General features: G+C 40.8%; 6 protein-coding genes across 8 annotated transcripts; 3 read left to right on the forward strand and 3 right to left on the reverse strand.

Moving 5' to 3' along the window:
- Positions 1-323: 323 nt before the first annotated feature.
- Positions 324-23,151, reverse strand: dachc (dachshund c). Of its 2 annotated transcripts, none has more exons than XM_085369126.1 (11): positions 22,568-23,151; positions 15,434-15,543; positions 12,333-12,443; positions 9,089-9,267; positions 8,307-8,427; positions 8,019-8,153; positions 4,717-4,913; positions 2,618-2,768; positions 1,731-1,859; positions 1,467-1,571; positions 324-370 (listed from the first exon to the last, which is right to left on the reverse strand). In XM_085369126.1, exons 1-11 carry the CDS (start codon positions 23,149-23,151, stop codon positions 333-335), a joined length of 1,860 nt encoding a protein of 619 aa, XP_085225252.1. In that variant the 3' UTR covers positions 324-332. The 2 variants fall into 2 exon arrangements, with proteins under 2 accessions (XP_085225252.1, XP_085225251.1); XM_085369125.1 differs by having other exon boundaries at positions 1,467-1,577.
- Positions 23,152-30,816: 7,665 nt separating this feature from the next.
- On the reverse strand, positions 30,817-36,893 carry mzt1 (mitotic spindle organizing protein 1). Its single transcript, XM_085369127.1, has 3 exons — positions 36,636-36,893; positions 36,337-36,482; positions 30,817-31,095 (listed from the first exon to the last, which is right to left on the reverse strand). The coding sequence occupies exons 1-3, from the start codon at positions 36,685-36,687 to the stop codon at positions 31,072-31,074; spliced, it is 222 nt and encodes a 73-aa protein (XP_085225253.1). The 5' UTR covers positions 36,688-36,893; the 3' UTR covers positions 30,817-31,071.
- Positions 36,894-37,354: 461 nt separating this feature from the next.
- bora (bora aurora kinase A activator) lies at positions 37,355-40,823 on the forward strand. Of its 2 annotated transcripts, none has more exons than XM_085369477.1 (11): positions 37,355-37,504; positions 37,601-37,707; positions 37,861-37,906; positions 38,005-38,083; positions 38,212-38,256; positions 38,354-38,410; positions 38,517-38,785; positions 39,097-39,266; positions 39,714-40,269; positions 40,366-40,497; positions 40,803-40,823. In XM_085369477.1, the coding sequence occupies exons 1-11, from the start codon at positions 37,355-37,357 to the stop codon at positions 40,821-40,823; spliced, it is 1,632 nt and encodes a 543-aa protein (XP_085225603.1). The 2 variants fall into 2 exon arrangements, with proteins under 2 accessions (XP_085225603.1, XP_085225602.1); XM_085369476.1 differs by having other exon boundaries at positions 39,097-39,259; positions 39,707-40,269.
- Positions 40,824-41,860: 1,037 nt separating this feature from the next.
- Positions 41,861-48,943, reverse strand: dis3 (DIS3 exosome endoribonuclease and 3'-5' exoribonuclease). The gene is made up of 21 exons (XM_085369128.1): positions 48,684-48,943; positions 47,708-47,865; positions 47,305-47,501; positions 47,108-47,181; positions 46,806-46,973; positions 46,494-46,655; positions 46,197-46,310; positions 45,907-46,044; positions 45,582-45,728; positions 45,331-45,447; positions 45,140-45,241; positions 44,282-44,346; positions 44,091-44,175; positions 43,805-43,932; positions 43,620-43,706; positions 43,330-43,486; positions 42,845-43,059; positions 42,532-42,700; positions 42,298-42,456; positions 42,077-42,199; positions 41,861-41,935 (listed from the first exon to the last, which is right to left on the reverse strand). The coding sequence occupies exons 1-21, from the start codon at positions 48,900-48,902 to the stop codon at positions 41,867-41,869; spliced, it is 2,853 nt and encodes a 950-aa protein (XP_085225254.1). The 5' UTR covers positions 48,903-48,943; the 3' UTR covers positions 41,861-41,866.
- Positions 48,944-49,439: 496 nt separating this feature from the next.
- Positions 49,440-69,303, forward strand: pibf1 (progesterone immunomodulatory binding factor 1). The gene is made up of 18 exons (XM_085369129.1): positions 49,440-49,863; positions 50,015-50,115; positions 50,837-51,035; positions 51,131-51,250; positions 52,550-52,683; positions 53,295-53,403; positions 53,512-53,631; positions 53,722-53,783; positions 54,030-54,155; positions 54,855-54,953; positions 58,611-58,776; positions 62,406-62,556; positions 62,883-62,973; positions 63,508-63,610; positions 65,927-66,057; positions 66,969-67,053; positions 68,786-68,968; positions 69,227-69,303. Exons 1-18 carry the CDS (start codon positions 49,597-49,599, stop codon positions 69,278-69,280), a joined length of 2,301 nt encoding a protein of 766 aa, XP_085225255.1. The 5' UTR covers positions 49,440-49,596; the 3' UTR covers positions 69,281-69,303.
- Positions 69,304-71,390: 2,087 nt separating this feature from the next.
- Positions 71,391-80,091, forward strand: klf5a (Kruppel like factor 5a). The gene is made up of 4 exons (XM_085369130.1): positions 71,391-71,747; positions 72,828-73,959; positions 75,138-75,197; positions 77,827-80,091. Exons 1-4 carry the CDS (start codon positions 71,583-71,585, stop codon positions 78,003-78,005), a joined length of 1,536 nt encoding a protein of 511 aa, XP_085225256.1. The 5' UTR covers positions 71,391-71,582; the 3' UTR covers positions 78,006-80,091.
- The last annotated feature ends 35,626 nt before the right edge of the window (positions 80,092-115,717 follow it).

Here is a 115,717-nt window from a genome sequence, read left to right on the forward strand (position 1 = left end):
CAGCACTGACAAAAAAAACAACTATGGTCATTTTCGTCTAGGATCTAAAAACCTTGATTGAAAGAAACACAGTCAAACACAACATCAGTACTTTTCCCACTAGAATTTGGTGATAAATGCAATAAATTAAACAAGAGAACAATGAGAAAGTTCAAATGTCACTCTTGAAAATGTAGGAAGGGGTCCTCTTGGGGATGTGGAGATGCCACTGCGCGACTGAGCATGCCTGTCGATTGTATTTCCCATGAATGAAGAAATTTCATTACTCTGTCCATCCATCCATCCGTCCGTCCATCCATCCATCCATCCATCCATCCATCCATCCATCCTCTTCAGTACATCCCAGTGGTTTGCAGAAACACTCTCCCCTCTGAAACAATAAAAACGATAATGAATAAAATTTCAGCACAATAACATTTGTCAATTTCAGGGGAGACAAGCATTATTCTAACAGTAAAAGGCACGGTGCTGGATCCAATTCATTCACTAATTTCAATATCGAGAAGGTCCTATAGAGCCACAAGCAAAGATCATTAACAAAAGAACATTATTAAGGCTCAGTTGAAAGTGTTTTTCTGCCGCTGATCTCCATTTTTGGCGATAAAACTTCCTGGCACAAAGGAAGCACATCCTGCCCTGCTGTCTGACAGACAATTCCCCTTTAAATGATTTATTACTGGGTGTTAATTATGCAAATGATGTCCAAACAAACTCGTCATGAGGACAATTAAGACAGCCATTAATTAGTGGCTAGTTCTCTTCTTGCTTCACTGACATTCAATTAAAAATTGCTTTTGAACAAGCACGCTGTTTGGTATGGCGGTCTTGGCACAGCGCGGAGCAGAGGTGGGCTGAAACCATGCACTCTTTTGATGAGGCCGAGCTAGAGATCATGGCCATTTCTTTTTCTGTCTGTTTAAGATGTTACATGTGGGATTTTCTCATTAATCTATGAAGACAATAAAGGTGGCAAAATAAATATATTAAATGCCTGTCTCCATTAAACCGGCAACCTCAGAAAACTGTCTCATGCTTCATTTCATTTTGTTCAATTTCTCAGGAGTGGTCTCCCTGTGAAATCTTTGAAAACTCTTCCAGTAGACCGGTCAGTTAAGCATCAAAAGCAGTGAGTAGGTGAAATAAAGAAATCTCCTTCCCCAGCTTGGTCGATAGCTGCTAAATAAATTCCTGCCACTACGTATATGTATTTTTTGGGAACATTACGTCAGTTTTTAGCCATTAATATTAAATCAATTAGTCCCCACTTGTTTAAAGTTTTAAGTTTAGTGCATTTCTGTTTGCATTTCCTGTATTAATCACATTTAAGTTGTCTTTTGGTGGCAGAACATTACAGCAGTGACAGCTTTTGTGCAGGATTTTTTCCACAATTTTTTTAATCACAATGTGACGCCTGTTTTCACCTCTACATACTGAGAAAGCTGCCTTCGTTATCTGGACACTTGTACCTTGTACTGTTGCCTTAGTGTCCACCCTGCTGTCATCGTGGTTGTTCCCATCCGAGTCCTGGGTCACAGGCTCTGTGTGGGGAGGGGCTGCTGATGATTGATGGCCTGTAGCTTGGCCATTAATTAATAAGGACACTTAATTAGAGGCTAATGAACAGTCAAGGCTACACTGTAGTGAAGGCTTGGGCAATATTAGATATGAAAAGAAGAATTACGAAGGATTTAGTCACTTAAATAAATTCTGAGTCAAAACCATTTCTGTACCTGTGTGTGTGTTGGCAGTGTGCAGGAGACTGTGCTCTGCCTGATCACGGAGTTTCACCTCCTCCTCCAGGGCCTCCTGTAGTCTCCTTTTACTCCTCTTTTCCTTCTTCAGGCGCTTCTGGATAAGAACTTAAAAAAGAAGAGGAAGAAAGGAACAAGCAGACGGCCAAGAGTGTGAAAGGATGTCAGAAAAGTTCAAACTTTGCAATCAAAATATTTAGGTGCTTTTTTTAATGCTTGACTTGCATGCAGTGTTGGATGCTTTCTGACCTTGGTGGATATTTGCAACAAAAGCTCTGATGGCACTTTGACCTTAGTAAGTGAGGTCAACATGCTATTAAAGTATAGCAAACTCTGCATTTGCTCAAAAACCCCTGCAACAGGTAAGCAACATCACGCGGCTCTTTCAGTTTTTGTGTTTTGTGGTCATTTTCCACCACAAGTTGCATGCTTCCCCACCTGGTGTGTCCTCATCAACCAAACTGTCCTTGATTGGAATTTTGTCTGACCGTGCCGTATACGACAGCTTTTGTAAACTTGCCAAACTTGATTTAGTTTGTAGCAGACTGCCAACTTTAGTCTAATTCACCTCTGCAGATGCCTTGAGGGGTAATATACAGTAGGTGTCCTCACTTCCTTATCTGATTTTCCCGATAATGGACGTCCTGTCAGCTTTACAAGTGGATTAGACCACTCTTGTTTAGCTGCACGGCCGATTTTGTCAGTGTTTCGACAGTAAAATCCACACCGTGCCAGAGTTAATAAATTCACGAGGGCCAAATGTAACACTCCAATCAACACTTGCCAACTAGAATAATTTCCAGAGACAAAATCTCGAGTTAGCACTGACATTTGTTTCTAACTCATCTGTATGTGGAGCAGCCTACCTCTGTTTTTCTGTTCCATGCTAAGCTGTCTCTCCAAGGTCTCTCTGAGCTCCCGCTCTCGGACCAGCTCCATCTTCAACTCTGTCCTCTCCAGCTGGTCCTGTTTCTCCTGCGCCCTGGCATTCTCTATGGCAACTCTCAGTAGACCCTGCTTGGAGACACACAGACACACAGCAACAGGTTACACCAACTAGGGCTGGGCCATATTATACCGTTCACGGTAATACCGGTATAATGTTAGGCAACGATAGGAAAATGAAATATCGCGATAGAATGGGAGTAAAACGCGCATGCGCAGTGCCTTTGTTTTCATACGCACATGGCCGATTGTTGAGTGAAACAGATGAACCAGAATTGGTTTGTAAAAATGGTGCAACTTCAGTGATGTGGAACTGGTTTGGTGTTTGTCCGTCAGATACACAACAAAGCACATTTTTTGCAGAACATGCAAGCGGCCGTTGTTATTGTCATATTTGTCGGACTAAGATGCTCTTAAATCTGGGAGTAATCTGGGTCCTAAACTCCGTATGCTTCAGGTCAAACAACACTGCAGCATCACTTAGAGTTAAAAACTGTCTAAATTCTTTCATCTTTAATAAAACGATCAGCATTGCTGCTTTACCAGGTGTAACTATAAAGTTTAACTTCCAGGCATCCATGAAAACAAAAGTTATTACATTTAACGGAGTTAGAAGTTAGCAGGAAGCTAGCGGAAGTTAGCTCGCTAGTTACCTAAGCATGATATAGCATGTTCTGACGGAGAGATTTCTGAAAAAAATCAAACGTACAGCTCTGCTATCACTTCCAACATAAATGAAGACAGGAAACTAAACAGCAGTGACGTTTGTAGGGTTACTGAAGTTGGGCTAGCTGGTATATAATGATGTGCTACGTGATCGCTAGCGACACAGCTATGTTAGCATAACATAAACAGTGAAGCTGGAGGACGAACACTAACACTTTTCCACTTATAAAAGTTAACGTGAAGGTTCTTCATGGTTAGAGACAAATGCAATCGCATGGCAGGATGCTGTAAACGGACCAAACTTCAGTCAGGAGAACAACTGAGATAATCCATCCACAATACGAGGTTAGTCATTAATATACTGCAACAACATGGGAATAGAGCAGCTGCCAGAGAATTCAACATTAATGAATCAATGGTACAGAAGTGGAGGAAGCAAGAAGAATGAGTTTAATAAAGTTTGATTTATCTGACTGCTTTGTTTCGCTTAATGTGCCTTATAATCCCGTGCACCTTATGGTGCGAAAAATACGTACTGCACACTGCAGTTTAATGTTGCAAAGCACCTCTTTTTAACTTCAGTGGATATTATACATGGTTATGCTCAGGATATGTCAGCCCATTTCTACTGGAAATGCCTTTTGGTTAAACTTTCAGCAAGGAATTTGCATTTGCACTGTTACATTTTTATAAAGCTTTAATGTACATAAAAACCAGCTTCTTGTTTAAGTGAAAATAAATGGAAGGTTGTCTTTTTGCGCTAGTAATGTTGTGGAGTTGTATTTTGTCTCGCATCAATTATATCGTCGGTTATATCGTTATCGCAAATTTTCAAATATATATCGTGATAAATATTTTTGGCCATATCGCCCTGCTCTAACACCAACATTAAAAAAGTAAACCCTTTACCAGCTGAACCTTACTAATACAAATTGAAAAAGACGGTGTTTCTGAACATTTCATGTTAACATAAAAAGTCTCCTAATTGTAAAAGTATAACAATCACAATTAATCTTTTTTAGGCAAATTTAGGCAAATCTTTGTCTGTCATCACATTCGGTTAGGATTACCGAGTGGGAAAAAATGCTGGTCTTTTAACTGCCATCACCACTTCAGGGTCAGATGGGTTATTTATTTTCTCCCTGTGAAAACCCAACCAGAGAGGGCTTTCATTGTGACTATACTATAACAAAGATGTATAATCTGAGAAGCAGGTCAGCACACGCCCATCTGAATTACTGCATATCCTAAATGTCTACTATTTACCATTTCAGGAAATCCCAAAGAGTGGCTCATCTCTCTTCCTATTCATCTTGGGGTATAATAATAACAATAAAGCCCGGCAGAGCCTCACCTGGATGTTCGTGAGCAGGGTCTCTATGGAGGACAAGCCTTCCGGGAAGATGAAGGGAGTGTGGTGAAGACCTGCTGGGAGCTTCTGTCCTGCCGGGTAAGAAACCCTCTCACAGCCCTCCCTGCTTGATGGGGGTTTCTGGTAGACTTGTCTATCACAGCTCTCCCTGGTCGTCTGAGCGGCCAAGGAGGTGTTATCTGGAGGCAAGAGAGACAGTTTGATGTCTAGTCTGTAAGGCTGATGCACATCTGACTGAATCAGTTTACCACAGTGAGCCCATGGCTTTCACCTTCACACAGACTCTTAAGGAATCACACACAGGGGTGCCATCACTTCATTATGTGAAGTAAGGATCAATAACAAAATTATTAGAGCAAGAAAAGTAAATTACTGACCGTGGTAAATACCACTTTGAGAAAACAAAGATAAGGCTATAAGTGTATGAGATTTTCAATTTACACATTTATATTTATCATGATAACTGGTACGTCATTTACTCTAATATATTCTTCATCCACTAAGAGACAATAGAGAGCTCTGGAAAAAGCTAGAAAGTGGATCTTGATAGTTGATAATTTTAAATACAACTTGACAAAGCGTATTTCATATAGATTATAAAAGCAAAACACTTCAGCTGAAAGCCTCCTGCAAAGAAGGAGTGATTTAAATAATGTACACGTATAAAAATCGATTCGATTTTCTTGAGCTTCCAAATGTATTTTGTGGTCTAGGCACTGTTTGTTTTTTTGTTTTTTTAACATCTATTCTCCTTCCAAAAGAGCAAACCTTTGAAAAGTGGCATGCATATTTGACAATACTTACTGTGTTAGTAATTTGTCTTACAACTGTCTCTTTTATCAAGTGTGTGCTTCAATCCTATTAGTATAGTATATCTTGGTTAATGTTTGTTTAAAATCAGCAAAAAAGATCTTCATTCTTGCGACAATATGTAATCAAAGCACAGAAATTTCTAGCTTACTAATATAATTTACTTAATTTCTTGTAAACACATCAAGCCCAACAGCAAATAGGTGTTTACACTAATTACTGCGTGCAAGTTCGTGCACACATGCACAAACGTCCTGGTTTGGGGTTTTAAAAATGTGGTTACCCTTTATTAGATGGCAGTCTGCCTATTGATAATGCACCACAGCTTGACATCTCCCATAAAACCAGCTAAGAACCTGCATTATGGATGACCATCTGTTTGTAAACCTGAGAACTGCGTGTACCCTATTCGTGACAGAGAGGGAGATGAAGATTAGCCATTTCCTGCATGTTTTTTTTCCCCCTTGCATCAGGCAGTTGCTCAGTTTATGCGTCTACTGTCTTCAGAGCCGCCGAGGACGAAGACGTCCTGGGAGTTCGGCAGTTATTGGAGCAGAGACGAGTGTGAACGTGCGATGTGATATCTGGCAGTTTTCTCTGTCTGTGACAAATGACAGTGTTTTCTCCACTTAGCTGACCACAGCATCTTCTGCTCCAAATCCACCCACCTTCCCCACACTGCCTCGGCCTCACGTCTTGGCAACTGTCACATTCAAGGTGTTTCACAGATGAGAAGCAATACCCCCCCCCCCCCCTCCCCTTTCTCCCTCTTTCTTGCTAAAAGCATTGCTCTGTAGAGAAAGGTAATTAGCAGGTGCTGGCGAGCTCAGCGGAGGGCATCCAACTACACTCCTGTGGCTCTCATACAGACACACACACACATATTCGAAGCTGCTGAAGTGCGCAGTCAGCAGCGTGGGCTCCCCAGGCTCCTTGGATGTGACTGATCCTTTATTGAGTTACAGTTTTACGCCTACTTTACCTCACACTCGCACACAGGTCTGGCATACACATACACACACAGACACAGCTGCCAGCTTGTTTGATCATTTACCCATCTCTCTAACCAAGGTCACTGTCTGTTTTTCTCTTTTCTCCCAACTTCTTCCCCCCCCCCACCCCGTCTCTCTTACTCTTCTCCCACCCGTCCCCAGGGCTAATGAACTTCACCACGTGAAGACTGCCAGTCAGCGGAAGAGGGAAAAAAGGGGGAGTGGGGGGAGCGAAAGAGAGAGACAGTGAGAGAATAAAATTTTGCTGATGTTTGGTTAATGGGAGTGAGGTGTCAGGGATGGCCTCTGATCTTTGCTGCATGGATACGTTGTTCAAAGACCAGTAAAACAGCACACACAGCCAAAAACGGACTCGCATACACACACTCGCAGATTATCATACAATGGATTGACAGAATGACAGCGCTGAAGTGCTCTTTGAAACTCTGCTCAATCCACGATAAAGCCCATCCTGTGATGTTCTAGGTCAAGCACAAAAGTTTGCAATCCAGTAAATGCACATGCGTTTCATTTGCATGCAGGAAAATCAATTGAAAATCAATCACATAAATGCAACGTGTGATGCATGGCGCTCACGTTGTTGGTGCCCTCGCTGCTTTGTCAATACTGTCAGACACCTGACAGCATCAGAAACCGTACCTGGGAGGCCTTTGTGATTTTTAGATTCAATTACTGAATAATGCGATTCCGTATTAGAATACATTTACATGCACGCACACACGTACAAACTCGCATACAAACAGTCTCTCTCTCTTTTTCTCTCGCAGTAGATTTCTGCTGACTGTTTGTCCTTGAGCAGTCCTCATTAAGCTAATGCAAACCTCCCTGACAGAGAGAACCAAACAACTGACGTTGCAGCGCCGTGGCAACGCAGGCCCTAACGACAGGGAGGCAGTCGTTATGCAGATGAGGTCCAGCTGAGAGCGTGGGAGGCCGCCTGGCTCGTTAGACCGCGGCCTAGCAAATGGCTCGCTAATGTAACACCGCTTCCTGGTCTAATGGAGTCCTGTTTTGCAGAATTATTTGTCTTTGCTCCCCGCAGGGAGCCTGGGGGCCACTGACAGCAAGAAGGAGAAAAAGTGGAGAGAAAGGGTAAGACGGTGAATGCTCATTGACCTGTTACTGATATACTGATTTCTTTCTTGTTGAACCCTCTTTCTTTAAAAATAAATAATTAATGAGAAACTCTCAGATAGGTGACGGAGGTGTTTAAATTGCCTTTAAATAACAATGTGCTGTGGATGAAGGTGAACTGCAAGGAAACTGAATGCTTGCTGTTCTGCATTGACAGACCTGTTTCAAAGGCAATTCATCTGTCTGAGAAATAATCAGTAAGCATTATTAAATGACTAATGACTAACTATACAATATATTCTCAGAAAGCAGTTATAAATTGACCTTTGCAGTGAGGTCAACACACACTCTTTAAGATTTTGGAACTTCAAGCGCTGACTGTCTTACCTCTGTCAGAGTGGCTCCTCTTGTTCTCCTTGTTGTATTCCACTGAAGTCCCATCTGTATCTCTGCCCCCCTGCACTGAACCAGGAGAATGACCCAACACACTGTGACTTGACGACAGGCCGTCATGGAGCGGATCTGGAGAGAAAACATACAACGCAAAAAGGTTATTAACGGACTTATAGCTCCTGTTATAGCTAAGAAAATAAAATATAAATAATATATATATGTATGTATTTTTGAACAGATTGAACCTGCCACAATACTATGCGTACACAAGTGAGTACATACGTGTAGTTTCTGCAGTGCGTTCTGTGTGAGATGGTGAACTTGACACACTGCTGCTGTGATTGGACGACAGCTGAGCTTCCTCCAGTGAGGGAGACGGGGAGGGGCTGTCACGCATTCGCTCCTAAGAAGCACCAAAGTGGCACACAATTTCAACTGAAATTATGGATAATAAAAAGACACACAAAGCTCACAAAAATCAAACTTTACAAAAACGAGAATCCAGAAATCTACTTTCAGGTCTTTTAAGCCATCCTAACCAATCATCAAAACCATACTTAATAACATTATGAGATGAGACACTGGGAAAACTGTGAGTGATTTGCTAATTTGATGTGTTTTATGTGTCTCTTCAAACTAATTTATTTTAACAGGTTCAATTTCTTTAATTATACATAGCGGTTTATTTTTAAGCAAAGTCATCAACTTGGCGAAGAGGATTGCATTTTCTGTTGGTCTGCAGCACATCTGAAAAATGCATAAATAGATATTGGATTGACCTGAAGCCAAGAAACGACTAATTATATTCTGGTAGCGATCCATAACTTGATTCCTAATTTTGCACGTAAAGGATAGAGAGATTGAATCATTTAGAAGATGTAGAGATGAGAACTAGTTCTTTGGATGTTAAACGTTGGGAGAAATTTGTTTTAGCAAATGTTTTGTTTTGAAACAACATTTCGATGTAAATCTTAAACTCTGATTTCTTCCCTGAGCATCACGCGGACTCAGGCGATTACTGGCTCGTGGTCAGATCCACCGGGCTGATGGGCCTCTGAGTTCACCTTAATGACGGAGGTGGGAGCCCTGGCAGGGGGGTTGGCGTGGAGATGCGCCACGTTGGCCATGCTGGCCAGCATGCTCTGTCGGTTCATCTGGCCCATCGCCATGGAAACGGAGGCTGGCGCCAGGCTGGCAGGGATCAGAGGATGTGACATCATCATGAAGGGCAACTGCTCAAGAACTGGAGTAGAAAAGAATAAAAAAAAGAAGGAGAACAAGATGGAGTAAGACAGTCAGTTGGTTTTCATAAGTCAGACCAGGCTGGCTCGTCATAAATGTGGGGCTTCTTTCGTTTTACCTTCAGCTGTGTTTGTTTTATTTTTTTTACCCATCACATCTTAAAAGGCTTTCCTCTGTTCGGCCCAATGTCATTTACTGAACTGAAAATGCACAGCATCTCTCATGACAAGAAATAAATCTGAAAACCAGCGTCATTCCTCTTTGTTGTATTACCTGGATGACTGCTCTGCTTCTAAATCACAACTTGAAAATGTGCGTGAAAAAAATGTCGAAAGGAAGAAAAGGCAACAGAGTAGAGGAAGACACGGCTGTTTCTCAAAGGCTTTGATGGCCTCGAGATTTTTTCTGAGCGCTAAGAAACCTACAAATTCAGCCCTGCTGGAGTCAAGGGAAAAACACATAACTTTTCTGTTAGCACCCCGGTGTTCTTTACCATAAATTAACACGTTTTCAGCAGTTGAAACTAAACTCCTATTATCTCGGCCAATCTGTCGTTTGCGCTCTTCTCTTTAAGACAAGCATCCACTATCTTTAAAGAAAATCCTTCCTCTCCACAGCACCCTAGTGGGTTGTTGCAGTCCTTCTATTCATGAAGCAAACAATCCTGTTGGGGGGGAGGGGTAGAAAATGACATAAATATTTATCATTTAATAAAAGGAAAAACAAAAACAAAAGAAACACAGGGAGGAAGTGGAACAAAAGAAGCTGATGGCAGTCCTGGTGCTGGGCCAGCAATGCACGCTGGGTAATTATAAACACAAAGGAAAAAATCTTGGACTCTATTCCGCACAATTGTCACAAATAATAGAACGAGTGCATGGAAACAAAAAAAAGGCTATCCAAAGAAGAGAGATGAAATAGAACAAATAAAGAGAAAAAAGGGAAGAAAGAAAAAGGGAGAGAATGAAAGAAGGGGAAAAGGCAAACTAAGAAATAAAGGGCGAGGCGTTGACTTTATGAGTTGGGCTCGCTGGACATATGTGCAGTGCTTTGTGCATTTGGCAGATTAGTCTCTCACTTGCCCAAAGCAGAAACCAATCCAAACAAAAGATCTTTCTGAATGGAGCTGAATAACCAGATGCTCCAACAATCAACTATGAGCCAACTCTAAATATTAAGCCTTGGTTTGAAACTAGCGCTCCACTTTTGTCACCCCCCTCAACCCCAACTCCAATCCCACCTGCCTCCATAAATTTCATTTTTCTATCCCTCATCCTAACTCTGTTTTATCCCCCCCTCTCCACTCTCTCTGCCCTCCCATCACTTTCTCTTATGTTTCATTAAAAACATCAAAAGTCAAAGTGCCTCTCTTGTTTATCCAAACAAACCATTACTGTAAACACACAGTTACTGTAAATTTCCCAGAAGATCTTGTTAAATGCAGAAATGGCTGCTCCCTGCTCTTCCCCAGCCCATAAGGTGTCACACTCAGCATTTGTGAGTGTGTGCGTGTGTGTAATCTGAGATTGCCTTTGTAGTGGTTAAAGCTCTGGTAGGGGCCTATCCTTCCCATAAGGCAGTGGGTGGCGGTATGGAAAAAACACATTGTGCTTATGTGTGTATGTATGCCTGTGCTGTTTGTGTGTGTGTGTGTGAGAGAGTGTGTGTGTTTCCACTTGACTCTATCATTAACAGTGATTAAGCTTTACAGGTTTATAATGGCTGGTGGTAACCATGCCATCTAACTGTGCACAGATGCAGGCAGTTGTAAGTGAGTGTATGCAATGGTAAACAATGCTTAATGTTGGGATTGTTTACAGACACAAGCACCGTACACACAAAGCAAAAAAAAAAGAAAAAGGTAATAATGGGTTTAAACATACAGTGATTTAACTGTAAGGACATTTTTTAGGACATTTCTGTCCTAAAGCCTTGTGCTGTGCTCCACATGTTAAGTGTGTGTGTGTTTGTGTGTCTGGCTGATAGCATATTCCACACAGACCTCCATAAGCCCAGTCATCTGTCTAAACACACTGATGTCGCTTTAACCTGTCGATAACAGTGTGTGAGTGTGTGTGGGGGGGGGGGGGTTGTGTGTGTGCGCACACGCGCGTGCTTGTGCCCGTCCCGCCATCGATTGTCCAGCGTTTGTCGTTTGCATTCAGGATAGTGAATTAGAGAGAAGACTATTGATTTGGCTTCAGCCTCTCATCTTATTCATCTCTCTATCATCCCCGTGTGCTTACTACCGTGCACCGATGCTCCAGATCTGCTGGCTGCTCTCCCTCGCTGCAAAGCCAGGGATGGGCACTGTGAAGGGAGCGGGTTTTTCTAACATATGACTAAAATAGGAGAATATCTGAACATGTAATGAGCAGCCAACAGGGATTCGATTAAAAAAAAAATGAGAAGGTGATTCTTTGCTTTCCAGGGGCAAACTGTAAATGAGAGCACACTCCTTTGTCAGCTCTGAAAGGCAAGACTTTTTCCAGAAAAATCCTGATTTAATTTCTCTCCTTATGGCAAACAAGTGTGACTAACAAAGCTGGTCTGAGTCGACACTCTCTCATTGGGATGACTAATAAGTACTAATGACTTGCCGGCAATGTTTTGAGGCCACAGAGCAGATGACCAACTGCGTTTTTCAGGAAATGATTCCTGAATCTTATTGAGTACCACAAATATGCAAACTAATCCAAGCTGGAGAAAATTCAGCCTTATAGTCAATTATTACAAGCTGGGAAAAAACACCACAGAAGCAGTAATTTATATAGATGTGTTTATATATTTGTTTGGATTACCTCACCCAGATATCCTTTTTTGCATTTCATCTCAAGATCTTGCTGCTGTTGTTTGTTTTTCTACTAACTGTCTCTCAAAGGAAACATACAGGCTGCAGAGGTGATGTCACATCCTGGTTTTAATCAGCCTGGTTCATAAACACAGCTGCTCAAGTTGTATTGACTTGGCATCACAGATGTGTTCAACAGTGTTATGCGGGTCGTGATTAACATAACACTCACACACTCACATATGCACGTACCAAAAAAAAAGGATGAGACTCACCCAGTCCGGGGTTGTGGTCGCCGTTTTCGCCGTTTCGCCCGCCATGTTGTTGGTTGCTGTGGTAACCGGCCATCGCCTCCAGTTTGATCTTTTTGGCCAGGGCAGAGAGATCTAAGAGAGAGAGACAGAGACAGATGCAGAGATGAAGAAAAAGAGGGAAAGAAAGAAAGAAAAAGAATCAATAAGAGCCAGATCAATGGCCCCCGGTGGAGGATTAGAGCAGTAGGTAGGCAGGAGGTTGTCATAGGAGGACAGGGGCCAGACATTCATTCTGACTGCACCGCTGCACTGGCCATTTAGTCTGCCAGGGAATCAGCAGTGATAGGAACAAGCCAAGACATTCATCTCTCCCACACAGGGATATCACATCCCACAGCACAGAGCACAGGATAACACTCAGCAGCGGCAGCAGCAGCTCCACCTTTCATCCAGAGAGAACTTCGTTATCGGTACGAATTAGACGCACAAGGCAAAAAGTGAAGATACTTTCTAATGGGGGTTGTGCACTTTTGGATAATGTGTAATAGAGAGTGAAAAAATGCGAGCCATGTTTTAATTTGTGCGTTGAACCCCAGAAGGTAGTTTGACCCTCAGATCACCCTGTAAAATAGAAAATTAAATATGTCTTGTGCTAACACAGTCAAACACGTTGAATTATTAAAGTTCAGACAAACCACACAACTGTGCAAACACGGCAGAGGAAACACAAACAGACCGTAAGTCTTAATTTCCTGGTCTTCAATACGTCTAAACATTTGCAACAAACTGAACTGCTGAGTGGTTTTCTACGCTCCCATCAGACGGCGGGTGTCTGAGGTGAACAGCTGAAGACGTCGACAGCCACAACAAAATCGTTCCTTTTTCTTCTCGTCTCCTCTTCTTCTCTCTCCTGCCCTCTCCCCTTCTCTCCTCCCATCCCCTCTCCTTACGTTACCTTTTCAAATGTCAGCATCACAGCGGGACATAAGCCACTGTGCTGCATGTGTGTGTGCGCGAGTACACGAGGGCGAGAAAAAGAGACTAAGGAGGATCACATCAAAGATTTTCCCCTGCCTTTTACGCTCAAATGTCCTCCCTCTCTCTGTCTCCTTCTCCCCTCTCATGTGGCCAGTTCTAATCAGTAGCACTGACATTGCCGCCGTGCCCTCTCCTTTGGTGGAAAAAGACTCTTTTTTCCCACTGAGAAAGATGCTGTTGAACGCTCGCGCAGACACAACGCACACACACACGCGCGCAAATACACATACACACTCAAGCACCTTTGAACAGTGAGAGGAAGCGGAGGCTAATAGAAAATGGCTTCTTTTGAGGCGGGGAATGAAAAGATCAGGTTGCAGTGAAGAGCACAAAGCCAAGGGCAACTTTGAGAGCGGTGAGGTGCCAACAATTACTTTTCTCCCTTTCTCTTTGCAACACACACACACACACAAACACACACAGACTACAAAAGGGACTCAAACACAAAACCGTGACTAAAACAAGCAGCGCCATGGCCTTTAGCAGACTGCTCATCGAAAGTCAGAATATAAATGTAACATGCAGCTTCAGATTGTAAAAGTTTAAGTGCCAGATGTGCAAACACTTCAAATTGATCATAAATTCTAACTCATACTGAAAAGCACAAATAACGATTTAAAGTCTCCTTTACACAATAAGAACTTAAAGGTTTACAGTACCAAGCTAAACACATCCTCACTTCAATTATAAAATGAATTTCAAAGAGGTTTCAGAGCTTTTAGAGATTATGATTCTAACCCAGTTCAACAGAGGGCTTAACAGGGAACGCTGTACTTATAATTCAAGAAAAAAAGACCAAGCTTGCAAGTTATGAGTTGTTTCTCATATGTCAGCAGTGCGTATGCTAATTTTATTAATCAACACAGCGGTCACCTCCCCGAACCCCACCTCCTCATACTATTGATGAGGGGTAAAATGTGCCATCACGGGGGTCTGCTTGGAAAAGCGGTGAAACCCGCCCCATTCTGCATAAGCAACCTGTTCTTTTTTTTTTTTTTTAAACTGATGGGGTAACTCAGCTGGCTGCCAGATCACTGCTTTCACTCTGAAAGCTGAAGCAAGAACAGTTTTTGAACTTTGCTAACCGCTACTCTTGTCTGAAGCAACAACGTGTCACTAGGAGGGATTTGTCTGGTGAACCCTGACATCAGAAAAAATTGTGTAAAGGGGTGATTACACAGGCTTTCTCCTTTACTTCTTGAATATGGAATACAATCACAGATGTTTCCATTATTAAACTTTAATATTAGTTTTGTTTACTTAAATGTTAATGTCTTTATAAGTAACAGCTATACTAAAGTAATTTTCTCACCATATTAAATAGTTAATCTTGAAATACATGAAACTATGTGAACAAACCTTAAAAAAGCTGATTATAGATATTATTTGCATTAAAATCAAATTAATATATATACATTAAATAAAATATTATTTTGATAAGTGCATTTTCATTTATTCAAATTTTTTCCCCACATTTAAACATTGCACTGCAACTTCATACGTGTCAGTAATTACATTTTTTTCACTTTTTTAAATTAATAAATGTGCCTTCCTTTCTATTTCTGTTCTATTTCTGTTCCTGAAAGACCAGGTGGTTGGACCAACTGTTCATTCGTCTTTATTGACGATTATTTGACTGCACTACATATGTACTCCTCCTCTGATTGTCCTGCTTAAACAAATCATCTTTTTTCTACGTGCAGCAGCTTTTTTACATCAATATGCCGACTAAGGGCACACATCGGGATCGTTTGTGAGTCGCTTACTGTAGACAAAAAATTATTGAGAAAACACAAAATACCAGAACCTGAAAATATTGATTATTAAACTATCACAGCCAGTTAAACAAGGTGAAAGTCAAAATTTAATAAGAAATTTATTGTGATATGTGTAAAACAAAACTTGCTTCTTTCCTATACTCTTTTAAGAACATGCCCTGCACTACACATGATGCCATACTGGTAATTTAAGACACACACTGTCATAATAGTTTACTGTGCTCATGCACTGTTGTGATATTGTTTCTTCAGAAAATATGCTCGATTTATGTGTTTGTGTGTGTGTGTGTAGGTCTGGGTGGTCACCTGCAGGAGGTATAATCCCAGCATGCATCAGACCACTGTGAGACAGCATGTGGTGAGTCCCGCCCTCTGTCGCACTCTGCAGCCTCTTGGGCGGTCGTCCAGGCCTTGAACTGCAGGCGGAAAACACAAGCATGCATTAATAATTAGGCAGTTTAATACTTTACCCACTTAGTCACTTTTTCATGCCGAGACTGAGATGGGTGGCCCGGTTAAAGAAAGTGTCCTTCAGCCTGTAAACCTCTGATCCTGCTGAAGTGTCAACAAGCAAAACACTGAAACCCGACCGGTTCCAGGAAGGCTGCTGTACAGCAAATCTGACCTCCCTGTGGATACGAGCAAGCAAAAAACGAGTTTCCCTATGGCATCAATAAAGCACCTCATTACTGTTCAGCTTACTCATTCATTTGTTTGCTTATTAAATGTGTTTGCTCGCCTCCTCTTTCCTTCAATCCTTCCTTCATTCAGTCCTCTTTCCCCGCCGTGCCACAATTTTTCCTCAATAAACACTGACTACAAGCAGATTCACATGGATTCTTGTCTTGTGTGCGCGGGTGTGCGGTTTGATTGAGCCGGGCATGCTCAATCAATCTTAGAGGAAGTATGTGAAAAGCTGTCAGGCATCACTTTGGCTCTGACTAAACGGTGTGAATGTCCTGACAGGGGAAATGACACGGGCCACATCAGGCTTAATGACAACCAGCGTACCTCATCTCCTTTCATAGCAACCTGACATAACATGAGTCTGTGGGCAAGTGCGAGACAGAGCGAGGGGAACAAGAGGAGATGAAGACGGAGTGACCGAGCGCTGAAGAAACAGAGAGAACAGTTGAAAAGTTGATGCAAGACAAGGAGTGTAAAGCGAGAGGAAAAGGTGAATAAAAGGGAGAGTTTGAAATTGTAAGAAAAGGTGGGAAAGAGTAAAAAAAAAAAAAAAAGGGGGGGGGGGGGGGGGAGAGATAGACTAGCAGCAGCAGCTTCCTAGCGTGGGGTGTCTTTGAGCAGATTTTAATTAGAATCTAATCCAGCCGTCATTAAGGCCCCATAAACGAAGCTGTCAGTCAGGAGATTAATGGCGCCTCATTTGCATATTGCATATAATTCATCAATTACACAGCAGAAAGGACCAATCCCCTGTTGACACACCCACTGGCTGAGAAGGGGGGAGACGGAGAGAGACAAAAAGACAGAGAGAAAGATTGTGTAGTCACTAACTGTGGGAGAAAAACAGGTAGATTGTGAGTGTGTGTGTGGGCGTGCGTGTGCGTGCACATCGGAATGTGAGTGTGTGCATGTGCGGGGTCGTGTATGGGTTTGTGTGAGTGCGCATGCGTGTGTATGAAGTGTTCAAAGGTTAATTTGATGAGCCGATGAGCTCCACAGTTCCTGCCCTCGGTTTTAATGAGTTGTTATTATTGTCTCTTATTATGGGCCCAGACCGACTGGGATGTGACAGCTGACATCAGATATCTCACACTATCACACACACACACGCAGACAGTGAGACGCACACAAGCATGCAGACACACTCAGGTAGATTCGCATACCCACGCACACGACATGAAAGACATACAGCAGGGATGTGTGAGTGGGATAAAGTTGTAAGTATGTGTTTTGTGTGCGTGTGCGCATGCACGTGTGTTTGTGTGGGAGTATGTGCAGTTTTTGTGAAGGTGGGGGGCGCATTCAAATTACAAACAATATTCTTTTGCAGTCCTTATAGAGCAGCATACTGGGCTTAACAAAAGCAGGAAATGTATTTTTAGGTCTCAGGTTTGAAGGTAAAGTAACAGTTCCACCGCAACTGATGTTGAAACACCTTAAATGAATACACACACAGACACACACACAAACAGATGCACGCAAACACACACAAACGCAGTAGTGAACATCAGTGGGGGGAAATAAAATACACAGAGACCAAAAGACCGTGGTTGGTTTTTACTGCAGCCGCTTCCCTTTCCCTTACTACTGTTTATTTGCACACACTAATTAATGGCCTCTGCGTGTCTGCGCTGATGGGTGGGTGTGTTTTGTATGTGTGTGTGTGTGTGTGTGTGTGTGTGTGTGTGTGTGTGCGCGCCTTTGTATATGTTGCATTTTAGGGGGCATAAAGAACTCAAACCTAATTTTGTGTTTAGTCTGCAAGTGCGTTGATACATCAAAGTGACCCATGGAGGGAGGTCTATGTGTGTGTTGTGCATGCAAGTGTGTTTGTGTGTGTGTACATGGTGTGTGTGTGTGTGTGTGTGTGTTTGTGTGTGTGGTTGGAGAGCACCGGTTCCCTGAGGTAGGATTAATGAAAAAGCCTTTCATGGAAAAGTCATCAAGCTGAGGGGATGGAATGAGAGAGAGGAGGGGGGAGAGAGAAAACAGTTCATTGTGTGTGTGTGTGTGTGTGTGTGTGTGTGTGTGTGTGTGTGTGTGTGTGTAAGGTGTGTGTGAGTGTGTGTGTGTGCAGAGGAGGGGGTGTATGGCTTATGACCTCTTTGTCTCAAACTTTAATTAAAATCTCACCCAGACGTCCTCCCTCATGCCAACGCTCTGGCCACACATGCACACACACACACACACACACACACTCACACACACAGTTTTTTTTAAATAAAGGTGCTCTGTACATTGAGTTCTGCCCTCCAAGCTTAGTGTGTGTGTGTTACCTGAAACATGAAACGCCAAACATGGCAGCTGGAGCTTAGTGCAGGTGGAACAGAAACAAAACACAACAAAGATGACAGATCTCTATCCTTGCTAACACACACACACACACACACACACACACACACACACACACACACACACACACACACAGGGGAAAGAGAAAAGTAATGAAAGAAGAGGAAGTGTTACAGTCAAAACAGTGGAACAGTGGAACAGCTACTAGCTTGGAGGGACTGAGGTGGTGATAGGTAGCAGCTGTGTGTGTGTGTGTGTGTTTATATGAATGTGTGGGGAGAGAGAGCGAGGGAAAAAAAAATAAGAGAACTTGCTCAAACAAGATTTTGTTTTGAATATATTAGAGGCGCTTTACAGCTCCCATGCTCCCATCCTTTCAATCTGTGTTTATCACATGGGTTTGTATTCGCCGTCACGGTCCGGTTTGATAAATCATAATGTCGCTGCTGTACGCAGGAAGACTTATGTTGGTGGTTACAGAAGGCAGGGAAAGATTGATGTTGTGATCTTCCTCTCAAATCGAGGGCTGAAAAAGCTTTCTGCGCCATTGTTATTAGGAAAGCCTGCGTGATGATGTCATGAAAGAAGCAGGCAGGACAACACACACACACAGACAGACGTGCGCACGCACACACACAGTGGGGCTCGACTTTGAGGACGTTTGATCATGGCAAAAAAATCTGATCTCCTAAACTGATACCGCTTCACATTCCTGTCCCGCATTCCAGGGTCAAAGCTGTGTCAAGACTGAGTGTGTCTGTGCGTTTGAAAAGTATGTGTACTCCATTAAAACCTGTCACAGTGGAAGACATGGAGGCCCTCTCTATCTCATCGTGCTCGTCTCTATAAAACATCAAAAGAGCGATGAGGTTAAAGTTGAGCTAACCGCCCCAGCCTAACACAGACACTCGAACACACATGGGCATACACACAGCCCTCCGCCCCTTCATCCTAACACTGCTGACTTTGACAGTGAGTTATGGCATGGCAGTGGGGCTCAGCTCTGAGAAGTCCACCTTCCCATGCACACACACACACACACACACACACACACACAAAAACACTGGCTCGACACTGCCAAGTCGAGAAACACAAAGAGGGTGCTTTTGTTGTACTCTACATACCACTGTGTCTCATTCATCATTCGTCGTTTGATTTAAGTTCGAGTAACATTAACACCTGCTTCATATATTTGACTCTGCTTTTGTTGACGCCCCTGCTGCATGAGCTGCAAAGAAAAGCGTGTGAATGCCAGCTGAAAATTACCCAAAAAAAGGATTTCTGTTTCCACCCAAATATATTTGTGGTAAATGGAATTTTGCTCACGCTATTAGAAAAAAAAGGGGCCTCTTTCAGCAGTATCTCCCAAGAAAATGTGACCTTGGTACTGTGGTTCATCAAAAATAACACACTATCAGCAGTTTTAATAGGGACAATTTCTTTGGAAGAAATTAGGTCCTCTGAAAACTGCTATCTGTCCAGTTGTTATCTGTAACATGGACTTTTTTCTGGAAAAATTGCCATTAAGTTTTTTTTTTTTTTAAATGTCATTTTCCAATGCTTTGCACAATTACTTTTACCTCATTTTACAGGGTTGGAGGCAAGAATCTTAATGCAAATATGAGGGCAAACAAACCTATCTGCATGGTCCAAATCAGGTGCCAAGTTAAAAAAAAAATGCATATATAGAAATAATATAAAAATGCATTATAAGTTGCAAACCTTAAATACAATTACTTATAAATATATATCCTGTGTTACTATTCAAGTGTGTTGTTATTAACGTAATCAGTTTGCCATGTTACACTACTTTTATGTAACATTCAGGAGGGTAGGCATATATGGACACTGCATAATGAATACTTATAGGGCATCTGTAAACTATATGCACACACACACTTTGACCTGAGCGAGCTATTTGATGTGTGTTACTAACAGAGAATGAAACTGTTCCTTTGTCAGGGAGAAAGAAAAGGATGGAGGATCAGGTTGCCTCCTACACGCCATGTTCTCACTGTGGAACTAATGTCATTTAGCAGCAAAGCCAGCAAACACACAGGCGTGACCATGTGAGTTCTGTGTGTGCGTGTTAACAGAGAGTGTGTTTGTGTGTCACCTATGCATGAATTATAACTAGGCTTTGAGTGAGGGTGAAGTCGGCCCTTCTTCATGGTTTGATGAGTCAGTGGTCAGTGTGTGTGTGTGTGTGTGTGTGCACAGCAGGAGTTAACAGTGAGACAAAGAGGAGAAGGAAAGACAACGGTAAACAGAGGACACTGCTTCAAAAAACCACTTCATTTTAATCTAAAAAAAAAGGACCAATGAATAAACAAACGGCCCAAAGAATAACTAGCAGGATGAAAGCCATGTAAAGCATTCTGTTAGTCATGTTAAACTATCAGACAAGGCTGCTATTTTTTTCAAGCCTGTCTCACTGTAGTGAACTGGAAAATAATAAGTGATGGCTGTCTTAATCAGTAACAGGAACCTCAGTCAGCCTTGACGTGGTCGGAAAGCTGCATCATCAAAATCTCTGAGATGTTCTTGAAACTTTTCGCTTTGGTCAGAAATCTTTAAACAAAAGCCATCGTGAGTTTCACTTTTTACCTGCTATTGTATGTCGATCCGTCCACGCTGGGGATTACTTAGAAACTTCTAATGCAGGTGGAGCTGATACTAATGGCTACCACAGCACACTTGAAGCCTTCAGACAAAGAATCACAGAAGTCGTTTGAAGATTTCAGACGAGTGATGTTTTAAGATCTCATTAAGTAAAGGCTGTTTGAGTGTTGTGTGGATAATTAGAGACGGCAGAGGATGTGTATTTTTCGGGGGTTGTATAACATCGTTCCCATTAACACCAGACATAGAAGAAATCCCCAAGCAGCCAGAAGATGCATCTGGATTTTGTCTTGGTTGGAGGGCCGCAAATGCTTAAGTGCAGGTGTTAATCCACGCATGTAAAGCTGGAAGCTGATTCTCACAATAGTATGTTTCTTTTTGGAGTTTTTTTTCTGGGCTTGCTCAACAAGTCAAAGCTTGTCTTAAATCCCACACTTTGACTTAAAAACCAAAAACGGCTTAAAGATGAAATAAAATGAGGGCATATCAAAACACTGGAATGATCTTACCTACAAACAGTAAATCTAAAGAACTGGGGGGAAAAAAGTAATTTAAACATTGCAGAATCGGTATTTTGGCATTTATCAGCGCACATCTAGATGCATTCTCCATCTCCATTTAATGGCAGGTGTAAATTGGATCATTCATGCTCCAAGGAGCTAGGATTAACCATCAAACAATATAAATTCCCCAAACTAAGACTAATCCACACTGCTCTGGATTCAAACTCATGCTGTTATGAGCATGTGGTCTGCACAACAGCAGACTGAGGCACCAGGAAACCACAAATCCCAGCCAATTTAGCCCCTTTATCCAAACATATCTGCTGCACACTGGATTGATGACCCATGTAGCTGGTCACCATCAGAGTTCTGCAAAACAGGCTAATTTACATAATCGCATCATAAATACCGAGAATTCATTTAATCATCTCCTCTGTTCTGATGCTCAGGGCTAAAGAGTGTTGATATGATAAGACAGCAAGTTATTAAGAAGGGAGAGAGAGAGAGAGGGATGGAGCGAGGGAGGCAAAGAGAAGGAGGGAGAGAGTAAAGGGATCAGTGAGTGAGTGAGTGAGCTTGTTCTGATTTAAGCTGCCGCTTGGGGCCAAATGAAAATTAATTAATTTCTGTGAAGAATCAATTTCTCAGAATGACAGTGTCACATTCAATGTGTGCAAGTGTGAGTGTGTCAGAGAGAAAGGGAAGTAGTGCGTGCGTGCATGTCAGCGCCAGAGATCAGACTCCCAGATAACATGAGAAACTTTTAAGAGTGTTTTTCTCATAAGGATTACTAAAATTCATTATCGCCAACACCATAATCACCATCACAGTGTTTATCATTCATAAAAATGGTAATTAGTAACAGCCCCAGCAGCAGCAGTGCTGTGGCAAATGAGAAGGGGTTAACTGGACCCAAGTCAGTTATTATCAAATCAAACACGAACTCCAATAAAAGCTAAAATAAATAAATAAACATATGGAAAATGTATTTTCCTCATGCAGCAGCTTTAAGGAAACTGAGTTTGCTTTTAAATTAGTGGAATCATTTGTAGGCAAGTTCTGAAACATAACAGACACACTGTGTAGAGATACCCTATTAGATATAAAATAACACAAGGTCATTAGTAATAATGGAGTTTATATTATTATGTAGATTTTTGTGATCCTTTTCATGACCTGCTGACTGTTTGATCCCCAAATTTGATATATTTGTAGCTATCTGCTAACCCCACCTGCTGCACTCCCCCTCCCTCAATAATGAGCTGGGTAACCCTCCATCACACTGCCACCCTCCCCACCTTCCCTTCGCTCTCCTCTCCCCGGACCCCTGCCTCACCTTGCATTGGTACAGTCGTTGTAAAGCGTCTCAAAGTCCTGCCTGGAGATAAGTTTGCACCGGTTCACCCCGGGCTGGATGGCCCCGAGCCCCCGAAGAACCCGGACCTGCTCCACGTTGCACACCACCGGGGTAATGTCCAGCCGTTTCAGCTTGGTGTAAACGGTGTGTAGCCCGCCGACCAGGTGTTTGAGAAACACGTCGAAAGCCTGAGGCAAACAGATGAGCTCCTTGTCTTTCACCGTGAACGACGCCAGTTTGGCACCTTTCACCTCCACCAGTTTGCACTCGTTGTTCTGCGGCGTGCTCTCTACGGGCGACGCAGTGGCGTACACGGGCTTAGCGCTGCTGGACACCGGAGCTCCTCCGCTCTTTAACGGGGTCCCGTTCGGCAGTAAGAGGTCCGCCCTGAACTGGTGAAGCAGCGCCGGGTGCGCCACCGGAGGAGCCGGGGAGGAAGCGGCGGAGGTGGCCGCAGGTGGCGGAGAGTTTGTGGCCGGAGACACGGAACTTGGCGCCGGGTGGTGCCCGAGTGGAGCTGCGGGCAGCAGAGCCGGAGGCGCAGGAGTTGCCATAGTGGTCATGACCAAGAACTGGAGAATAAGTAAACTTCAAAGTCAACTATTTAAGAAAGTAACTTGGCCGAACACACGCATACACTTTGGAGAGTGTGAACTGCGCATGGAGCGTGCCGAAGAGGAGAGAGGGGGATGAAAGAAGAGTAGACGGGGTCCGTGTGTGGAAAAACAGATCACATACTTGAATCAGAATGAGCGGAGGCTTGTCTCAGAGCTGGAGATGCTACTGTCACATTAACATAAAGAGGAGGAGCTTGGGCTTATTCTTAGAGAGTGAGAGACGCGATCAGAGAGAGGAGAGGGAGAGAGAGCAAAGATTAGCCCACATAAACTTTGGATAAGCCTATTTATGAACGCCTAACGAAACGACACCTAAATATTAACGCCTCTGATGTCTGTAGCAATGCAATCTCCAGCTTTATAACATTTAAATCTCCATATTAGGGTAATCTTCCTATAACATATTTGGGTATAATTATTTTATCCTCGGGGGGGAAAGAAGTAAATGACTGCAGTTCTTTTTCTGAGAGAAAATGTTTGTGTTATCCCCAAATACTAGTCTTTATGGATATCAGAGGGACTTTTAAAAATCTGATTATGACAAGCAGAGTGCTTTAAATAAAGTATTGAACGCCTTATTCTAATATATCAAATATTAGATATGTAGAAGTGGTAGTATTTGACTTTTATGGGCAGTCTATTTTTCTAATTGCGCTGATGAAAAAATACATATTTTAGATTTATGCAGATCTGTCAATGAAATTAAATATTTGGAAAAATACCACCCCGCCGGTGTAGAATCTGATAGTGTTATCACAGGTGGATTAAAAAAATTCATAAAATGTTTTAAAAATCAATTAATAATAATAATAATAATAATAATAATGGATACTTTATTGATCCCCATGGGGAAATTACTTGTTTTTCTCTGCATTTGACCCATTCACTCAGTGAAGCAGTGGGCAGCCCACTAAGCAGGCGCCCGGGGAGCAGTGTGTAGGGACGGTACCTTGCTCAGGGGTACCTCAGGGTAGCCGTTAAAAAAAAAGGCATAACTTTTTTTTAAAGGTAATTTGTGCTGCACCTCCTCTCTCTTATAAATGCAAAGCGGCTGTACAAGAGCTCGTACAGGGGCCAGTAACCTTGGCTTGACAAATTGACCCCTTTACCCCAAACTGATTCCTTATACACACACACACACACACACACACACACACACACACACACACACTTCCATCATTTACATATGGAGCTTGCAGTCCTTTCAAAGTGGCTTTCACGGAACATTGTGTTGATAATGATCTCGGTCGAGAGGGAGAGAGAGACACAGATCTCCAGAGACCATCTCACCATAAGACAAGGGGGAAGAGGATAAAACTCTGACTGTACTCCAACTCAAAGGACTTTAACACTTCTTTCCCTCCCAACCCCCCCACCTCTCTCGAATAAGCCCTCTTGTGTTTTTTAATTGGCAGAAATTAATCTTTAGGATGTAGATGGTAGATTTACATTCATTAAAAGTCAAGAGAGGAAGCCAGGCTTGATGCTAATCAAATCTGCTTAATTATGCTTAACATGAGTATCTCCAGGGGGAGAGAGAGAGAGAGAAAGAGAGAGAGAGATAGCTAACTCGAACTTTTTACTTTTTGCCTTTGATAACTCCTGCTGAGTATGGCCTTTTCCTTGGCAAAAATAAATGTCACGACTCTCTTTCTCCATCTGTAGAAAATACACCGATAAAGCCATTAGTGTTGAGAAGAGCTGATTCATGTTGTAAATTCCCACCTTTAAGTGTTTAATAGGTAGTAAAATGTTCGGTTCTAACCTCCCAGGGCAGGGCTTTGCACGTTTTTAGCCATCATCTGATAGGCTTATAGATTCGCTGATCTATGATGAACTCAGTCAACTTTGCACAACGGTATAAACAAGGACCTGATGAGTAATATGCCAGCCTAGAGGAAAGCTTCGCACCTATAAACTGCACCGCTAGGTTACAGTTTAATTACATTTTTCATTTTACCAGAGAATACCACTGCAGGATGAACTGGTGGGAAGTGACTTTGTCTCGCAACAGGAAGGTCATGGGTTTAATTCATACAGCAGCTATTGTGCTTAAATTCCCCTGAAAAGAAAACAATGAAGTAGCCCAATACTCAAGTCACTCAAGTATAAAAACACAGTGTGGCACACACAGGAAAACTAATTCATACTTCACTCTAACGTTAATCAAAGCTTGCTCGCAGATCTTGAGAAGTACAGCGTGGTCCTCATTTATTTTGAAGTCTAAATTATCCATTATGAGCACAACACACCTGATTCTCCAACGTAATTATCTTTTTGGGTTATGCGAGCAGCATAGTTTTTAAACTCACTAGAATAAAATGCATGGAATAAAATACTTACATTTTTTAATTGTAAATCTGACAATATCATAGCAGTGAAATGCCAAATCAGTGGTATCCTTAGTCTTTGAAGTGCTTTAAGTTCCTCTTCCTCAGCCTATCTATCTTGACCGCCTGGGAAGATTTTCCCTTCACTGAATATTAGCCTACTGAGTTAATTAATGTTTAATATCTTCTTCAGGACCTCTAATTGCACCAGTAGTATTATAATTTAAGTTTTAACCTCCAACATTTCCCTCACTTTATTTTTATTGTATTATATAATCCTTATTAGTTTGTTTAAATGTTTGTTATGTTCGGCGGACTTATTGATTATATTAAAGATTTCCTAGGAAATAACAGTCAGATCCCAAGTGAGTTGCCCCCGCCAGAACAACGAGCTCGCCAGAGATTTAAATCCAGTTTAAGATGCTTTTTCCTTGCCGTTTCATTGCCTGAATCAAATACACGCAGCTTCCTTTAAGATCCCAATTCTGGCTGCAGTTTTCTTCTTTTAACAGTTCATATTTATCTTGCCACGCTGCCACCATGAGCCAAAGAGACAAAGATAATGTTCATGTTGTGTCGCTGTTTGAAAGCCAAGCTCTGGTCCTTTCCACATGTCTGTTTTGGCCAGTGAGCAGCAGAAGCATGAGGGAAATGTGTAGGTGGTTAGATCAGCCGATGAAGTGTAAATACCACTCAATCTGTTCTCATTAGAGGAGTAAAAACATACGAATCACTTCGCCTCTATTAAAAATGCCCCAGGGTCCTAGTTAAGTGTGTGTGTGTGTGTGGTCATATATGTGCTTGTGTGAAAGAGAAGGAGGGGGGTAATGACAGAATGATGTTTTGGCATTTGTGTCTGCAGTGGGGATCTGAAATGCCACCACCATCAATGCTGCTTAATTCTCAGAAACATACACTTAATCTGAACAGACAATCCGTTCCGACAGCCACTGTCATGATTCAAATCAACTTGGAGTGAAGAGTGTGCGTGTGCTCTTGTGAGTGAGAGAGTATGTTATTGTGTTTTGGTATGTCATTAGGTGCCTGTGAGCGTGTGCGTGTGCATGACCAAGATATCACACATCCATTCCACATTCCCCTATGATAATGTGGATTGATTATGGATATGATAATGAGAGGCCGGCACGGCGTCGCGACCTTCACAAGGTCTAATTGAAACAAGCGTTGGTCCTCCGAAGCACTTATCAAGTCACACAGCACATCATTAATCACGCAGAATACAAGCTGTCACTGTAACACACATGCAAACACACACACACGCGCGTGCACACATTCTCTAAATTTTTCTGTTTTTCTAATATACACACACACACGCATACTCTCCATCTCCCTTCTCCTTTCTCTCCCTCTCTCTTACACACACACAAGCGCACACACAATGCAAGCTGTCACTACAATATGCCTGGCATTGTCTTCTTTTAAGGAGAGTGGACAGCTCGTCCACCCTCCATCTCTATTTTCTACAAGAAAAGTTGAAGAACAAACAAGCTGTTGGAGTTAAACCTTACAAATAAGAAAGAGGAGAGGGAGATTGTTAAAGCAATCCAGCAAACAGAAACAGCTGTTCACTCCAGAAAAACTCTCCTGAAATTGAATTAGCACAAGTTGTTTTACTACCTGCTTTTATTAGAAGACAATTTAACAACCAAATGTGATTCCAATGTCTGATTAAGGCAGCATATGGTGCCTACCTGTTAAACACAAAGTGTTCAGTACCAGCTTAACGCCTCAGTGAGTCACTCGAATAAACTAATAAGCTCAATATCATATTAGTCATTACATAGTCCAACACACAAAATTTCAATCTGATAAAAAGGTGGTTTCATTATCATCACAGGGAAAACACAAGGGAGTTTGCATGCGCTGCCGATACCATCATCAACTTTGTTAATTGTTATTCAATTAACTGCTTTTGTTAATGAAACCAATTAATACTTTAAAACAAGCAGGGAGATATACGATTATTATGCATCTATGCAGAGCACAGCTAATTACAACTGTAAATCAATCATTTCCAAATTAATCATCTTGGAAAATGTCCAAAAACAACAAAGTCACTAAAAGACTTTGGAAGTTTTTTGCTTTTTTTTTTTTTTAAACATATTTTGATTGCCATGCTATTATCTTGTCTAATGATTGTTAACGATCCTTTAAAGAGTTTATGATCCAATTTCCTTGCTATGTAATTGAATTGGAACCTAAACAGTATAATCTTAAGGTTTAAAAATGTGCCCAGTATTTAATCAGCGGTGGAGCATTGGCGAAATCACTAACAAGGTCACAGAACTCCTCTTGGGGCAAATACAGTCAGTGGAGCTTCACCTTGCGGAAGGATGAGGGCCAAACAGGCTCAAACCGTTACAGAAATATTAATCAATCATTTCAATACAGACCTCCAGGATATGCTCCACTGCTTAGTAATGACATTTTTTTTAATCAGTGTTAGAAGAACCGTTTTAATTTCCTGCTTAAGTTATCCTTACTTAAGTAGGTACACCAATTACCAGTAAAGGATCTGCTCTACAAATATTACTTCAAACAATACTGGAGTGCTGCTATTGAGGCTAATGTACTACTGCACAATCTGTACTGTTATGATCAATAGTTTGTGATAGCTGTGAGATGGAATGGATAAACATTTTTAAAACAATAACCAAACCCACCACCGTGTAAAAAAAAAAAAACACAAAAAACTGTTGCTTTCTGCTTATGGTCCCATGGCACTTGCTCTAAAACAAGTTGATGCCATTAAAGCAATAGTCTCGAGAGAATCTTTAAAAAATTTAAGTGCCATTATCCTGTACTAGAGACCATAGTGGCCACTGCACAGCAAAAGATAATACTTACTAGCAAAATTAACTTGAAACCTAAAAATATTCCCATACAGAAAAAAGGAGCCAAAATTACTGTACGTTAAGTGGATCCCAGTTGCTTATGCGTTCATGTAACACACATTTTAACGCAAGCTATGTGGATATTATAGGTTTTAAACCTAATCCTTGAAATATTGTAGCAGAAGTATAAAGTCGCATTTAAATTACTGAAAAAAAGGACTGAATACTTCTCTATTACTTCCCATCACTGTGTGGATTGTGCAAATGCAAGTATCTTAGTGGTGGTAAAACATTTGTTAGACATAGAATATTTCAAATAGTGAACTTTGTCTCTTCTTTTATAACTCAATTAAATTTTTTTTAATTCTTACCACTACCACACAATTTTAATAACTTGTCAAAAATGATGTTTTCTTTTAAACCAAAAATTCTAGCCTTCATGGACAAACAAAGCCACGTCTCTGTAGGGAACGCCTCACCCCAGCCTATTTATTGCTGAAGGTAATTAGTGACCTGAACACACAGAGATTTTTGACTTTTGTTTAAACTCTGCTTTAAATTAGTCTCTCCACTGTAGTTGTTTTCATACGCCAATATTGCTGTAATTTAGGTTTGGAAAAACATCAACAGACCATCTCTCCCTTTACTTAGAGACCTTCTAATCAGTCCAGTCTAATTATTTTCCTAATATCCACTGCACACACCTGAACTGTAATTGCTGCACATAGATCTTTCACTTTTAAATGAGACTGGCCTCATTTATCAGAAAAAATAATCCTCGCCCTGGATAATTATCAGACATACAAATATAAACACCTTTAGAAGTTTTTACGTGAGGACCCGCTCGCCTCTTAAGTTGATACAGTCATGTGACCTGACCAGTGCCCTAGTTGAACACCTCTTAGATGTTCATGCATATATGGACGCTAATCTCTGTTAGGACTGTGGGATTTGGGAATATTTTGTTTAACAGAGATCAAAGTAGCTGCTAGGATGAGGAGAAACCTTCAAACACATCAAACAGAGGGCAATACATCCCGAATCCCATGCCCATAGTAGCCAATCAAGCCGTGCATAACAATTTTCCTTTTGTAAAAGAAAAAGATTCCAGGTTTTGGTCTTCCTTCATCAGCATCTCCTGTGGCTCACCCCCCACCGAGACCTGGGGTTGTTTTGGCTTACGGACTATCAAGCAGAGCCACCGTATCGAGTCTGTATGTCTCTCATTCTTGGTTAAACACGGTGTTGGTAAAGAAGAACAGAGAGATACTGTGTTAGGAGATCAAAGCAGCAGTACAGAGATTTAGACTCGGAGCCTGTCAGTCAAGATGGCGAGACAAAGCAGAAGAAGACAGAAATGCTTACACACACACACACACGTGCTCTCCTGCTCAATCGCTGGCTTTCTCTGTGGCGTGCCTGTGAGCGGTGAGGTGTTACTGTCAGATGGCTTAGGGGCTACTCATTTGTAGACATCTACAGCACCGCATGAACACCTAAGCTCTCACACATAAGGAGACACAGACAAGCTACTGATAAAAGCCTGTGTGAATAAGAGGTCTCCTCTAGCCTATATATGGCCTGTGGAGGAATGTTCCCTGCTCTCAGCATTTTCTCTCGTCTCGAAGATGAATAGATCTATTTTAAAGACAGGACAAAAACAAAACAATGCATGTGCTTGTACGTGATTTAGGAGTTTTATTCCTTGTTGATCAAAGATGTGTTTTCTTTTTTTTTTGGGGTGGGGGGGTGGGAGGGGCAAGTTTGCAGTATTCTCCAATGATTTTTGAGAATAGAGCACAGACGTAAAGGAGGAAAGATTTCAGAGCAACAGTGCATCCTGCTGTAAAGAATGACCCTTGTTCAAGTCTTCGTTTTTGAAGTGCGTCCTGCACGGTCTGTTTTTGTATTACACTGTGCAATGTTCCGCCAGTATCTTTTCCTTTTCACCCAGTCTGACAGGAAAAATAATTTCCTTTGTAAAATCCTGCACAAAGATAACCTCCCAATAAAAGGTGAAGGGGTGCAACTATGAATTCATCGGGATGGATTTGGAAAACTGGCTCAACATAAAACAAAAATAAAGAAATAAAATGTGAAAAAAATGTGATTTTAAAAAGTACCTGATTAAAATCACAGAAATGGTGAGTCAGTAGGAAAAACTTGGTGGAATAAATTACAACTGTGCAAGCTTCCCAACAGCGATAAAGACCCCTGACTGTAATAAGAAAGACAACACCACCTGGTGGCCGCTCACTGTAACACTTTAATTTACACTTCATCTGCTACATGTAAAACAAAAATGGCAAATGTTGAGAAAAAACAGAAATGCAAAACTAAAACAATTCACAATATATTATAGATCTTAAAAAAAACAAAACAAATTAATGATCAGAAATCGAGTCTGCACTCAAATTAAGGCAGGAAGTCAATTATAGCCTGAAGTAACAGGAAACACATGGAGTATGTCTATATTTGAGACAGAATGGTTGCGTATGAGCTCATTTCAGGAGAAGACTACATTAAAAACACAAAAGAGAAGCACATTAGTCACCAATTAGACACACAGTGCCAAAACGGAGACAAATCTGATTGGCTGGCGATCCCATGTATGTACACTTGCAGGTAGGAGGCACGATCCCATTAAAAGGTCCAAAAACTTAAGTGATCTGTTTTTATCTTCAGTTTGTACAGTTCTCGGAAGCCTGAAAGAGAAAATAAATAAAATGCTAGTTAGTCATCATCACGACTCATATTTTTACCAGTAAAAAGCATAGGACATCTTTGCCAAACAAAAAATGAATGGGTGGGAAAAGATGAGGAAAACACAAAGGCTGCCTCAAAATTAATATCACACATTACCTTTGATGTGGTTTTTCAGTCTCTGCGATGAGAATAGGGCTGAACGATATATCGCATTTGCGATAATATCGCGACATGATCAAGTGCAATTTTCTAACCGCAAAGGCTGCGATTATACTGCGATTATATTATACAATTCATGGGCTGCATCCTCCTGAGGCCGCATTTGTAGACCGATTACGTCACAGCGACGCGCCGAAGGCTGTCCAAATTACTACCATATCCCAGAATTCATAGCGCGGCCCAGCCAAACTCCAGTTTCCAGCAATGGCGGCCGCTACTAAGTTTTAAAATTACTCATACTAATCTTTCTGGGTCACAAAATAAACTTTTAACATATTTTCAGGCGAGAAAGTAGTCGTGTAAACATCAAATATCTGCTCGGTTTATCAAGATATCCCATATTTGCAAAAGTGCTTCGACGTTTTCAGAGGCGTCTGCTACCCACCAGCTCGACAGCTAGCCGGGAGCTCGAGGGTTACTGATGCGGCCGAGAACGGCACAACTCCCGGCACATCATTTTCAGATCACCGCGGAGTTTCGCTGCTCGGGTTAAACGTAATATATAAGTCACTTAGACAACCTAAAAATGTTATTGTTGGGCTTTTTTCAGTGTTTTGTTTGTTCGTGAGTAAATCGGTTTGGCTGAGATTAAAGTTATTAGATTAGATAAAATAAAACTTTATTAATCCCCCGGGTGGGTTCCTCCTTGGTTTTCACACAGCTGACTAAACGTCAAACAGAAAACTTATTAAACAGAAGTATGAGACAGTCGAGAATTTACACCAGTGTCTGGTTATATTTTAGATAGCAAGAAGCAGACGGCCGAGTTTATTAAACTCCACCGAGACAGCGGTGACGCTAATCAGAACTAGACCGTCCAATTTCACGCCTTTAAACTTTAAAGGCGTGTTTGTGTGTGTGTTTATACAATTGCTATTATGTTTGCACTTTATGTGTAATGTTACTGACTGCAGAGATCAGTAAGATGTGTGTATTTTTTATTTATTAGTTTTATTTATTTAATATTATTTTTTAATTGAATGACTGTCTAGTAGTTCACAGATGTCGAAAAACTGAGTGTGGTAAAGCCACTGATTTTTTTTATGTATATTTCTGCAATCTGCACATTGCACTGACTTTCATTTTAATGTTTACACCAGGGTTCCTTGTCAGCACTTTATGCTCAGATGTTTGTAAGCTAAAAATAAACTATTGTGTATGTTCAAATATACTGTTGTGATTGAAGAAGTTAAATAAAAATGTCAGTCATCAATTCATGCATCACCTCATGTCATCATAACAGAGGTCTGTCTTCCAGGAAAGAACAGTTTAAAATTAATGTAATATAGTATTGGCCATACTATATGATGTATTGCTTGTCTTTGTTTAATAATACAGAAGACAAATACCTTAAAAAATAATCGCATATCGCATCGCAATCGCAATATTGGGGCAAAAAATCGCAATTAGATTATTTTCCATAATCGTTCAGCCCTAGATGAGAACCAAAGAGTTGTTGTTTTTTTTTTTTTTAAATTTAGCACAAACAGAAAACTGTAAGCGAAATCAACACAATTAACAGACCAACCAGAACTAAACCTCTCAGTCTGTACTGTCTGTCATTCTGACATACACTCACACCTTGATAGAACCGGGATGGACCACCTTTGGCCTTCAGCACTGAAATAACTCTTCAAGGCACAGACAGAGATTTCAGTCCATACTAACATCACAGCATCACACAGTTGCTGTGGATTTGTCAGCTGCACACCTATGATGCTCTACTGGGATCTGGTAAATCTGGGTGCCATCTGAATACAGTGAAATAACCAGTTTTGGATTATTTGAGCTCTGTTAAATGAAGATAACACACTTTGGTCATTAAAGGGATGGATAAGCTCATCAACAATACTGTCCGGTTTCCACTAAGGGGCCCAAAGAGTGCCAAGAAAACATCCAACCCGATTACACCACCATCAGCGTCCTGAATTCTTGATAAAAGGGCGCCTTTGCAAACCGTAGCCTCAGTTTCCTGTTCTTAGCTGACAATAATGCCACCCAGTGTGGTATTCTGCTGCTGTGGGCAATCTGCTTCAATGTTCAGCACATTATACGTTCAAAGATGGTCTTCTACATACATTTGTTGCAACAAGTGGTTCTTTTTAGTTGCTGTTGCCTTCCTATCAGCTCAAAGCAGTCTGGGGATTCATGGCAGGAAAATCCCAGTAGATCAGCAGTTTCTAAAATACTCTGACCAGCCTGTCTGACACCAACAACTATCCTGTGTTCAAAGTCAACTAAATCACCTTTCTGATAATTGGTTTCAGGTTCAGCAGGTTGTTTTGACCATCTCTACATGTCTGCCTAAATACATCAAGACGCTCACATGTGATGGGTTAAGATGTTTGCTGTATTGAGGACTTGAGCAGTTGTACCTAATAAAGTAAGTGTACAGTAGGTCGCTTTTAGATCAATGTTCCTGCCAGCGTCATACTCACAGTAGCCTGATGACACCGAAGGACACGTGTAGAATATTTATCATCAATACCAAAGATTAGTTTGCTTGTGGGCTTGAGCACTGACCACATTTGCTCTTCATGCTTTTTATTTTTGTTCTCCAAGCAAGGTGTGTGTGTGTGTGTGTGTGTGTGAGATTTTGAGTACTGGATGGTAATTCTAAGAACGCTGTATGTATCCTTTCATACACAGCTTGAGAGAAAAAGAGATCTCTCTTTGGAATTGGGGAATAGAGAAAATGCAACATACACAAGAAACGCCAAAAATTAGAAATGAGTGAATGGGACAAAATGCTTTTTGCATGTGCTATGACTGTTTATGGCATTTTCTATTTGTTAAGGAAACTGCATGCAGTAAGACTTCTGTTGAGAGATATGAAAAAAAAAAAATGTTACAAAGGCTCACTTATAGTAATGACTTTTTTTGCAAGTTGACTGGGGTGGTCTTTTAGACAGGAAGCCAACAGATTATAGATGCAGCAGAGGATATCTGAAAGGGGCCAATAGCAGCAGGTTAGGAGAGAACTTTATATAAAAACCCCTTCTGTGAATCTGGTACTTCATATCCTGATATGCATTAAATGACCAGAGTTTATTTTCTGGACGACACGTTAAGCCTCTTTCAATGAGCAAAATAATCTTCGTTGGAAGTATGTGTTTAAGATTTGGTTATATTGATTCTTATATCTATGCAAATCTAATAATATGCCCATAATGCTTTAAAATCAGGTGTTTTGCTTACTTTGTGTCGGCATATCTCAGTAAAACTGCAATGGAAAAAGAGGTTCTGTCACCCTACACCAGGCCGCATCTTTATAAACATTCTTAAATTTCAGATGTTATCTTCACACACACACCTGCTGCAGGCAGTTCACCTTTCAGCCTGTCACACTGCCATTGCTGGTGTTCGCTTTAGTATTGACATCAATTAAACATCTGAATAAGTCTGGAAAGACTCGGTTGGCTGGTGTGATGATAAAAAGAACAGGTATTACATATTTGAGGGATTACACACAACACTTTTCTTAAACATAATGGATTAAGTTGCTTAATTATTCCCAGGAGAAAGTTTTCTCCATAAAATGACCTGAAACTCATTGTTTCATAATTATAGAATTTTGTCTCATATTATATAACAGCATAAACCTATACAGTCCCACACACAGAAACAAATCCCTATCCTACTGAAGACACGCATATGATCTTTGCTCTAGTATTTTTCTTTAGTATTTAGGCATGAACACAAAGTATGCTGGGCTGGGGTCAGCATTCGCTCAGCTTTAACATCACTCTGGGTTCTTGGCTAGATTAGCGTTAGCATATCGTCTGCGCAGGTGCTTGTAAAGATCTGTAGTTAGGTTAGCAGCAAAATTCAGTTGTTTTTGTCCTGGACACAGTTTGCAATTTACCATCGCACTGGCTTTTAAAACTAAAGTATTGTTTAGATCCATGCTGTAGACTGTGTCACTATTTTCCTCCTCCAGCGCTATGAGAACTGATAAGCAAATCTGATAGGCAGGCAGGCTAACAATTCCAAAGAATTTAACTACTTGGACCGATTCACACAGACAAGTGACTGCCACTGTGAAAAGTATTAGTATTTTTCTAAACACATAGTTTCAAGCATATTTAACATATTTCAAACAAATGGTCTCGCAGAAATCACCTCTTCCTCGATGTCAAAAAGAGATGTTTGACTTTTAGAGGAAATTTAAAAAAAATAAAATAAAAATAATGCACCGAAGCCCATTAACGTTATAGGCAAGGATGGTAAAACGGTGGACAGGTACTTGAGTGTTCACTTGAATGAAAGACTGGTCTGGAGGATAAATAGTGATGCTATGTACAAGAAGGGTAAGAGCAGACCGGACTTTCTAAGCTCAAATTCAGTTAGCAGTGGGAGGCAGCATCAGTGCCAGAGATGCCAGCAGGATCAACAAACTAATCCACAAGTTTGGAACCATCATTGGCTGGAATCTGGAGTCATTTAAGTCAGTGAGGGACAGGAGGTCACTGAACAAACTGCTTACCATTATGGCCAACTCACTCCATTCCAAACTACAGAGGACTGACTCTGCGTACATAAAAAAAAAAGCATTCCTACTGTTCTCTATAAAACTCTACAAGTCTCCTTTACATAACTGGTGAAAAAAGGTGAAACAAGATGGCAGAGATATTTCTGTATCAAACCTTCTTCCTGTGATTTCTCAGATTTATAGTGTACATGTTCTTTTGCCACTGCAAAATTAATGCAGACAGACCTGTGTTCAAATTGGAATCAAAATTAACCTAACCCCATGCATGTCTCTGGACTGTGGGTGGACTGCGAGTACCTGGAGACAATATGCAAAACGTCATACAGAAAGGACCCAGACTGGATTCATGTTGCACTACCTTTCCTAACAAGGAATCAAGTATAAGCCTGTGGTACCTTTAATAATGCTGTAGATTATACCATTTTTATCCTTCTGCCGCTTTAACAATAATTTCCTTGTTGGCTCAGTAAATTATCTACATGTATATACAATGTGAGCTGATTAGCTTTAAGGGAGGCTGTGTCTGTACCTTGAGGGACTCGGAAGCTTTCCGCAGTTCTTTGATGACTGCAGAAAGGGCTTCTGGGTTGATTCCCTGCTCACACAGTCTCACGCATATGGACAGAGACTCCATATCCAAGCCAGTGTTGAGCAACCTGGAGATCTCCAGCAACACTGTTGGGGGAGGAAGTAAAAAGAGACACAGCTATGACACACATGCTAAAACGTACTAATAATATATATATATATATATATATATATATATAGATGAATTTTCAACTATTACACAAATACACAAAACACTACACGCAGAAATTTCATATTTACCGTCCATCGTCTCCCGTACTGCGTTTAGATTTGCGTTTGCTGCACTGGCCATAGTGATGGATGATTATAGCTAGCCAACGCTTGCTAGCAAGTGGCTGACAAATTAAGATTTAGAGACACAACGCAAAAAAATCAGCCAGATTTCAGGCGTTTCGTATACATTTAGATTGAATCAGCAAAAACCAGGCTAGCACAATCACGTAAAGGTCAATATAAGATCCTAGCTAGCTGACAGCGCTCATTGCCGCTACTCGCGAAAGTGTGCTGAAGGAAGTGACGACATGAAATTCTTCATTGGTTACGCGAGCTTCCTGCGACGATTCTATTGGCTAGCCTGCCTTGTGGGCGAAATTAAAAAAACGTTTGAACTGGTCTCTCTGCTGATTGTTTGCTGCTGGCTTTTCAATGAATATTGCTGTTAGAGTTCCGGCTCGTTCACAATTGTAAGTACCAACAGTTGTAAGGCAAACGTTATCTAGTTCTTGCGTAAATGTATAAATAACTTAGGGGTGAAGTGAAATGTGTGAAGCTAAATCCTCTTTTTAAAAGCTGCTTCCTTCGAAGGTTTGTTAACGCTATAGAAACAGAGGAAGTAATGTAGCCAACGTACTAGAGGTAGAACAAAACGGAAAATCTTACAACGAAATAATTTTAGTGTCTTTTTGTATTTGGATTGTCATTTATCGTCATCCCGACTTGGATATTTCTTGTCAGCTAAAATGGGGGACCATGCTCAGATCCAGATCACTCCAGAGACTCCAGGCAGGCCCTCCATTAGAAACCCCTTTGAAAGTCCAAACGACTATCACCATCTTCGCGAACCGCTGGTGCCAAGTCCATCTGTATTTAAGTCCCTACCTTGTAAAGCTGTAAGTTTTAAATTTACTTCATATCATCTACTCAACTCATTTACTCATGAGTGGATGTAGTCTCTTAATAATTTTAGACTTGTTTAATTTACCCAGACTCCACCTAAGTTTAACTGGTCTATTGATGAAATGGCCAGTCTCCTACCAGTGCACATAGACCCAGAGGAAATTCAGCGGCAATCTTTTTACCTCAGTCATACAAGGTAAGTGATGTAATACGGCTGACACTGTGACAAATGTGAAATTCTTTGAGGAAGATCTGTATTGTTTTATCTTGTGATTTTAATACCTCCTCTATGTATTAAACCTGGGGAGCTTATTAAAGACTCTATCAAAGTGAGTGGTCTTTCTTTTAGGACGGATTCGGACATTGAGGAAAAACGTCAGAATGCTATTGAGCAGGTAACCAAATGTCATCTTTGCTAATGATACAGACTTTAGTGTACCCAGAATTTATAGATTCCCTTTGTACTGATGTCATTATCCTGTCTCCAATAAAGTTTTTCACCAAAGGAATAATTGTCCCTTCCCCCTGGGCTGCACCAGAGACCCGTAAAGTCCCTCAGATTTCTAAGAATAGTAAGTTGTCTTATCGTTTATGTTACTTCTTAATTCTTGTAGGTTTTGTATTTGTATTTATTCTGTTTTTATCCATAGATTTCTGTTAAACTCTGGTTTTGTAAAAACTTTTATTTTTAATGTTGAAGGTTCAATGTCTGCAATGATTGCAGAGGAGCCAGAAAAAATTTCAGGTCGGTTACTTTTTTTTTTTTTTAACCTGTTTTGCCTTTTTTTTTCTTTTACCTACTTTTTATATATATACATAACTTTGTGTGTTTTGATCTACAGTTGGATGTCAGACAACCCTTACATTGCCTGTGGCTTTTGATTTGGAGAAAGTTCTAGGTAAACCTTGACTAAACACCAACAGGATCATAGTGAGAAAAAGAAAATCAAACAATCTGCTGTCAAGTCACTGTTTCTGTTTTTTGTTTTTGTTTTTTCCTCACAGGGGAATATTACCGTTATGAAGAGGTGTGTGATCCAGTGCAGGAGAGTCTGAGCAGCTCCTCCTTGCGACGAAAACTATTCCTTGATGGCCAAAATAGTTATAGTGGCTCAGACAGCTCGAGCCCTCCAAGTCCAGAGAGAGGCAATGCCGGTCAGGAAAAGCCATCTCCCAAGAGAGGAGACTGCATTGAAGGTTCTGAGGGAGAAGCTGTATCTGCTATCTTTTCCTCCCCTTCGGCCTGTGGTGTGTCAGCTCCGACGCCTTCTACAGTGAGTAGAGGAGTGTAGAGATTTCATATACACAACCGTTACCCAAACGATTTATTTTAGGCATAAAATTCAAGAGAAAAAATGCATCTAGAGATCATATTTTGCTCAACGAATAATTTTAATAACAGGAAAATGAACATTGACACTGTTAGCCTTCACCCAGGCTTACATTAAATAGTTGCTGTTGATTTGTTTTTGTGTTTTTGCTGCCTTAAAGGATTGTGAGCCTACACAGGTTTTTATCTTCTTTGTTAAGCAGTTTACACGTAATGAAATGTGCTATATAAATAAAATTTCTATTGCTATTTTAGGGTCAGTTCTCTTCGAGTCCCATCCAGCACGGACGCTTCCGGGATTGTAGCCTTGGCAGCATCGACAGTCCTCTCTTCCGTGATAGGTCCTCTCCTGCTGGCCTCATCTCCCCCACAATTTCTCCTATTGTTGCACATGCAGAACGCACACCTGTTGGCTCAGGTACACAGTTGTAACTAAAACACTAGTTACACTTTGTAACTAAAATTTTAATATCCAAACAAATCAAAATTGGAGAAATATTGGCTAAGGCTACATCCACACTGACACGGTTTTGTATTTAGTGTGTCTGTGTGTGTCAACAGTTTTCATCCAGCTAGTAGTTTTAAATCTTCCTCTATAATACATAATCCTTTGAGTATGGTGGTGATGCCTCCATGTGTTTAGTTGGTGATATTATAAAATGCAGAATAAGTTGCATTGCAGCAAGAAGAACACCTATAATTTGGTCTTTACATTAAATTAGCAACTGGTAATCGAGGCAGATGTGTCTTTATCTTCTGAATGGGGTCGTGCTTCAGGAATGTTATGATCCAATAAAGAATATGTGACTGAGAAGACAAAATGTTGGTAAAAAGGCAAGTAATTGTTACTGTGTTCTTTCTTTAGCTGAGAGAAACCAGCCTAGCTGTTTGACCCCACGTGGTGCCCCCTTGGATATAGTCGCTTCCTGCAGTGAGAGTCCATTTGTTGAGGGTTGCTCTCCCATTCGTAGCTGCTCCCCACACCAGCTCCATTGCCACAATGAACCCCAGCGCATTTCTCGACCCAGGCCCAGACCTAGAGGCCGCTGCTGGGCTTCCCCTCCCCTCATCTCACCGATCCTCAACCCTAAGCTCCCAGACAATGAGGTGGCTGAAGAACACCTCCCCTCTGCCACTCGCTCTTCTTTCCCCTCTATGGAATTAGATTCATCATCACCCCTGACACAAGACTCTCACCCCACCAACACTGAGAGGGTTGGCGTGGACCCAATGGAACCTGTGAAAATGGAGGAAGGCAAGGAGACAGAAATTGAACCGAGGCTCGAGTATGAGGAGGACGAAGGTGTGGGGCCTTCCGAGCAGCTGACCAGCTCTCGCATGGTTAATGCATCAGCAACAGAAAACTCTCATATGTTTGTGTCTCTCCTGGCAGAGGGAAGCAGCATACGCTACGATTCTAGCATGCAGGTTTGTAAAAAGAGCTTAATCCCAGCAAGGATAATTTCATATTGATGTTTTGGGTAACAGAATATTTCTGATTGACTGCTTTTTGCACGTGTTCAGGTGGACAGCGGTTATAACACTACCTCAGCAGTCAGTCTTATTGATGGCACCAACAAAGACTGTGACAAAGAATTCTTCAGTTCACACATGGCAGAAGACGCCTTCCAAGTCACTCGACACACTAAAGTAAAGGTACTGACTTTACACACAATCACAAGAATGTGGATATTCGAGTTTGTGCCTTTAGATCTAATTGTTCCTAAAACTATTAGTTATTATCCGCATTAAGTTTTGATGCTTTAAAAAAAAAATTGCTTCTTTCATCCATTGTTTAATAAAATTTAAGCAACTCTTCACTAAGAAAAACTCAAGATTAGACACTTTAAACAATGACCACATGTTCGTGTAACAGAAAACCCTGAAGTGTGCTCTAGTGTGTACATTGTATATCCTTACTTTCTTTTTCTTTCATTAAAACTAAGTTTCTTCTCTTTCAGGTGTTTTTTCCTCACCACTGAGGCAACTGATAGATGGATTGAAAGGGATTCTTCTTCTAGTGAAAGCATGTGCTTAATATGTTGCAATCAAATATAACAAGGTTTACACTATGTCTAAAGCATTTATGGTAAATATGTTTGGTTAGACTGAATTGTGTTAACTGTTAAATGAGGTATGAATACAACCATGGGGTTTCACAAGTTACCTGACTGGAAGCAGTTTCTTTAATCACAGGTTATCAAAGGGAAGTCTAATCCACAGACAGGTGTACTTTTGAAACCAGCATAAAACTATCAAGTCTGCATTCAACTTGCACAACGATAACCTTCCTGAAAGCTGTATTGATCCTAGCACCATTTTTGTTGTTTGGGGAGGTTTGTTTTCTTTTCATTTGGTGTTGGATGTACGTTGACTTTCTGGCGACATCAGATCTGAGCTGTATTTATGATTTTTATAAAACTTTTTTTATCATGTTGTTTTGATACTGAGTTGTTTTATATCACAGTCTGATGCACTGAATAATGTCACTAATGAATTAAAAGCTGACTGAGCCATTTCTTCGCTCTGTTTCTAATAGTTAAATTCAGTTTCTGGATTATTGTCACATTAAGTTGCGTTCAAGTTTGGTTTTTTTGACTGGCTTCAGGACACGTTGTTTTACGGACCTCTGCACAGGGTGTTTATTTGCTAATAATTTAAATCAACCCAAGGAATAAAAGTAAAACAAAACTGTAAACGGTGAAATCTTCCAATATTTTGGCTTATGACTCCATTCAAATCATGTTTGAAAATAATTCTGAGAAGTACATCAAAAACAATTATTTTAATAAAAAAAAAATTTTTTTTAATGACTATCATTAAAATACCTTTAATATATAAGACAGCTTACTCTTCCAACAAATGTTTTAAATCATAAGAGCAAAATTTTACTCATTAGAAAAGAGATTTTTTTTTTTTTTTTTTTTTAAAAGCAAAATAAAACAACTAAACTTTATCAATACATCAAACAGTCCAAGCTGGAACATCATGTGGTTTAGGTGAAAACCGAGAGCTCCTTCCTGGGTCAGTGGTCCAATTTTTGTTTCTTGGCTGGTCTTTCGGTATCTGGGGCTGGGACACTCACACCAGGGATCTAAAATAAAACAAACTTTTATTTCTAGGGAAAAAACGAGCACATTTTCTTATCATGGTTGACTGAAATCTGTATCTTAATAGTATTCAATTTATTCTGAATACTTTTAACTGTTAAAAGTTCAGTTTTGGTCTTTCTTACCACTGGTTCAATCAAAGCCATGCGGATCTTCTGGTGCTGAATATTGGAGTCATCTAGGCTGATGGTGACCTTCACCTTGTCGAATATGTGGAACTTGTGCTGTTCTACAGACAGAGTGGGACCCTACACACGTGCAAAAAAACAAAAACCATGTTAAACCTTACTGACTTTCTATGCATAGCTGACTGCTTTTAAATTTAAAAAGAGAAAGGTGTTTATACCTCTTCCTCAAACACAATGTTTGGAGAAACCTTGTCTTTTGAGTCAAAGAACACAGTTCCCTCCAAGCCAAACTTTGGGATGAGTACAATGATTGCGTTCTTCCTCACAAACAGAACGAATCCTTCTTCATTAAGTATTCCTCGGCTCTTAAAAAACAACTGCAGGAAAAAAGGGGTTTTAATATGAAGCAAAGACAGCCAGTTCACACAGTTCAGATGCTGATATGCGTTTACCTGTGTGTGGAAGGCCACAGAAGCCCGCTGTGCATACTGAGACATTTTGTGTCTGTAGTTGAGGTTATTGCAGAGAGCTGACTGTTTATGCTTGTCCATTAAATCTGGGTAGGTGGTGTCTGCACCTATAGCCACTGCCAGCAGTCGGTGCACGATGATATCAGCGTACCTGAGCACAAGATAAAAACCATGAAACCGGATGACAAAAGAGTATATTAACAACTGATCCATAATCAATTGTGAACATCTCTTTGTTAGAAAAGCCTGACGTACACATATTTTGCCAAGATGTGTAGAACATCTGTTTTCATACCTCCTGATAGGGGACGTGAAGTGCGTATAAATGGGCGAGGCGAGACCATAATGATGGAAATCGCTGTCCATGCCAGAACAAAAATAGACGGCTTGCATCATGCAGCGAGTGGCCAGGATGCGCAGCAGCGTGTTAAAGTATGGGAATCCATCCACTTTGGCTGCATCAAGCGAGTCAGCCAGTGCCTTTGCTGAATCTGTGTGGATCTTGACTTCCTGATGGGAGTTGGAAACAAAAATGTTGACACATTAAAATATTTTTCCTATTAAAAACGTAACCATATTTACTAGTTTTTCTACTTAATGTACTGCTGTGATTCAACTAGAAGCAGAGACTTATGCAGTTGCTTTCCAATGTGAGAGAAACCCACAAAACTATTTCAAATTAAAAATGCTCTTAGTCAGGATCTTGAATTAAAGCTGCTTTACTGACACAATGTTCTTCTTTCATAGCAGGAACTCACATGACTGTTTTCCTTTGCTCACCTTAGACTTTGCAGCTTTGATTAGGATGTCATAGTTAGACGGAGGTGGTGCTGGGTGTTTCCTCAGCAGAGCGCACTCTGAGAATTCATCGTAAATCTTCTGAGCAACTGAAATATTGGCCAGCAACATGAACTCTTCGACCATTGAGTTTGTCTCCCTAATGAACAGGAGATGATTTTATTTACACTCATTAAAAACACAGCATGACTCATACGCTGAAAAATATGAAGACAAAGAGGCTTCTGCAGAGAAATGGATTCTGCAGAGTGCTCCTTTTCAAAGTTACCTACATGAGTTCTTTGGTCTGAAGATCAATGGGGTCGTGAGTTTCACTGTCCATGTGAAAACGGACCTCTAAAGAGGACAGTGTCAGTGCCCTAAATGATATCAAGATGAGATTCATGTGAATTACAACAAGTCTAAATATCCAGCTTTTTGCCTTTGTTTTTTACTATTCTTTCACTTTGGTCTTTACCCTTTCTCTATCCTCTGCCTCTTGAGGATTTTAGCTAGTTTGTTCAGACCCCGTAGGCTTTTTGTTATATCGTCATTCTTGTTGGTGTCATCAATCCTCATCTGGGCCTCAGCATAGGTCAAAGATGCCTGGACCAAAACAAAGAAAATCATCAATAATAGTAATAATAAACCTTACTCAGAAACAAAATTATTGCATAAAATCTAACACAAAATGGTAACATTAAAAAAAAAGGTATAAATTTAAAAAACAAAATGCTAACTGTCCGTGTGTGTTGGCACGATACCTTGGAGTTAATAACACTTTTTGTGAATCGAGTCTTTAGAATTTCAGCCTTGTGGTTTATTTCCCAGATACACGAAAAGGCGAGTCTGGTGAAAGCAAATAAAAGAACCAGAATTAGACACAAACAGTCTAAGTACATTCATTTTATTCATTTAATGGGAAAAGGCCGCGTGTATGTGTTTGTGTCACTACCTGTCCACATTGGACCGCAGAGAACAAAGATTGGAGCTGAGCAGTTCAGGAACCATGTCTATCCTCTGCGAGATAAAAAATTAAACACACTGTTAAAAATCAAACATGATCAGATGATTTCAATAAAATACAAATAAGAAGAAATTTGCTCATTTGCTTCTACTATTAGAGTCATTTCTAAGTGAAAGGGCCCTAATAAGCTTGTTTTCACAGTTTCCTGCAGTGTTGAGAAAAACACAGCACAGTGCAATGCAAGCATGAAGACCGGAGAGCAATCGCACAATCAAACTTTGAAATCAGCACGGTATTACGTACATTCGGTGTGACACATATTTATGTGACCAATAAAAATAGACCAAAAATGCAGAGTGACAGGGAGCAGGAGCTACATTCGACTTGGTAAAACAAAATCTGTGCACATGGAACGGATGAATGGAGGTCTGCAGGGATTTGGACTGGATTTTATGGATGAAAAAGGTGATATATTATGGCATGTTCTGTGAGAAGTTCCAGTTGCACTACTAAATGTTATAAAATACTGACAAAAGCCAGCCCAGTCCCTTTGAGATCAACGCACTCTAAGATTTCTCCTGCACTGATAAAACTGCATCGCATTAGCTGACTTTTGTGACATAACATTGAGATCGAAGAGGTTAAGGTGCTACAGAGAAAGTATATTTCACTTCTACTTCCTCCCAAAGTAAAAGAGTTTAACTTCAGTCCTAAATTGTTTCACCTGACTAATTAAAATAGTTGTCAGCAGAGTGCTTCCTTTTTCTCTTCTGTGGTACTGCTGTTGATATCGTGGTTTAAAACGCATCAATGAAGGATGCGAACATGCGAGGTGGACTTTCTTACTTTGCCACACAGGTACACTGTGGTGCCACGGTTGGCTGCCTCTTTGTCTAGAGCGTTGCCAGGTCTGATGAAGTGGCTGACATCAGCAATGTGGACGCCCACCTGTTGCAAACGAACATGGATAGTACATCAAAAGACTCGCATATACAGTTTTACAGACACAAGTACTTTTACTAATAGTGTATTTGTACCTCGAGGTTTCCATTTTCCAGCTCTCTACAGTGCAGAGCATCGTCTATATCTGTGCATCCTGGAGGGTCCACACTGCAAACTGTCAGAGGCCTCAGGTCCTCCCTTTTCATCATGTCCTGCACCACATACATTTACATTCATTTATGCACAATTGTATATGTGCATGCTGTCAAATTATAGGTTGATGGACCAACTGATGACTTAAATAATATACCTGTGCTCCATTTATCTTAAGGAAAAAAAATGTTACCTCTGGTGTGATGGCCCACGGCATCTTAGGGAGGAAACTGAGTACTGCCTGGGAGAAAGCCTGATGAGGGACATCATGCTCCAGTAGCAGCACCTCCTCTTCTGTGTCCTTCTCCCCTGCACCTCCCAAACTTCGTACAAAATGACCCTAAATAACAAAAATAACAATAATAAAATAAAATGTTTCCATGGACAAATTGGTATTCCTTGAATTTTATATTTTCCTGTAAATGTTGTGCTAATTTTTTATATTAAACTTAACATAGAAATGGTAAGTAGATATGCAGGTTCCAATTATTTGACAGTCTGAAGAGATTCCAACTCACATTTGGATATCTGGAGTCTTTGGGCCAGCCATCAATGGCCACCATGATCCTCTGGCCTGACAGTGTGGATGCCTGCCGCGTTTCAATGCGGATGCGTGGGATACGGCGGTCTGCTGGGGTGAAAAGATGCCGAGTGGACTGAAAGAACAGGAAAAGAATAGGGATTGTCAGTGCTGACAATAAGAGGAAGCACAAAACTATCTGTAACTACTAAGTTGTATTAATTTACGTCAAAGACGCATATCAATTTTGAGGAATGTTCCATATATTATTGAGCAGCTTTAACGTACCTCTTTGATTTGGGAAACATTCAGCATGCCACAGAATGGCCTCCAGTTTCTTTTGATGATCCCCACCACCTTGCCAGTGGGCTTCCTCGCTGCCTCGACTGCAGCTGTTCTCAACTGCTCAAACAACAAGGAGATTATTAATAACACTCTAAGACACCTTTATACATTCAAACATCTACACCAATACTTATTTTAAATTATATTCCAACTAAATTATAAGAAATAAAAAAAGCAAACAACTCAACTATAAGCAAATATACAGATTTATCTAATACCATCTTCTTCCATAAAACTTACTTTCCCCTCCTCTTCTTCAGCATCCTCATCATCCTTTGCGGTTCCTTCATCCTGAAGGACAACTGAGGACGGTGCCACCCACTCACTTCGCGGCAAAAGCTGCACAGCAACCACATCCTGATGCACTGCTCTGTTGAGGTTCTGAAGACCCTGGATGAGAACCTGTGAACAAATAAAAGGACCGTAGAGAGCTTTCAGCATGCTTTCACGATTATTTGCACAGAAAATTACAAACTTAGACTGTTCGACATGATCAACAGAACTATATATTCACAGACAGATGTACATGCACACAAACACACACACACACACCTCTGTGCTGTCTTCTCCCTCTCCCTGGACAAACACAGTTGCCTCCAAATAGTTGTCTCTGCTGGCCCTAAAGGTGCCTTGGAGGAAGGAGCTACTTTTAATTCCTGTTTGGATTCTGGATAGGGGAAGGTGCTCTGGAAATAACACTTTACTGCTAGTAATTTCATTCTGATGGAGGAGAGACAAAGAATACCAAAAAAAAAGAGGTTAGGTTAAAAAGAAAATGAGATATGTAAACAGGAGAAACAGATTCAAGTTCAGGTACAGACACCTGACTTTTGTATGTAACAATTTTAGCTTACCTTGTCATCACTGGACAAGGCCAGGCGATCCACAAGCTCAGGGTTTGCTATCAGACTCTTGACATATTCTTCACCTATAAAAAAATTAAAAAAGTATTCTTATTACAAACTGTTAAAGCTGATGTCATTTAAAATTAGATTAAATTTAAAAGAACATAGTTAGAAGGTCTTTTCTTGCTGAAAATGTGATACATTACATTTGTACACCAGCAGGCCGTTGTCCTGTGCTTTCTGCTTGTTCCCTTGATCATTGGTGAGGAGGACCACCTTGAGACCATCTGTGTCAGACTCAAATGTCTTCAGGTGCTGGCTGTACCATTTGACTGCTACACGAATTGCCCGGTCATTTCGGTCATTGGCACTCTCCCCTGGTTCACGTTCAATGAATGTATCTCTGGAAGAGCAGGAATTATAAGGATGGATAAAATAAGGTATCGAGCTTCAAAGTAAAATACAGTTTCATGCCTTTTTAAAGTGATCTGATACCATGAAGAAGAAAAAGATCTTTCTACTTATTACTTTTGTGTGTGTTTATTTTTGACAATACTGTGAAATTTGGATGTCATTATGATGTTAAAAATGCCAACAGTGTTTCTCTACCTGTGGTGTTCATTGGTAAAAGTGTAGAAGCGTTTTTCTTTCTCGTGTATAATGTCCTTCAGGCGTTTGTAGACGGGTGCACTGCGGTGGCGCACCTCCTGCAGTACAGTTTGAAGGATAATCACATTGCAAATCACAGGATCTTCCAGTATATCGATCTGCAGGACAAAGTGTACACAAAGTGTTAGGGAATCAGGTGCAATGCTTAAAAGGAATCTTTCACCTAAATTGATGTCAGATATCTGTTCCAACTGGTTAATAAGAACTGGCCAAAAAACACTTTCTGAATATGGTCAGTCTTTTTTCTTGAATAATAGGAAAACAGTCACTACTGATCACTACTCAAGTCAGTAAAAACAAAAACAAAAACCCCCAACTTTTATTAAATTTGTATTGAATCTGTAATTGTTACTATATCTGCTGATCTCTCTGTTAGGTCACTTTTGAAAAAGATATATAGGTGTGTAAAAAGGAAAATATTGACATTGGCCAGAAAAAGTGTTATTTGTCAATAACATAAGTTTAATGGCCCCAGTTTGTGCTTTTTGTGTCTTCTTCTTGTGACTCCTCCCCTTTAGGGCCCCCCAAAGCAGATCATCTCACCCTATCCTAGAACTGTCTGTTACATCCTTTGCAAGTCTTCCTTAATTCAATCCATGAAACTGCTCTGGCATATTCTCTTTTGTTGCTGCCTCGCCTCTCTAACTTTGTATGCAAACTGCTTAACCTGAACTGTCCTACTAATGTACTCGTTTCTAATCCTGTCCATTCTGGTCACTCGCATCTTCTACTATCTACTACCTCGAGCACAGCCATGATTTGTGCTTCTTCTATAGTATACTGTACTTTTAGGGGCATCATCGCAGTACTTGAGTCACAAACTTGCACTATGTGCCTAGGGAAGAGAAGTCAAAGCTTACACGTTTAGAATACCATATTCAATTGTTTGAAGAAATTTGATGTCACTTTTTACTACCTGATGAAGCACCACATTGGTGTCAGGGACCAGATAATGTGGATAGGAGCAGAGACTGCTCTCCATACACGCGTCTTTCCGCAGCACCGTGGACTCCTGTTTGCATTCAGTGCAAACTTCACTCCCGCACCAAATATCATCCCTCAGATAATGCTCACGCACTACCTTCATCACCCCACCCGACCGGGTCTTCTTAACGAAGGTTTTAGACTTCAACATAATGACGATAATAAACCGAAAACAGATAAAATTCAGATGTTTTCTGCTACCAACTGATGGTAAGCCTTCAACTCCCCATGTGTAAACTACCTCTTTGGCCCGACAAAACTTTCCAAAGGTTTTGAGAAAAACGCTGCGTCTAACTTTACGCGTTTTTGATCGTTTATATTCCCATTTATAATCTTCTGCATTTAGAAATCATGTCGAATAAGAAGCATGTTATGTCGAAAAACACAAAAGTATTTTTCAGCATTGTGTAAAATATTATACATGTTAAAAGTTAGTTTTGGCTGGCCATCTAATTGTTTGTTGAAAACAAATTCTTAAAGGAAGCAGTTGAATTATTTGTCGCTGTTGTTATTATAGCGACCCCCGTGTTAGGAGGGGGTACTGCACGACGGTATATCGTTATCACGTACAGAGAACTATATGGCGATTGCACTTCACGGTTATTACTACAGAGGGCGCTGTAGCTGAACCCACATAGAAGTCGAGCCGGTGGCGGCTAGCAGGCAGCTCAGAGCGGGACCCTTGAAAACAAAAACAATTCTGTGGCTTCTCTTTTTGAGTCCGGGGTGTCACTGCAATTCAGCATGAAGTTCATGTCCTCTTTGTTTAACGCTGGTTGCCAGTGTTTAGCTGTTTAGCCAGAGAGGTACCGAGGAGTCAGAATCAGGATTCAAAACGATACAAAATGCCTCCGAAGAAGCAGCATCTCAAGCCGACTGCAGCCAACGTCTCCAGCTCTTTGGACCTAGAGTCTGAGGACATCAGCTTGGAGACTACCGTGCCCACCACCGAGGATGTCTCCTCGTCCGACGAGCAGCGGAACGGCTCCCAGAAGGTGACCCGCCAGCTGATCGAGAGGAAGGAGCTGCTGCACAACATCCAGCTGCTTAAAATCGAGCTATCGCAGAAGAATCTCATCATAGACAACATGAAGGCCGATCATATGTCAAAGGTAGACTTGGGGTGGGAAATGGAGACAGTGTTTCTGCAGATAACTTTTCCCCTGGTTAGGAGAAAAACGACCTGGTACTGCAGCATCATTGTTGCAGTAATAGTTTTGTGATTGAATTAAAGCGTCTATAATAAAATATCTGGTGTTTCAGATTGAGGAGTTGGAGGAGAGGCTGAATGACGCCCTGCATCAGAAACAAGTGTTGGTCCTAAGACTGGATAACCAGCTGAAACTTACTCAGGAGGAGAACAGGTGAGAAAGGACACAACCAGAGCAGGGGTTTCATGACTAGTTATATTTTCCGAGACATAAAGACTTAAATTGAAGTCTTTATGTGTGCATATAAAGCAGCACTCTTATAGACGTGGCCCCTGCCCCCATATCTCATTGTATTACATCACACAAGGATGTTGTGTCTGCCCTGTGCCCTTTGTAGCATCAGTGTCATGTTTGGGAGCAAGAAATGCATATACAGCTCAGGCTATTGAGCAGTATTTCCAACAAGGCAAGGTTGACATGGTTTTGACACGTACAGTGCGTGAATAATTGATACAGTATGTCCAGTGATTGATAATTGATATATTGGACAATTATATCAGATATATCAGTTATCCGTGCACTGCACGTGTCTAAACCATGTCAACCTTGCCTTTCTAACTTTGTATACAAACTGCTTAATCTGAACCATTTCTAATCCTGTTGGATCTGGGATTGGAGGTCAAGGTCTTATGGCGATGCCAGGCAGGAGGAAAACAGGAATACCACAGAGAAGATTGATGGATGCAGTGAAAGAGGACCTGCGTGTTATGCATGTTAAAGTACACAATTATGTGTGCTTTAACGTGCATAAGCAGAGCTTCTATAGTGCATTGTAATGTAATTTCTAACTAATACAACTACATATACCCTCCGTCCCATCATTTAGCTGCTGAGGTCAAATGTCAACTTTGTTAAAAAAGGCTGTCATCACCAGGAAGCAGCAGGCTCTGCGTAAGCAGGAGATGGAGGCCATCCTGCTCAGGCAGCAGCAGCTGGAGGAGACTAACCGACAGCTGTGTGAGAAGGCTGGAGAACTGAGGAGATCTCTCAGGGATCTGGACCTCTCCCAGGACAGATACCAGGAGCTTCGTGGTCTTCCTGAGGACAAAATATCTATACAGGAATATGTAGCTGTGAGTATGAGGTGGTCTTCTATTGGTCATTAGAAAGGACAACATATAAAGAAATCAAGAAACAAGGTGACGTTTTCTTTGTGCTGTGTCCCTAGATGCGTTTCTATGAGGTAGTGACTCCTCTGCGGGCCCAGCTGGTTGAGCTTAGTCTGAAGGACAGCAGTGTAACAGAAGAGCTGGGTATGCACAGAACCAAGATGAAGACACTGATTGAGGTAAAACACACAAACCCAACCTAGCAGCACTTGTGCAAAGTGTTCACATAATTGTTTACGTAGCATATCAAACACTTGTTCTTTTTTGTCTTTATTTTCTTTTGTTATGTTTAAAGCAACATACTTGAAACACTCAGACTTTGAGTCACTTGTTTAGGAAATGTAAAAACAAAGATCGCAGATGGTCAAGATGTGCTAAAAGCGTCAATCGTAGCGACTTTTCAGTGGTCATGTTAAAAACTGCAGTGTTGAGAATGATATTGGTGTGAGTTAAACAAAAACAGTACAGTCAATACAACTACCAGACACCCCGTAGGCATGCATGACACAATGATGAGAAAATGCTGTGTCATGCTGACAGCAGGGTTATAATATGCCAAAAAAATGTCATGAATTCAGACTCCGGCTGCTGGAGGGATGTTGGCTAAGCAGTTTTCACCCTAAGGAGGTGAATGTGAGAACGCAAATGTCTGACACAGTCGGACCAGACATGCTGGTATTTAACTTGACGGTTCCATAGTAAAAAGTAGGCATGCTGTTGCTTTGTTACAGATAGTAAATAGCACAGGTAATATTCCTGTACTGCATTACTGAGTGGATATCATGTGTGCTTCCACATGTGCACTATCCAAACAGCATGCTTGTATTACCCACACAGTAGTGTGGATGTCTTAAAAGCAGACTATTTCCTTGTGTTCGGAACATCTGAGAATGGGAAAACTGTGGAAAATATCCTGTCCTAATTCTCTTCTTGGCAAGAGATGCTTTAAGATGAAAATGCCACAGGGCATCTAAACATTGCTGTGTGACAGGTGATTTTACTTTTTTTTTTTTTTTCTTTTTTTTTTTTAAACGTAGACGTCCCGCACCCTGAAGAACACACAAGCCAATACATGCTAGTGTACATATTCTAATTCCTCTAGCTCACTAAAAACAAAGGCCTTTTTATCAGTTGCTCCTACATTGAGTGCCTGGACTGGATTCTTCCTGAAATCCTAATCTTTCAGTTTTTCGTTATTATTCCTTCCAGTGTCCAAGGAATACTAGTAGCAGAATTCCTAGTATTTCTTTCGGATGCCTTATTTTCTTGGCAAGGTTTCGGTTTGTGATTTGGAGACGTCTGGCTGTAAAATTGCGCATCACCTCGTGCTGAATGCGGGAATGTGTCTTATCACATCTAATAATAATAATGCTAATGCTAATAATGATGATGATAATGCTAATAATAATAATAGTCGTAGTAGATAAGGTGCTTCTTGTATTATCAGTATTGTCTTTTCTGTGCATGTGTCCTCAAAGAGCTACGAGGAAGAGCGGCGGTTGCGTACAGAGCTGGAGATGAGGAATCAGAGATTGACCTTAGAACTGGCTGACACCAAACAGCAGATCCAAGATGGTGACTACCGCAGAGAAAACTACCCAAACATCAAACGGTGTGTTTGCTTATGTGACATTTGCTAATCAGAGGTCAGCTTATGAGCTTTCTATATTTCCCACGAAGGCCACAGTACATATTTTAGGCTCTGTCCTTGTCCCAGAAACACAATTTTTAAACAGTACATGGGGAAAAAATGCAGAACTGTATTGTAGATTTAAGAGCAGCCCGCTGCTTTTTCTTCTATAACAGTAATGAAAGAACACATTATAAATTTGACTACTGTGAGTCAGATCCTTTGAAAACAGTGCATTGTAACATTTGATACTGGCGTTGAAACACTTAATGGATCGTCTGGCGTAACAGCATGTCTGTAATAGATGTGGTGGAAAAGTAGGACGCCAGGAGCCTTTGTGTTTTATTTAAAAAAGGAAAACCAGCCGTCAGTTTTTGTTTGCTATCATTTTAATTACTTTAATATTATGTAATGTTTCAAAGAGCAGCATTTCACTATGATATTATCTAATAAACTGGAAACAACAAGCTCCAAACCCCTTTTCCCCTCAGAAAACAACAAGTAGGAGATGATGAATTTAAACTTACCTTTATATTTAAATTTTGAACTTGTAAGTTTAAATTTGTGTCCACTCCTGATGTTGTGTTTTATAGAGAGCGCGACAACTTTGAAGCAGAGCTGAAGGAGTTAAAGAGGAGATATGAGGCCGTAGACTTGTCTCACGCTGCAGTGACCAGAGAAAGGGACACACTCAGCAAAGAGGTGCATCACACAGATGCTTTCCTCGTAATACCCTCTAAATCTTTCTTTCATGGTTCTGTGTTAATAGTTTTTTGTTTTTTAAATGTATTCTTCCTTCGTGTCCTCCAGGTGGCAACATTGCAACAATCAGTGACACTCCTGCAGAAGGACAAGGAGTACCTGCACAGGCAGAATGTGGAACTCAGTGTTCGCTGTGCACATGAAGAAGACCGCCTGGAGAGATTGCAGGTTCAGACAGTTCTTTGGCAAAATGCTTATAGTAACACAAGAAGTCCCCGTGTGGTTTGCTTTCACCTTTGTTTCTGTTTTTTTGACCAGGTACAATTAGAAGACACTAAAAAAGCCAGGGAAGACGCCTATGAAAAATATGTAGCATCCAGGTTCGGCTTTGCTGTTTTTGTTCTTTTATGCTTCTCATAAGAAGCCACTATTCTAGTGCTTTGATATGGAAGAAGTAAGCTGTGCAAGTATTATAATAGTCAATAAAAATTAGATGATGATACGCAGTATCTGCCAGCTGTATTCTGATCTCAGTTCTTATGACCTCACCCACATGAAGAAAGCTTCTGCGTATAATGCTCTGTTCATTTAAAAAAAACATTTTTTTTATCATCTTTTCTCTACAGAGACCACTACAAGTCAGAATATGAGAGCAAATTAAGAGAGGAGTTGGAGAACATCAGGCTGAAAACAAGTCAGGAGATAGACAACCTGCAGAGAACCTCCAGGGAGATGTATGAGAGGGAAAACAGGTATCAGCGTCTTTTAGTATAACTGCTGAAAAACTGAATATCAGGGGTGCTGTTTAAACCAAGTAAAGTCAAACATTATTCATTACTCATTAAGAGTCAGTGAGTGGTTTATAATTACAAATTGAAGCATTGCATTAGGGAAGAGGCTGGTGACTCAATGATGTTGTGGTTTACAAATTCACCTAAAAAGCAAAAGATCCCCGGGAGGAGGAGAAGAAACAAGACATCAAACATAAATATTTGCATTGTTAAAATATGTAGAGCTACTTGTGGTGAATTAGAGAACAGCAAAAAGTAGAATAATTGTGCACACACTACACTTGGTCTTTTTATTTTTCATCTTATCTAACATAGAGTAAAGCAAATTTCGCAGTAAACTTCACCCTGATCCTTTGTGAGTGTGTAAGTTGTGTGATTATATACTTATTCGTGTCAACTTAATGTTTCTTTTCTTTTCTTTTTTTTCTTTATATATACATGTTCAAAAAAAGGTCAGTAAAATAACATAACATTTGTCTGTTACTGTATTTACTTGTGCCTACACAGATATTTAAGAGAAGAAAGAGCTGTTACAATGTTACAATGTAACAGTACCTCAAAAACTAAGAAAATAGCAGCATATCTTCGAATGATTAAAATCATTGCTCTCCACAGGAATGAGAGTGTCTTTCAACTGTGTGTGTGTGTGTGTTTGATCAGGAACTTGCGCGAGGCCAGAGACGGCGCGGTGCTGGAGAGAGACCGAGCAGTGGCTGCTGAGAGAGATGCCCAGTCCAGATATGACCAACTGCTGGAGCAGTGAGTTTTATCATCTGTCACATGCTTAAAGCGCAACACTGACATGTTTTTTTCCCCTGTCACTCCATGTCATGCACAGAAGTCAGAAAAAATGACCTAAAGGGAGACTTCTGACTCAGAAGTCTCCCTTTAGGTCATTTTTGTAGTCAAGAAGATAAGTGGAAGTTATTTTATTGATTATTAATAAAATTCTCTCAGTCTTAATTTGATTAAAAAACAAAGAGAGAGAGTGCTAAAAAAAGTAAGTGGGAAAATGGGACTGTCTGTGCACCTTGTTAAATGCATGTTAGGGGTAACTTCTTTTATTTTTTCTTGTATAAACTAGATTTTTAATGCGGTTCAAAATGGGAGGTTTTAAATAACATGAAAACTGGTAGTTTTAGAATAAATATCAACATTTTTATCCGTGCAAGCAGCGATATAATGAGTACAAATTCTTAGTTACAATTGAAAATACCACACATGAAAGTGGAAAAAAGTGCTTGGTCACATGATTACATACTTTAGACCAGCGGTCCCCAACCCCCGGGCCTCGGACCGGTACCGGTCCGTGAGTCGTTTGGTACCGGGCCGCGAGAGTTGAGGCTCAGGTGTGAAATGTATAGTTTTCAGGGTTTTTATCTCTTTTCAGCGTTATTTTGTTATCGTTTTTATCGTTTACTCGGTTCCTTGGTCTTTTCACGTGTGTTATGAATAAATTTTCTTTTTTTCAGTACCGGTACTAGTTTTATTTTGTTGTATTTATCCGCGACACCTTAAAGGCCGGTCCATGAAAATATTGTCAGGCATAAACCGGTCCGTGGCGCAAAAAATGGTTGGGGACCTCTGCTTTAGACTACTAAAATCTGTTTTTGTTTCCAGCTGCGTGAGAAAGATTTGTTAATGTGACAGGTAGCGTCGTGGTTAGTTAACACCTTCCAATGTTGGCTACTTAAGAAACTCTACCTGAGGGTAACTGAGGGCATCTGGAACGACTCTTTGTTGTCGTTGTTAACCATGAAATATTTGGAACCCATTTGCATAATTCATTGTATTTTGTGTTTGCCAGCCAAAGAAGCCAAAGAAGCCAAACTAGTTTGATTAATAAAGCCAGCTTGATTGCTGTGCTTTTTATAAAGATTAAGTTCTCACCGTGTTTCTTCTGTTTCTTTTAAAGCTGTGAGCTTGTACTTGCTTTGACGCTGACATGCGAGCCACTGGCCGCCTGTCATTAGCAAATGTTGTGGGCGCGGCAGGACTTTGGTGGCTGTGGTTTACCATCTCTTACTAAAGATCACATGAAGGCTTTGCTGTAGCAGAGAGATCAAAAGGTTGCTCGGAAGTCAGTTTACTTTATAAAAAGAGGTCCTAAGCAGCCAGTGTCTTGGCCTGTAAAAGCAGAAACAGCACAGGTAAAAAGCAAAATGAGGCACCGATTATTTGGTGGCACTGACGATATTTGCTGAGGAAATAAGATGAGATTTTGAAATTGCTATTAAGAGAAAGTGAGTTTAGTAATCAAGTTTTGTTGCCTTTTAATGCTTAAACTATGTGGGGTTTTTTCAGATTTTGTAGGTTTTTAAAAAAAAAAAAATGAAGTTGTTTTTCTAGTATATTTTTTCCTTTTCCACCCTCCTTCTGAGTGATTAGTGTCTGACCAGCTAGTCTCTATCTCTGCTCCAGGCCACAGAGGCCATCTCAGTATAGCCTGGAAAGGTGCCTCTGGGCCACAGCCTTGTAAGAAGTTTTAAAAATTGCATGAAAATTGCTACAGAAATATTGTGAGCCCTGATGAACACGCCAGCACATAAATACTTAAGGTGTAAGATTTCTTTTTTATTGGAGGTAGCATTTCAGTCGTGTCATTAGTCACATGGTATGTGTCTTTGCACCTGATTTCTCAAGACTCCCTTTTGAAACCACATTTTAAAACTAACAATTATTTACGTGGAGAAATTTCTTTCTGCACCATCAAGAATTCTCATTTCTCATGTCATAAATCTTTATTTTTTTCACTTTAAGTGTCTCTGCAACACACAAACAGAGCCACTTACACAGCAGCAGCAGCAGCAGTAGTAGTAGTGTCCCAGTCCTGGGTTACTACTACATGCCATGCATTTCTCTACATCCAAACCACCAGCTGTTAGTCTTTCCATACACACACACACACACACATACACACACATGCACAAAGTCACTTCACTCTCCCTTGGACTCTCTCTACAGCGATCACATTCCCTCTCTACATCACATCGCAAGCCAGCAATGACAGATGCTAGCCTCAAGCCCTTAACCCCTAACCCCACGCATGCCCCTATTTCTGGGGCAAAGAATGAGGGTGAGAAGCCTGAAATGGCGTCAGTTAATTTAAGCCTAAAGGGCCAGCTTGAACCTTAGCGATCCGATTGTCCAAAACAAAGGCAAAGTGTTGAGCACAGTTTTCCGTTTTCACCTTCCTGACAGACTTTGCTGCAGCAATGCTGCCTTGGGTAGCTTGAGTGTCACGTACTCTTATTTGCCACTGTCATAAATTTGCCATTTAAAAGCACAAGAATAAATGCAGCTAATGAGCCTTCCGGAAGGGTAGCATTGTTTTCCAAAGAAATTTTTACTTCTTTGCTTCCATATTGCGGCCACGATGAATAATAGAAGGCATAAAATGTCCACCATGTGTACACGTCTATCACTGTGAGCACATAGCTCAGGCCTGCGCACTATGGATGATGAAATCTTATCAGGTCAGCTGTAATCGAGAGTTATTAATATTATCCAACCAACCTCCACGACTTGATGGGGTCTGTGTGTGCATGCTCGAACACTGCCTAGGGAGGAGAAGTGAGCTTGAAACTGTTGTCTGCTCGTGTTGTACTTTAAAGGCTGCAGAAAAATCGTTGCCCTTTTTTAATTAGTCACGAAAAAATTGAGTTTATAATTTCTCTCGAGCGGGAAGTGATATCTTCAAGTTATTTTTCTTACTCATCTAACAGTCTTACACATGCTGCTCGATTCATCAGGATCCATTTGCTGTTTCAGCCTGATAAATGACTGGAAAGATTAAAATAACCAACCAGTTTGTTATGTCTTTGCATTTACATGCATAGAAAATTGGATCAAAATGAAAATAAAAGCACCTCTGTCTTTATATTCTATATCCGACATTAACTGCAGGGCACTTTCGGTCCCTTTGTTCTTGTCTAATTGGTTAGGTTATATGGAAAAACCTTTTATTGGTGCCAACTTAATCACTGTAGATGGAACAAAATCAAAAACTGCTGCAAGCACAACTGAAGAAATGGTAACAAGCAAACTTCCTGCTAAATGACTTTGTGTAGCGGTGGAGGCGCAAATTGAACTTCATTTCACAATAGTGTACAATGGGGAATTAAAGTATACCAACAGGAGCATGCTTTTAAGACATTTACCGCAAAATGTAATTGAGTCCCTGTTACGGAAGAAGTTGCAGCGTTTGTTTAAAACCACCGGGCATGCCTGAGCTCAACCACCAGCCTACAGCTGAGTTTACCTTTTGTGTGAGAAGCACACTGTGCTCCTTTATTATCTAGTCCACATAGTCTCTTTGTACCAAAACATGTTGTAGCATTTAAAAAAAAAAATACAAAAATTATCTTTAATATCTAGTGAGGTGTGTGACTTTATCTCCATCTTTTCTTACTCTAGGTTCCGTCAGCTGCAGCTGGGTACAGACAGCCGGGTGGCAGAACTATCCAACCAGGCCAAGCTGCACTCTTTTGAAGCTGAGCGTGCTAATATGGTCAAGGATGAGACGGCTAAAGCCCTAGCTCAGTGTCAGCTGGAGTGTGAGAAACAGCAGAAGAAACTAGAGGTACTCAGACATAAAATGATGGGATACCCGATTACTAGTGTGTTTGTTTTACTTTCTGCTTGAGTTAATGTTACAGGTTGTTTATTCGTATTAGTAATTGGATTTCTCCTAGAATTTTTAAAAGCAGGTTCAGTGCATCCTGCTGAGGTCTGTGGAGCATTCATTACAGAGAGTAGCACACAACTTAAAAATTCTCTCAGTCTTCTTATTTAATTCAAGATTACCTCAGTCTGATTGTCACCTTGAACACTTCTTTGATAACAAAGTTGGTGCTTCTAGTCTACTCCTAATTATCAGTCAGTCAAAAATGATCTGTTTGGCACAGACGGGAGAAACGTTGCCCACAAACATACGATGTTGTTATTACAACCGAATATGCACAACTGAAGCCTAAAATCAAGTCCGTCCATAGTACTTAAAAATTAACACGGCTATCCGTCTTCATAAATCGCTCCAGTGGCTTCATTTTTATTTGTGTCCAATGAATCAAGCGTACTTATGAAAGAAGTACACTAAGTGCAATTAGTCCTTGATGTCTGGATGCACCTCTCATCACATCACGTGTTCTTAAAAGGAGAAAAATGCTTTATTTATTTATTTATTTATTTATTCATTTATTCATTTATTTATTTATTTATTTATTTATTTATTTTTAAATTAACGCTGTGATTGCAAGGCTTGCTTTTTGTCTCCGTCTGATCTTTCTTTTCTCCTGATCTATTTTTCGAGTAAATGTTGAAAAGGAAAAATGGTAAAAGGAAACAATTTCTAACAAGTTAATCCAAAAACAAAGTTTATGTAATCATGTATGTAATGGGAACAAAAATATACCCTACGTCTCAAGATATTACTCCATTATCCATCATTTGATTACGATGGTGGAACATTCATTCTGATTAAAAGTCCGTGTAATGCTTTGTAGTTCACCGTTGATTAAATCAAATGGGAAAAATCAGTTAAAAATTTTCATTATCCCTTTAACGTATTTATCAGTGCTGTAATTACGCCATCTTCTCTTTTTAGTTAATTACTATCTAGCCATTATCTTATTTATCTTGTCATTATCTTATAAGCTGTATTTGAGCATGTGTTTCATTATGCATCTGCACATGAACTGAGGCATGGTGGAGAGACACACTCAGAGGGGTATGTAAGTGAAGGAACTCTATGTTTAATCTGAATGATAGCAATATTGACCTGTGGCTTCAGTACATAAATAATGTTTAGGTACTTCTCCACAACTTCCCAGTATAGTGTACTGTGATTAAAAAGACAAGCGTCAAATAGTTCCTAGCTTCCTCTTTTTGCATTGGACATTGCATCTTTGTTACACTTACATGTTTCAGATCCTCAAATAAATTTTCTTTTAAACAAAGATAACCCAAGTAAATACAAAATGTAGTTTTTAAATTGTGATTTCATTTAGTCGGGGGAAAAAGAGTTAAACCCACCTGGCCCTGTCTGAAAAAATTATTGTCCTGCCTTTTTAAGTTGTTAATTAACTGTGAGAAAATTAACCACATTTATTTTGGAAAGCTAAGTTTAATTTCACTAACCACACCCAGGCCTGATTCCTGCCAGACCTCTTGAATCAAGAAATCACATGCCACCATCTAAAAAAGCTCAAGAAGAGATGAGAAACAATGTCATTGTCACTCAGTCTGGAAAAGATTAAAAAGCAATTTCCAAGGCAAGGCTTTGGAACTTCAGTGAACCATCGTGAGATCTATTAATTACAAACAGAGAACCTTCCCAGGAGTGGCCGTCCTACCAAATACTCTAAGAGTGCATCAATGACTCATCCAGGAGGACACAAAAGAACTGCAGACCTCATGTGTTTCAGTTAGGGTCAGCGTTCGTGATTCAACAGTAAGAAAGAGACTGGGAAAAATGGCCATGGGAGACTTCCGAGGAGAAAACTACTGTCGACCAAAAAGAACACAAAGGCTCATTTCATATTTGCCTAAAAACATCTTGATGATCTGTTGATGAAGACTTTTAGGAAAATTCTATGGACTTATGAGGGAAAACTTTCTGGAAGATTTGTGTCTCATAACACAAGCAACACAGCATTTCATAAAAGGAACATCATACAAACCGTCAAACGTGGTGCGGTGGTGGTGTAGTGTGATGGCCAACTGGTGGAACCGTGAAGCTCTCTACCACCTCTGAATGGCTACAAAACAAAGAAAAATGAAGGTTTTTGGAGTGACCTAGTCAAAAGCCCACATTTAAATCCAATTAAGATGCCTTGGAATGACCTTAAGCAGGCCATTCATGCATGAAAACCCACCTGTTTGGCTGAATTAAAATTTCTGAAAGTGCGGGCCAAAATTCCTGCACAGCAATGTGTAAGACTATTTCCAAGTTACTGCAATTCTTGCTTCCAAGGAAGGCACAGCCAGTTATTAGGTTAGGTTTAGATAGCTGTTTTTCTGTAACAAATGACATTGTCATTTAAAACTTGGCTGTCTTTTTCAAATACTAAAATTTGTTTCATAGTCTGAAACATGTAAGTGTGTCAAATATGTAAATGTACTTGTTCCCTACAAGCCTGTTGTTACGATGAATTTCTGCCTGCAACCATATATGAAACCTACAAGTAAAATATAGGCTCGATTGTGCAGCAAACTGTGTGGTAGTATGAGCATCAAACTGAGTTTGGCAAAACAGCATAGGCAAGAAGCAAAATAAGCAAAAGCAAAAAAGCACTCATCCAATCCAGGAAATTCTTGCCCCTCAGCTGTAAAAGTTTGATGGGGTATTGTCGTAACCTTGCTGGCTGGGCGGGCGGTTTAGACACTCAAGTTAACTTAGAAACGAGGTGACTTCTCATCTCAATGAACTTGAACTCAGGGTCAAGATCAGAGGTCAACCTTTTGGAAAATCGCCTCAAATTTATACGATAGGTGTCTTTACTAGCAGGCTGAGGCACAGCATTTTACATTTTCTTTCAGTCTCTATAAACTTGGCAGTATCAAAAGATTTCAAAGCCTTGTGTGTGTCCAGGGTTACCTTAACATTTATTAACCATTTTATCTTTGTATAGCGAAAGGTTTTTTGCTACTATGTTAGTTTGGGGTGGTGGGGAAAAATAAATCAATCAATAAAAAGTATTGGGATATTTTGCATGGTGATTTTTGTAGCTATACAGAGAGACCAAATATCAATATTATATTAAAATATTTTAAATACTCTGGGAATTCTAGAAGCAAGAGGGCTCATATCATGAGTTTTAATGCAGAGATTAGAATTTATATTAAATCGCCTCCATCAACAAACCATCCCACACTGGGATAGCTTGACATGGCAATGTTGCCATCAGTGCAAATGACTCTCTGTCAGTAAGCACAACTCATGGGGACTCAAGTCAACTCTTGTGGCAGTTGCACAGGTCATACGTGGCAGGTTTATGACAGGATTTACTGATAGCGTTGGCATGTTTGACAACCTCATTTTACAGCAAAACATAACTGAAGTGAGATAACTTTTATCATTTTGGAAAAAGCTGATCTTGATAAACTATAACTCTGCGGACATAATTTGGAAACAAAGGTGTTAAAGTGCAACTAAGAACAATAGTTTTGAACATTATTGTCTGTCTCTCTGTCTCTCCTCCTGCTGCTAAGCTCCTCACTCAGGAGTTTTACAGGCTACAAACTTCCTCAGAGAGGCGGGTAGCAGAGCTGCAGACTCAGAACGCTGAGCAGGCGTCTCGCCTGGAAACGTATGAAAAGCTCGAGCAAGAGCTGGACCAGGTCACCATGCAAGCCGCCGAAAGTAAGAGTATTGCATTATCTCTGTGGAAACAGCCACTTTAAACACATATCTGTGAAATCAGACAGACAAAAGCAAACAAGTGCACTCAACTGGAACCTAACATTGGAAAAATGTGTGTAATACAAATTACATAATAATCTTATTTGGGTAAGATGGGAGATTGACATAGAAAGATGGCAACAAAATCTTAATACAGTTTTATCTTTTGATCTTTTTAAATGCCTGAGCTTTGCAGGAAAAGAAAACAAACCACATGTTTGTACCTGTTTATCTTAATAGCCCCGCAGACATACTCTAATTCCAGTTGTACCATTATCTCTTACCAGTTGAGAATGAAGAAGAGGCAGAGAGGGTTTTGTTCTCATATGGCTATGGGGCAAATGTTCCTACAACGGCCAAAAGAAGACTAAAACAGAGGTATAGTACATGAAGCACTTCACTGCATTTCAAGCAAAGGATGCAACACAAATGTTGGTCTTTTAAGGTTTTGCATCCTGCATAAGATTTGCAAAACATATTTTGAGTGTTTAAAGAAATGCATCATTTATATTGTCATATATTCTTTTCCTTTGTATTTGATTTTGAATTTTGCCCTTTATGTTGCAGTACTGGTAAACAATTTGCTGTTTATGCTTTAAATGTGACACATATCGTGCATCTTTGTGGCTTTCTTCTTTGGCGGTCACCCACACGGTGTCTTTTGCCTTGTGAACTAAACAGTTGTTTAACAGTAATTCCTTAGAAATACCAAACTAGAACATCTGGACATGTTTCCACTTAGTCTTTTATTTGATTTTTATCTCCAGCATGTGCAGCCAAAAGGCTAAATTAATCTCATTGCCTAGCAGCAGACTCTAGAAGATGCATTGTGTAAATACACACTAGTGTAATCTTGTTGATTTTTGTCTTGTTGATTGAAATTCCCATAACTTTTATGTGGCTGTTGTGCAGCGTTCACTTGGCCCGCAGGGTGCTGCAGCTCGAGAGGCAGAATACATCACTGAGGAGAGAGTTGGAAAGTCACAAGTCGCAGACGGGGCAGATATCTGAACAGGTAAACACCTGAAACAATATCAAGTTCCCTGGAGAACATCATTAATATGAGAGTTTTCTAAGGAAAACAAACTTGAAAGCATTTCAAGTCAGTACCTGCAAACACTTGTTTTCCCGCCGTGACAAAACTCCTACAGCGACTCTGCTTAAATTTATTCCACTTTTTCTGTCAAAGTCACAATGATTTACGTATTCCCTCTTGTAACAAAAGAAAGTCATTACAAAGCCCAACCTTGATGGCTCCTCTCTCATCTCTATTTACCTCCTCACATTGTCACGACTGTGGTATAATCACTTCTCTTTGAAAGGCTGCCATTGGAGCCGTGACATTAGGTCACATCTTGAAGAATGGAAAAAATGATTTTGGCAGAGTGTGCGTGTGTGCTGTACTAAGCCAAAGTTTTAGGTACTTCACAAGGGTAAGCATGACAGTGACCACAAATATATCCATAACGGTGAATCCTGATCTCAACGGCGCTGAATTTGCGTAAAGAGAAAGAAGCACCTGCCACAGGTTAAGTCCTCAGAAGTGGCATGGCGAGTTCTCCTGGAAGACGTGCCAGGTGTCTTTAAAAATTATGCGCAAGTGAGCTTAGGAGGATTTTTATTTTTATTTTCTTCTTAACTACTGCGTAGTTGTGTAAGACTTTATTTGTGGTATTATTTCTTTCATATCATCCTCAGGGCCAAACTTTTGCACAGTAGTGAGTATCATCCAACCCACTTAGGGACACATTGTGATGGTCCCCTGCTTTTTTTCTGAATCTTCTGTCAACATTTAACAATGAAACTGTCAGATTCCACGTTTGAAGTCAAATGACGAAAATGGCAGGTTGTTTAAAAACAAACAGCATGCATTGCAGACTTTGTATGAGAAGAATGTGAAGTTAGTCATAATACCTGTCAAACGTTGTTGATACAGTGGGAAGTATTGCCAAAAACCATGACAGCCATTGAGCTTTTGTTGCGTTTGGCAGTATGTTGCGTTTGTGTATGAGTGTGCAACACTGAAGCTTAAAGTTTGGGTGTGTGAATTCTCTCTGTATACAAATGTGTATGTAAAGTCACGTGTCTGCCACTCGTGCACTAATGGGAAATTTTATCCAGGAAGACTTGGAATTATAAGCCTGATAGCTCTGTCAGCCAAATGTGCTTGTGTTTTCCTTTCTTTTCTTCTTCTTTCTCCTCACTCATTATTATAAACTCAATGAGAGGAGAGGTTGTGCAAGCCAGAATGGGCAAGATTTAAATAAGCCAACCATTCAACTGTCAGCTGTGATCAACTGGCATTCATCTGGAATAACTCATGATTCACTGACTATACAAGAAAAGAAGAAGAAAAAATTATACTTCCTTTTCACTAGAAAGGCTCAGGGTGTTAACTGCTAAACCACCCACACGAATGCCCTGACTAACTAACGATTGTCCTTAGCCTCCACCCAGTTCTACTCACTATCGGCCAGTTGTAAAAGCCGTTTAATGTTTAACACCCATACTTTATCTAGTGTTCAGCAGATTTTAAGAACAATACCAACTGATGGATATGTTTTGTTTTGTTTTTTTCATAAAAAGCTTGAAGTTTAGATATGCCTTCATAAAAACTCACTTTTATGCAAGTTTCTCCTGATGAGATCAGAGATGCCATGACTGTAGATCTTGCATCATTCAGAAATATTTGCTAATATTTTAGTTGATATAATTTTATAATGTGAACTAAAACCAGTTTCTAAAGAGAATTACTTAACTGGTGTGACATTAGTTTATCAATTACTGTGCACTGTACTGAGCCACCGCTGATTTCTTTATATTTTGCTTCTAAGCTGTCAGACGTTCTTGTAATATATTTTGGTTTTTTTTATAAATAGATTTTCACTACTAGTTTTCTAAAGGTCTTTTAAAGGTTTTTTTTCTCATTTTTGTGGAAATTGGCTGCTTTTTCACTCTTTTTCCATCAAGTTATCGTACCTGACCATTTCCAGGGGAATGTTTTTGTTTAAGCCACTTAACACTGACCTATGAATCATTCAAGCATAATAAAGGCACCTAACTTAAGGAATGAGGTAGTGTTGTGTCTACACATAGCAGACAACTTTGCAAAGAACCTGTTTTAAATTGCATCTTTGAGCACTTTGTTACTAGCCGTGTGTTGTGAAAAACACATTTTTTTCTAATTTCTTTAGTTGAATCTTTGAAAAATGCCGGAGATAACAGTTTGACAGACCCATGAAAAATTTACACAAGTCAAACGAAACATTACATACGTGAAGTAATTGCTCTCTAACTGCTCAGGTTAACACATACTTTGTTTTTTCCACAGTTGTTGGCCGCCAACCAGCTGTTACAGCAGACGCAGCAACCTTATAGTTACTTGATTGAGACGGTGAGACAAAGGGATGCACAGATCAGCATACTGAAGGAGCGTGTCACCTCACTTGAGGGCAATGTCAGGTACAAATGCTGCATACTACATTTAAAAAAAAAAAAAAAAAAAAACATTCATTCACGACCTTTTCATCTGAAGGTTGTTCAGCCTTCTCTCCTTCTTGGAAAGCGTCCTTTGCTAATTTGTTTGGTTAAACTTTGTATCTTGTAAATCACTTGATACAATAGGGAGCCCATACCTCCCCACCCTTTGGTTTATCTCTTCCTTATCATTATCTCCCAGTCTCATCTTTTGTCCCTTTCACACCTAGCCCATTATGTCTGTGCAAACCTGCATGCGTGCATGTAAGTCCCCACATGAGTGCATTTACAGGTTCTTGGCAATGACCTAAATTGCTGTTGTGCCCTCTCTATTTTAGCCTGTCAAAAATGCAAATTGACAGACTGCAGGTTTTCTCTTGCTGTGTGCTACCACGGAGCGCTCACCAGGTGCAGGAACAAGAAGGGTTAAAAAAAAAGAAAAAGGTTAAGAAAAATGCTGTCAGACTTTCCCTGTCGGAAACATTTAAGTTTTCTCTGTGGGTCTGCAAGGTTAACCTGTTTGGCTGCAGATGCACAGCTCAGGAGAATTTTACGTGATGCACTGAAGTCCTGTTGCTTTTATCTATATGAACGTTTTTGTTTATTTTTGCATACACAAATGAATGAACATTCAAATTACGATGCATACCACACCTTCACATCTGATCCTGTGTGTCCCATCTCCTGACCTGACGCTAAAGAGCAATAAAAAAAACTAAAACCCACTAAATCTGCTTCATGAAGGACATTAATATTACCGTTTCTGCAGTCTTTAAATATTTTTGTTCAAGACATGTTAATATTTTACTACATATACTTACTGAATAAATATTAAGTGTACTTTTTGTATTAACTAGAGATCTGATCTCTCTGTCTGTGTTTGAATATGACCTCAGTTCTCTGAGGAAAGAGCGGACCGCTCTGGAACAGGTGAAAAATAACATGGCCGCTGATCTGGAGCGACTTCTCAACCATCAAGAGGTACACAAAGGGACAGTGTTGGTTACTGGTTGTGTTTTGTTTAGTGTTTATGTGATTGTTAGCAATCAATTTGCTGAATGCTTTCTGATGATATCAAGATATAAAATATTCGTAAACTGAGTGGGTGGTACATTTATTCGAAAAGCTACATTGCTATTTATATTATCAGTGGTTGTATGGAGTTTTTGTTGGAGCTTTTTTTTTTTTTCAAACCCCACACAAATAGACTCCAGGGGGCTTAATTATAAGCTGCAGTGATATTTCAATAGCACATCACTGTAAACATAAAAAAGCCAGAGTATTCTCTGAAAGTAAGGTCACAAAATGAAAAGTGAGAAACAAGAAAGAAAGACAGACAGACAGACAGACAGACAGACAGACAGACTGGTTGGTTGGTTGGTTGGTTTCTTAGTTTCAAAGTGTTGGATCAACTTCATCACACAACTGACGTAAACAGTAAAACCCCCAAACAGCAGTCACCTCTTCCAGCTCAGCATGTTGTTTTCTTCTGAAGTGCAGACAGAAATGTGGCAATTCTGAGCTCAAATCACAAGAGTTTACTTGTAGCTAAACCAGATTGTAAAGCAAGCTGTAATTTGATCACATCATCCGCTGCAGGGATGAGACACAATTTCTTTTTTTCTTTCTCCTACAAGCTCATGACTTAAACCTCAGAGTTTTTTATTGTTTTTTTGGCAATGTATGAGTTTAAAACCTAAAGAGATTACATTTATTTTTTGTTATAGTACTCCCCAGTTTGCATGAATTTAATGACTAATGATTGCAGATCTAGTTTTCGGTGATGAGGTTTTGCAGCTGTTACCTGCGACATCCACTGTATTGTCTGAGTGTATCTTGCTCCAGGTGGGTACCGTACCTGTTAATCCATGCTTCAGTGGAACAACACATATAAAGATTTAATATCTCTCTTTAATTATGGCCCCAACAGTCTTTGGTAAATATTTAGGAATTTTCCTTTATAATATCCTAGAGCTCAAGTCTTCTTTAAATAAATAAATAAATGAACACAAACCTAATTATAATTTAATCAGATAATTCACACAATTTTTTTTTTTCTTAAAAACAAAACGTTTGGTATTTTTGTCTGAAATTTAACGGTATTAATCAATTATAAGTAATAGCTGCTGATTAATTTAATGTTGATCTTTACACCGGAGAATTTAGTGCAGCGTCTTAATGATCGTAGGCACGCGTGCGCGTACACGCAGGAGTATGTTCCCAAGCAGGCCGTTTGCTGTATGAAGTATGTGCCCTGTCATAGACAGCTGTTCCTCAGCTTGGCTATTTGGGATGCCACTAGCGTGTGTGTGTGCTCTAGTGTGTGCGTGTGTGCTCGTGCGTGTGTGCGAGATGCCAGGGCTCATGTCCTCAGAGGTGATAAATAGAACCGTGAAATGGCCGAGAGTCCCCCTCTCTGCCCTGCTGCTGTTGCCGCTGCTGCCATCCCTGCAGACCCTTAGTGCAAGTCGTCCCATCGCTGGACTGTGTTTGGTTTCTTCGACCTGAATTCTTGAAAGCAAATGTTTCACAAAACATTAATAAAGATAAAAGAGAAGAATTACTTTTTTTTTTTTGTTAAATCAAACGATTATATAGTTGAAATCTGTGGCCTTTTGGACTCTACACTCCCAGTAATTTCTCATACACTCCTTCATTTATTGTTTTACTCTTGTTTCCTCTTTTTTCTTTTATGAACTGTGCGGTTTTCCAGGAGTTAGCCATGATGAAGCAGGTCCTGATCAGCATGCGGTCCAGACAGGCAGACGCTCTAAACCTGTTGGAAACAGATAAAACTGGTATCAGGACTTCTGGATTGGGGAAAAAACAGCAGTCCAAACGTATCAACAGGACAGCAGAAGAAGAATCACCAAACAAACCCAAACCCACTGTGTTTGTAAGTGACTGTTGTAGCACCACCCTTTTTATGAGTCACACCATGTGAACGTGCTTAGACACATGTTAGGACAAAGCAATAGAAATGAAAGGATGAACAGTTTTTTAAAAAATCATTTAGTGAAATAGAAGTTTTTCACTAACTGAGCATATGTTCTAGTATGTAGCCATGAGTCATGAGAAAGTCAAATAGATGAGAGTATATTAACAAATCTCTTTCACTTTTCATATTATTTCTTTCTCTTATTTTCATTTACAGACAAATAAAGAAGTTCCCGATTGGTACCAAAAGCAGAAGCGGAAATCCAAGTGACCGTTTGTGTCATGACTGGAGCTCAGGACCTTTGTTTTTAAATTTTAGGTTTTGTCTAGACCTTTGTAAGTTACAGTTCATTTCATTGCTTGATTGCTTTTCAAATACAAAGGCACAAACAGTTTGAACTGTCTAAGTGTTTTGTTTTTCTCATCCTTTGTTAAATATTGTTCATGGGATAAATTATCTGTGTGCTGGTCCAGAGATATTACCTTCCACAGGGTACACATTCCAAGCTAACTGAAGGCCCAAAAATTCCTCTTTTTTGGCAGTGGCCTGTTTTATTAGGTCTGTCTATCATTATTTTCTCATCTTTTCCAAGTTTGCAGATACTGCTCGCTACAAACAACACTGCAGGAACCTTAGCCTTTGATTTGCACAAGCTGAGGTTCCTTAAATAGAGACATAGTAGGCATACCTTTATTATTTCTGACCATGTTCTTATCGGTGTCATATTAAATTTGGGCGGGCGGCTAATGCGAAACTGGTTTGTCCCTTTTCAGGAGTTTTGTTATCCTACATGTGATGTTAAAACTCGCATAAGAAGTAGTAGTAGATCTGTGGAAAAGGTTTCATAAACCTCAAGAGTAGAAAGGCTACAATACACTCAACTAAGAAAATATCAGAAAATCAGTTTTGGAAGAGAAAATGTCAGCCAGATGAACTTGAGATTAATCTTGATGGGTGTGAGGTAGGGTGAGGAAAAAATGAAAGGAGAAGGTTTGGACTGGATGTTAACCCGGCGAATACATTCTCCTCAAAACACAGTGGAGACGAGTGATGGCATGGGTAGGCATAGCTTCTCAATTCACTAAGGTAGTAGTGATCATTGATAATGCAACAGAAACAGCTGGATTAATCGTGAAGTGTATGATTTTTGCTCATATTCAGCTAAATGCAGCTGTTGATTGGAAGCTGCTACACAGCACAGATGTTGAGGGAGCCAAAGCATGTTGCACAAGGCCCAGGTGATTCTGAATAAAGTGTAAAGAAATAGGATATTCAGTAGTGGCCGTGTAAATCTTCTAATCTCACCCTGATTGAGCATCAAGTTTTGAAGGCGAAAGGCAGAAAGACTCAAGAGCAAACCATAATTGATGGCAGCTGCAGTGAAGCATTTGCTTTACTGCATTTGGTTAAATCCATGGATTTCAGACTGTCATTGTTTTGGCAAAGGTTTCTTAACAAAGTACTACAACTGAACATTATACTCTATAATTATTCCTCTATTTGTCCAATTACACTTGGGTAGATAAAGATGGCTCATATATTTTTTGCGTTCAGCCCTCTGGATTACAGATGAGCCTGGGCTTCACCTGATTCTTGATTGTTTAACTTCAAATCTACTGAGGTGGAAGCAAAAGGCAAAAATATAAACGTTGTGTTCAATTCAATTTTATTTATATAGCGCCAAATCGCAACAACAGTCGCATCAAGGCGCTTTATATTGTAACCTATTATTGTTATTGTAATTGTTTGGTAATTTACTAATTTGGAGTCAAAAAACCCCCCCACAATATTTTAATAATAGTTTGATGACAACACAAATATTTCCTGTAACAGATGGTCTCATTTTACTCAAGTACAGTTTTAAAATACTTTCAAGTATTTCCATCGAATTCCACTTTATTCTTCTGCTCTGTCCAATAGTTTCCTTGATTCCTTACTAGACTAACCATTAATGCAACATCGAAACAGTTTATAGATTATAGACACAGCATTACACAAGAGTCCACACCTGTAACCACACCTGTACCTGCTGTAACTATATTAAGTAACACGCGTGTGTCATATGCAGTCATGTGCATCATACCCACTATTTGACCAATTTCGCGGTGCCTTTCCACGTTTTATCTGTTTTTATCATCTCAAAACACTTTACAAAAACTCTGTCGGTTAACGTGGCTGCGATGAGTTTAACTTTCACCACTTTAATGCGGTTTGACCGGTCTCGTGGACTTTTTTACGGCGCTGTTGTCGGTGTGTATGGATGGCAAACGTAGGGCGGTGGCCGGTGAATGAATGATCAAAGCGTTTTTAAAGGTTTGGTGGGCGGTGCGCGGTCTGTATTTACACTGGGGCCGCTCCGCCCTGCGAACGCCAGATAGAAAACTGTCTGTGGGCCGGAGCAGAGGGATGAAACAAGTGGAAGGAGATGTAGCCGACAGGCACACATTAATTACTCTAACGCACGCACTACACCTCGTCGGCTCCACTCGTTTCTCTGTACGCTGTAGCATCCTCCGCTTTGCATAATAACACACGGCAAGCGATCGTTTTTGCGGCGCTGCGTCGGAGCTTCATGGCCGCAACACTCACGATGAGCGGCGGCGTGCAGGAGGATCCCTTCTACCCGCTGCAGAAGGCGACTCTGCCCGCTGGGTTCCCCTTGGAGGACTCGGCGTTGTTCGGCTTGGATTGCAAGATCACCGAAGCAGACAAGGCTGGACAAAATGATTACGCACAGGTAAACCGGTTGGAAATCAAACCGACTTTATACATTAGTGATGCATTTCACTGAATGGGCGTGGCAGTCTGGCTTTAAATCCAGCTTGTTTTTCTGTTTGCTTGTTTATTTGTTTATTTATTTGAGTCTAAATTTCAGTCGTCCCCCTCTGCGCGATCGTAACCGTCACTTTATTCAGCTCTATTTTCGGTAATAAGCGACCAGCTGGACGCGTAGTCGAGCACCTCCGCCTGCAAAACGCATTCACCGCATGTTTTCTATGCCAGCCAGCCAGTTGGTCACCAGTTGTTGGTCTCTCCTTGGCGTCCCTTCTCACCATCATACCACGCTGACAGCAACTGACTCCAGCTTCGGACAGAAACGTCCCGGCAACTCTGTCCCCAGTTAGAAAGAAACTTGTGCAACATAGCAGGGAGATCTATAACAGCTGGTAGGATCAGGACCCTCAAATAGCAGCCCATCCCCAGACTACTACTGCTGCTGCTGTTTCTGCTGCTGCTGCTGCAGGGAGACATGGGTGTTTCCCTATTCCCTTTCATGTTACTGTTTCATCCTCTGGTGCTCTGCTTCTTTAACTTTTATACCGATTAGATCCCCCCAGAGCCACAGGAGCTGGACCAAAAAGAGCAGTACGAATGAAGCATTTTTTTATGCTAAGTTGTTCACCTGTGGTGTGCAGTTTGACCGGCGATTGGCTGCTCTGTTATGCTTGTAATAGCTGCACATGTTCAAATAAGAGGCGTTAGATCAGGTTCTTTATTGACATAACATCGTTTAATCCTCAAATGTGGGCCTCACCACCGTCAGGTTTCTGAGTTCAGCCTTGCAGGCCGCGAGGGAATGTGGCAACTGCCTTTTGATGACTACTTGATAAATGCTTTAGCAGTGACTGTCCTATCAAACCTTTTGTCTTCTCATAATAGTGGTTCAGAATAGAAGCACTGAGAAGGACTTAGTGAAGTCAGGCTTTGGTACTTTTCATTCAACAGAAAGTTTATTTTTATGTTAACTGCTTGTTTTTTGTTTGTTTTTTTTCTTAAATTTTTCTTTTTAATGTGTGTTTTCCCTTTTAATCCTCAGGCAAAGTGTGAGATGGACAGATATCTCTCCCCTCAGCCTCTTCCACTTCCAAACCCTGCAGACAACCAGCAGAAGTCACTCAGAGACAGCTCGTCAGCAGTGGATCAGTTCTTCACTGACGCTGGGGCTCCCTATACCCTCAACATGAATCTTTATCTCCCTGACGTCGGCTACCTGAGGATGGGCTTGTGCCAGCAGGTGCGGTCCCCTCAACACCAGAACCACCCGAGTCTCACTCACATTAAAACAGAATCTCCCTCCTCGTGTTTTTCCTCTAACCTGCAGCCCCACTGCCCCGGCACTACGCCCACAAGTAGCTGCAGCACATCCGGCCACGGCCCTGGCAGTATGGCCATGGAAAACTCCGCCACAAACATGACATTAACTGGGTTACCAGAATTCACCAGTGTTTTCAATCAGCTGGGAGGCAGCCGCGGTGGTGATTCACTGCCAGAAGTGTATGTCAAACAGGAAATGTCACCACAGTTTGAGCAGCACGCTCTCCACCACCACCATGACAACAGCGGCTCGCTGTTTCAGCTCCTAAACTCTGGCTTGGATCATCGCCATAGCAATGGGATGGAGGCTCAGCATCATCATCATCATCACCATCAGCAGCAGCAACCGATCCAACACACTACCACGATGCACACACCTTTTCATGATTTGCCAGTAGCTACTTCTGCTTCTCAACAAGAGCAAACTGTCAAGCCTGCCTACCGCTGTCTAGGTGGTGGGGTATACACACATCCTCATTCTCAGGCACATCCCCAATTCCTCCAGCAGCAGGTGCCCTACCTGCCACCCTCTCCGCCAAACTCAGAGCCCGGCAGCCCTGACAGGCAGAAGGAGCTGCTCCACAACATGTCACCACCTCCGTCGTATGCTGCCACCATTGCCTCCAAGCTTGCAGGTAGCACACCCGGACTTGGACCTGGCCCGGGACCAGGTGGCTTAGCTCTGCCCCACCCTACAGGCCCCACACCAGTCCCAGGCCCAGCCACAGTCCTTCCTCAAGCCCACACGACAACACCAACCCCAAATCCAGCACAGAACGCAGTGGCTGTCCGCTACAACCGAAGGAACAACCCCGACTTAGAGAAGCGACGGATCCACCACTGTGATTACCCAGGTTAGAAGAACGACACACACACACACCACTGAATGTGCACTGTGAATGTAATCACCGCTGTGTGTTTAGTTTATCACTGCATTGTAGTGAATGTTTCTGTTCATGTTTTGAATGATTTGCCTATGCCTTTGGGTCGTGGAGGCAGAGTACACTCTATACTGCCAGCCAGACTGTTACTACCTTTCAGTCAACTATCTGGTTCAAACACTGCTTTGCATATATTAGCACACCTCAAATGACTGTGGCACTTTCAGCTATGAGCTCTCAAACAGTGTGGTGGCTTTAGAGTAATCACTGGTATGATTGTGGAATGAACCTGTTTTTGTGTGTGTGAGAGAGAGTGCACGTTTTTGTATGCAGGGGCTGTGTTAATTAAAAAGATGTTCTCCTTGAATCATTTGATCTTTTTTCCCACACATATCTTCATACTGTTACACTTGAGATTGCATGCTGAGATTAAAGTATTTATTTTCTTTAGCTGGCGCACAGACACATACACACACACATACAGACTGTATGATATGTAGCTACTTGTAGGACATGTAATGTCAGCTAGCCTGTGGCGGCATGTAAAATAGGCTTAAGCAGAGCCTACCGCAGCACGTTAGCACACGTCTTACTTCTTAAAAAGCCAGATGAAGCAGATCCATCATATTCACAGAGCCACACTTCATCCAAGTGTATGTATATTAGTCACACTGTTGCAGCTGCTCACAGTTTAATCATAGCAATACACGAAATTCTATCGTTTCCTAACTTAAAGTCATAAGATATCTGACGAATATCTTTCTAAATCGTTCAAAATCCTTAATGACCTTTCTGACATTGTAGAAACAAACTGTAGCGTGCGCAGAAGGAGAAAACAGAGGTTTTCAGGTCGCATTGTTGGTGATTCGAGGCTTGTAATCAAATGCCTTTTAATACCAAATGAGGCTATGAGGGCTGCTTTTAACAGAGCCTGTTTTGTTCATTTTGGAAAGCAGCAGATGAGATGGAGCAGGATTTGAGGCTCTACGAAACACACTTTACTATATTTGATTCCAAAACGGCTTCTGTTCTTCATTAGTTTGGATTTTTTGAATTCCACAGCTCAGTTTATTGGGTAAATGCATATTTGCCACGTGTGAATTACTTGGATTAAGCCGTCTGTTTGTGTTTATCTCCATGTCTGTCGTCAGGCTGCAAGAAGGTCTACACCAAGTCGTCCCATTTGAAAGCACACCTCAGGACTCACACTGGTAAGAGATTCCTCTAATTAATGCAGCTTTTTAAAAAGACCCATCAAAAAAAATGACGCTGACCACAGGACTCGTATTTCAGTATCTGCACTGGCACTATGTTGCTAGGCAGAGTGTTGTGTTCTTGGCATGTGTGTGTAAATGTATCCTAGCCCATTCCCCATCCTCTGCCCAATATACTATTCCATCAAAACAGGTGGAAGTGACACACTTCTGCCAGGGGATGACTCTCAGACTATGTGGTCAGTGCTAAACGTGTGGTGCCATGTTTTTTTTGAATCCCATCGCCCGTTCAGGAATTGTTCAAATGCTTTAATGCACTGTCCACTTTGATTCCGTTCTCTCTGCATTTCATTTTATTCCCTTTCTTCCTGTCAGGTTTAGATTTGAGCTTGGATTTGGACAAGCAAAGTCAATAAACAAATGCTTAGGTGTTGGGCCCCACCTCACTCCAGCTAACAAAACAAAGCTTCTGTTGATATCTACACATTCCTCGCTCATCTGGATACACACACAAAAGCCAGAATGTGTCCTAATTATGGATCTAAACTACTTGTTCGGAACATCGTTGCGGGTGCGCGTGCTTTGCATTTTCGTATCAGGAACATGACGCGACAATTATATATGGCGTCAGTCATGCTGCAGGCTGATTGTGGTGATTGCACTTATTACAGACCGCAAGATGAGAACTAGACACGTAAATGTTATCTAGCAGCAACTACATGTCCTTTATGCCTCTGTCGGCCTCGCTTAGTTGTTTTCTCCCCCCCTTTTTTTTCCCCTCTCCAATCCTGTTCTCCTCTGTTTTTGTGCTCTCATACTTTCATCTTCAACCCTGCCCTCCTCCTTTACTTCTATCTTCGTCTATAACTCGTTCTCCGTCTCTTATTTAGCTGCTCGAATGCACACTTATGTACTCGTACACACACGTGCACACCCACACACGGACACTTCCACACACACCTGTCAGTAATCTCTATGAGATGATTCCTAATGCGTTTGGGTCCCACTGGGAGTTCCCACTCTAATCTCCATCAACATCCATTACCCTGATTGTTAGTGTGTCTGTGTGTGTGCATGTGTGGGTGGGTGTATTGTGAGAAATATCCTCTTTCTGTATTGGAAATCATTTCTGATTTTTCCCCCTTAAACAGCGCCTTCTCATGGTCTCTCTTCCTTGTGTTCGGTTTAAGGTGTGTGTCTTTAAGTTTGGTGACACTGTGGTTCTAACAGGTTTACTCTGTTTTTTTTTTTTTTTTAAAAAGCAATGCTGCAGAGCTTGATGTGCTTGTTTGAAGAGTTGGTCACCTAAATGACAAAAGGGGGGAAAAAAATTCTTGGATGTCCCCAGCGGCGTTTATCATGCGGAAATAGTTCTGTTTTTATTTGTCCAGATTATAAAACAAGCCATCTCTGTGATTTATGCTGCCACTTCAGTTTAATGGGATTATGTTTATAGTGCAAAGAGCTTTGAAAAATGATTCTCAAATAGTTGTTTTTTCCACTATCATCATTATTATTATTATTATTAACTTTAGCCTTGGTGGCCTGAATAAGCCACAGAAAAGGCTCAAAACATTTTCACTGTTTTCTCATTACAATGGAATGGGGGGTATTTAGAGTAATGGGGACACTGATTCTGGACTCTGTTTTTGATATGTAAATAGAGGTTAAAAGCGATGAGGAGTGGAAGAAGGAAAACAACCACACAGCTTGATTTATTCCATTTGATTTTGCACCACAGTGGCTCATATTCATGAATCTTAAAAAGCCAAAAAATGTGTTTGCTGAAATGAGATGCTATTCCACTTAACCTTCAAAATCTGGATGAAAGGGTACAAAAAGAAGGAAAAGGGAGGAATATAGCTCAGCAAAAATCAAGTTCCTTCCAATCCTTTCATATTTTTTAAGCATCCACTGTTATCAGACACACGCTAAATACAAAGAAGCAGTAGACGCGTCAACATGTACAAGTTATAATTCTAAGTTTTTCTGTTCTGGTCTTTTGCATGTACTGTAGTTACTGTAGGTTTGTCAGGTTGAATTTAAGTTGCAGAAAAATGAATTATACTTGCATACTAAATATTTAGCAAGTGCTTTACATTTAGTAGACCTGAGTATACACTGGTCAACTTGTGGGCCTAAGACAAAACTCTCCCAGAGGGACAACGAGCAGAGCAGACTGGTTTTTCAGAAAGTGCCTGAAGCTGCAGGTGAATTTTGCTGGAATGACTGACAGAAAGACATATGTGCTGCAGTCATTAAAGAAAAATACCTGGAGGGAAAAGTTGACAATACAGACCAGGCACTGTGGGAAAATTATGAAGCACTGGTTGCTGCATTGGCGTGTGAATGCTTGATGAATGCTTTTGAGTGACAGTGTTATGACTGTATATCTAGTTAGACAACTGGCGTTTTCGGTGAAGCCTGTTTTCCCAGTTCCTCCACCCAACTGTATGAATCGCTTTAGTTAGAGAATTGGCTTGTGTCACAATAATTGTTGTTCTTAGTACCTGAATATTGACAGTCCTGCTCTGGTTCGTATCGTGTGATCAAGCGATAGCTCAGAATAGATCACCAGACGGCACGGCGGTTTGCACTCACTCAAACTCTTTCTCCTGTCCTGCAGGCGAGAAGCCGTACAGGTGTACGTGGGACAGCTGCGACTGGCGTTTTGCTCGTTCGGATGAGCTGACGCGTCACTACAGGAAACACACGGGCGCCAAACCCTTCCAGTGTGGCGTCTGCTCACGCTCCTTCTCCCGATCGGATCACCTTGCCCTGCACATGAAGAGACACCAGAACTAGCAACGTTTTGCACACATGCTCAAAAATACAAGCACTATCTTGACAAAACATAAAGCATTCACTCCGTGTCCCGCAGCTACACGAGCTGCCTGATGCAGAGTGACTTTCAGTGACATCACAGCTCTTCCTGGTGCTGCTGTCGTGGGCTAAAACACTTCGATAGCCTAACAAACATGTTGCTCTTAACGCCAAGTGGAACAATTTGGAGGTTTTAAAGTAGGAAGATGGTGGCCAGATGATCTTCTGGTCCCTTAACCACCAGATACACATATTATAGATGTGTTTGGGCAAATGAAAAGATGAGATGGGGTGTGACTGGAATGAATTAAAACAGCATCTTTTTTGTCTTTATTGTAACATAGAACTGGCTTAATTTTCTTTTATAAAAGAGAAGCTTTTGTTTGCAAAACTAGTCAAGCCAAATCTTTGTTTACTCATTGATTTGTTAGTTTCTCTCTAGAACTGGAATGTCCAGGTTTTTATTCTTTACCAAATCCTTAGATTTGCACTAGAATTGGTAATCTAAGCCTCAGCCTTTTTGGCCCAAGTATCTCATTCACCACTGGAACGATCATTATCACTACTGGACTACATCTCTGTGTGCACCACACAAATCATTGCTGTTCAGATATTAAAAATTGAAGGCATTTGTACTCTGGAGAGAGGGAAGAGAGAGCAGGGAAAAAGTGAGAGTGTGGGGGTGGAGATGGAGATGGAGAGAAAGACCGAGAGGGAGAAATTTTTGATTTTAGAGAGAGGAGATTGGAAGACGATTGAGAAACAGAGGGAGGTGGATGGATGCTAAAGAGCAGCAATTAGATGATGAATTATTCAGGTCGTCTTTTGATGGATTTCCATCCAGAGAAATGTAAGCAGAACCCATAGACGTGTTCTAGGACTCATTCAGTTAATACAGAATCGACAGTATTTGATGCACAAACTTGAATGTGCACTGAAGTGTCTTCAAAATGCAGCATGCTATTAGTGTAGATCAGTCTCACCCAGCGTTTTACTTCTGTTAATTGTTTTAACCAAAGCATCATGTTCAACACATCGCCAACACCTTATTAAGTGCCTCTTTCTCTCATTTATGTGTTTTTGTTCTCTAGTAGCAGAGCTGTGATGAGTGTAGTCAATCGTTTTAAAAACATGGTGCTTTTTAAGAAAAGAAAAACTAAATCTGTTAAATCTCTAGGTTTAGCTTTGAAAAGGTAAATCTCTTGAATTATAAGGTAGCCACCCTTGTGGTAATGTAACAGCACAGCTCTGGCCACTTCGCGGACATCCTGGGATGCTCTGGCTCTACGGAGCTATCTTGGCTCTAACTACTCCTGGACACGTTTTGTTAAAGGACGGGTTCACTTTGTTTTTTTGTTTTTTAAAATTTATTATTAACTTGTTGAAACTTTGGTTCAGCTTCTAAAGTTGAAGATTAGTTTGCCCCCCCGCCCCCACAGAATATTGAATTTGCCCAATTGCTTGCATTGAAATCGCTCCCCAAACGGATCTCGTCAATCACCAACTCTTTTAATGTACATATGGATATGGAGTATTGTTTAAAACAAAAAAAGCATAACAAAAAAGTGTGAACCTATCCTTTAATGTACGCCTGAATGTCCATTTGATGGGGAGATTTAGCCTGCACTTATAACTGTATTTGTTCATTCACTGCAGGTAGCATATCGATAATATAGCACTGTAATGTATAATGGTAAATCTGACTATTTATTTGATTGTGTAGAAGCAGGGGTTGTATCTGATCAACCGTCTTTTTTCCCCCAGCAAAAATGCCTTAATGTAAATATATGCACTGTAAATACATTTTTTTGTTTGTTTTCCTCTTTTGTTATTTTTTGTAAACAACAGGGCAAACAGAGGAAAAATGCCCCGCATCCAAAAATATTTGAGCCTTTTTTCTTTGTTTTTTTCTTCTTGTCAAACCTATTTTGATGCCATTGTTTTATATATTGTCCTTCCAGCAACTTATTTTATAGATGCTTTTTTTTTTTTTTTCTTCCATGGTTAAACGTTCCAAAGACAAAAGTTGTTTTTCTTCAACTGAGTGAAGCTGATGCTAATAAAGTCAACTGACACTTTTACAGATGTGCTTGTTGTGCTGAAGTTAATGGGAATATTTCTTCTTTCTTCTTGCTAACAACATGCTGCAGTGGTGGAGTTGGTAATCTGTCTGTGAACTTCGTATAAAATCAAATCCGTTGCAGTACAAATAGAAAGTCAGGTACCTTTGGAACAATAAACATGCCTGACCAAACAAGACAAACAAGACATAACCGCGCTTAATCTTTTATAATCTTAACAACATTTCTGTGGAAGTGCTGATCCTTTGTTTCTTGGCTTTTCTGCGGTAGGGCCAGCATACTTAAAAAGCAAAAATAGAAGGAGATAAGAAGGGAAGATGTGGAAGAAAGGCAAAGCACTTTTGTCCAGGACCTGCAAGTAACCTGAGGAACCCTTGCTGATCAACAAACAATAGTCCTTTGATATCCCAGCAAGAGACAATGGACAAGAAAATAAATCTGACCACCACTCAAGGACCGTAGGGGAATCCCATTGTACTGAAATGGATGTTCAAACACGCATACACACCATATGTTCTTGGTTTAAGTCATAAATGTGACCCAGGGTCTCTGTTGTAATCTACCTCAGATGTCAAAAAGTGGGAGGTGGAGGGGAGAGAGTGAAAGAAGTGAAATGCAGAACAATCTAAACAAAAGAATCTCTGGGGGAACCCAATCAACCACTTCCGTCCTCCTACATCTTGTCTCCTTCTCCTCCTCCGCTCTTCCTATTTAATTTCATTTTCTGTCTCTTTGTCTTTCCATGCACCGTATCCCCCTCTCCTCCCCGGTGGAATGTATTGTATGAAAGTCCAGGGGCGCTGCTCCACAGGTCAGAGTGGAGGCTGTTCTCATAACCTGCTCCACTCCTAATCTTTCCCCCCTTTTTAATCATGTACCTCTCCTCTCTCTAGCCCGCTCTGCTCTGTAGTTTCCTCCACCTGAAACTCATGAATTTGAGTCAGTCTTGATTTCTATCTCTTACTTAGGGTTCAAATTAATAGACTTTATCCCAATAAAAACTTACAGGTGTTTTATGGGTCTGAAAATATTAAAAAATTAGGTCGAGTGCTGCGACACCAGCAGCAGCAGACACACACACACACATGCTAAACGGTGATGACTGAGTGGGAGCTACCGGTTCATGTTTTGGATCAACTAAATTAATATCACACATCTGGAAGAAGACTCCTGCCGGCTCCACCCTCTGCTGTGCTGCGTTGGTGTGATTCCCAGTTTCCCTTTGTGCATGTGTAAAAGTGTGCGTGTGTGTACGCTGGTATAATGTTTCCAGTACTCCTCTCTTGGAACAGACCACCCACCCAGAAGACCAATAGAATGACCACAGGGAGCCCAGCTAGACACAAACATCTACGCACACACACACACATATGCAGCTCCCTCCAAAATCAACCCTTCCCAATATTCTCAGAATAGAACACGTTGTTATCAAAGATTGAAGAGATACCGCAACAACTGACACGCTGACACAAAGCTAAAGATAATATCAGAAATTGAGGAGGTTTTCATATCACGACGTTACGTTCATTTTTAAAAATGTTGCCTGAGGTGAACCGCTCAGCAGTTAGAAAATATTAGAAGGCTGAAATCAGATACCAGAGCCTCATCATGCCTGCTGATAGATGGTTCTCTATATGACAACCGCCACGGGGGACTTCGTGGGCCGTGCAGCCGAGCACTGTAGGCCAAAGAAATTCCAAAAGTACCAGAACACTCCTCAATCTACAGGTGCATCCTGAGTCAAGACCCAAATTGCTCCTGGTAGTTTAGATGACACTTTGTGTGACAATCAGTGTTTATCTCTGTGTCACTATTATAGCTTTAGCATTTAAGTTAAGCCAAGATTGGCCTCAAGTAAAGAGGAATTATTAACTGGGGAAAATGGCATTTTCTCTGGCCGTTCCCCTGAATTTTTGGTTTTGGTAGTTTTTGCATGATCTTGATAAGCAAACAGCACTTATGGTTGAAATATACCAACAGGACAAGGCCTCAAAGGTGTCTCTTACATTTTTACCTAAATTTTGAGAGGGCCTTTGTGTCTAAATCTGATTTTACTCAAAATAAATACAATTGCATACTGATCAGTCATTACAACTGCTTTTGGTTGATAACTTTGGTTACTACCTACTGGGATTAAAAACAAAAAATGTAATAAAAAATGGCAATGGGTTAATGTTTGAATTGAAATGAGATTATGCTTTTTGAGATTTCTTATGTGCAAGACAGTTCCCAATCTTGCACATAATGAAGTGATCATTCTGTTGCACAGAAATTCAAGTTTGAGTCATGGGCTTAAAGCACATACAGTCACAGCAAGGCAATGAAGAGTGAAGAAATTTTCAATATGGGGGAGGACAAAATTCACAGCGAAGATATGAACCTTATCTGAGGCTTCAGACATTTTTGGACTAAATGTTCTCATTGTTATTTTTTCAGACAGTGCTCTCTGGAAACACATTATAGCAAATGAGAAAGGACTGGACCTCTATGTTGCAACCTTTCACATATCTTGAGGGAGTTTCAGGGATTCAGTTTCTTCTAATGCTGAGTGACAATTGCGTCCCTAGTTTAAAAAAAATAAAATAGCCGCAACTGGGTGACAAGCATGGATGAAAAATTCACAAACTGCTACTCGCAACTGAGAGCAAATGGTGTCATTGCTAGGACTGACACCAGAACTACTGATTGATTAAGAGAAAATAGCAACCCTAAAATTTTAAATTGAAAAAAGCTCATTATCCCGTTGGATGGCTGATGATCAACAATGAATTTCTAACCCTTCGACAATCAAACAACAGATACAAGAGATTGGCAAACAGAAGCATGACTGAAATACACACATAGTTGTTGAAATTTAGTGACCTTACGTTCTGAGAATGAAATAAGTGGACCACAAAAATACTATTATGAAGTTTTAGCCGCTGTTCTGAAGGTTGAAGTCTTGTGTTATTTTGTCTTTTATTGACTTCATTTTTCAAGTTCACGCTTTTGTCACCGCCTCACTGAAACATAGCAGTGTTTCAAACAATCGGTTGTCAAGGAGTTTCAACACGACTTGACAAATGACAAATGAGAAAAACATGACATTGTAAACCCAAATAACAGTCATAGTTCCTGTTGAAGGAGCATTTTCTAGTAATAATTGATGGTCAGAAATCTGTTGCAACAGCTATGAGTCATCTTAGGTTAAATAACTTTATTCTCATGCTTCCATTGAATGTAAAATAAGCTCAGAGTTTAAACCTGTGACGTTTCCCTGCATATCAGACAAATATCTTTCCACCTACTGAACACTCAGGGCCCACTCAGAGTCACACTTTAAGTGGGGATACAACAAAAACCTTTTCCCTTCACATTTGAGGTGTGACTCTGAGTGGTTCTTATCATGTTTTTTTTTTTTTAAAGAAACACTCCACAGGTTATATATCATCCACATACGTGCTCTTAATCATAGCTGTTTGCTTACTGAAAACTCCTAGGCTGTTGGATTGGACTGAAGGCCTCGCTGACCAAACAGCTAATCGTTTCTCCACGTTTTCTCGCAATCTTTATCGCTTTATAGGTTCAGATTAGAGGTGATGAGCACATGTGGTCACCATTTGGTTACTTGTACAGTCTTACTCGTATAACTGGAACCTCACGGTTCAGTCCAACATGTCAGTCAGCTGCAGAGGTGGAATGTACCTAACGACATTTACACAAGTGCAATACTTAAATATGCACTTTGCTGCACTTTACCTGAGTATTTTCAGTTGCTGCTTTATTATACTTCTTCTCCAATACATTTGAGAGGAAATATTATGTAGTGATCCTACTACTTTGAGTTTACCTAGTTACTATGAAGAATGAAAAATAAAACAAAATACAATATATATAAAATAGATTTTAAAATTGCTACTTTAACCTTTATCTTGATTCTAATATTTTAATACTTTTGTCATTTTACTGTATTGTAATTTGGAATGCCCAGTTTTTCTACACTGTAATGCTCCTACGCTTCATTAAATTAGATTAGATAAAAGATTAGATGAAACTTTATAAATCCCTTAGGTGGGTTCCTCCGGGAAATTCGGTAAATGTAATTAATGTAATTTTCTTGACACTTTTGAGGTGTTTGTGTGAACTCCTCAGTCAAACAAAAGCAATACATGACACAAATAGAAGTAAATGTGTTTCACTTTGTTGTTTTTGGCTCTTCCTATAATGGAAACAATCAACAGACAGACTAAAATAACTGGATTACAACATTTTGTAAAAAATACCACACAGTCAACATTCTTTAAAGTATCTTATATGTCCCTTCTTGTTGTGAAACTGATCAAAACAAAACAGCTATGATGTATTTCTATTTTAAAACAATGTTTTCTTGCATGCCTTCTTGAAAATGTGTTATTCCCAATCACAATAGTGAGTTAAAAAAAAAAAATCCTACCCCTCATAAATAAAAAATGTTGGACACAGTCATTGTTTAACATATTAATCTCCACTTCTGTGCACACTGCATTGTGTTACCAGTTAGTAAGCCAAACTCATCTCCAACTTTTTGACACGAGTGGCTGCGAAACACAATACCAACTTCAGCTTTAAGCATGTGACTAATCAGAAACGTGTAATTACACGTGTAAAGCTTCAAATATCCATAAATGGAAGGGCGTGAGGGAAATGATACGCAGCAGTTGGTCAGTGGCCTTTCATATGAGTGTACAGTAGACAATGACTTGAACCTGTGGCTTAAGAATGTTTTGTGCTTTTGTTGTTACTGTTTCTGTTTGAGGAACTGATTTATTCTGTTTGAGAGGAATCAGTTGGGGAACTCTGAGGTCTTGTCATCGCAAAAAAACCAAACAGGATTCTTTAAAAAAGAGAAAAAAGTACCATTGTTGAGTCTTTTGTTTTGAATGGCAAACACTCATCTTTGGTAGGCAAACTCATTGCAAAATGTGACCTCCCAGTGAAGCAGGAGACAACCTAACATTCATATCTTCTGGTTTTAGTTGAAATATACGCTCAGGAAGAGTGCAAATGAGATTATTTACAAGCAAAGCCCTACCAGTAAGAAAACCAAGGTAATTTCTAGGAGGGATTAAAAAATAAATAAATAAAGAGAAGAAAATAAAATAAATGTGGAAATCATCCAATGCATTTTCATATACAACGTACACAGAAATAAAAAAAAAATTTGAAAGGGTTTATAATTAAATAAATGTATGTTTTTTAGAAAGTGTAAAAGTATGACAATTCTGAGAACCATTAGCATGACATATTTTATAGCATATTTAATTCTTCTTCTTCTTTTCTTTTTTACAATACCATGCCTGTATTTTCAACCTCAACTTATTTTTATTTCAATTTTTTTTGTTAACATAATTTCATCTGTTTACATATATATATATATATATATATATATATATATATATATTACCGTTATTATGGCGGTGGTTAAAAAGGCCCAGCAGCGTCTCCACTTTCTGAGAGTGCTCAGGAGGAACAACCTGGAGGAGAGGCTGCTGGTGACATTTTACAGAGCCACCATAGAGAGCATCCTAACGTACGGCATAACAACATGGTATGCAGGGTGCTCAGCTGCGGACAGGAAAGTACTGCAGAGGGTCATCAACACAGCCCAGAAGATCACTGGCTGCTCTCTGCCCAGCCTGGAGGTCACTGCAAACTCTCGGTACCTCAGCAGAGCTGGCAATATCATCAAGGACCACTCTCACCCCAGCAACCAACTGTTTGAACTATTACCGTCAGGCCGACGGTACAGGTCACATAAAACCAGGACAAACAGATTCAGGGATAGCTTCTTTCCCAGAGCTACCACCGTAAATAAGCACAAAAACAATTGAACCTATTCCATACCGTCACTGTCATCGGGTGGCTGTAGCTCAGGTGGCAGAGCAGGTCAGCCACTAATCAGAAGGTCGGTGGTTCGATCCCAGGCTGCATCCTGGCTGCATGCCAAATATCCTTGGGCAAGATACTAACCCCGTGTTTGCCTACTGGTGGTGGTCAGAGGGCCCGGTGGCGCCTGTGTCCGGCAGCCTCGCCTCTGTCAGTGCGCCCCAGGGCAGCTGTGGCTACAATGTAGCTTGCTATCGCCAGTGTGTGAATGGGTGGATGACTGAATGTAGTGTAAAGCGCTTTGGGGTCCTATGGACTAGAAAAGCGCTATACAAATGCAGGCCATTTACCATTATATTGTGCTGCTATTCATACTGTCATTATATTAATGCTGCTATCCTGTATATATTGTACATACTATTGTTTTTTGTACTTTTTATATTTTACATTTATATTTATTATTGAAACTTGCACCAAGGGAGTGGCACTCCAATTTCGTTGTACTCTGTACAATGACAATAAAAGCTATTCTATTCTATTCTATTCTATTCTATTCTATTCTATTCTATTCTATATATAACAACACCCAGCACGCCCCTGCGGGCGGTTTATCCTTCAAGCTCGGGTCCTCTACCAGAGGCCTGGGAGCTTGAGGGTCCTGCGCAGTATCTTAGCTGTTCCCAGGACTGCGCTCTTCTGGACAGAGATCTCCGATGTTGTTCCCGGGATCTGCTGGAGCCACTCGCCTAGCTTGGGAGTCACCGCACCTAGTGCTCCGATTACCACGGGGACCACCGTTACCTTCACCCTCCACATCCTCTCGAGCTCTTCTCTGAGCCCTTGGTATTTCTCCAGCTTCTCATGTTCCTTCTTCCTGATATTGCTGTCATTCGGAACCGCTACATTGATCACTACGGCCGTCTTCTTCTGTTTGTCTACCACCACTATGTCCGGTTGGTTAGCCACCACCATTTTGTCCGTCTGTATCTGGAAGTCCCACAGGATCTTAGCTCGGTCATTCTCCACCACCCTTGGGGGCATCTCCCATTTTGACCTCGGGACTTCCAGGTTATACTCGGCACAGATGTTCCTGTACACTATGCCGGCCACTTGGTTATGGCGTTCCATGTATGCCTTGCCTGCTAGCATCTTGCACCCTGCTGTTATGTGCTGGATTGTCTCTGGGGCATCTTTACACAGCCTGCACCTGGGGTCTTGCCTGGTGTGATAGACCCCAGCCTCTATGGATCTTGTGCTCAGAGCTTGTTCTTGTGCTGCCATGATTAGTGCCTCTGTGCTGTCTTTCAGTCCAGCTTTGTCCAGCTACTGGTAGGATTTCTGGATATCAGCCACCTCCTCTATCTGCCGGTGGTACATACCGTGCAGGGGCCTGTCCTTCCATGATGGTTCCTCGTCTCCCTCCTCTTTCTTGGGTTTCTGCTGCCTGAGGTATTCACTGAGCACTCGGTCAGTTGGGGCCATCTTCCCAATGTATTCTTGGATGTTCGTTGTCTCATCCTGGACTGTGGTGCTGACACTCACCAGTCCCCGGCCCCCTTCCTTCCGCTTAGCGTACAGCCTCAGGGTGCTGGACTTGTGGTGAAACCCTCCATGCATGGTAAGGAGCTTTCTTGTCTTTATGTCAGTGGCTTCTATCTCCTCCTTTGGCCAGCCTATTACCCCAGCAGGGTACCTGATCACGGGCAGGGCGTACGTGTTGATGGCCCGGATCTTGTTCTTACCATTCAGCTGACTCCTCAGGACTTGCCTGACCCTCTGCAGGTACTTGGTGGTTGCAGCTTTTCTAGCGGCCTCTTCATGGTTCCCATTCGCCTGCGGGATCCCCAGGTACTTGTAACTGTCCTCTATGTCTGCAATGTTGCCTTCTGGTAGTTCAATCCCCTCAGTTCTGACTACCTTCCCTCTCTTTGTTACCATCCGACTACACTTCTCCAGTCCGAACGACATTCCAATGTCATTGCTGTATTGCCTGGTAGTGTGGATCAGTGAATCGATGTCTCGTTCACTCTTGGCATACAGCTTGATGTCATCCATGTACAGGAGGTGGCTGACAACTGCTCCGTTCCGTAGTCGGTATCCGTAGCCAGTCTTGTTAATGATCTCACTGAGGGGGTTCAGGCCTATGCAGAACAGCAGTGGGGACAGAGCATCTCCTTGGTAGATCCCGCACTTGATGGTGACTTGTGCTATGGGCTTGGAGTTGGCCTCTAGTGTTGTACGCCACATCCCCATTGAGTTCCTGATGAAGGCTCTTAGGGTCCCATTGATCTTGTACAATTCTAGGCATTCCAGTATCCAGCTGTGGGGCATTGAGTCATAGGCCTTCTTGTAATCAATCCAGGCAGTGCACAGGTTGGTCAGTCTGGTCTTGCAGTCTCGGCTGACTGTTCTGTCTACCAGTAGCTGGTGTTTTGCGCCTCTGGTATTCTTGCCAATTCCTTTCTGTGTCCCGCTCATGTATTGACCCATGTGCCTGTTCATCTTAGCCGATATGATGCCTGACAGGAGCTTCCATGTAGTACTGAGGCAGGTTATTGGTCAGTAGTTGGAGGGGACCGGTCCCTTCTTGGGGTCCTTAGGGATCAGGACCGTCCGGCCTTCGGTTAGCCATTCCGGGTGTCTCTCGTTAACTAGCAGCTGGTTCATTTGTGCTGCCAGACGCTCGTGGAGTGCAGTCAGCTTCTTCAGCCAGTAGGCGTGAACCATGTCGGGCCCTGGTGCTGTCCAACTCTTCATAATGGAGACCCTTTCTTGGATATCTGCCACTGTGATGGTTACTGGACCCTGTTCAGGGAGGTCGCTGTGGTCTGCCCTCAGATCCACTAGCCACTGAGCATTGCCGTTATGGGTTGCGTCCTTCTCCCATATGCTCTTCCAGTATTGCTCCGTCTCCAGCCTTGGTGGTGCTGTTCTCTTATTGTTCCCTTGCCACTGAGAGTACACCTTTGCTGGTTCTGTGGAGAACAGATGGTTTATTCTCCTGCCTTCTATCTCTCTGGTGTACCTCCTCAAGCGGCTGGCCAAGGCTGTGAGTCTTTGCTTGGCAGTTTCCAAGGCCTCAGGTATGGACAGCTTGCTGTATTTCTTAGGCACCTTATTTGTCGCACCTTTCTGCAACTCCGTTAGTTGGCTAACCTCCCTCCGTGCTACTTTGATCTTGCCCTCTAGCCTCCTTCTCCATGGAGGGTACTGCCCCTTGTCGCTGTTCAACTTGTAGCCAAGCATCTCACTGATCACTGCTGCCGTATTGTAGATCAGCTTGTTAGTGTCGGTAATCGTGGTTGTAGGTATTGCCCGTAATGCTGCATTAACATCATCTAGCAGACCTTCTGAGGGTACTTCACGTAATCTTGGTAACCGGCTATGGGGGATCCAGGTTTCAAGCTTGGCCATGATCCTATTTTTCAGGTCAGTTCCTCTCGCACTCAACGATCCTTCTCCTATCGCACTTGGGGCTATGTACCCAATCTCGGGTGGGGGTGATGATATCTCCCCCCTGACCTGGCGTCCTGACTCCTCCTTGCCGTAGCATTTGTGTTGTACCTCGTCAATCTCTAGCTGTGAGAGCAGTCCCTTCTTTCGAATGTTGGAACACTGAGCTACTAGTTGTTTCGCCGTCATTGTGGATGTTGGGTATCGAAGAATCCATAGGTCCCTCATCCTATTCATGTAGCCCCTTCCGCCGGGGTTACTTGCGTAGTAGCATTCCAACAACGCCCTGTTTTCGTCTCTTGCCCACCGATGCCTTCTTGTTCCAGTAGCCCACTTTTCTTCAGGGTGCCCTGGTTCCTCAACACCTGACGCGGACCTTGTTGATCCGGGCGACGTCCGAGCCGGCTCTGTTAGCTGCTGTTAGCCTCTGTGAGCTGTTAGGCTCTGTGAGTTGTTAGCGTCTGTTAGCCTCTGTGAGCTGTTAGCCTCTGTTAGCTGCTGTTAGCCTCTGTGAGCTGTTAGGCTCTGTGAGTTGTTAGCCTCTGTGAACTGTTAGGCTCTGTTAGCTGCTGTTAGCCTCTGTGAGCTGTTAGGCTCATTGTTAGCCTCTGTTAGCCTGTTGTTGTTTATTAACTGGCTTGTCAGCTATCTGAGGATGGGAGGGTTGCATATCTAATCTGCTAATAATAATTAATCGCGACAATAATTGGAATAAATAAACATTTTTAAAGCCTTGATCTCAGTTCAGGAGATGAGGCTTAAGGTGAGGAGGAAGAGGATGGCTATTTAATAGGATGGTGTTGTGTTGTCTCTTTCTTTTGCGTTTAGGCTTCTTTAGTGAAGGGACTCTTCAGATGAGGTATGACTCTTCGTATCTTGATTCTGAAGGTGCAGGCATGAATTAAAATTTACCCCCATTGAACATGAATGCCTGGTCCTCCACCTTTAGTGTACTACATATGTGACCAGTCCCTAGCTATATGCATAAAATGTGATTACACAGAACGGTAATGCCCGGTGAGGCAACATGGCAGCTTCCACAATCAGGTGCATGCTTCTGTGTATTTTTAATCCATCAATTCTACGCTTATGTGATATATCACTTTATTGAAAGATGTAATATGTAGTAAACAATGTATATTTATGATTACAATCATTTTTTATATTAAAGAAACTTTGTAGACTTTAATTTATTTGGGTTTTTTTTTGTTTACTCCTTGTTTTGTGTTATTTTAAGTTTGTCAGTCATCTTTGAAACTCTTTAAACTGCACTAACCGACATGAAATCTGATATATAAAAGTAAAGTGATTGATTTGTTCACTGACTAACAAAATTGATTGCATTAAACAGAAAACGACATACCTGAGTTGCTTTTCAGTTTACTTAACATGTTACTCTGGTTTATGGTCTATGATTCAAAGTTTAACCTCTTTTCAGTCATGCATTACTGCAAATGCATAAATCACCGAATTGAAAAGAAAATATGACATCATGTTAAGCCTGAGAAATCATGTGAGGTTTGAGTACATTCTCCCAGTTTCAGGAAGAATGTTTATGAGAAACAGAAACATCATCACCTGTAGGAGGTTCTGTCATTTATATGCTTAAATAAGCTCTGGGATAAGCTGTCTGAAAATAGTGCCTGCTGCTGAACATGTATGCAGATGAAACTGTACTGATACTCCAATGAAGTCATTTTCAGACTAATTATCAGTTGTTCATTCATTTATCTATGACATAGAATACTTAAGCCCGTATAAAAAGCGGTTTGGTAACCTTACTGAAACCACACATGTTCAGTAATTATGATCAAAATTAAGATTACACATTATTTCTTTCATAACTAAAATATTTTCCATATTTGTCTTTTTGTAAGATGTTAGGTGGGGTGGTGTTAGATTAACTGGTAAATCTAAATTGCCCATAGGTGTAAATGATAGTGCAAATGATTATATGTCTCTTTGTGTTAGCCCTGCGGCAGACTGGCAGACTGTCCAGGGTGTTTCCTGCTTCTCACCCCATGGCAGCTGTTCCAGCCTCCCCGACCCTGAATTGGATAAGTGGCAAAACATGGATGGATAGATGGAGCACTGACATATTACATGTCACAAACTGACTAAAATCTGTGAGTAATCTTGTGTTGGTTTGACAGCTAGTGTGGGAGTCCAGTGTGACCAGAAATGTTAGGAAAACGTTCATCCAGTGAATAGACGAAGAGGTCAGAAACGAATAAATTCCCATCACACCAACCTCATACTTTTAAGTTTAGCTTATATTTAGCTCTGACCTGGAGGTGTATTTGCAGTGGGAGGCAGAGTCCAGTATACCACTGAGGTCATTCAACCAGTAAGATGTTATATTGATATACACTGGTAGTTGATATTCAACTAAGTGATTTAAAAAGGCAGTTAAACAAGCTATTTTTACTGGTTTCCATTAAAAAGGAAGAAAGCTATGGGAAGAACTCTCTAACTGGCAGCAAGTACACTCACACACGCACAAACATGCAGACTCTTGTATCTAAAGGATAAGCACATAATTCTGTTTGAATAGATGTTACATAATGAAAAGATGTTCCTAGAACCTGTCCTAACTTGTCTGACTACCCCGTGCACATATTCTTAATGTGTGTGTTTGTGCACGTGAGCGATGGATGCATCAGGCAGGTTATAAAGATTCGTAGGAGGACAACCATGACATCTGCTGTATGAAAATAATCAACCCCTTCCACTGCTTCTCATTACCCCTCTTTCCTCCCCCTGTCTTCCGATGAGATAAAACATTATCCTATTATACGATGAAGGCCTCTATCATGCCTGAATCCCCCTGCTGCTGCCAAAATATCCCCAAACACCTACACACAGTCACTGAACACATGGCTCAGGCACACACACACATAGAATCACACATCCCCTACCTCTCAACCCCCCCTTCTCCCTTCTTTCTTCTTTGGCAGCTGTGTGTCATTTAAACTATTTTCTATGAAAACTGGTATTCATAACTGCTGGTCATGATTCCACCCTTGAGTACTACAAACATTATAATGGTAACAGTTAATCTGTATGGTCCTGACCCTGTCCTGTTGTTTAGCTGTGACCTGAGTGGGAGAAAAGAGGCTCCCTCAGCTCGGAGACATACAGCTGGGAGCCATTGTTTCCATGAGAAAAGAGTTGGTCTGAATTCTATCTATCTATCTATCTATCTATCTATCTATCTATCTATCTATCTATCTATCTATCTATCTATCTATCTATCTATCTATCTATCTATCTATCTATCTATCTATCTATCTATCTATCTATCTATCTATCTATCTATCTATCTATCTAACTAACTAACTAAACAAACTAGTTATGTAGAAACCTAACTCACGAAGTGAGTAGTGATTCATGAAGGAGCAACCACAAGGAAATATGGCAGATAAGTGTTAGATCCCCTTTCACACACTCCTCCACCCTTCTGGAAAAAGAATACATGCAACTTGCAGAGAGTTTCTCCACACCTTTGTGCAAAGAAGAACACAATATTATGAAGTACTCCTAATTCGCATCATCCCTGCCTGTGTCAAAAGTCCACCAGCAGCCTTATCTACCCAGGCTCCTTGAAACCCAAAGGCTGTGTGTGCGAAATCATTTTTCATGTCAAAATAAGACCATGACATTTACCAAACAGTTCTCTTCCAGGCACATGTAAGAGTGTTACAATAGGCCAGCAGCTGGAGTATAAAAAGAGTGTGGTTAATCATTGTGTATCACCCAGAATCAGCTTCTTTCTTTGACAAATAACTATATAACCAACCGACCAAAAGAAAAACAAAAAGCTTTCTGATGACAGTGTCTCTGCGTGCAGTTACTCTATCCAAAAATAGCTGCACAACGATGGTGCGTCCATCGACAGGTGAGACCTCACGAAGCAGGATATGAATTGAAAACCATAAATATAACCATTAGAGCACTGATTACAACATAATGACATACATTAAAGGTGTGGGTGAGTGTGTGCAGGGTTAAGAGCTTGATTAAAAGAGGGTGGATTGAGAATGTCATAACTTTGCACACACAGGGTGGGTGGAGACAGAGGTTATATACTTGGTAGAGCAGTCTCTTGTGAAACTCCATTGTGTGCCTGCTTTTATATTTTAGTTGTGTAATGTTTAACAACATTTCTGAAAACCATAGGTCTGTTTACACTGTAGTGTAGGAAGAGATGTTCTTATAGGTGATATTTATGCAAGGACACAAGAGACTACAAAACATTTAAAATACATTTAAAACACATTTAAAACAAATTTTTAATCCTGAAGTGTTGTGTTTTTCCTCTTTTTTTTTATATCTTATCTGATTTTTATAGTTTTTTTTTAAGTTATATTTTTCTCCTGTCTTTGTGCAGGTTAAACAGATGAGCTTTACTGAGGCCACGAGCTGGTCTCATAAGACACTGAAAGTGTTCTTTACAAGTTAGCTGAAATTTTGATTCTGGATACTGAGCCTAGTTTCATTTCTAATACCTTGGTAGTTGGAAAATACCAACCTTTATATTAATATATCACTTATTTCTTAATGAAAATTAGTAGAACATTTTTATTAGTATTGTGCAAATTTAGTTTTGATCTGATACCAGGTAAACACAGGGCCAGCATTACCAATACTTAAATAGACTAACCTATAAAGACTGCTTGTATGGGGGAGATCAGCATATCATATGAGATCAATCATTATCATTATCAAATATCAAATAATGATATTTGAATTGATCTGCCTGCCTTCCATTTGAATACACATTAAATATGAAAAGCACGTGTTTATACATAAACTGTGCTTTACAAATCAAAGTAAATATTCTTTTGGGATTTTTTCCAGACATCACTGCCAATAATTCATATTTACATTATAACATTTGCTGTAGAAACATTTAAAATGACACCTATACCCTAATTACATGCACTCAAGTGGTGTTAAGGACCATCTTGAGATGGTTCTCCGTGGTTATCTATTTTTTGAAAGCAAACATTGTGCATATTTAGACCACATCATTTATCTTGAAGCTTCAGTGACAGGTTAATCTGCAGATTCTTGTTATTAATATGACATAATATTAGGGTTAAGCCATTGAAGGGTCACGGGAGGTCACGAGAGAGGTGCAACAGTCAGTGTGATCGTGGTTTGGCGCATTTCAGCCAGTGGTGCTGGGGATCTTGTCACAATTGATGGAATCATGAACACAGAAAAATACTGTCACATTTTATTTCACGATGCAATACCATGTGGAAAACATCTGTTGGTAGTTGCTTCATTTTTTAGCACGTCAATGATCCCAAACATGCGGATGCAGTTGGAGCATATATGGGCAGAAGAGCATGCACAGTATGAGTCATGGATTGGTCTCCCCAGAGCCTGGACCACCACACTACTGAAGCAGTGTGAGATCATCTTGACAGAGAATGAAACAGAAGTTAGCCAGCATCCAAAAAAAGCTTTGATTGTCCCTTTAAGGACTGTTCCTGTAGACTTCCTAAAGAATTTACAAGAAAGCTTGTCTAAGAGATTTCAGGCTGCATTGAAGAACAAAGGAGGTCAAAGTTTTAACTTTCACGTTAGAATTGTAAAAAATGAGTTTTGGCCTCATATTCTGTTTGTTCATATATGCTTGCAGATGTTTCAGTAAATCCCCACATTTTTCATTCCAATTTTCCTTGCAAAATAAAAAATTGAAATGAAGGCTGTGTCACGACTTTTGCACAGTAATGTAGATACTCTGGGATATTTTATACACAGGAATAATCAGAGTAATTTCGAGAATGCAAACAATAACATGGATAAGAAAACTGAAAATAACTGTAGTGCTACACGGAGAACAGTAAAATCTACAAGATTAGCTTTAAACTCATGGAGCTTTGAAAAAGATTTAAAAAAAGAAGTACACACAAACAATGGCAAACAAATATATCTTCAAATTTAATGTCAGTGTTGACTCTAGTCTTAGATTTGAGTAATTTAGAACAAACTAACACATCATAAACAGATACAGTTCCAAATGTGTGATTCTGAATAGTGAGAATGTGTACTTTTGGTTTTATTGATGTATTTTGTAATCTATAGTAACTAAAACATGAATTCAGGACTTTAATTTATATCCAGTTCTTCTAAATTATGGTTTTGGTACATTTACTGTAATAAAAGACTTCCACTGCTATTTATTGCCATTGTTAATAAGAGACATCATTACCGACTGTTTTCTGGAAAAGAATTATAGACTTTAAGCAAACTCTAAATTCTGCTAACAGTATGGAGATAAAGATTTAGCAGGCATTGCTGCTATTTTTCCCCATTGTGTGACCCTTTATCTGTTTGCGTCTTCACAGCTCTCTCCTGTGTTTGTCCACCCCTGGGAGCTGTTCGCGGTTGTGTGAACCCCCAGAGACAAGCTGCTGCTCAGCGCTCAACTCAATTGATCTCCCTATTGTGTAACTGCTTCCCCACAGGCTTCTCAGTCTGTATAAATTATTATGATTCATTCCTTCAGGCATGGGAGAAAGTCATGCCTGATTCATTCTCCACCAAACTGTATGTTATTTCCACTTTCTCTCTCTCTGTTTCCCCTCATACACACTCATACTCACAGTAAGGGGTAGAAATAATATTTTTCTTGAAAACTTCTTGATCTCAGCAGATGAGAAAACATTACACTATTTTTGCCAAACTGTTTCTTCCTGAAGGTTAAGTTACCTCCAGCCTCAGGAGGTCAGCCAGACAGTCTGTTATTGAGCATGTCATCAATAAGGCGCAAAAATAATTCAATTATATAGTCTCACTTTGGTTCTCAGTCCAGTTATAATGCATTTAACTTCAGTGCTGATCAATAGGCCGATGGTGAGAGTCGCTATGGAAATTGAGATCTGCTGCCCTCTACTGGATTTGTCTCACATCACACCGTCATTTATATATTTTGTTGTTCCCGTTTTTCTCAGTCGCTTTGGTGCTTTCCTCACATCACTATTAACATTTGCACAGCAGTTAGAGTATTTCTCAAAACAATTGGCGCAAACTGCAAAACCTAGTGGATAACCTGCAAAAGGAGGTCACTCGCTCAAAATCGATAATCCAGTCCTCAAAAGCAAGTATTCATGTCAATGAAACTGCTAATGTCATCAAAATGAGAAGTCCTGACACCATCTTTATGAACAGGATAGTCAAATGGCTTTGTCATTGTGGTATCGCAAGAAATAAGTGGTTATATAAATATATGAGTATACATAATAGTTATTATTCATAGATACCTACATCCTAAGTTCCTGTTAATCTTCTGAAAGAAACAGAATGAATGTGTTGTTACAATGGTAATGCCAGGAGAGGCAGTATTAGTTCTGTGTTACATTAATGTGTAAGGAAGTGGAAGAAGAGTGTGTCCTGTAGGAGGCAGTAGAAAATGGATGCTCATGTTCTGTACATGCCCTGAAAGTAAGGTTCAGTAAACCAGTGCAACGATACCCCGGTGTAAGGCTCAGTTATTGTATTTTTATTTTTTGAAGATGCAACATCTTTTTGGCGACGAGGACGTTTAGGGGGAAGGAGTTTGGGCGATCGGACTGAAAGAAAAGAGAAGAAAATAAAGTGATGGAGTCGGCTACAGGTTTGGCTAGCTTTTCAAAGAATGCAAAAGTTTTCGGCTGGAAATAGAAGGCAGTGACCTCGAAGCGGAAATGGCTACAATTGGTACGCTAGTAGCGTTCGATCCAAAGAATCAGACTTGGGATGAGTACACGGAAATACTCGAGCAGTTTTTCGCAGCTAACGGGATCGACGATGCAGAGAAACAAAGAGCGATATTAATAAGTGTCGTCGGAGCAGCGACGTACAGCTTGATGCGAAACCTTCTCAGCCCGGCCAAGCCCAAAGACAAAACCTTCCAAGAGCTGGTGCTTCTGATGAAAAATCACTTCGATCCGAAGCCCAGTGAAATTGTGCAAAGGTATAACGGTGTGTTCACACCGAACGCGATGGACGCGAATAGAGCGTCAGGTTTACATGTAAAGTCAATGGAAAGGCGCGATGACGCGCGATTGCGGGTCCCGCGAAAATTCGGAAGCAGATTTGCGTCGCGAAAACGCCAAAACGCGTGAAACGCGCGTCAGTGTAGCGCGTCTGGCGCGTTTGACGCGCGAATAAAACCACGCGCGTGAGTTTTTGTGTTGCACTTTGTGCATACGCGCGTTTCGCGTCTACCGCTCGAGTTGGAAAAATCTGAACTCCAGCGTCAAATCGCGCCGCGACAACCAATCAGGAGCCTGGTGACGTGGCTGTTACCTAGGTCAAAGGGGCAGATCCAGCCAAAGCCTTTCATACTTCAATGGAGGGGAAGGCTAATCAATGCGGTAGCAAACAACTGGAGCTGTACAACACCAGCTGCTTTCAGTACCGAGACAGGAATAAAAAGGACCGAGCTTGGAGGAAGATATGTGAAGAGATCGGGCAACCTGGTAAGTTCATTCATTTCTCTTTTGAAAGTTTTCACTGACCCGGGGAAGCCGCACAAAAGCTAGCAAGCCACCGCTATTTTCCCACTGACGTACAAATACCGTTCTGCTTTTATGCATGTTATCATTTAGGAATATATTTTATTGTTTATTAATAAACAGCACACAGTGGTCCCGCTGTTCATCCGTCACTGCTTTGCTTTTTCGCTGATTTTTTATTGCACAGTACAGCATTGCATTCTGCAGCCTGATTGACAAATCTCCTGCGCTTGCCAAATTTATCACGTTTGGTTTTGATAACCATCGCGTCCAATAGAAAAAACAGCACAAAAACACCCATAACTATGAGCCTCATTCGGAAATAGACACCTGCACCGTGAGGGAAAAAGGCGCACGAAAGTGGCGGGCAGATGAAGACAAACCGCGGCATAATAATACTTTTACGTTTTGCAATCTACAAAGGTTTGCACTTTGAGAATCAATTGTGAGAACTGTGACCAGGGGCTAGTTATTCTGAGAACCCCTGCAATAAATGAGGGACCACTGTCTACTCTACGATTATTATATCGAACCTGTTAACATTTAATACTGTATTGATAGAACCAACTGATTCTGCAGCAGAGCATCCCCAGTCCCTGAGCTCCTGCTGCTGCACCCACAGATATGTACAGCAAGCACTGATACCTTTTTAGTCGGTGGGATTCCCTTGTGATCACCTTTACTAAATATCTACAACCAATCTGATTATATCCTGTTATTGTTTTTTTTTTTTTCAATGTTGAAATTAAAATCTAGTAGCAGCCTTCTCATTTCTTTGTGTTTTGTGCTGTTTTACAGGCCCACAGAGGAGGACGGCTCCGAGGCAGATGAGGGACGGGTCCCAGGACGGTCCATCGGCGGTGGAGCTGGCCATCCTGGAGTCCCTGAAGAGGCCACACCAGTCTCCAATGGAGCATTTCCTCCTCAGCCTTGTTCCTGCTCTGGAGAGCAGCTGGTCCTTTTTATTCCTGTCTCTCTGTAAATTCTTATATTTTATATATTTATGTTTAATGTTTTTCTGTTTGAGACTTTTAATATTATTTTAAATAAATGTTTATAATGACTAATGTCTCAGTTCTACTACACAGCAAATGTTGGCACACGACTTGACACATGTAGACTTTATTTCATATTATACTAATGACAAAATATACTGATACAGTGGGATGCAGAAGTTTGGGCAACCTTGTTAATAGACATTATTTTCCTGTATAAATCGTTGGTTGTTACAATAAAAAATGTCAGTTAAATATCATACAGGAGACACACACAGTGATATTTGAGAAGTGAAAAGAAGTTTACTGGATTTACAGAAAGTGTGCAATAATTGTTTAAACAAAATCAAGCAGGTGCATCAATTTGGGCACCACAAAAAAGAAATGAAATGAATATTTAGTGTATATCAATGTGTGTGTCTCCTATATGATATATGGGGTGCCTTTGTCTGGATGTGCTTCCCATCCAGAGCTGCACAGCACAGAGGAAAGTTCCAGCGCTCCTGGAATCCCTCTGTGATGGACCGCCAGTCTCCAGGTGAAGGCACAGCCATGAAGTCGTCCACTAGACAGTCCCAGATGGACGTCGCTGCCTGGGGGGTGATCTGGCTCACCGTGGACACACCGACTCTGAAACTGAACGCGATGGTCCTGAAGGAGTCCCCGGTGACAAGGAACCTGGACAAAATTGTTCAAAATTAGTATTATGTGTACTGCAGTTACAAAATACATTATTCAAATTCCAAAATACTTTTGTGATGTCAGATTTAAATCACAAAACATGAATCTTACATAAAACCTTTTGTAATTATAAGGATAATTACAAAATGTATATTAGATAATATCTAAAACAGTTGTGTTTTGTTTTAACTTTAACATATCATAATTTGATTGGTAGCAACTTTCACAACTACAGTGAGCCAATCACTCATAATTCCTAAACATGTCAATCAGGTAGGAATGAAGTAAGACATTAATAGAAATAAAGAGTTGTGTGTTGACATGTAGCCCTTTCCTTGCTTAAATCATTAATATTTTTGAAAAATTAATCTGTGATAAGACAGCTTATCAAGATAGAACCATGTAACTAGAGATGAACCAAACTGTTCAGTTTTATCTAACTCTGTTTTAATAAAGGCTGGTGACCCCTGCTATAGAGTCTGACAGCTGCAGGGATTATATACAAATATTCAACTATCCCAGAATTAAACCAGGTCTAAATAAAAAGGAGTGAGTATCACTACAAAGGTTAACTCAGTGGTCCTAATGCTACAGTTTGATATCAGCAAACACCGAGCGCATACATTGATGTGACACCACAGCCATGCTATCATGCAAACACTGATAACAGCATAAATCGAATTAAATCGGGACTTGATGAGACCTTCTGAGTATCACTAGAAATATTATAAAGAATCGTCTCTGTACCACAGTTTGCTTTCAGTAAACACCGACAGCATTCACTGTTAGCATAGCACATCCATGTTAGCAGTGTATAACTGGATGGATTAGCATATTAGCACAGATATCAATAAAGGACTACCGTATTAAATAGTTTTACTAACCTCAGGCAGACGGACAGGCGCTCTGCAGGTGGGATTGAGCGTCTGTAGTTGGTGTCTAGGCGGGCAATGCTGGGACCGACTAGGAAAAGCAGGTCCTCAAACTGGCCGACGGTGATAGCGCTGGAATCGGCCGTCATCCAGGCGCAGCTCCTGGAGCAAGTGGTGAAACTCACCAAACTGCTCACGCCTCTGGAGGACCTGATGGACCCAGGTATGGCGAGAACGTCTTTTACGCTGCTGCTCTGCTCTCCACAGTACATAGAGAAGGGAGACTCTCTCTTCAAGCGCTAGCTCGATAGCTGCCATCTTGCAAAACCAGGTCTGGCACAACTCCCTCCCACATTCCTCCCACATTTCCGGTTCACGCGCGTCAAAATATCATATTTTGACGCGCGATGGATTTTTCTTGGACACGCGTTGAGACGCGAATGTACACGCGTCAAATTAGGGGCGTTTGGGGCGTTTTATTCGCGTCCATCGCGTTCGGTGTGAACACACCGTAAGTTCGACTCTCGCTCCCGCAAGCCGAATGAAACCGTCATGGAATATGTAGCGGAGCTGCGTCGCCTGGCACAGGATTGTAACTATGGCAACACGTTACAACAGATGTTGAGAGATAGGATCGTCTGCGGAATTAAGGATGACCGAATTCAGAGACGTCTCTTGTCAGAAATAGATCTCACTTTTGACAAGGCTCTGTCAATTGCAGTAGCCATGGAGACTGCAAATAAAAATGCACAGGATCTGCAGACCTCAGGGGCGTCAGCAAAATGTTTCAGTCTCGCTAGAGGACAACAGGAGAGTCGTACCTTTAAAGCAGAAAATAAAGAGTGTTATCGTTGCAAAGGAACCAAGCACACAGCAGCAGACTGTAAGTACAAACAAGAAAAATGTCATGCTTGTGGTAAAATGGGACACATAGCTAGAGCTTGTAAAAGCAAGACTAAACTGAACCAGAAAAAGTATGGATCGACATATGTAAAGAAAGAAAAAAAGCAGAGTTCACACTACAGTACTCACAATGTGGGCGAGAAAGCAGATAACAACAAAACTGATAGCTCTGAAGATGACTCTTTTATGTTGAACTGTGTCAAGTGCAGTCAAGGGCACAAAAGAAAACTGTTCAAGTTAGGGCGTGGCAGTGCGGTACACTTAAGAAGAGTAGACCCCTACACTGTGGATATGCAAATTGATGGAAAAAAGGTGAACTTTGAAATAGACACTGGATGTTGCCTAACAGTCATGAACGAAGCAACATTCAGAGAAACAGGGAAAGACAGCAAGCCCCCCAGCCTGCAGCCCATCAAAATCAAGCTCGAAACTTATACAGGGGATCCTGTTAAGGTGATTGGTGCAACACGAGTCAGCGTCAAATACAAGCAGCAGAAAAAACATCTGCCCCTGGTGGTGGTCGAAGGCGACGGCCCCAGCTTGCTAGGTCGAGCTTGGCTCGAGGAAATTAAATTGGACTGGGGTGAAGTGAAAAACAGTCCTAACAACAGAAAGCTGCACCAAGTCAAAACAACAGAGAAAACACTTCAGCAAGTGTTAAGTAAACATGAAAATGTGTTCAAAGAGGAGTTGGGCACCCTGAAAGGAATGAAAGCTGCTATTCATGTGAAAAGTGATGCCACCCCACGCTTCTTCCGTCCGCGTTCTGTCCCCTTTGCTATGCGAGCAAAAGTCGACGAGGAAATAGACCGACTGTTGAAAGAAGGCATCATCTCGCCAGTGAAATATGCTGAATGGGCGGCACCAGTAGTGCCACTCCTGAAGCCCACAGGGACAATAAGACTGTGTGGGGATTACAAGCTTACTGTAAATACCGTGGCTTCACTGGAGCAGTACCCCATACCCAGAATGGAGGACTTGTTTGCCACACTGTCCGGGGGTAAGCAGTTCTCAAAATTAGACATGAGCCACGCTTACCAGCAAATCCTCTTGGATGACGAATCGAAAAAGTACGTGACAGTAAACACATCTCGGGGGCTGTTCACGTATAACAGATTGCCTTTTGGAGTGGCCTCTGCTCCAGCAATATTCCAGAGGACCATGGAAAGTCTTTTGAAGGGGATACCTCATGTAGCAGTGTATTTAGATGACATCTTAGTGACTGGAGTGGATGAAGTAAGCCATCTACAGAACCTGGATGAGGGGGTCGGTTGGAGGAAGCTGGGTTGAGGTTAAAGAGGTGCAAGTGTGCCTTCATGCAAGAGAAAGTGGAGTACTTGGGGCACATAGTGGACGCCCAGGGGCTCCACCCAGTGGAAAAGAAAGTTAAAGCAATCATGGACGCACCTACCCCCACAAATGTCACTGAACTGAAAGCATACTTAGGTTTGCTAAATTACTACAACAAATTCCTTCCAAACCTGGCAACCCGGTTGGCACCCTTACATGAACTTTTGAGACACGAGGTACGGTGGACATGGCAAAAGAGACAAGAGGAAGCATTCCAGAAATCTAAGAACCTGTTGAACTCAGCAGAGGTGTTAGTTCATTATTCTGCTGACCGTGAGTTGGTTCTCTCATGTGATGCATCCCCATATGGCGTAGGCGCCGTATTGTCACATAAGATGGAGGATGGAAGCGAGAGACCTTTGGGGTTCATGTCACGCACACTCTCTCCTGCTGAGAAAAAGTATTCTCAGCTTGACAAAGAAGGTCTAGCTGTTATATTTGGCATCAAGAAATTTCACAAATACTTGTATGGCCGAGTTTTCACGATTTACACAGATCATAAACCCCTAATCTCACTGTTCAATGAAAAGAAGCCTATACCTCAGATGGGCTCACCAAGAGTGCAAAGATGGGCCGTGACATTGAGTGCTTACGAGTACAACATCAGGTACAAGCCAGGAAAACATCATGAAAACGCGGATGCGCTCAGCCGGTTGCCGGTACCAGACTCAGCACCTGAGCGAGAGATGGCTGAGCAGGTTTTGATGATGGATGTACTGGATGACACATTAGTGGACACTGCACAGATCAAACGATGGACAGCTAAGGATGTCTTGTTGTCGCAAGTCCACGAGTACACCTTAAAAGCCTGGCCAACTGAGACCGACACCTGTTTAAAGCCGTATCGACAGAGAAAGCTGGAACTGAGTGTGAGGGATGGTTGCGTGCTCTGGGGAGCCCGAGTAATTATTCCCACCAAAGGCCGAGACAAAATATTGAAACTCCTGCACCAGACTCATACAGGCATGTCGAAGATGAAAGGCTTGGCAAGGTCGTATGTATGGTGGCCAGGGATGGATGAGAACATTGAAAGAGAAGTGCAGGCATGTGAGGAGTGTCAGAAACACTCCAAGTCACCACCTACTGCACCATTACACCCTTGGGAGTGGCCGGAGTCACCATGGTCCAGAATCCATGTGGACTATGCAGGGCCTTTCCTCGGGGAGATGTTTCTAATCATTGTGGATGCTCATTCCAAGTGGATGGACATTTACCCTGTGAAATCCTCTACATCACAGGTAACTATAGAGAAACTGCGCCAGAGTTTCAGTGTGTTTGGACTACCTAAAATGTTAGTTTCAGACAACGGAACATGTTTCACAAGTGCTGAATTTGAGTCATTCATGAAGCAGAATGGAATTGACCATGTAAGATCAGCACCTTTCCACCCTTCTTCAAATGGGCTGGCTGAGAGGGCGGTCCAGACCTTTAAGGAGGGGATGAAGAAAGTCAAAGGTGATACCTTGCAAACCAGACTGTCCCGATTTCTGTTCAGTTATCGCATCACACCGCATGCCACTACTGGTTTATCACCTGCAGAGTTGATGATGTCACGGAGACTCAGATCAGTTTTGGACTTGCTCATGCCTGATGTGAAAACAAAAGTGCAGCACAAACAATCGAAACAGAAAGAAAATCATGACACCAAGAAAAGACTGAGAAGTTTCACACCAGGAGACAAGGTCTTCATCAGAAACTACTCCTATGGCCCGAAGTGGATTCCCGCAGTCATTGTGAGAGCATCGGGTCCAGTGTCTTACATTGTTACCATTGGATCAGGTCAAACTGTGAAGCGGCATGTGGATCAGGTGAGAGCTGACACTGTTCCCAGTACACTAGACAGGGAGGTGGAGCCATTGCTTGACAAAGAATCAGTGCCTGAGTGCTGCTTGCCATCAGAGTTGGACACATCGCCACAACCTCTGGCAATGGAGTTGCCTTATGCTCCGGAGACTCCAGCTCCCGGAGACTCCTCAGGGACACCCGTGTTGCGACGTTCCCAGAGAGAGAGACGTCCACCAGAGACTTTAAAGGACTTTGTTAGGTAGTGTGAGATCTTCCAGAAATAGAGCAACAATGCGCTCTGATCTCACAGGAAGGACGTACCTTCCTAGTTAGAAAAAAAAAAAAAAGAGAAACATGGAAACCTATGTACAGTTGTATGGTTGTATGGTTACCTTAATTACATGTTGATTGTTTGTTAAGCATTCTTTAGATAAACAGTTATTTTGTAAGTCAAGGGAGTTGTTGACTTAAGGGGGGAGGAGATGTGGTATCGCAAGAAATAAGTGGTTATATAAATATATGAGTATACATAATAGTTATTATTCATAGATACCTACATCCTAAGTTCCTGTTAATCTTCTGAAAGAAACAGAATGAATGTGTTGTTACAATGGTAATGCCAGGAGAGGCAGTATTAGTTCTGTGTTACATTAATGTGTAAGGAAGTGGAAGAAGAGTGTGTCCTGTAGGAGGCAGTAGAAAATGGATGCTCATGTTCTGTACATGCCCTGAAAGTAAGGTTCAGTAAACCAGTGCAACGATACCCCGGTGTAAGGCTCAGTTATTGTATTTTTATTTTTTGAAGATGCAACAGTCATGTTTTCATTATTACAGTTTACAGTATTCTCTCAGTGTTTCCCAATGCAAAAAAAAGGTCAGAACTCGACACTACCTGAAAATGCTCAAGGCAGCACTATACACTTTTTGTACAGCCATTTACAGCAAAATCTACAGTAAAGTTGGACATTCCTGTAGTTAGGCAAGTAAGGGAGTACAAGACACTGAATACGTATGTTTCATATTTTTACTGTTTAGGCTGTTTGTAATTCTACAACATTGTGTAAAAGAAAAATACCCTACAGCCACTTATTTAGAATAAACATAAGAAACACTCTTTTGGTGGAGCTGTGCACAAATGTGAACAATATAACAGTACATATTGTAACTGAATATACGTAAATCATTCTGGCACATCCAGACGTTCCTGTCTGTCTTGCCACATATTTTCATCTACATCCCTTGCAATGCAGTGAGGAAAGTATCTCTTGGAGACGACATCACTGCATGACTCTGCTGTGATGTCGTCACATGCTGCATCCATGGCTGCTAGCAGGGCCATTTGCGCATGTGAATGCCGGTCATAAAGCTTCCACCTCCAGGCAGAGAAAAAAATCCTCTATTGGATTAAGGAACGGGAAGTAGGGAGGGAGATATTCAACCAGCATTGTGTCGTGTGCTGCAAACCAATGTCTGACCAGATGTGAGCGGTGAAAACGGACATTGTCCCACACAACAACATACTTGTTGAGTTGGCCTCCACCCCTCTCATTCTCAGGGACTATGTCCCTGTAAAGAGTGTCTAAAAACGTCAGGAGCCGTTGTGTATTGTATGGACCAAGAAGGGGAATATGGGTGAGAATGCCATTGTCTCTCTGTCCAATGCCATTTCTTCCACGCCTTCTGCCTTTGGCAAGATTGAAACCCACCTCATCAACGTATATGAACGTGTGCAGTGGTTCCCTGGCTTCCAGCTCCAGTACACGCTTTAGAGAGAGAGAGAGAGAGAGAGAGAGAGAGAGATGTGTAGCATAATGCGTTCTGTATGTTCTGTGAATATATATACAGAATTGCTAGTCTACTACATAAAACTACACAAAGTAAAACAGTTTACAGTGCTGTACATTAAAGTATACATAGAAGACATGTTTTACCTGTACATACTGGTGATGGATCTCCTCCACTCTTTCACTGTACCGTTCAAATGGCACTTTGTACAATTGTTTCATGCACATTTCTTTCCTCTGGAGCACTCTGTCAATTGTTGCAATTGACGCAGATCCATTATTGTCACCGTTATCCTCTAAGACAGCACTTTGGATATCTTTCAACTTTATTGCATTCTTTGCAATCACCATTGCACAAATGGCTTCCTCTTGCTGCGGGGTAAAAAGGGGCCCTCTTCCACCTCTGCGAGGTTGTCTTTCAATCCTTTGTGGTGCAGATTACAGTAAAAATTACAGTGATGTACACTAAACATAAGATATTATGAGATGTTGGATTACTGTCCAATACTATACATACCTGTTCTCCCTACGAAATGTTTGAATGATTGAATTCACAGTGGTTCTTCCAACATTTGGTTGCACCCTCCGACCAGCCTCATCCATTGTGAGGCCGTGATTGACAACATGGCCAACAAGTGTTGCCCTAAGTTCATTAGGAATCTGCCTGTGTATTTGGCGTCTTTTCCTTCTTCCCCTGTTTTGTCCCCACCGCATCCTCACCCCTCTTCCACGATGACCTTCCATTTCTGTGTTGAGGGTTCATGGGATTGATCCATGAGTGACTGTGAGCAAGTGGCTTGTCATTGGTTACAACTAATACTTCACACACCTCCTCGTCAGTGAAAGCTGAAGTTCACCTGAGAGAAATTGTTCAATTTAGGAGACATTTCCAGGAAAAAATAATAACAAAAGGTATAAAATTTGCTTGACAGAATTTGATAACTAATTCAACAATTTTGTATGTAATGACTCAAGCAATCAAATGAAGACTATTAGTTTGATTAGGAACGACTATTCAGCATCCAAAAGTATAGTTCATTTTGACTGACATGACATAAGCAAATGATAATGTTATAAAATGGCAGAGAATTGTATGAAAGCAACTGATACATGTCCAGGAGCATTTGCAATTTGTTCAGAGGAAGGAGAAATTGCTACTATGATGTGCACAAATGACTAAATGTTGCGGAGGTTGCACTAATGGTTTTGAGAATTTTCATTCTGATCTGAGAAAAGCACCAAAGGAACTGTGAAAAACTGTAACAGCACAGTTCTCGTGCAGGGTATTCAGCTTTGCATTTGAACCTTCAAATCGGCCTGGCCTCTAGTAGTGACTTTCCTAACTCATATTATTTTATGTGGTCTCAACAACGATGTGAAAAGATGAAGATGAATATATATTTACAAGGACCATTATTTTCTGGCAACTTTGAAAAGTTTGAAAAGTAAAATTCATAAACTTTACGTTTATATCTTGTTAAAAGAAAAGATAAGCTTCTATTATAAAATGTCTTACAATTCAAACCACAGTGTCTATAATATTAATGCTGCTTGTCAGGCATGTCCTATTTTCCTCTCCTTAATTCCAGCAACACTGAGGTTATTGTACTTGGTCCTAAAAATGTTATAAATGTGATGTACTCTCGATGGCATTGCCCTGACCTCCAGTAAAACTGTGAGAAAACATTTCTGACAAGGATATATCCTTCAATGTGCACATTAAGTAAAAATGGTAAATAAACTGGTACTTACATACCGGTAGTACTTTTCTACTCAGATGAAGACATTTACACTCACATTCAAACTCCGACGGTGACAATGCAGCCAACTGAGGTTTCAGTACTTTGCCCAAGCATACTCTGACATCCCAAAAGTCAGGGATCAATCCCCCAACCTTCAGACTGGTACACCTGCTCTACCACCTGAGCCACAGCTAATCCAACCATGCATTATGTTAATGCTGAAATATTGCAATTCTTTATTATCAGGCTATTCTCAAGACTCCCTGAAAAGCTTTCAGTTGATCCAAAAAAGGCTGCAATTAGAGTACTAACAGCAATTAGAAAGACAGATCATATTTCTCCCATGCAAGCTTCTCTTCACTGGGTCCCAAAATCTTAAGTAATCAGCTTCCCTTGAGCTTATAAGTAGGGATGAATCAGGTGACCCTGAACCCTGTGTTAGTTATGCTACTTATAGGCTCAGGGTGCAGGGGGACAACCCATGATACACTGAGCACTTCTTGTCCACTCTCCTATAGTGAATGTTTGGTCCCCTTCTCGTTCCTCTCATCCCTCAACTACTTTTAGGCTCTTTAACCTTGCAATTCTAAAGCACTTTGTGTCATCTGTTGTTGTGAATTGGTGCTAAATGCATAAAACAGAATATAAAATTGAATTGAATTTAGTTTCTTTTTGATTGATGTAGCTGCTCTTTTGTCACACCGAGTTCTGTTTTGCTGGTATTGTGGAACTGCAGTGCACTCAAACCTCTTTTCAGACATCAACCCTTTGCTTTCGTATTCTTCATGTCATGCTCTGCACAATGAAAATTATTTTTTATTGACATCATGGCCAAACTCTTAAAAGTGCCTCAGATTGATGTAGGGATGGAAGTCTTGCATTTAAATCTGGTGCAAGGGCAGTTTTTCCATACACTCTTCCCTCCCAGTTTCTTCACTTTCGCCTTGTCAATCCAATCAGCACTTAATATGTGAAATGTTGCTGTGGGGGCTTTAGCACTCTGCAAACCTCCTCTGAGTACTTTATGGAAGAATTCGTGTCAGGTTTTGCCACCTAATCTGCAGAGAAAAGCAGGAATGGGAAATGAGTCTGAGTCTGCTCAAATGTTTTTGAAAGCCTGAGGGCTGAAGGTGAATTTATTGTGTTTCAAATGACTTAACAAAATCATTATTTTTGGAGGGAAAACAGGAATATTTCATTTTTTACACGACTGAGTAAGACCGGATGAGATTATCACAGTTTGCCTTTAAGTAATCCCCTTTACCATGGCTCTTCTTTCAAAATCTTATTACATTGTCATGGCATTTAATTTCAATAACTAAATACTACTAAATCACAGCAGATACGAAACCATTTCTATGACATATGAGACCCATTAGTTATTCCCATGTTGTATGTAATTATGTAAAAACAGTTCCCATCACATACCTTCCATAAAAACAAGTCTCCTGACAGGACATGTTTGCCAAACCAGAAACATTTATTACATATTTCGTGTGGAGCTTTCAGCCCTGCCCTTCTTGAATTAAAACTTTGGAATAAAGGATATGTTTATCACGAGTGATGCCTACTGCTCGTAGTATAGATCTCCTACCATCATTGTGGGATAATTGGATTCAAACAGTGGCACTCTAAAGGAAGCATAATAGTATAATAAACCAGTTCTTTGACAGTAGGGGAATAAAATCATTTGTTCAATTACAAAACCAATTTGCACTTTCCCCAAATTACTTTCTTTTGCTACCTACAACTAAGGCACTATATCCCAAGGCTGAAGAGAGCAGTGGGTATTGAACAATGTTTTATTACTGGAACTGGAAAATATCTGCTAAGAACCATATTCTCGCACATATAGAGGATGCTAGTAAATAAGATTGCAGAAAACACTCTCAACAACAACAACAAAAAAATAGTGGGAACTTTAATTAAATTTGGACTCTGAGGACACATGTATGAATAATCACAAACCCATTAGTAGCAATATATGGAAGGAATTTAATTGAAGGATCAAAATGTGTGTTTTTTAAAAATCTGAACATTTTGTAAAGCTTCTCCATCGCCCTTGTTTTGGAAAAACTGACGACTCATAGGTGATCTTTATGCATGTCTTGTGGAACAGTGCTCCAGAGGTATTGGAAGGATATAAAAGAAGAGATTGAAGAAATGTTGAATGTTATTCCTGTGGATCCTATAGTGTTTGCACTTGGAGTTCTTCCTCAGCAAAATAGTTGGGGTCTGTACTCTGTATAATAAAACTGATTGCCAAGAAAATCACAACTGTTAGTTGGAGGAACACTAATCCAGTTGACACAAAGACTGAAACAAATAGACATAATGAGGTACATGATGGATACAATTCTCTCAAAACAGTCATAATGCACTTGAATGTATAATTCCTTTAATGTGACTCTGCGCAGATATAGTCAGCTAATATATATTCAGTGTCCACTGTTCTGTACAAGATTTAAATAAAGCAAAAATGAAGATGGCATGCGGATTAAATGGGGGGTATTTATATTTATGCGGATACGATGAGACAGAACAATAAACAGGTGAAATGTTGCTAAGTGTTGCACATAATTTGTTTTGTTCTTTTGGCTGCTTGAAGCGTTGGCAGCTTTTCAAACTGAAAGAAAGATACTCACGGTGAGGCTGACAGTGTGTATATGAACGAGTACTTGGCAGGAACAGTAGGAGCTGAGTAAATCCACAAAGCGACAAAGGGAGCAATGCATGGGTGAGTCTGTATTTTACAATTCAAACAGGAGATCAGACAAAGTGAGAAATGGCATGAATATGCATCCCATCGAAACCAAAAAAAAAAGTGTAGTGAGCTGGCTGTGTAGCTTGCAGTTCTCACATTGCAAACGTCATGCTCTCTAGTCTTAATGCAGTTCTCATGTTAGCATTATCACAGTGTTTTTTGTGCATGCTGTTGTGGTTTCTGCTTTAGCATTAAAGATATTTGTTATTGTGTTGACACACTTCTCATTTGAATCTCACAACTCATCAAAACAGGTGTTACGTGTGTGTGTGTGTGTGTGTGTGTGTGCGCCTCTGTCAGTGCGCCCCAGGGCAGCTGTGGCTACAATGTAGCTTGCCATCACCAGTGTGTGAATGTGTGTGTGAATGGGTGAATGACTGAATGTAGTGTGACTAGAAAAGCGCTATACAAATGCAGGCCATTTATATATATGTATATGTTATTACATTATTACATTATCCTGGGTATTGCAAGGTTAGACCCCCTTTTTCTTCAGTGGTGCAGGGAGGTGCTGGAAACATTCCTCAGATAATTAGTTCCTTATTGACATCATAGCATCCCATAGTTGCTGCAGTTTTTGTTATCTATTTATTCCAAAGGTGCTCTACTGGACTGAGCTCTGTGGAGGCCACTGTAGTGTAGTGTTTTTCCAATCTTCTGTTGTGCAGTTTGTTGAGTCAGTGGGAAATGTAGCCTCAATTTCCTGTTGGTAGGTGATAGGAGTGGCCCCCGGTGTAGTCTTCCGCTGCTGCCCATCTACATCAAGGGCCAGTGTGTTGTGTGTTCACAGATGCTCTTCTGCATACCTCATTTATAACGAGCGGCTGACTGAGTTACTGTTGCCTCAGCTCAAAGTAGTCTTGTCGTTCTCCTCTGACATCAAAAAGGTATTTTCACCAACAAAACTGGATTTATTTTCTCCTTTTCAGACTGTTCACCGTAAAGCCTACAGATGGTTGTCCAAGAAAATCCCAGTAGACCAAATCTCTTAAGGAATGTTTTCACCACCTTGTGCTGATTTGATTGAAAACACTAATTCAATGCTCTTGATGAGTTGTGAGATACAAGTGAAAAGTGCAACAACACAATAACAAATATCTTTAGCAGTGAAGTATGCACAGAAACCATAGCAGGATGTATAAAAACAATGAGAAAGGATAATGCGTTACTGATTTGAGAATTGCATTAAGCGCAGTGAGAATGACTTCTGATTTGAAATTTCTTTATAAATGGATTGCATTAGATCCAAGTGAAACTTTGTGGAAAAATGAGATACAAGTCAGGCTCTGACGCACATTTGACACAAAGTCTCAGCATTCCTTGTGATTTACAGTTACCTGACGAATAATAAGTCTCTCCAACTCTTTAATGTGGCACTTATGAGTGGTGTTTTAATGAAAACACATTTACACGACAACGTTGTACAGCTCATCACCACACACATTTTAGAAAGTTATTTGGTCCAGCATACACCGGTTATTACATTTTTTTTTCAAACACAGCCAGCTTTAACATTACATGCACATACACACATCCTTCTGGCACTTCTGTGAAGCTAGATAACACTTAGCCCACAGTAATCGCTTATGCCACATCCTGCAGCCACCATTTCAATCCAGAATCATGGGAAGCGGAACATTTTTACCACATTTTGGTGTTTAGTAATATTGCTATTTCTGACATTTTATCTGGAAATAATAGCAGTACAACTCTTGCAAAAAAGCTCCTGATTAGAGCAATAAATCTACAGTGGTTTGAAAGCACCTGATAAGGGTATATATGCTATTTGTGTGAGTGAATATATAGTACAGCAATTAGTCATGAAGCCCTGAGGTCAGTCACTTGAAATCTTTAACATGTCCAAAGCTATCGCTCATCAAAATGCTTCAGTATTACATCCGTCTCACAGATAGCGACAGACATCTGTGAGACACTGTGTGGAGATGATAAACCGGTACATAACGCACAAACACACATGAAATGAGTCTGACTAATTTCACGTTATCTTTTTGTAATAATTTACATGCAGTTAACGTTTGGGCAACATTTTTTCTTCCTGACGAATTCAAATGAAAGTCAAATATTTCTGACCTAATGGCTCCACAGAATTCCCTTCTTTATCATTAACATCTTGTTTTCTCACGTCTACATATTATGTCTAGATGTATGAGCATTAATGGAAGATATCAGACTTAATTCAAAAGTAAAAAGACACAAAACACTCACATGTTTGTAGTTTATAGTTTAAGGCTTTAAATGCCAATCAGATGTCAAGATTTCCGGTTTTAAGGGGCTTAGCCATACTTTTTTCTCCAAAATAGCAATCTATCGACAGTGACTGGGATGTTTTATTATTATTTATTAACAGATAAAATTAACCCCTTGCAATAGACTGGTAACCTGCCCAGGATATACCTCCTTTTTACCCTCTGACATCTGAGACAGACTCCACGCTACAACCGTGAACTGGATAAGTCGAATATATTAGAAAAAAGTCTATTGTCCATCTATTAATGGCCTTGAAACGTGTTCAGAAACTCACACTAATAGATGTAGTGTTGATACACAGTGACCCATAACAATCACTTAGATAGTTACTGCACAGGGATAATGATAGAGAGCTGGACTTTTTTAGCATTAACATCTCTGCAGTAATTGATTATTTAAATAGGAGCAGGCTGACACAATTAAGAGCTCCAGTCAAACCTCAAATGATTGAATCTTATCATTTTTAAAATGTGCATAAAATGGAAACGGAGATTTTTAATTCATCTGTATAGAAATTAATTCTTCATTCCCTACAGAGTTAAAGTGAAAAAATCTGTCCTTACCCTTGCATAATAGAAAAAAACCCTCTATGAAACACAAGTGCTCATCAGTAGCAAGAGTTGCTTTGCATTTCCTGTGTAAATGATGCAGAATGCACAATTTGTGTTATTAAAACAAAATCCATCTAATGGTCCAATTTACTTTCATTGTTTCAGCTCGGAGAGTGTTGCCAGTGAATGCAGCACGGTGGCAGACGGCTTCTAAAATGTCTACGTCTGTATTTCACGTCGACATTATGATACACTTCAAGTGAATGGCAAACTACGCAACAAATCTGTGGATATCAAATATTGTAATCGAAGGAGGAGTTGACAAACATTTGACACGATAGAAGAGCCGGCTAAGATTCAGAGTGTTACTTCGGGGTGAACAATGCTACAACATTCAGTGGCTTTTTCTCACACACACACAGGCAAGAGTAACGGCGACAACAATGCTTTGGATTAGTGAAAAAGATTAATAAGAAATCACAATCTCGAGTGTCAGTAAGAGTGTGATTATGGACATACACTCACAGTAATTTGTAAACAAAATATACACAGACGTACAGTACTGCACTTTCTCTAAATCTCCAGTGGAAGTAGAATTCTCTGTTTTGGTTACAGTCATTAAATTTCATTCATATATCATTGGTGTATTTTCTTTTAATACAATCTATTTCATGTATCTACTAATATTTACAAAATTCATCTGTGAGAGCAGAGAGTCGTTTATTTTTTCAATTTGAAATCAAAATAAATTATTATTTAATATGTGTGTTGCTGACTTTATAGCTCTCCTCAAAGTGCAAGAGTGTGACGGGGGTGGGACCAATTCGCTCAGCAACTCTGCTTTACCAGCATAAAGACTGTCATCATACCAGTATATGAATACACACTTTGAACCATGCTGATGGGGCAAGCACGCACCGACACCTTTCACTTACAGTCTTCATGACACGGTTCAGCACAACAATAAAGTGTTGACCTTGTCCTTGTTAAAGCTACAGACAGCAGTGTTATAGCCTGGGGGGGTGTTTTTGGCTCATTTACTGATTGACAGTTGAACATATTGAAACAACATGAAATCAACTTTGAAACAAAGTTTTCAGGGGCTTTAAGAAAGTTTCTTTCTGTCGTGTCTAAACTCTTTAGCGTGGGATGTTGTGAACTGGTGGCGTACTGCAAATCATTTAGCACATTTAGCCTGATGACTAATCACTATTGTCTCGAATTTTTAACAGTTATTAACTGTATGTGTCTTTTTGTTCGAGGCAGGTCAGCTTTCTTTATATTTAGTTTTCCGCTCCAAAGTAAGAAGCTTCATGGTGTTTGGTTTAACACATTCCTCTCAGATCAACCGATGGGATACACGATCAGGTTAGCATAAAAGGTGTAATTCAGGTGTAAGAGTGCTATAAAACACATTCATAGAGCTACAGTGTGACAGCAGGTTGTTAGAAACAGGCAAAACCTGCAAAGGGAGACATTTTTTTGGTCTGTATTGTGCTATGTAAAGTTGGGAAAAACATTTTGGAAATGACAAAGATTAGGAACACACGTCTAGTCGGTCATTCTGATGAAAAATTCGTTTTCAGCAGCTCGGTTTACCGTTGTGTGATTTGTGAGGACAGAGAGTTATTCACTGACCGAGTAAAATTTTGGGACGTGCATTTTTCAAAAATGTGCTGAGAAATAATGTTTGGTGAAATGTGCCAAAAACAACTGAGAAAATATAATAATATATAATTTGTTCAAACATTTGTTTTGTTAAGACGTTTTATAAGCCACCAGTGATTTAGTTTTTACTTTCTGGACCTAAACGCTGCCAAGGAATATTACCCAAATCCCTGTCCATTGGCCAAGATTATACTCATTGCCTAGCAACACTGGCTCATTTAATCGAGGAGATTTGAACATGTTCTTCCTTGCAAAGCTAAGTACACTAAAGTGTAATGAATCACATGATTATGACGAGTTTCCTGCCAAAAAAAGTGTTCTTGGTACAAAAACGGGACGCAGATGTGACAGCATTTGTTGTTAGAGTTGTTGTTAAAGACCCTGAATGCCTGTTTATTAACTAGTCTATTAATTGCTTCCTTTGTATAGGCCTTTCAATC

This window comes from Diplotaxodon limnothrissa, linkage group LG13 (genome assembly GCF_057381915.1).
Source record: "Diplotaxodon limnothrissa isolate DT_005_m linkage group LG13, D_limnothrissa_male_GT1.1, whole genome shotgun sequence".
In the NCBI taxonomy this organism is placed as follows: Eukaryota; Metazoa; Chordata; class Actinopteri; order Cichliformes; family Cichlidae; genus Diplotaxodon; species Diplotaxodon limnothrissa.

What these genes read in the sequence shown, in the direction of transcription:
- dis3 (XM_085369128.1), bottom strand. Translation starts at nt 48,902, where the DNA reads ATGTTGAAGTCTAAAACCTTCGTTAAGAAGACCCGGTCGGGTGGGGTG. An exon ending in CTGAAGAAGAGGAGGGGAAA is followed by an intron (nt 46,311 to 46,493) that starts GTAAGTTTTATG and finishes TTGTTTGAGCAG; the next exon opens with TTGAGAACAGCTGCAGTCGA. An exon ending in AGGCAGAGGATAGAGAAAGG is followed by an intron (nt 43,707 to 43,804) that starts GTAAAGACCAAA and finishes GATATCATTTAG; the next exon opens with GGCACTGACACTGTCCTCTT.
- klf5a (XM_085369130.1), top strand. Translation starts at nt 71,583, where the DNA reads ATGGCCGCAACACTCACGATGAGCGGCGGCGTGCAGGAGGATCCCTTC. An exon ending in GACAAAATGATTACGCACAG is followed by an intron (nt 71,748 to 72,827) that starts GTAAACCGGTTG and finishes TTTAATCCTCAG; the next exon opens with GCAAAGTGTGAGATGGACAG. An exon ending in ACACCTCAGGACTCACACTG is followed by an intron (nt 75,198 to 77,826) that starts GTAAGAGATTCC and finishes CCTGTCCTGCAG; the next exon opens with GCGAGAAGCCGTACAGGTGT.
- dachc (XM_085369125.1), bottom strand. Translation starts at nt 23,151, where the DNA reads ATGACCACTATGGCAACTCCTGCGCCTCCGGCTCTGCTGCCCGCAGCT. An exon ending in ACGCACTGCAGAAACTACAC is followed by an intron (nt 8,154 to 8,306) that starts GTATGTACTCAC and finishes TTTTCTCTCCAG; the next exon opens with ATCCGCTCCATGACGGCCTG. An exon ending in CCCTGCTCACGAACATCCAG is followed by an intron (nt 2,769 to 4,716) that starts GTGAGGCTCTGC and finishes TGTGTCTCCAAG; the next exon opens with CAGGGTCTACTGAGAGTTGC.
- bora (XM_085369477.1), top strand. Translation starts at nt 37,355, where the DNA reads ATGGGGGACCATGCTCAGATCCAGATCACTCCAGAGACTCCAGGCAGG. An exon ending in GTCAGAATGCTATTGAGCAG is followed by an intron (nt 37,907 to 38,004) that starts GTAACCAAATGT and finishes TCTCCAATAAAG; the next exon opens with TTTTTCACCAAAGGAATAAT. An exon ending in CCCTCAGATTTCTAAGAATA is followed by an intron (nt 38,084 to 38,211) that starts GTAAGTTGTCTT and finishes TTAATGTTGAAG; the next exon opens with GTTCAATGTCTGCAATGATT.
- pibf1 (XM_085369129.1), top strand. Translation starts at nt 49,597, where the DNA reads ATGCCTCCGAAGAAGCAGCATCTCAAGCCGACTGCAGCCAACGTCTCC. An exon ending in CTATACAGGAATATGTAGCT is followed by an intron (nt 51,036 to 51,130) that starts GTGAGTATGAGG and finishes CTGTGTCCCTAG; the next exon opens with ATGCGTTTCTATGAGGTAGT. An exon ending in TCACTTGAGGGCAATGTCAG is followed by an intron (nt 66,058 to 66,968) that starts GTACAAATGCTG and finishes ATATGACCTCAG; the next exon opens with TTCTCTGAGGAAAGAGCGGA.
- mzt1 (XM_085369127.1), bottom strand. Translation starts at nt 36,687, where the DNA reads ATGGCCAGTGCAGCAAACGCAAATCTAAACGCAGTACGGGAGACGATG. An exon ending in AGTACGGGAGACGATGGACG is followed by an intron (nt 36,483 to 36,635) that starts GTAAATATGAAA and finishes CTCCCCCAACAG; the next exon opens with TGTTGCTGGAGATCTCCAGG. An exon ending in AAGCTTCCGAGTCCCTCAAG is followed by an intron (nt 31,096 to 36,336) that starts GTACAGACACAG and finishes TTTCTCTTTCAG; the next exon opens with GCTTCCGAGAACTGTACAAA.